The 144179-nt window shown below is 34.2% G+C and overlaps 1 long non-coding RNA gene across 1 annotated transcript; it reads left to right on the top strand.

Annotated features, from left to right (window-relative positions):
* The first annotated feature begins 65718 nt into the window (after positions 1-65718).
* On the top strand, positions 65719-129552 carry LOC134759859 (uncharacterized). The gene is made up of 3 exons (XR_010136708.1): positions 65719-65806; positions 118950-118993; positions 129509-129552. It is a non-coding gene; the product is annotated as an uncharacterized LOC134759859 (long non-coding RNA).
* The last annotated feature ends 14627 nt before the right edge of the window (positions 129553-144179 follow it).

Below are 144179 nucleotides of genomic sequence, written 5' to 3'. Positions count from 1 at the left end.
TTCTTGTTTACATGGTTTCTGATGAGAAGTCAGATGCAATGAGCATTACTTTTCTTTTATACTTCTTTTTTCCTTTCTGGATTATTTTAGATGTTTTGGTAAGTGTCATTCGTGGTGTGCACTAAATTTCCTGAATCTATGGTTGTTGGTCTGTCATTAATAATGTCAAATATTATGCCATATTTACAAAATACAAATAATATTTTTTCTGCCTCTAGTTCTCTCTCTGTCTCTCTGTCCTCCTTCTGGTATTCCAATTAATTGTGATTAATTGTGGGTTACATCTTTGGAAATTGACCTAAATTTCTTCAGGATTCTGTTGTGTGTTTTAAATTATTTTTTATATTTTCATTTTAGTATGAAAAGATTCTATTGGCAGATTTCAAATGTATTGTACTTTCTTTGACCATATCTATCTTACTGAAGAGTTCATCAAAGACTTTTTTTTATTTTTGTTGCAGTTTTTTTGAAAAATTTCTACCAATTTATTGTGCTGCTTCGAGTTTCAATGTCTCTTTTTCATTAACCATCTGTTCTTATTATGTTGCCAACTTTTTTTTATTAGGGTCTTTCACTGATTCATTATATTACTTTAAATTCTTTGTCTAATAATTCCAAAATCTGTATCACATCTCAGTCTGTTTCTGATGTTTGTTTTGTATCTTTGAACTATGTTTTTCTTGCTTTTTTCATAACTTATGATTTTCTGTTGATAACCAGACACTGTTATGTAATAGAAACTGAAGTAATGCATTTTTAATGTCAGATATTATATTAATCTGCTATCAGTTAAGCTGTGTTTAATTTTTTTCTGTGGCTATAGGTACAGAGGTTTCAGCCCTGATATTCTTGTTTTTATCGACTTTTGTGTTTATAATTGTTTAGTAGTACTTTCTTAATTACACATTGCACCTTGCAACACTTTCAACTGTAGACCTCTGTTACAATACTAGAGCCCTATTGATAGGATAGGTGTGGGAGTGAGCAGCATTCTATTTTCTTATGATTAAATCTCAGACTTTTAGTGGTCTCATGTGCCTGGGATGCAACTTTCCCAAGAGTTTCTTTGCCCACCCTATAGCTGAGACAAGATAGCTATAAGGAGGCTAGAGTTGAGTCTATCCTACCTCTATGTTGTGTAAGATTTTGGTAAAATTAAAATTAAATTTAGAATATTACATACATAAGAAAATAAACCTCCCATATTCTAAATATTACTTTTACTATTCTGACCTAAAAGAAATCTTTAGCTTAAAAATTGGAAAGATAAGACTGAATAAACCTAAGGTATGTAATATAGTTGAGATCTTAAATCAGTGAAATGAAAAATGAAACTACAATAAATGTAACATAAAAGCAAAAGTTAACTCAAAAGTTTCATAAGCCATCAAAATTCTTTAAACAGAAAAAAGAGTAAGACTTCTAATCTATATTATAATTACAAAGAGTACATAAAAATATGCTCCCAAATTTTAAGAATAAAAAGAAGTATTTTTTAAATAATGCTGGTATATTTTTAAAAAATGTAAAGCAAAAACAAAAAACATACTGAAATTAGAGAAGAAAGTTTGGCTACAATTATTCCATGGTAGAAAGTACTTTTATGAACAGCAAACACCTAAATGCCTTCTAATTCTACAAACAAAACTTTGTATAATGATTCTCTTCCCTGAAGTTTGTCATGGAAAGGTTAAACCTACTCTTCTTTTTTATTATTATTATTATACTTTAAGTTCTAGGGTACACGTGCACAACGTGCAGTTTTGTTTCTTATGTATACATGGGCCATGTTGCTGTGCTGCACCCATTAACTCGTCATTTACATTAGGTATATCTCCTAATGCTATCCCTCCCTGCTGCCCTCACCCCATGACAGGCCCCAGTGTGTGATGTTCCCCTTCCTGTATCCAAGTGTTATCATTGTTCAGTTCCCACCTATGAGTGAGAACATGTGGTGTTTGGTTTTTTGTCCTTGTGATAGTTTGCTGAGAATGATGGTTTCTAGCTTCATCCATGTCCCTACAAAGCTTCATCCATGTCCCTACATGAACTCATCATTTTTTATGGCTGCATAGTATTCCATGGTGTATATGTGCCACATTTTCTTAATCCAGTCTATCATTGTTGGACATTTGGGTTGGTTCCAAGTCTTTGCTATTGTGAATAGTGCCGCAATAAACATACGTGTGCATGTGTCTTTATAGCAGCATGATTTATAATCCTTTGGGTATATACTCAGTAATGGGATGGCTGGGACAAATGGTATTTCCAGTTCTAGATCCTTGAGGAATCGCCACACTGACTTCCACAATGGTTGAACTAGTTTCCAGTCCCACCAACAGTGTAAAAGTGTTCCTATTTCTCCACATCCTCTCCAGCCCCTGTTGTTTCCTGACTTTTCAATGATTGCCATTCTAACTGGTGTGAGATGGTATCTCATTGTGGTTTTGATTTGCATTTCTCTGATGGCCAGTGATGATGAGCATTTTTTCATGTGTCTGCTGGCTTCATAAATGTCTTCTTTTGAGAAGTGTCTGTTCATACCCTTCACCCCCTTTTTGATGGGGTTGTTTGTTTTTTTCTTGTACATTTGTTTGTGTTCATTGTAGATTCTGGATATTAGCCCTTTGTCAGATGAGTAGATTGCAAAAATTTTCTCCCATTCTGTAGGTTGCCTGTTCACTCTGATGGTAGTTTCTTTTGCTGTGCAGAAGCTCTTTGAGCTAGATCATAAGTGGGCTTTCCCTAAAACCGAAGAAGAGAGGAACATTTTTAGAGGCCTTCACACTCTTTAAAACCCTCAGGACCTTCACACTACTGAATGAAAGTGAATGAGGAGGATAGATAATGTTTGCAAATTCATTTATCCAACAGTTTGGCCCAGTAAAAATTTGTGGTTATATATTGATTTTAAAGGATATAATATATATTATTTACATTATTATATAAATATGTTATATTTATATATTATTATGTTATGTTATAATAATAGACATTATATTTTGATCGGTAACACAAGCTTTTGGTCTGCCATTTGTATCTTCCAGATTTTCACACTGTCTTTCTTATAAATAAGACAATGAAGCCTAAATTGTTAGATTAATTGTTTAAGTCTTGAAGTTTATTTTGGGTGTCAGTGCACTTCTGTATATGCTATTATTACAACCTTACAAAAGTTAAAATTTTTTTTTAAGAAATAAGTTACTTGAGAAAATGATATGTTAACAAGGTCATTGTAACCATAAACTGTGAAACCACAAATCAAAATAGCTTACTGATTATTGTAAAATATTTCTGAAAATTTTCACAATATTAAATCAACAATAACATAACAAGTTCTTTTTTACAAAAGGTTTATTCTTTTATACGAGGCCTTCTTTCATAATCAGCTTGTTTCATAGTTTACATTACCATGTTAAATGGAAAACTTATAGCCAAATTAATTTCCAAAGAGTTTCATTGAGCCAACAAGGATTCGTGAGTTTGGCAGCATCCTGAGCCAGCATAGGCTCAGAGACTCCAGCGCAGCTACGTGGTGGAAGAGGATTTGTTACAGAAAAAGGAAAGTGACACACAGAAAATGGAAACGAGATACAGAAACAGCCAGATTGGTTACAGCTTGGCATTTGCCTTATTTGAATGTGGGTTGAACAACTGGCCACCTTTGATTGGCCAAAACTTGGTGTTTGGCACAAGAGTGGGCTACAATCTGTGTACAATTCCATTTAGGTTATAGTTCACTACGTAAAGAGAAACCTTTAGGCTGAACTTAAAATCTGTAAGGAGGCAGCTTTAGGCTACACTTGATTTAACAATAATTTTTCCCTAAAACTATCAATGTTGATTTGCTCAAATGTATCCTAGAAAATTATGAACAAAGCTAAAAACAAGAGGATATATAAAGTTATATAATAAAATGAAAATTAATAATGTCACATCTAGATCGGATTCATGAAGTAAACAATACAATTTAGTAGAAGTCAAGGAATCATTATTAGATAAATGATAGTAATGTTTTAATTTTCAGTGAACACTGGGATTAATAAATGTGGAGATTCATATTTTCTGCAGAATGCTTTGTGAAAAGTTTCAGTGTTATAAGCCAGAAAATAACTCAAATATTGACACAAGGGCTAAAATTCCTGCTTTGATTCAGTTTCGAGGGTTTGCTGCAAAACAGCAGAAATGGACACTGCTACTTAGATGTGCTCCTATGTTAAGCCCAGTCATTCACTGGCTGCATTTTTTTCTTTTTCTTTTTCTTTTTTTTTTTAGTGATTTCTTTTAGTATCTTCTTTTCACTTTGTTGAGTGAAAGTTTGAAGAATTGTATTGGAAACTTTTTGGTAACTCTGAAACCTGAATGACTTTCAGAGCTTATTGCAGCATGATTAGAAAAATCTACCACCTGGAAATTATCAAAATGCATAAGGGCCAGGTGAGTAAGACATTCTTGGAAGCTGGCGTGCCTGGTAGTAAAATGGAAAAATTTAATACGGAAAACTAGTGACAAAGGTGTTGGGAAGCTGAAGGAAAATAGGATGGTGAGTTACCTCTGAGATCTGCAGTATCAAAAAGCTACTGGTACTCCTAGAACTAAAGGATCAGAAAAAGTTTTGTGATAACGTTCAGAGCTAGAGAGCTAGGGTGTCCAGCCGAGGCTGGAATCATGGAGGAAATGCAGTAACTTAGAAATGCTACTCAAAATAGAGAAGAGGAAGATAAATACTTTCGCTTCTCCTTTCTTCCTACTCTATACTGCTAGTCTCTACTATTATACAAACGCAAGAGGAAGCCTCTGGGAAAAGACATCTGGAAAATGTAGTTTGTAAGATGCAGTCTTCTGTATCAGAGAGGAGAGAATGAAAGGATGATGAATAAATCTTAAAGAAAAAAGAAAAATGTGCATCATTTTATTTCTGTTAGTGGCTAAATTATTCAGAAAAATTTGCCAAATAATTTTAAATGCTGTAAAATATTTTAAAAATTTAAAGCACATCTATATAAGATTGAAGATACAAATCAGGGTATAATTAAAGATAAATAGAAACACAGAAATCAGTGATGCACAGGAACACTAAATCAGCTTTCTATGCAGCTACGAAATTTGTCAGTATTATAAACGTTGGGCTTTAGTTTTGTTGATCAGCTGGAATGGGGAATATCAGTTATGTCAACTTTGTGAATCTTTTATAGCATAAAAATCTAACAGGAAGACCCTCACAATGTTAGCTCAGGCTAAAACTGAACCTGAAAAAGTCCATCCCACACCCTTCCAAAGAGAAGAGCAGAAAATGGTTAATTTTCACTAAGGGGAAACTGGAGATAAAAAAGAAATAGCTGCCTCTAAGATTAAGGCATTTATCTCACATGGATTTGGAGGCTGGATCCATACAATCTGTGTGATTGAGCTCATCCGGATTAGCAGTACTCCAGATCTCTGGCAAATTGAAACACAAATGCCCTCCAAGAAATATACCTTTGTCCCAAACCTAAAAACTTCCCAAATAATTTTTCAAAGACAATGATCCAACATGGTAAAATAAAATTAAACATATGTTTCCAAATACCTTGCTATTATACTTCCAAATACCTTGTTATTATAATTCCACAAATACCTTGTTATTATACTTCTGTGGCCTCTCAAATTGCCATTTAAAGTTTAGAATAAGCCTGTTAAGTTTCATCAATAAAAGATTCAAATGCAAGAAGTATATCTGTGAGTTGATCATGAGGAAAAGAGGCAAAGGAGTGAGCAAGGTGAGGCTGGGAATGAAAACAGGCCAGGCATGGTGGCTCACACCTGTAATATTAGTGTGTTGGGAGGCTGAGGTAGGAGGAGCACTTGAGGCCAGGAATTTGGGGCCAGCCTGGGAAACATAGTGTGATTCCATCTCTGTAAAAAAGAAAAAAAAATTGAACAGGCACAGTGGCATGCCTCTAGTTATAGCTACTTGAGAGGCTGATGTGGGAGGATCACTTGAGCTCAGGAATTTGAGGCTATAGTGAGCTATGACTGTGCCACTGCATTAAAACAAAAAACAAAAACAAAGAAAAAACTAAAATCCAAACAATTTTGTTCCAAAGCATTTTGGATAAGATTAGTAAAATGTTTAACAAAAGGTTTTATTTTGGTCAAATTAATTATCTCGGAAAAAATTTTAACGCTTCATTTTGTATCATGTGTGCTGGAGAATTCTTGTAGAGATTGTTTATAAGATTTGAGAAGCTATTTTCATTATGAATGGATTTTAAATTCTATAAACACTTTTAGTGCTAATATTAATACAATTTTATGAATGTCTCCTCTTTTCTGTGAATAATATGAGTTGTGTGTGCAAGTTAAAAAATAGGTAGTACTTTCAGCACAGTGACATTCAGGATGGACTTGAAGGACAGTGGAAAGGAAAAATTATTCCAGTAGATGATAAAACTTCAAGTGCTTCCCACTTTCATTGTTTTTTTGTATGGAGGATCAAGCTGAGAGTACATATTGACTCTCGGGAAGTGGCCAAAGAACTGGTTGACTGTTAGGATCCTGTAAGGAAAAGAACTAAGCAGAAACAAATCTGTGCATCAAAATATGGGAGAGAATATATAATGTTAGCATCTTTATATCACATTTTTTAATCCACCTGAAGACAACTGCAATTGTAGAGGCACTGAACGATTGGCTGATTTTCAAATTTTTAGACCATCTTGATTCTCTCAGATAAACAAAATATGGTTGTGAATTTTTTCACCTTTAAGAAATGAGGATTAAAGCTGCATCTTAACATTGTTTTACATAACACTAAATTAATTCAAAAGCAAAAATACTTTTAACATATTGCAGAATTTTATTTGCATATATTCCCATAACTGACAGAGGGCTTTCTCTACTGGATAGCAGTTACATTAATTAAGGCATTATATTATTGATCAGAAATGAAGAGATACTCTATTGTGACAGAATAGTGAATAATGGACTTGTACATATGTTGCTTCTATATTTATAAAAATGGTGTAAACACTAAACTATGAGGAAAGTTTTGATTTTTTTTTCAAAAAAATAATGCTTACTTATTTGGAATAAAATGTGAAACATCCCATCTTACACAATATTAAATAAAAATATAAAAATACATAGATGATTATAGAGATTATCTGCATGATTGTAAAGTAGAAAAAGTTTTCATAAATAGGATGTCAAGTCACTAATACGAAGAAAAGATTGATAAGTTGGACCAGTTCAAATTAAGAATTTCTTCACCTTTAGGAAAATGAGAATGTAAGCTGAATTCACAGGGTACTAAATTAATTCAAGATTCCCCTGAACAGGAAAGCAAGATAAAAAAACACTCAGGGATTAACTAATACATCTGCTATGGCTCTTGACATTGAAAAAAAAGGAAAGCTGATTTAAAAATAACTATAGCTTTTCTTTTTGTTTTTTCTTTTTTTTAAATAATTGTCCAAAATGATCTTGACTTGATTTAGTTCGGGTAATCTTGGTAATAATACCAGGTAGCTTTCAAATTTCTTGCCTGTAAAATTTATTTATATACACTAACCTACATTTCTAAATCTATGCCACTCTAAAGGAATTTTTATATAAACTATTCTAAATAAATAATCTTTGTCCCAAACTACAAACCAAATCATAATTTATGCTCAGATTTTGAGCTAAATTATAATCCCATTCACAAAGAAATGGCCATCTCCACACCACTTCAGCCTTTCCTCTTAGACTGTCTCCAAAAGTGCCTTTTGTTTAAACGTTTAAAGAAAAATGTTTAAAGAAAAATAAACTACAGTTTTTTTCAATTTTTATTTTTTATAAAGACAAGTTCTCACTATTTTGCTCAAGCTGATCACAAACTCCTGGCCTGGAGCAACCCTCTTCTTTCTACAGTACTTAGTTTTAAATTGTTTCCTTGCATTTTTTCCAAACCCCCTTTCCTTTCACTTTCTTATTGATCTGATCCTTCAGGCCTTGTTTATACTTTGAGCTGTTTCCACTGTGGCAGGAGTCTTATCTTTGTGAGAATGGATTCTAGGTAAAGTCTTACAGCTTCTTCTCAATGCTATAGAGCCTCTGCTTTCTGTGTTCATCCATCACCTTTTGCCAGGATGAAATAAATAATACATGGAATGAAATAAATTGTGACTTTTAGTTTTTTCTAACATCTATGTATGTTTTAATTTTTCTCCATATCTCTGTATTCTTGTTAGACAGAGTGTATAAGAGACTTGGATGCAAACTGCCATTATTGGGCTCACACCAAAGGACGACTGCGGGAGGCCAGTTATGGCACCCCAAAATATACATTTGAAGCTTATTTACAGCACATTATATTGAGAAACTACAAACACAGGAGTAGCTCTGAAAAGCTGTCTTTTCATAAAGAGAATGAACTTGTGTAAAGAAAATCTACGTAAGTAACTGTATCTGTATCAGAAAGAAGGCTGCTCCAGACAACTTTTATTACTGGATAGACTTTTTATCTGTATAACAAGATTAACTTTATTCCCCATACATTTCCTCTCCTTCTCGACCCCATAACTTGTCTCCACTCTGACCCCTCAGAAGCCCAAATCCCCTTTTCCTTCCTGCAACTTAGGATACTACATAAGCTTCAATCATCTGGTCGTTCTTTGAGTCTCATATTCTGTGGGACTATCAGGAGTACTTAGGTAATTAATTGTGGGTTTTCTCCTGTTGATCTGTCTTATGTCAATTTAATTGGTAGATCAGCCAAAGAACCTAGGAGGTCAGAGGAAAGAAATTTTTCTCTTGCCTACACCATCATCCTCTAGAATTGATTCCACTCATGAAGACTGAAATAGATCCATGCTTGGAGAAATTAATTGTGTGAGAGAAGTTGTAATGAGCAGAGCTTGCCAGCTGACCGTAACAATAGAATAGAGATCTGATCTGAAAATAAATGTTGCTATCACCTGCTGCTCATCACTGTGAGTAAAAAGGATATCAAGTAGTTGAATATAATGACCTATTATTGAGATAATTGTTATTTTTCAGATATCTACATGGGCCACACATCGTTCAGGCCTATGAAAGTGGAGCCCTCTAGCTAACTTTAGCCACAAGTGACAAGAAGTGGACATACATGAACATTTAAGAAGACAATGACAAGTAAAAGTAAATATTTTAGGAAAAATAATTTTAAAATTCAAAATCAAATCAATAAGAAAAAAATTATAATATGTACTTGGCTCACATATGTATAGCTCAATTCTTAACTCTGATAGCTAAAATATATATCTTCATAACTGGTAGACTATATCCACTGCACAAGTGAGACTAATTCCAATAATGTAAGCATGGTTCAGTATTAGAAATCATATTTACTATATTAATAGAGCCGAGGAGAAATAGCATGTACCTATTAACAAACTCTGAAAAAAGCACTTTATAAGATTCCAATCCTTTTCTAAGTAAACGTCTCAGTTAATCAGAATTAAATTATGATTTTTCTAACATTCCACAGAACAAAATCTCAACAATGGAGTCATATATTTTTCTCTGCTGTATTTAAGAAAAGAAAGCATATAAATTGTGATTCTTAATATTAAGTACTATATTGAAGCAGTAGTCAATGCATTTAGTTAAGACCAGCTATTGGAGTAATAAGGCTTAGAAAAGGAGGCAGAACTATCTCTATTCACTTATGACAAAACAGAATGATCAGGAAAAAAAGACAAAATCAATAAGTAAAATATTAAATACCATAAGAACATTCACTAAGGTAATAGGATATAAAATCTACATACAGAAATGAATCATATGCATGTATACAAATGATGTGGTAAGATGTAAAATAAGGCACATAACAAAATGTGAAAATCTTAGCAATAAAATGAAGTAGAAAGTGCAAAGTCTACATACCTGAAACTTTAAAGTACTTATGAGACACACCAAAGTACATTTGAATGATGGGAAATTCATACCAGGTGCAACAACATAGAGATGTCTCTTTTTCCAAGATTAATTTATACATTAAATTAAATCTGAACAAAATCTCAAATTATTTCTTTCTAAAGCTATCCAAGTTAGCTAAAGAATTTATATACAAGTGATAGCTATGAGTAGCCAAAAAAAAAAAAAAAAAACTGAAAAGTAACAATAGAGTGGGGGTCAGCCTCTTGAGATAGTAAAGCATACTAGAAAGTATTTGGATTACACGATATTACAATACACCACATGTACAATAGAAATAAAGGTGTCTAATGCATAAAGTAAAACTGACTGAAATGTCAGCATAACCAAATAAATGAATACAGAGGAAACAAGACCTGATAAATTCAGCTTGAATCACTGGAGCTGATAGAGAAGCCAGAGGTCAAAGGGTGAGTACTAGAATCCACAGGTGGCAACTGTCACCACACAGAGAAAGTCAAAGACACTCTGGAAACTGCCATATCTTATTGTCACCAACATGGAGAGGTCTGTGAAGCTGCTGTATCTGGCCACCACATCTGTTCAAGAATAAACACATTTAACTTTGGCCTTCCAAAGTTCATTCAGAGTTCCTCTCATTTAACAACTCTAAATCAAAAAGAGGAACGTCAAAAAGATTCTAATAAACGTTAGCAAAATTATAAGGGATTGTTTCTAATGTAAAGTTGACAGCAGAAAATCCACCAGAGTAGACAGCTATGTGAAAGGGTGAGGCATTAGCTTATGAATATGTGTGTGTGTGCCTACATGGACACACATATGTGTGCACACTGTGTACGTTTGTGTACATACACACTAATGGATCAGAAAATAGTCCAGTATATAGAGAAACTTTCTATATATTAATACAAAGCATCTAAAAGTATCAGGTAACAAAGTGGAATTTTAAAATAATATTGAAAAATTATACTGCCTTTAAAAAATTCCATCAAGTAATCTTCAATTGAATATTAGTTAAAAATTTTAAAAGAAATTGTAAAGGACAAAAATTACAAAGTAAAGAAAGAGATTTTGTTTAAATGAAATTCAATGTCAATAAAGTATTTATAACTTTTCCACATAAAGGCTAACAGTACTAATATGGCAATATAACACTCCAATCAGACTCAAAATGCAAAGGAAAAATTATTAAATGTTTTTGACTAATATCACTAAAAATAATACCTGTAGGGATCAAAACATAAAAGACCAATAACTCAATAAAAATTGACCAAAATATATGAACAGATTAGTTCAGAGATAAATGAAAGCAGCTATTAGCATATTTAATCTCAAGAAAGTGTGTGTGTGTGTGTGTGTGTGCGTATAATTAGCTTCTTCGGGCTGCTGTAACATGTCTGTAAAAACGTGGCTTAAAACAGAATTTTTTTTTTCATATTCTGGAGGCCAGAAGTTTAAAATTCAATTGTTGGCAGGGCTAGTATCCCTTCAAAAGCCCTAAGTAGGAATCATTTCTTGTTTCTTTCACCTTCTGGAAGCCCGTGGCATTTCTTGGCTTGTGGCAGTATATCTCCAGTCTCTGTCTCTCTCTTCACGTGTGTCTTCAGACAGGCATCTTCTCTGTGTTCCTGTGTCTCAAATCTCCCTCTCCTGTCTCATAAAAGGACAACAGTCATAGGAATCAAGGCCTATCCAAAATGCACTATGCTCTTATCTTGAGATTTTTTTTTTTTTTTGAGACGGGGTCTGTCCCTGTCACCCAGGCTGGAGTGCAGTGGCACGATCTCGGCTCACTGCAAGCTCCACCTCCCAGGTTCATGCCATTCTCCTGCCTCAGCCTCCCACGTAGCTGGGACTACAGGTGCCCGCCACCACCCCCGGATAATTTTTTGTATTTTTAGTAGAGACAGAGTTTCATCGCTTTAGCCAGGATGGTCTCGATCTCCTGACCTCGGATCCACCCGCCTTGGCCTCCCAAAGTGCTGGGATTACAGGCGTGAGCCACTGCGCCCAGCCGCAGATCTTTAAAGATCTTATGTCTACATAAGGTCACATTCACAGACACTAGATGTTAGGACTTGGACATACGTTTTTGGTGAATACAATTCAACTATACATATGCACACACCAAGTTAAAATAATGTCAGTTTCTATCTATCCATCTATCTATCTCTCCATGTATCTATCTATCTATCTATCTATCTATCATTTATCTATCCAACCATTCATCTAAAAACATCACTTGAAGAGTAAAGGAGAAGCCATTAAAATCAGATCTTTTGGGGAGTAGGCTTTAGAAATGAAGTAGGAGATAAGACTTGCAAAAAAATCTGCTTGTAGTATAACCACTGACATGAATTTTCATCTAAACCCTGTAAATTGTTTTTATATTCAAATACAAAATTAACTATACAACAAGTGATAATTAAAATTTAAATTAAACTAAAACAAATGACACTAACTCTACATTAAATTGGCTTTATAACTATAATGAAGAAAGAATAATTTTAAGTAGTTTTATAATACAGAATTTTAACTACATGCCCAACGTGACATAAATTTAATGTGTTCCAAGCTCCTTGGAGAGATTACTGAATCTATATTTGAGTCAGAAAATATGTAGATGGATACATGTATATCTTGTGCCAGTAAGGAAAACTAATGTGCACTTTTCAACATAATAAAAGAAGCAAGCTTAAATGTGTCTCAAAGGTCAAATTAGGGGAAATTTTATATTGAAAAAAGTAAGCATTTGAAGTACATCAAATGTACAAAAATCCATGAATCTGCAATGATACTACAAAAGGAGAAAGAAAAATTGAAAAATCTCACCTTCCAATATTGGAAGCAGATTTTATACCAACTCCTTAATACTGGGAAGTGGTGGGGAGGTATTTCGTCTTTATCTTGTGTTTCTAAGAATTCTACAAGATGATGACAAAAATAGTCCCAGATAATGAATGAAAGGTATTCTTTACCAGAAGAATTACAGATAATATGTATAGAAAGATAATGTTTCAATTATAATTTTACTCTGATAACTTTTGTGAAGGTAAAGCTGAGTTTAAAACAAAAAAAAATTATGTTGTTACATCATTTACAACTCTAATTACAGTTTCAAATTTCCTTTTTCACCTGTCTAAAATTTTTACTACTGAAATAAGTTGCAAAATATGTTCAGTGTTTATTTTTTAATCATTCATGTGTGGCTCTCAAATGAATTTAATCTGGGATAAGGGTGTAAGCCAAAAAACAAACAAAACACCGCTTGACTCACAGAGATAAACCAATGAATCTGAGATTATCAGAATATGCATGTGGTTTAATGAACTCAAAGAGAATGAAAGTTTAAAATTTAATAGGGTTGTGTGTATCATAGTAATAAAGCTGAAAATGAGAGCAATATCTTCCAGATTGCTACATCAAAATGGAATATATATATATATATATATATATGAATAGTACCCATTTTTACTTAACTAGAATTATGCTGGCTAGAAAGCATACCCCATGTCATTTATTTTAACATAGTTCATGTAGTCTTAAAACTTATGAAAGTCAAACAAAGCAAAAAACAGTTTTTGTGATACTTAGGAAAATCTTCTTGAAACCTTAGAATCCCATAAAGATAAAAGTTTAAATTTTTATAGAAGTGCTCAGAGTGGAATGAACGTCATAAAAGAGTAACGAGTTTTTATGCCTTTTCGCAGATGAGCAACTATGGCTAGAAAGAGTGAAAATTATTTTAAGAGGATATTGGTTTAAATCTTAAATATGTTTTGGGATGTTTTCTTTGTTAGAATATATAATCAAAATGATCACAGAGTAAATCTCTTAATATATTTAATAGGCCATATGTTAACTTTTACATTTCTATTACCTCATTATGTTTGCAATTCATGATAAAATATATTTTCCTTTAAATTCAATCTTTATGCAACATCAATTCAATTTTTTCAGAAATTACTTATATTTGACTATCTTATTAAACATGCAAAGAACAAAAATTCATAAAATTTCTTATGAATTTTTATGAGGGGTTCTGTGTCAATAATTAAGCAATGCCTGAAAGCTTCCGTACTGTCAAAAATTATGGCAATAGAATCCAAGTAAAAAATATGGTGAATAAAATACTGTCATAATTAATGTTTGAATTTTTAAATGAAAATGTCATTGAAAAATATTTAATTTTAAACAGTTTTGTCTTGTTAAGATAGTAAGTCACTGACACAAAATTAACATAGGGAAGAGTTTTTTTCTTAAGTAATTATTAAAAAAGAAAATATCAGCTTTATTTACCAGTCTGGTATACAAAAAAATGACAAAGTTACACATGAAATTTCAAATAAAAGAGGCCAAAAGAATCTGTTGCAAAATTTCTCTCCCAACTCCACTAGGTGCTAACAGATGATATATAATTATTTCAAGATATTTAATACATCTGCCATTTCATGTTAGTGCAATTAAAGGTAACAATACTATAGCCCAAGCAGATGCCTTTCATAGAATTTGATTAATGGCAAAAGAAAGAAACTTTGGATGCAAAGTATGCCAAACATGTTCTTATTAAGTAAAAAACAGTGATTCTGTCCTGAACTAAAAGAACTACTTGATTCAGAAAGAAAAAGGGGAAAAATGAAGTATAACATTTGAATGGATATGAAAACATGTAGAAGGTTCATGGAATTTTATTTATTGTGGTTAAGACAGGTGAGTACAATTCAGACTTTATAAGATTTTAAAAGGTTTTTTTTTAAAGCCTTAGCATTAATAGCACATTGATAAGAAATAGAATTTGGTTTTTCTCTGTTAAAATGGTAACATTTTCTTGGATTATTGGTCTGCTTTTAGTAAGAGGTTATGAATGATTTTTCTTTACCTTCTGAGGGTTCTGTTTCTAAGTTGAAGTTTCTATGTCATTAGAATAATTTTGTGTACTTTATATTAACTTTATCATATCTTTGATTATTAAAGAGAACCAAGTCTTCTCATTTTTAAAAGCACTAAAGATTTTTACAATCATATTACCTCTTATATTTACTTTAATTGTTTTTGTCACTTTGATTAAATAAAAAACAAAGTATTGTTTTGCAACAATACATAATCCTCTATAGCCAAGTGTTCAAACCTCCTGGCAACTTGGACATTTTGTCTTCCAAAAATGCTAATTGGCCTTATCCAGAAGAAAAGTAAACTTCCTTGTATCTACATGTCATTCCATGTATATACCATGCAATACTACACAGCCATAAAAAGAGCAAAATCCTGTCCTTTGAAGCAACATGGGTGCAGCTGGAAGCCTTTATCCTAAGCAAGTTAATGTTGGAACAGAAAGAAAAATATTGCATATTCTCACTTCTAAGTGTGAGCTAAACATTGAGTACACATGGATATAAAGATGGAGACAACAGAGGACTACTAGAAGGGGAGAGAGAGGAAGGAGGTGGTGGTAGTGTTTGAAGCTAGGAATCTATTAAGTCAGACTTCTACTACAGAGCCCTGGTGATAGAGGCTCTATCTTTCTTGATTATTACATTTCAAAAGGATAGCTCCCAAGTCTTTGAGATAGGCATTCTCAGGATGTGAGCTGGAAAATGCCTTTATATCTCACAGGAGCAGCAGGAGGAAAGACCATTGTGGTTAGGCTGTCTTAATTCAGTAAGAGAAGGAGGTCAGAGACCTAGAGGCAGAGAGAAGCCTCTCTAATATTGAACCAAGCCTTGTGAAGCATTAAGGTCCTGTTGATCTTGATAAACCGTCAGTCCTGTTTGCCCTCCAGTCCTGTGCTGAGTAACACCAACTGTTCCCATATAAAAAGATAACTGGCCAACCCAGGAAAATTCCCTATTTTGCTTGGGCTCTCAAAGATTCTAACCTAAGCATTCAGACATCTTAAAATATTGCAAGAGACTTATTAATTATACCTGCACTTATCGTCAACAGATCAAGGCTGTTTAATCAACCAGTGTTAGAGACTTAGGTTATCTGGAAGTGACATCACTGGGAAACTAATCTTAAAACTCTCTAAAAAGGCCCTTACCTTATCCGCCTTACCATTATTACTGCTGCCAGACTCTAAGAACCAAACCCTGAATTAAATGGAAAAGGCACAAAAGCTACTCTAAATAAATGGCTACCCCAATTAGACACCTTCAGCTGAAGCTCTGTCAAGAGTTCCCAGAAGCAGATTGTACTATCAGTAAATAGGTTTACCAAGAAATTTAGTCTTAGTAAATGACATGAAGCAGTCAGCTTCTACCCAAAATGTTGAAACAAAGCTCTCCAGGATTCCCCAACCTAGTTCCTATCCTAACCATATTTATTATTCTGCTTTGCTGCATTCTTTTTCTCTATTTCCTCCTACGTAATTTTTGCTACTCATATAACTTCCTTCATTGTAGCTTCTCGTTTTTTCATTTCTTTTTTATTTGCATTTCCATTTTTAAAGTTTTTATTGACATTTAGTCAAGCTCACTGATTCTTTCCTAAGCAGCTGTATTCAGTCAGTTGATGAGACCATTAAGTAAATCCTTCACTTTTTGTTACAGGATTTTACATTTCAAACATTTTTTTGTTTCTTTCTTGGATTTTCTGTTTTCTTGCTACCGTTGCCCATTTATTCTTACATGTTGACCACTTTTTTCATTAGAGCTTTTAGCCTATAGTTGTTTAAAGTTCTAGGCTGACAATTCCAAAATCTCTGCCACAACTGAGTCTTGTTCTGATGTTTGCTCAGTAGGTGTTCAAATTTTGCTTTTTGTCTTTTAGTGTGACTTGTAATTTTTGGTTGAAAGCTGGACATGTTTTATTGGGTACAAAGAGCTGAGGTAAAGTGAAGGTTTGTGTTTATCTGGGTAGAGGTTAGGCTGTGCTTACCATTTTCTGTAGCTGCAGGTTTAAGAGGCTAACATCTTCTCTGGTGACCTTGGTTTTGTTTCTCTTGTTTTCTCTGGTGTTCTGTAAACTTATTAAGTAAAGTCTGAGATTTGCAGGTTTTTCTGTCATATTTCCCTGTTATTATTTATACAACAGGTGGACTAATATGGTGGTAGTTGAGGAGAAAGCTAGGTGTTCTATAATCTTATGATCAGGTCTTAGGGAGCTACTGCCCCTGGACTGTGAACATCATAAATACTTTTTAAGTCCTTCCACACCCTTAGTTGATACAGGAAGGCTAGAGTAGGCTCAAGTTGGGTATTCCCCTTCCCCTATATAAAAGGCTAGTGGGGGATGTGTTAGAGAGCCCAGGATAGGTTGGACTCTGGTAAAATTCTAGTAGGTTAGGATCTGGTGAAATAGGTTTTCTTGAGGGACACAAGTAGAACAGAATGTTCTAGGAATATTTTAAAATGGCTGTTTTACCCTCTTCCTACTATAAGCACAAGGGGATTTTTCTCCAATCTTCATTGTGAAAACCTGATAAAGTTCTTACAGGTAAAACCTACCATAATTTGAATGTCCCTTAAGTCTGTAATCCCAGGAGTTTTCCTTTTTTATTTCATTTTATTTCTTTTATTTTCTTTTTTATTTTAGGTCAGAGGGTATCTATGCAAGTTTGTTACATGGGCATATTGCATGAAACTGAGGTTTGGGGTATGAATGATCCTGTAACCCAGGTAGTGAACATAGTACCCAACATGTAGTTTTCATTATTTATTTATTTACTTATTTTTCTTAAATTTACTTTAAGTTCTGTGATACATGAGCAGAACGTGCAGGTACATAGGTATACATGTGCCATGGTCGTTTGCTGCACCTATCAACCCATCATCTAGGTTTTAAGCCCCACATGCATTAGGTATTTCTCTTAATGCTCTCCCTCCCCTGGCCCCCCACCTCCCAACAGGCCCCGGCATGTGATGTTCCTCTCCCTGTGTCCACATGTTCCCAGGGGAACATGTGGTGTTCCCCTTCCTGTGTCCCCTCCCTGATGTCCCCTCCCTGTGTCCCCTCCCTGTGTCCCTCCCTGTGTTCTCATTGTTCAACTCCCACTTATGAGTGAGAAAATGCAGTGTTTGGTTTTCTGTTCCTGTATTAGTTTGCGGAGAATAATGGTTTCCAGCTTCATCGATGTCCCAGCAAAGGACATGAACTCATTCTTTTTTATGGCTGCATAGTATTCCATGGCGTATATGTGCCATATTTTCTTTACCTGGTCTATCATTGATGGGCATTTGAGTTGGTTGCAAGTCTTTGCTATTGTAAATAGTGCTGCAATAAACATATGTGTGCCTATGTCTTCATTGTAGAATGATTTATAATCCTTTGGGTATATACCTAGTAACAGGATTGCTAGGTCAAATGGTATTTATGGTTCTAAATCCTTGAGGCATTTCCACACTGTCTTCCACAATGGTTGAACTAATTTACACTCCCACCAACAGTGTAAAAGCATTCCTACTTCTCCACATCCTCTCCAGCATCTGTTGTTTCCTAACTTTTTAATAACTGCCATTCCAACTGGTGTGAGATGGTATCTCATGGTGGTTTTGATTTGCATTTCTCTAATGACCAGTGATGATGAGCCTTTTTTCATATGTTTGTTGGCTGCATAAATGTCTTTTTTTGAGAAATATCTGTTCATATTCTTTGCCCACTTTTTGATGCAGTTGTTTGTTTTTTTCTTATAAATTTGTTTAAGTACCTTGTAGATTCTGGATATTAGTCCTTTGTCAGATGGATAGATTGCAGAAATTTTCTCCCATTCTGTAGGTTGCCTGTTCACTCTGATGATACTTTATATTGCTGAGCAGAAGGTCTTTAATTAGATCCCATTTGTCAATTTTGGCTTTTGTTGCCATTGATTTTGGTGTCTTCATCATGAAGTCTTTGCCCATGCCTGTGTCCTGAATGGTATTGCCTAGATTTTCTTCTAGGCTTTTTTATAATTTTAGATTTTGTGTTTAAATCTTTAATCCATCTTGAGTATTAATTCCTGTATAAGGTGTAAGGAAGGGGTCCAGTTTCTGTTTTCTGCATATGGCTAGCCAGTTTTCCCAGAACCATTTATTAGATAGGGAATCCTTTCCCCATTACTTGTTTTTGTCAGTTTTGTCAAAGATTAGATGGTTATAGATGTATAGTGTTATTTCTGAGCCCTCTGTTCTGTTCCATCGGTCTATATATCTGTTCTGGCACCAGCACCATGCTGTTTTGGTTACCGTAGCTTTGTAGTATAGGTTGAAGTCAGATAGTGTGATGCCTCAAGCTTTGTTCTTTTTGCTTAGGATTGTCTTGGCTATATGGACTCTTTTTTGGTTGCATATGAAATTTAAAGTAGTTAAATTTGACTTTCTAGTTCTGTGAAGAATGTCAGTGGTAGTGTAATGGGAATAGCATTGAATCTATAAATTCTTCTGGGCAGTATGGCCATTTTCATGATATTAATTCTTCCTATCATGGAATATTTTTTTCACTTGTTTGTGTCTCTATTTCCTTGAGCAGTGGTTTGTAGTTCTCCTTGAAGAGGTCCTTTACGTCCCTTGTAAGTTGTATTCCTAGGTATTTTTTTCTCTTTGTAGCATTTGTGAATGTGAATTCACTCATGATTTGGCTCTCTGCTTCTCTGTTTTTGGTGTATATGAATGCTTGTCATTTTTGCACGCTGATTTTGTATCCTGAGACTTTGCGAAAGTCGCTTATCAGATTAAGAGGTTTTTGGGCTGAGACGATGGGGTTTTCTAAATATACAATAAGGTCATCTGCAAACAGGGACAATTTGACTTCCTCTCTATTTGAATACACTTAATTTCTTTCTCTTGCCTGATTGCCCTGGCTAGAACTTCCAATACTATGTTGAATAAGAGTGGTGAGAGAAGGCGTCCTTGTCTTGTCCTGATTTTCAAAGGCAATGCTTCTAGCTTTTGCCCATTCAGTATGATATTGGCTATGAGTTTGTCACAAATAGCTCTTATTATTTTGAGATATGTTCCATGAATACCTAGTTTATTGAGAGATTTTAGCATGAAGGGGTATTGAATTTTATCAAAGGCCTTTTCTGCATCTACTGAGATAATCATGTGGTTTTTGTCACTGGTTCTGTTTATATGATGGATTACGTTTATTGATTTGCCTATGTTGAACCAGCCTTGCATCCTATGGATAAAGCTGACTTGATTGTGATGGATACTCTTTTGCTGTGGGGCTAGATTCAGTTGGCAGTCTATCCCTTGATAGAGCTTGAGTGCTGTGCTGGGAGAATCTTTCTTGTCAGGATCTGCTGCTCTCTTAAGAGCCAGCAGGCAGGAACATTTAAGTCCACTGAACTGCATCCACAGCCACCCTTTCCCCCAGGTGCCCTGACCTAGGGAGATGGGAGTTTTATCTATAAACCCCTGACTGGGGCTGCTGGCTTTCTTTCAGAGATGCTCTTCACAGTGAGGAGGAATTTAGGGAGGCAGTCTGGCCATAGCCACTTTGCCGCACCGTGGTGAGTTCTGCCCAGTCTGAGCTTCCTGGCCTCCTTCCTTGGTACTGTCAGGGAAAAATCTCCTATTCAAGCCTCAGTAATGGCAGATGCCCCTCCCCACACCAAGCTCAATAGTCCCAGGTTGACTTCAGACTGCTGTGCTGGCAGCGAGAAGTTCAAGCCAGTGATTCTTAGCTTGCTGGGCTCCATGGTAGTGGGACCTGCTGAGTGACACCACTTGGCTCCCTAGCTTCAGCCCCCTTTCCCGGGGAATGAACGGTTCTGTCTCACTGGGGTTCCAGGTGCCACTGGAGTATGAAAACAAAAACAAAAACAAACAAACAAACAACAACAACAAAAAAACTCCTGCCACTAGCTCAGTGTCTGCCCAAAGAGCTGCTCAGTTTTATGCTTGATACGCAGGGCCCTGGTGGTATCAGCACACGAGGGAATCTCCTGGTCTTTGGATTGCAAAAACCATGGGAAAAGCATAGTATCTGGGCCAGATAGCACAGTCCCTCATGGCTTCCCTTCTCAATAGGTAGTTTTTCAGCCTTCACCTCCTCTCTCTCTCTTGCCCTCTGGTAGTCCCCAGTGTCTATTTTTTTCCATCTTTAGTGTGCTCGAAGTTTAGCTCACAGTTAGAAGTGACAATATGCAATATTTGGTTTTCTCTTTCCGTGGTGGCTTGCTTAGGATAAAGGCCTCCAGCTGCATTCAGGTTGCTTCAAAGGACAGGATTTTATTCTTTTATGGCTGTGTAGTGTCTCCTGGTGTATATGAACCACACTTTCTTTATACAACTCACCATTGATGAGCATCTAGGTTGATTCCTTGCCTTAGCTATTGTGAATAGTGCTGCAATGAACATATAAGTGCATGTCTCTTTTTGTTAGAACAAATTATATTCCTTTGGGTCTATATTCAGTAATTGATTTAATGGATTAAATGGTAGTTCTGTTTTAAGTTCTTTGAGATTCTCCAACTGCTTTAAAGACTGGTTTAAGTAATTTATATACTCACAAACACTGTGTAAGCATTCACTTCTCTCTACAATCTTGCCAACACGCTATATTTTTCTATTTTTTAGTAATACCCATTCTGACTGGTGTGAGATGATATCTCATTGTAGTTTTGATTCACATTTCTCTAATGTTCAGTGATGTTGAATATTTTTTAATACATTCGTTGGCCATGTGTATGTTTTCTTTTGAGAATTATCTGTTCGTGTCCTTTGCTCACACTTTTTAATGGGGCTATTTCTTTCTTGCTTGTTAAACTCCTCATAGACTCTGGATGTTAGGCCTTTGTTGGATTCATAGTTTGTGAATAATTTATTCCATTCTGTAGGTTGTCTGTTTACTCTGTTCATAGTTTCTTCTGCAGTGCAGACGCTCTTTAATTTAATTAGATCCCACTTGTCAATTTTTGTTTTTGTTGCAATTGCCTTTGAGGACCTAGCCAGAATGGTGTTTCCTAGGTTTTCTTCTTGGATTTTTATAGTTTTAGATCTTACATTTAAGTCTTTAAACTATCTTGGTTAATTTTTGAATATGGGGAAAAGTAGGAGTCTAGTTTCCTTCTTCTGCAGGTGGCTAGCCAGTTATCTCACAACCGCTTATTGAACAGGGGTCATTTCCCCCTTGCTTGTTTTTGTTGACTTTGTCAAAGACAAGATGGTGGCAGGCATGTGGCTTTATTTCTGGGTTCTCTATTCTATTCAGTTTGTCTATGTGTCTGTTTTTGGTACAGGTACCATGCTGTTTTGATTACTTTAACCGTGTAGTATAGCTTAGTGTCGGGTAATGTGATGACTCCAGCTTTGTTCATTAGAATGCCCACTCTCACCACTCCTATTCAACATAGTACTGGAAGTCCTAGCTGGCGCAATTAGGCAAGAGAAAGTAATAAAAGGCATCCAAATTGGAAAAGAAAAAGTCAGTCTCTTCACTGATTTTATTCTTGAGATACCCTAAAGACTCTGCCATAATGTTCCTAGAACTGACAAATGACTTCAATAATGTTTCAGGATACACAATCAATGTGCAAAACTCAGAAGCATTTCTATATACCAATAACATTTAAGCTGAGATCAAAATCAAGAACATAATCCCATTTACCACAGGTACACAAACACATACAAAAAATCTAGGAATATATTTAACCAAGAAGGTAAAAAATCTCTATAAGAAAAGTAAAAAACACTGCTGAAAGAAATCATGGATGACAAAATCAAATGGAAAAAACATTCCATGCTTGTGGATAGAAAGAATCAATATCATTAAAATGGCCATACTGCCCAAAGCAATATACAGCTTCAATGCTGTTCCTATTAAACTACTAATGTCATTTTTCACAGAAATAGAAAAGAAAATTTAAAATTCATATGGAACCAAAAAAGTGCCTGAATATCCAAAGCAATGCTAATCGAAAAGGAAAAATCCATGAGTTTTTAATTCTCAAATTGCCAAAACTCAGCCTCCTGAAATTAGCTAATTACAGTTTAGGTTGGTATCCATTCTCAGTAAGGTTTCTGTTTATGGATTCTGCTCTAGTAAATTGTGATTCTCTGTATCTGTCTGTTTTTCCAACTTGTGGCAGGCAGCAGTTTGGTCTGTGACCTCAGTTTTCTGGTGGATCAGAAATCATTGTCCATTTTAAGTGTGTTGAGGTTTTTCATGTTGTGTTGACAGAGTAACTTCCAATCTCTTTACATGCCAGACCAAAAACTGAAAGATGAACTGGGCTTTTTATTATATTTCTTCCTAATCCAAGTTGTTTCCCCTTAACTAATTACTTCATACTTAGAAGAAATCCAGATTCTATGTAGTTCCTTTGCCCAACACATAGCACTATCTCATGACACATCTTTTGATTGGTTCTGTTTCCTCTTTCTTTTGGAAGCCTCTAGGTTCCCCCAACATTTCTATATAACTGCGTCAGAGATAAGAATTTCCTTTTAGGGACCTTTTGGCTTTTCCTCGTAAACTTTAAAAGAATCCTCCTCAATCTCTATACTTTTCAAAAAGGGCTTATATATACTCAAACACAAAAATTTGTGGGACGATCATTTCCATGAAGCCCAAATAGCTTCAAATAAAACATATTCAACTTGTGGCAGCTCTCCCTGCTATGGGCTGGGTTCTATTGCCTCACTACTCTTACTATATCTTAACAAGTGTTTAACCAGACTTCCTGTTTTTTTTTTAACTACTCATTTAGCTCTGATTTAAATTTTTCTGGGTGTAGACTCCTGAAAATGTCTATAGAAACATGTAATAGTTAAAAGCTTAGTCACATAATCTCAGCCCCAGCAGGATGCAGTTATCTTTCTTTCTTGCCCAGTTCTCAGGAACCCTGAGAACAAGAGACTAAAAGTATATTGAATGGAATAAGCCAAAAAAACTTGAGCACTACTGCTATAACCTGTCACATAAGAACATCATCATGCCGGCAGCTGTTGCTATGTGGTCCATTCAGGAATATTGCTGAAACTTCTGCATGTGTCATCTCTGATACAGAAAATAACCAGGAGTGTGAACAATCTTACCCAAACTACCAAGAACTGTAGAAACTCTGTTGATACATTCTGTACAATGCCATGTCTGGCACTGGAAAAGATTCCTGCTTCCTAAAGAACTACTTTTGTAGTGGTTAGAAGCAAGTGATGGTCATATATTCCTTGAAACCTCTCTGGTGTATAAGCCATCACAAAAACAATTCAACTGAAACCTGGTAAATGCATCAAATTGCCACTGCTGCCCTCATCCCACCATATAAAGATGTTTTTCAACTGGCCCTCTAAATCTCAAACCCTGGTTTTACTCCTTCCATTGATGTTTAATTATTATTATTTTATTTTATTTTATTTCTCACTAAATGCCTGATCTTTAAGAACTTCCAAAAGCTGACTTTTATTCCGGTCTAAAGAACAGACTTTATTTATCTTGAGCTAGAGGGGAACTGACCAGATGTTCAAAATTACACCTTTTTTATTCTTTGCTCTGTCTCTACCAAAGGCTAGTCAGGCTTCTTTCCTTCCTAACATTCTGCTTGCCTCCAAGCCTGAGCAAGCACTCAAATGGGGAACATGCCACTTATCAGGTTACCCCGAAAATTGGATGACCACAGTGACACACTTTTTCTGTCGGACTTCACTAGTCATTTCCTCTTGCTTGTCCAGCTTTCCCTTTAAGGGAAAGCTGTTAAACATTTACTTACTCCTCCCTACCCTGTAAAAGGAAAGCTTTATCTGTTTGATTATGAGATTCTTGCAAATTTCTAAGATTAGAACATTCTCCCTATTGCAGTAGTCTTTGTAATTAAAATTTCTCCTTTTCTAGTTTTCATTTGTTTTTATTTGACACAAGTTGAAGTCTACTTTTTTTTTTAATAAAAATAGGTAATAAGAGAGATAACCACTATAACAGTGTGAAAACCACCCACTTTTTATATTATTCTGCTAAAACATAGCCTCTATAGGAATAGAATTGACAAGCTGTGTAAAAAACAAACAAAACTTTTCTGGAAGGCCGTTTAGTGACTATCAGACACACTTTCCTTTGCCCAGTAATTTAAAAATACTTTGTGCAGATGTAAATTTTCTTTATTAGAGGTTCCATTTCCTCACATTAAAACACAGATCTCATATTACCTTAGCACTAAGGCAAAGCCAACTTCAATCAACCTCAATCAAATGATACTTAAATCATGAAGAAACAACACTAAAAAGCAGCTGCTCAGAGAATCCTTTCTTGAAGTGCTATTTCTTTTTAGGGGCACCATTTGGTAGGGTCCCAAGAGTCACCAGAGTTTGCAGACTCTTCATACTGCAGCATTAGCTCTGAGTGGTGGTAACAAAGGCATTTTGGCTGGAGAAACTCCTTTCTTGGTTTGGGCAGACAGTATTCTTAGCTTGTCAGCCTGCAGTAATTTATCTTGGAAATTTGGTGAGCTAAAATCATATTTTAAATGTATTTTCTACTAAAGTTAGGCAAAGGATAGTCTGCTGATTGCAGCTAGGAATCCTGAGTCCATAGAGTTAAAGCTCTGTAGCATATGGATGGGAAAAATAAGTAAGTTGATTTTCAAAACTATAGCTAAATAACATTTATTAAGAAGTAGTAAAATTTCAATGGCTGGGGCAGGATAAAAGTTTAAATTAAGAAAATAGAAAACCTCAAAAGAGGAAAGACCAAGGACACATCCCTATGCCAGTGGGTGAAGGAGGTAGGTATTGATCAGAAAAATGACAAAGTACTCTGAATTGAAAAATAAACAGTAGAAAATATTTCTTTTCTTTCTTTTTTTTTTTTAAAAAAAAAAGGGTGAAAAAAAAAACAAAGACAGGTGCAAATAGGAAAGATTCGTGGTTGTGCTTCTGTAACGCCTAAGGTTCTTGCCTAGCCATGTCAAAGAATTGGTGTGGCAGCTGACCGTGGCGAGTGATAGAGACAAAGACCGAGAGAGAGAAAAAGCTGTAGGCTTTATTGAGCAGAGTTGAAGTACAAAGCTTCCACAGCATGGAAGGGGTCCCAAACGGGTAGCCACTGCTAGTTTTGGGTAATTGCCTTTTAAACTCTTTAAGGAGGGAAATATGTGCGGCAGGAAGTTGTTACCAGAGCGAGAAACAAAGGCAGTAAGTTATTTTGTGACGTGTCTTAGATTTTAGGAAAACCGGATTTAAAACTCAGGTTTTATCTACTTCTACTTTATGACCTCGCAGTGGCATGGCAAAGGAGACAGGATCTCACAGGACTTTACAAAGTATGTTCACAAGGAATTGGAATTGGGAGTAGAGATAAGGTCCACTGGTCACAGAAAAACGGGCAGTTAACATTTCTTTCACTTTAGTTTTGGGGAGGGGGAAGGAAGAGAGGGAGAGAGGATACAGGGAAACTTACAGCAAATTTTTTGCTGTTTACAGATTTCTTGGGGAAGAAAACACATTCACAAATCCTGGTGTTAGGAATATTTTAAGCATATATCTTCGATATTATTCATCCAGGACCAAAGTAAGTCCTGATGCACAAAATGAGTGAGTTTCACAGCTTTCTGAGCCGGTACTCAACCCAGGAAGCCCAGCTGGCACCTCCTCTCACATCTATGGCAGATTGGCCAGTAAGTTACTGCTTTCTGATTTCGTTTAAATCTACTTTGCTAATGGTATTAGCAGCTCTATGTAGACAATTAAAAATATTTCAAATGGTTTGATTACTTTTGTTTGAAAAATAACCCAAAAAGGTTCAGAAAATATGATATAAATGAATGTAACCCCATTAAAGTGTGTTAGCTTATTATGTGAGTAAAGTCAGGACAGGTTGTGCCAGAGTGGGAGAAAAAAAAATTATGTTTGCATTTTTAAATAAATGGAAAAATAGAAAATGATTCTTAACTACTATATAATAGCCTAATGGTGTTATTTTACTTTCTTTCTCCTTTTATCCTTTTTTCTTGAATTATTTTATGTACTAACATTTCCTTAGGCTATTTATGCTAATCTTAAGAGGACTAATTATTCAGAATTCTTATCTGACAAATGCACACTCACATACTATTTGTCTTTAGGCTTAGCAACATTTTAATGGTGATAAACAGAAATACTTCCAAGAATAATTGACTGCCATTTTCTAATTATGTTTTATTCTATTACTTGGCTGAAAAGATTTTTACTGATGCATAAAAAATATTCCAAAAGCAAGAGGCACGTTTTTAGTTATTTTATTGTCTTCTGTCAAAGGTTTAGTTTTTGTTTAAATCTACACACTTTGCTATTTTGGTGTCTAAACAAAGCCTTTGCTTCTTAGTAGTTGTAGAGGTGATTAATACATTTTTAAAAATATTCACAGGGAAGGATTATGACAGTGAAGTTTTTAAAAAATTCTACTTTATTTTATAAATAGATTTTTATGATGCCCACACTTCATGGCAAGTATAAAGATTTTTTTAAAAGCTAAGTAATTCAAAATTAATTTCAGGTGTTTGGAAACATACCTTTCTTAAGATAATAAACAAAATAAATTAAAGAATGATTTATTTAATGATATAAGAATGTTTAGGACCATTAAAATTAAAACGACGTGTTTTTTGTTTATGTATTTTTTTCCCATAAAACTAAGTTTAGTTGGATAAATTTTTCCTACTGATTGCTATTTTGAATTGAAACAAATTTTAAATAAGTGAATAGATTTTACAGATATTTATTTACTTGATGGTTAGTTACAAAAAATAATTTTCTTTCAAGTACATTATCCATTAATCACCAACATAAATGTACATTATTTAATCCATAGTCTTAATTCTAGACTAAACATTAACATTAATATCAGTGTTCTAGAAACCAGGTACATTATTTGTTGAAATTCCTAATTGAATATTAAGCTTGGCCTTTTAAAATTCATTTTTAAAAAACATACAAAACAGCATATTCAATACCAGCTCTATTCATGCAATGAGAATGTGATGGAGATCAAGAAAGCCAAAGGTTCTGCTTTTAAGGAGTTTATTTTTTCATGGGAGAAACAAACAAACATGTAAGAAAATAAATAAAATTTTAAAATGACTTCAGTTAGTGATAAATTCTATGAATTAAATTAAAAAATGATATGTAGCAGTAGGAAATAATTATTGCTTTGTAACTTGGTAAGTTATTCCTTAACAAGTAGCATCTGAGCTGAAACCTGAGCGAAGTTGTATTCCCAATTAGGTTAAAAGAAACCAAAGGCAAATTACCTTAAAAAAATAATGGGATCCTGGAGAAAAGGTCAACATATTTGCCTGTTTTTGCTTTGTTGCCTGTGCTTTTAAAGTCTTACCCAAAAAATCTTTGCCCAGACCAACTTCCTGGAGTGTTTTTCCAACATTTTTTTCTGGTAGCTACATAGTGTTGTTGCAGCTTTTTCACTCCCATAGTTCAGCAAGCAGGAGAGAGTGGTGCCCAGCTGCTTCACTTCTTCACTCCTATAGCTCAGCAAGTAGAAGGGCGTGACACCCATTGACTTCTTCACTCCTGTTGTTTGTCGAGTGGGAGGAAGGGTTAGAGCCCTTTTACTCCCACCACCCACAGCTCAGTGAGCAGAAGTGTTACAGCTCTTTTGCTCCCACAGTTTGGTGAATTCTGGGTTCTTGTTCCACAACCAAAAGGACTAAGGTACGCAGACACTGAAGAGTGAGTAAGGCAGAGTAGAATATTATTGAGTGGCAGAAAGAAAGCTCTCAGCACAGAGAGGGGACCCAAAAGCAGGTTGTCATCTCTGAGGCTGAGTGTGGGGTTTTTATGGGCTTAGAATGTGAGAATGTGTGCTGATTGGTCCATTGATGGTCTTGGAAAAAGCACCATTTGATTAGTTGAAAGGCATCATTCAGAAGGAACCAACAGAGAGAGAGTGGGTAAGATGGGGGATGGAAGTTCTCACTCTGGTCGTGGACTCTATCTGGAACCAGCAGCTCAGTTTTCAGGTTTTGTATTGTCCTTGGCTTGAAGGTTGGGTTTTGCTAGGGACCCAACCCTGTCTGCCCAGAAATTTGTCTGTCTCCTGCTGATATCAGTGTCAGGTCTTACATTAAGTTTTAATCCCTTTTGAGTGATTTTTGCATATGGTAAAAAATAAATACCTAGTTTTATTCTTCTGCATATGGATATCCAGTCTTCCCAGCACCATTTATTAAAGATACTGTCTTTTTCCCAATGTATGTTCTCAGCACCTTTGTCAAAAGTGAGTTGGCTGTAAATACATACATTTATTTCTTAGTTTTTGCTGGGGAAGGCATCAGAGCCCTGATGGTGGGGAGTGCTTGGCTTGCAGGTAGTAAAAGAATTTACCAACAACAGTAAGGTTTGAAAAAGAAAGCTTTATTAGATAGAAAGAACACTGCAGCAGAGTGCAGCAGGGTGCTTCAGCAACAGGGGACTGAGCATGCTGCAGTGGATTTTTCTTCGGTGTATTTATGGATCTGAAAGTAGGAACTTAAGGGTAACTTGGACCATAAAAGTCACATAGGTCTTGATAAATGATTGCATTTGTAGACATTTTGGTGCCTTGGTGACAGCAAGGGTTGCACAATGAGTTTTGACAAGTATGCTTTCTGGAGATGTGTACAAATTCTAGTTACTTATACATTTTTAGGAAAGAAGCCTAGGACCAGATGCCAGCTTTAGATAATAGGGAAGTCAGATTACTTCTGAATTCCTCTGATAAGGAGTTTTGCCTGTGGATGGTCTGCTTGATGGCCACCAGGTGATCTTGGCTCTCCTTATTTCTCTATCCTGTTCCATTGGTCTATGTGTTACCAGGGAAAGCAGATGTCCCAGTTCTTATCTAACTTTGGATGAAAGATTTCAACCAAGGAGACAGTATAAAGATAAATAATTTTATTGAAAAGGAATATAGTGTAAAGAGCTTACTGTAGGAAAAATAGGTGCACTTCAAGGGAGGAGTGGGCTGATCCAGCCAGAAAATCATACTGACAGTGCTGTGCAGGGAGTTTTTATCATGTTGGACTTCAAATTTCCTCCTCTGTCTTACATCTCTGCTGCTTTCCTTTGTTTAGTTTTCCTGCACCTGCCTAGTGTCCTCCCCCATGCTTCTGGGACCCTCTGTTACTATTTTGTTCATGCACATGTGTGGGCCCAGTGTTGGATAAAAAATCCTACATAGTGGCTGCATTGCTCATTACTGCCAACCCAGGAAGGTCATATAGCAGTTAAATATGTACTTACTATGCCTGTGTATCTCCTTGGAACTTTTGTCTCTGTCCTAATAATTTGTACTTAGGTGCCAGGATTTTTTCTTTTTCTTTTTTTTTTGGACTTTCTTGTTTTCCCTCTTATCAGCATTTACCTACCTATATTTTCACAGGTTAACTGCAGAGTGAATGATTACTGGGCATCTTAATGGACGTCCTTTCTACCTAGCTATTTCATCAACTCTCTGCCTATATCTAGCATGCCTGTGTAGGTGGTCCCTGTTGTGTGAGATTTTCCAGACCTCCCTTTTCTTAGGGGTTCCCCCTCCTGCTTATGTCTGGCTGCCTGCCTACCCTAACATATGTGTCTGTTTTTGTGCCAGTACTATGTAATTTTGATTAGAGTAGCTTCATTTTATAATTTGAATCAGGTGATAAGATGCCTGCAGCATTGTTTTATTGTTGTTGTTTTTGCTCAGGATGACTTTAGGTATTTAGGTTTTTTAATGGTGTTATCAAGCTTTAGAATTGTTTTATCAATGTCATTTGGTATTATGATTGGGATTGCATTGAATCTGGAAATTGATTTGGGTAATATCGACATTAAAAATATTAATTATTTCAATGCAGGAACATGGGATATATTTCCATTTTTGTGTTCTCTTTAATTTCTTTTATCAATGTTTTATAGTTTTACTGGAACACGAATTTTACTTCTTTAAAATTATACTTAGCTATTTCTTTTTTCTAGCTGTTATAAATGGAAATGCTATCTTATTTTTTTAGATTGAATGCTGTTCGTATATAGAAATATCACTTAATTTTTGTATGTTGATTTTATAACTTGCGACTTTGCTGAATCCATTTATCAGTTCCAACAGTTTTGTGGTGGAGTCTTTAGGTTTTTTAAATATAAGGTTATGTTGTCTGCAAACAAGGATGATTTGACTTTATCTTCCAATTTGAATGCTGTTTCTTTCTTTCTACTACCGAATTGCTCTGGCTAGGACCTAAAGAACTATGTACAGTAAAAATGGTGAAAATGGCATCCTTGTCTTGTTCTAGATCTTAGTGGAATGGCTTTCACTTATTCCCTGTTCAGTATGATATTATCTGGTTTGACATATATGGCCTTTATCATGTTGTAGCATGTTCCTTTGATACCCAGTTCAGTGAGAGTTTTTATCATGAGTAAATGATGAATTTTATCAAGTGCTTTTTTAACATCTATTGAAATGATCGTATGGTTTTTGCTCTTGATTCATTTGAGGTGACGTATAAGGTTTATTTGTGTATGTTTCACCATTCTTGCATCTCTGAGACGAATTCCCCTTGATCATGGTGAATAATGGTTTTAATATGGTATTGTATTTGGTTTGTTGGTATTTTGTTGAAGATTTTTTTCATTAAACTTCATCAGTGATACTGACATGTAGTTTTGTTTTACTAGAGTAAAATAACTTTTAGAGTTTCCTTCTTTTCAAATTATGAAAATAGTTTAACTGGTATTAGCTCTTTTTTAAATGCACAGACAACAAAAGCAGAAATAGACAAATGTGATTACAACAAGCTAAAAAGCTTCCACACAGCAAAAAATTTAAAAAAAATAACAAATAAAGAGACAACCTACAAAATGGGAGAAAATATTTGCAAAATGTCTATCTGATAAGGCATTAATAATAAGAATATATAAGAAACTTAAACATCTCAGTAGCAGAACCAAACAAAAATAACAAATAATCCAATTAAAAAATGGGCAAAATACCTAAACTGACATATGCCATAAGAAGACATACAAATGGTCAACAACTATATTTTTAAAAGCTCAACATCACTAATTATCAGGCAAATGCAAATTAAAGCTACAATGAGATATCACCACCACAGTTAAAAATGGCTATTATCAAAAATACAAAAAAATAACAAATGATGGCAAGCATGCAGAGAAAGGAAAATACTCGAACACTACTGGTAGAAATGTAAAGTACTAAGGCACTATGGAAGTGAGTATAAAGATTCCTCAAAAAAACTAAAAATAGAACTACAATATGATCCAACAATTCCACTTCTGGTGTATATCCAAAAAAAAAAAAGGAAATCAGTATATCAAAGAGATATCTGCAATCCTATGTTTATTGCAGCACTATTCACAATAGCAAACATATGTAATTAATGTGTGTCTATTAGTGGGTTAATGGGTAAAGAAAATGTGGAATATTACGTAGCCATAAAGAGAATGAAGTCCTGTCAATTTCAGCAACATCAGTGAAACTAGATGTGATTAAATAACCCAGGCATGAAAAGAAAACAATACATGTTTTCCCTCATATGTGGGAGCTAAAAACATGTATTTTGTGAGGTTAGAGTGTAGAATGTTGGTTACCAGAGGCTGGGGAGGGTAAACAGAAAGAGGGAATGATGACAGGTTGGTTAACAGGTACAAAAATCAGTTAGAAAGAAGGAATAAGTTATAGTATTTGATAATGCAGTAGGAAGACTGTAGTTCATAATAATTTATTATACATTTCAAAATAGATAGAAAAGAATTGCAATGCTCCCAACACAAAGAAAAGATAAATGTTTGAGACAATGGATATCCTAATTACCCTGATTTGATCATGGCACATTATATACATACATCAAAATATCATATGCACCTCCCAAAATGTAGAACTATTATATATCAATTAAAAAATAACACCTCAAAAAGATTAATGAAATAAAGAAACCCAAAAGCTGTTTTTTACTTTTTTTCTTTTGGGAAATTGATAATTGAGGAGGCATAAATCTCAGAAGCCAAGTAGAAAGAAAAAAAGACCAGAGACTGTGGCAGTCTCACTGCCTATGGGAGATAGAATTTGGGTTTCAAAGTTACTAAGGCATCCATGTCTTGAGAGCATAGTACCACCTTTTTAACCACAGGGAACATGTTTCAGGACCCTCAGTAGATGCCTAAAGCTGCAGACAGTGCCAAAGCCTATAAGTACTATGTTTTTTTTATACATACCAATTATAAAATGCAGTGTATTAATTAGACACAGTAAGATATTAACAGGAATAACAAAATAGAACATTTATAAAAATATGCCAAAGGCACTACTCAACTGTCTTGGGGCCATTGTTAAGTAAAATAAGTGTTACTCAAACACAAGCATTGCAATACTGAGACAGTTGATGTGATAACCAAGACAGCTACTAAGTTACTAATGTGTAGGTAGTGTAGACAACACAGATATACCAGACAAAGGAATGATTCACATCCTGAGCAGAACTAAGTCCTACAGCTGAGATTTCAGTATACTACTCAGAACGGTGCACAATTTAAAACATGATTTTTTTTCTGGAATTTTTAAATGTAATATCTTTGTACTATGGTTGACTTTTAACTGAAACCATAGTAAGCAAAACTGGGGATAGGAGTTATAAAAGAAAATGTGGAATAGATATACAATGAAATATTATGCAGCCTTCAAAAGAACAAATCTGTCACATGCAAAAACATGGATAAGCCAGGAGGGCACCATGCTAATTGAAATAAGCCAATCCCGGAAAGACACATAAATACTAATGATTCCACATGTGAGATATCTAAAATATCAGGTTGGTGCAATAGTCAAACTCAGAGTAGAATGGTTGTTGCCAAAGACTAGGGAGAGGAGAGATGGGGAGTTACTGTTCAATGGAAACAAAGTTTCAGTAAAGCAAGATGAATCTTATAGAGATCTGCTGACCATATTGTACCCGTAGTTTAAAATACTGTACTGTACTTTCAAAGTTTTAAGAGGTTATATCTCATGTTAACTGTTCTTACAGCAATAATTTTTAAAAAAGAAAAAAGAGAGGTGGACATTCTTTGGAGACTTTTTTTTTTTTTTTTTGAGACAGAGTCTCACTTGTTTCATTTTTTGAGGCAAAGCCTTACTTTGTCACCCAGGCTGGAGTGTAGTAGCTCAATCTCCGCTCACTGTGGCTTCGACCTCCTGAGTCCAAGCTATCTTCCTGCCTCAAAGTGATGAAAGAAAATGATGAATTCAGGGTTCTGTCTCCCAACTTCAGAAGCAGATACTGAGCCTCAAATCTGCTAAGATTGCCCTGAGTGAGAGTCTTATCTCCTATAGAGAAAGAACTGAAATTGGAGAAAATCAGACACAAGCTCTTATCATGTGAGTGGCTGACCTGCAATGAAAGGTGCATGCACAGCCTTGCCAGGTGTCTACTGTTAAAGTGAGGGCATTGATTGGAAAAGAATGGGACCCTGAAACTTGGAATGGGGATGTGTGGGAGGACCCTTATGAAGCTGGGGACACTGAGTTTATAAACTCTGATGAAACTTTTTTTGCCAGAAGGAACAGCTTCCCCATCCCCAGTAGTGGCAGCATCCCCTCCCTGACCCATGCTTCCATCAGCCTTTTCCAGCTTTGTCTAAGGAGATAAACACGGCACTGTTTGAGGCAACAGTGATGCCCCCCAACTCTGAGGCACTTGCCAGGCAAAATAATGTTGACTCTCCTCAAGAGCCACCCCCAACACCTCTGTTTGCTTCTAGACTTATAACTAGACTAAGTCCCTGTGGGCCCTTAGAGGTGAAGTTGAGAGTGTGACCAATGAAGAGGTGAGCTACACTCTAAAAGAAGTGCTTGAATTCTCTAACTTATATAAATAGAAATCTGGAGAAGAGCCATGGGAATGGATATTAAGGCTATGGGATAATGATTAAAGAAACATTGAGTTGGATCAGGCTGAATTAATTGGTTTGGGCCTACTAAGTAGGGACTCTTCATTTAATGTTGCAGATCAAGGAGTTAAAAAAGGTTCTAATAGTTTATTTGCTTGGTTAGCTGAAATATGGATTAGAAGATGGCCCACTGTGAGTGAGCTAAGAATGCCTGCTCTCCCTTGATTTAATGTAGAGGAAGGGTTCCAAAGGATTAGGGAGATTGGGAAGATGGAGTGGATTAGTCATTTTAGATCTACTCATCCCAGCTGAGAGGATCCAGAAGATATTCCCTTGACCAATGCCTTACAAAATAGGTTTGTGACAGCAGCACCTGCATCTCTGAATAGTCCTGTAGTTGCTGTTCTCTGTATGTCAGATCTAACAGTGGGAACTGCAGTCACTCAACTACAAAATTTAAATACAATGGGAATGATTGGATCCTGAGGTGGCAGGGGCCAAGTGATGGCACTCAACCATCAAAGGCAAGGTGGACGTAGCTACCATAATGGACAGCAGAGACAAAGCAGTAATCAGAATAGTCTGACTCATGTAGAGCTCTGGCATTGGCTAATTAATCACGGTGTTCCTAGAAGTAAAATTGATAAGAAGCCTACTGCATTCCTCCTTAATTTATACAACGGGAAAACTTCTAGGTCGAATGGCAAAAGGCTAATTTGAATTATAAAAACAGAGAATCACTGTCCTTCAATCAATTTGCAGACTTGAGCCAGTTTACAGACCCAGAACCCCTTGAATAAAGAAGAGGCCAGATCCTCTTGAGAAAGGACCCCACTGCATTACTGACCATTTATGCAGTGAAACTTTTCTCATCATTCCCTCAAAGAGACCTCTGGTCTTTTACCAGGGTTACTGTGCACTGTGCTCACCAACGGGTGACCTCAGGAGAGGAGGATTTTAATAATCAAGTGGATAGGGTGACCCATTCTGTGGATACCACTCATCGTCTTTCCCCAGCCACTCCTGTCATTGCCCATGAACAAAGTGGGGGTGGCAGGGATGGAGATTATGCGTGGGCCCAGCAACATGAACTTCCACTCGCCAAGGCTGACCTGGTTACAGTCACTGCTGAATGCCCAATTTGCCAGCAGCAGAGACCAACACTGAGCCCTCAATATGGCACCATTCCTCAGGGTGATCAGCCAGCTACCTGGTGGCAGATTGACTATATTGGACCTCTTCCATCATGGAAAGGGCAGAGGTTTGTCCTCACTGGAATAGACACTTGGTAAGGGTGAAATCTAACTATTTAAACATAATTTTTACAAATTTATTAATGCACCTGCCTTCTTCACCCTCAAACTTGTCTCTTTAACCTTGTGTTCTGAAGAATATATTTGAGTTTTTCAATTAACTTTGAATTAAATAGAAATAAAATATTGAATTGAATAGAAATAACTTTAAAAATATCTTTACACAGCATTCCGGTGATAACTTTAACATATAAATCAGGAGATATTATCCTGTGCTCAACATGCTCTAATGGCCTCTCACATTGCTCAGCGTAAAACCTAAAGTTCTAAGATGGCCCAGCCCCCAACTTCTGTGAGCACCCCTCCTTTGTCCTCTTTGTTCTCATCTTCATCTAATCATTTCCTTACTCCCTTACCTTCAAGCATATCAGCCTAGTTATACTTCACAAACATTGCAACTGTCTCTTGCAAATATAGTTCCTTCTGCTGGAAACCTTATTCCTCCAGAAAACTAGATGTCTGGTTTACTTGCCAGGCATTTTCCAGTTTTGCTCAACTGTTACCATCTCAATGAGGCCATCTCCGATTATACTAATCAATGCCATCACATGACACTCTCTATTTATTTCTCTGCTTCACCTCATAGTTTTCGTTTTATCTTACATATATTGCTTATTTACTTCTATGTTGCCCTTATCCATGCAGGTATCAAAAATGAAATTAAGTGAGGAACAATTTAAAAGTTTATTGTCCAAAGAAAGACTTCTTTGTTAACTGAGAGACCTCACACTGAACATGGTAAGAAGATCCACTCATAGCAGTGACAGCACAGTTATTAAAGCATAAAGAAGGAAATATTTTGATCTTTTTCATGATTGGCTGTTATATAGTAACATTCTTTTTAAGTCAAGCAGAGCTGTTTAAGCTGATTTGTCTATGGTTGATTGGTTTAATTTGACTAAATCATGCTGGCAGAATGTAACACTTATATTTTGTGTTTTATTATGATTAGAGATAGCATTTCAAGGAAATCAGGATGACATGTTTTGCGTATGTGGCAATGTGTAGCTGGTATTGGGGTGTATCTTAACTGTAGCCTCCATTTTTATTTTTCTTTAACAAATATAATCTTTTCAAATTAGAAAATTCTGGCCAGGCACAGTGACTCATGCCTGTAATCCCAGCACTTTGGGAGGCTGAGGCAGGCGGATCACCTGAGGTCAAGAGTTTGAGACCAGCCTGGCCAACATGGTGAAACCCTGTCTCTACTAAAAATACAAAAAATTAGCTGGGCGTGGTGGTGGGTGCCTATAATCCCAGCTATTCCAGAGGCTGAGGCAGAAGAATCGCTTGAACCCGGGAGGCAAAGGTTGCAGTGAGCCGAGATCGCGCCATTGCACTCTAGCCTGGACAACAAGAGTGAAATTCTGTCTCAAAAAAGAAAGAAAGAAATTAGAAATTTCTGTCTTATTTGTGCACTTTTGTGTTTTACCAATGAGAAGAGGGCTGGAGTTCAGGGACAGTCAATAAATATTGTCAAGTGTATGACTGATTTCAGGTCATGTTGAGATACACTAAAATTTGCAATATGAATTTTTAACAATTGTTTAATAACTTTATTTAAATACCCTGGACATGTGGTTCACGCTTGTACTTTCAGCACATTGGGAGGTGGAGGCGGGAGAATCTCTTGAGCCCAGAAGTTACAAGCTGCAGTGAGCTTTGATAATGTCACTGCGCTCCAGCCGAGGTGGCAGAGTGAGACCTTGTCAAACAAACAAACAAAACCTTTATGAAAATACAACATGCTAAAGTTTTTTCAGTGCTGTTGTTTTGGTTTTCATGTTAAAAGGGGTGAGGTTTTAAAACAATAAAAAATCTGTATGAGCCTTAGGATGACAATTTTCTAACTCTAATGTAGAGAGTCTAAAATTCCATTTAAAGTTCAATTAGAAAAACACCAATTCTCAGAAATGGAGTCAAAAAGAAGTCATAAATTGAATAAATATCTGATAAGTTAATAAGTTAATAAAATAAGTATCATCAAAATAAGCCCCAGACTTTTATGTAACAGGGTAAATTTGATCAAATTTTCAGGAATAGTTAAGTCTAATGTCATTTAATTCATTTAAGGTAATGTAGGGATACATAGTTACATAAAATTCAGAAATATATTTATTGAAACCTTAAAAAATTAACAACCATACTAAAGTACAGAATTCCATTATGAATGCGTATCTACTAAAATATGACCACTAATGTATAACACACTAAAAAGATTATTCCAAGGATATCTTTTCAGAATATTAATAAAATTAAATAAATTACTATGTAAGAGAAAGACTAGAAAGTTTTTTCAAAGATAAAAAAGATATTGAATATAGTTTAACATTGATTCTTACTAAGAATAATATTAGATTGGTGCAAAAGTAAGTGTGATTTACACCATTAATTTTTATTTTTATTTTTTTTATTTGAGACAGAGTCTCACTCTGTTGCCTAGGCTGGAGTGCAATGGCTCAGTCTCGGCTCACTGCAAACTCCGCCTCCCGGGTTCAAGCAATTCTCATGTCTCAGCCTCTCAAGTAGCTGGGATTACAGGCACCTGTCATTATGCCCGGCTAATTTTTGTATTTTTGTAGAGATGGGCTTTCACCATGTTGGCCAGGCTGGTCTCGAACTCCTGACCTCAGGTGATCTGCCTGCCTCGGCCTTCCAAAGTGCTGGGATTACAGGTGTGAGCCACCGTGCCTGGCCCTACACCATTACTTTTAATGGCAAAAACCACAGTTACTTTTGCACCAACCTAATACCAATTATAGAGTAAAGTAGAAATGAATTAATGCCTCTGTACCATGATTATCAATTTGGTTTACTTGGTTGCAAAGTTTATAATCTACATTTGACCAAGTTAAGTAAAAAATAAATATGTTGAAAGTAAACAGTATTTGATAATACTGGAGAGAATAGAGATCAGTCCTTGGAAGCAAAACAAGAAACATTTTAGGAAGTAAGGCAACTTCAGGCAATGCAGTCCACAAGGACATCTTCTACTACATTCACTTATTTTTTGTATCACGCCATTTGAGATCAGCATCTTAAGAAAGATGAGATCATTAGTTTAGCTTCAGTCATGACTATCTCACTTGGAGAGATTAAAGCAGAGCATCTTTATTATAATCTTACTAATACTTCAAACTTTGGTGAAAAGGTAGTTTCTCAAATTGAAATTTGTATGTCCTGAAAAGATTAAAAAAAATACAAACTTTCTATAGTCTATGTCAATTCCTCGTAATATGTACACACACATACACACACACACACACACACACACACCACTTTGTAACCAATTTGGACAAATTCTTAAATGTTCCTTCCTAAGTAGAATATCCCATAAAATCCCCATATATATTTGTAAAAATCTCCAAAATGCTTTAATACCATCTCCAACCTCATCTAGGTCATCATTTCAGTTTCATGTTTCAGATATCTGGCTCTAATGACCATTTTGGCTCTAGTTTGGTATTTTCTCTGCAATCATCCTTTCTAAATCTTGACATACACTATAATTTTGATTACCATTATCACATTTTATACATAAGAGCAAGGGGATAAAATAATCAATAGAAAGAAATTATTTGAAATAGGTAAATTTATATGGCACAAAAAATAAAATATGGTTTAATACCTCAATTTTTTATTTCTGTAACTAATCATAAGGGTTTTATTGACATTTATGACTTTTCTTTCCCTACCACCCATTCTCCACATTCTTTGCTATCAGTGAGTTGCCTAATAGTGTGACTTAAATCTTATAATTAAGGAACACAGACTTTTGGTTTTGCTTTGGTTTTCTGAGGCCTATATGGAGGTTTACAAGGATTTTATTATTTTAAACCATATGGACAAGTACAAGAGGTACTACAGAGAATCCCCAGGGTTCTATACATACTCCTGGTTTCCACTGCATCTTTGTCCAGCAATCACCTTATTTTCCCTCAACAGTCAAGATCAATTACCCCAGTAATAAAGTGAACTATTTTTGTTAGTTTGTTCAGTTGCACAAGGAACCCCAGATAAACCCCAGCTTGTGATCCAGTGGTGGCAGCTAAACCTTCAATTCAGCAGAACCCAGAATCACCAGGAAGAGAACATACCCTCCCATAAGACATTCAGTTTATTATGGAAAATCGAATCTCAAATCTACCCATTCACTTTCAAATTAGTTGCTACAAGTGACTCATGAACAATCCTGTTTAAAAATTCTCAGACCTATCAGGTCTATTTACTTATAAGGCTTTTGAACACAGTACTTCAAGATTTATGCTGTTTCATTACCATGTTATAATTTGGTTAAGTTATAACAAGGGAATAGAGTAGAGGCAAGTGTTATGGTTTAGTCTGCGTAATTTAATGAGAGTATTTGCTCCTTTAATGCATGCATATTATTATGCCTCATATAAGAAAAAAATATATCTAATTGAACATTTTCTTTGTAATGGTTTTGGATATAGAAGATGAAGTCAGTTCTGTGTATTGCTCTGAGACAACAGAGTAAGCCTGCCCCTAATGTTTATAATAAGAAAGAAATAGAATTAGACTCTGTCACTGTGATCATTTTGATTATTTCAGATAGAGGAGATTCTACTGTATGAGAAGCAAGGTCCATATAACTACCATTTATGTCTTTTTTCCTTTTAAAAACAGAGGGAATCAAATCATGAGAGGGGTTTAACAAAGTCTCTTAAGAGTAGGGTTTTACTAGGAAACAAAATTTAAAAAAATAATATTTGCTCAAAACATAATAAGTAATATTTTCTAAATTATATTCAATATTCAATTGGATGTCACCCAAAAAATCCTGTTTCTCATGCCGCTGTGAAGAGATATCCAAGACGGGGTGATTTATCAAGAAAAGAGGTTTAATTGATTCACAGTTCCACATAGCTGGGGAGACATCAGTAAACTTAACAATCGTGGTAGAAGACACCTCTTCACCAGGCAACAGGAGAATGAATGCCAGCAGAGGAGATGCCAGATGCTAATAAAACCTTCAGATCTCATGAGAACTCACTCAGTATCACCAGAACAACATGGGGGAAACTGACCCCATGATTCAATCATTTCTCACCAGGTCCTTCCCATGACACATAGAGATTATGAGAACTATAGTTCAAGATGAGATTTGGATGAGAACACAGCCAAACCATATCAGAGCCTTTTAACAAATGTTTTTCTCTCATTCCTTTGGTCACTTATATAAAGTATCCATCATCACCAAGTAAGTGAAGCCTAAATGAATATTGAACAAAAATTTTATACACTAGTTATATATTATGCCTATGGAAGAAAATTATATATTCTTGGTTGTGGTACAGAAAACAAAAAGACTGGGCAGATTAACACCACAAATTTGCAAGATATTGTCTAATAGTTTTCATCATAAATTAGCCTTCAACAGTGCATCTGACCTACTTTAAGATAAATTTCTTTTTATAATAGATGGTATAGAAAGATGTGAAATTCTTAGGTTTTAGCTAATTTCTTACTGTTTACACAGTAAATTATGGTATTCAAAGAAATAATGGAATATTGTGATATCGTGTAAGACATTTAGTAAATCAGTGGAGGCTGGTGCTAGAAAATGTCTTGTAAATAGTAAACTGAAATGAAAACCCTCATATTTCAGTGAGGACAATTATTGCATCCAACGTTCTGCAATCAATAAAATTAGCCTGTCTCTAATGAACTGGCATGGTTTCCATTGGTTTAACAAAGATACCCTGGGAATACAGACAAGATTCTCCATGCCCAGAAAAAAAGGTGAAAGATGAGAAAGTTAGAGAGTAAATCTGAAGGAGTAAACTGAGGACATCTAAAACACCTCTGTGACCTTCTATTTATTTTTATTTTACTATATTTTTCTACTATTTTCTTATTTTATTCCTTTCCTGGCTCTTTCTGCATTAATCAAATTTAGTTGGTCTCACTTTTTCTCTATAGCTATTTGCTCCAATTTTGGGAGTAGTTAACTTTAACTCCTTCAAAAAACATGTTTACCTTTTAATGATCACTCACACTTCCCTTTTGGTCAACCAAGTGAAGATGAAGAGTGGATAAATTAGCACTCATCCAATCCACCTTCAAGGGACCCGAATTACACTTATGTATATGGAAAATCTGACAGTACAATTTCTGAGAGAACATACTTCTAAAAAAATAATAAGTAGTTTTATCTGGTTGAAGTAATTGTTGTACCTAAGCGAGTTAGAGAAAACGCACACTTCAAGATGAATTAAGAGTCCGTTTATTTAGCCGGTGGCCAAGAGATGGCTAACGCTCAAAATTCTCTCGTCCCTGAAGAAGGGGCTAGATTTTCTTTTATACTTTGGTTTAGAAAGGAGAAGGGGGGTCTAGTTAAAACAATTTTACAGAAATAAAGTAGGCAAAAGGTTAAAAGGATAAATGGTTACAGGAAAGTAAACAGTTCCAGGTGCAGGGGCTTTAAGACTATTACAAGGTGATAGACTCGGGGCTTTGGGCATTATCAATCAGATGAATTCCTGGGAATTGCGGATATTGCTCGCCACAGTACCTTATCAGTTAATTGCACTCTTGGATGTGCTGGGAGTCAGCTTGCACAAGTTAAGTCCTTGAGGAAGGGGCTGCCAGTGAAAGAGGCAAGATGGAGTCTGTCTGGCTTTCTTAGCTAAGGGAGAGTCAATTCAGGTGGAAACAAGGCTGGGTGATTAAAGGAAAGGGAGAGTCTAAAAACAGGGTTAGTAAAAATGAGGTTGGGCATTACATATGAAGTGATGAAGGCAAGGTTGCTAGAGATAAGATAATTAAATAGCTGAAATACTTACTTGAAAAGACACGTTTTCCTTATTCATATATCATTACATGGGCATGTAAGTTGATTTAACATTATGGCTATTGTGAATTGTACTGCAATATGCATGGATGTACAGATGTATCTTCAACATACTGATTTCAGTTCTTTGGCTATACACCCAGTAATGGGATTGCTGAATAATATGGTAGTTTTATTTTTAGTGTTTTGAAGAAACTTCATACTATTTTCCATAATGACTGTACTAATGTAAATTCCTAACAATGATGTATAAGTTCTCTATTTTTCTGTATTCTTATCAGCATTTTAAATCTTTTGTCTTTTCTTAATATTAGCCATTCTAATTGAAATGAAGTGAGGATTACTGAAATAAGGCCTTAACATCACAGGCCACAAAATCAAAAATAGACAAATGGGATTACATTAAGCTAAAAAGCTTCTGAATGTCAAAGAAAACAATCAATAAAATGAACACACGACCTAAATAATGTGAGAAAGTACTTGCGAACTAAGCATCTGTCATTCGGTTAATTTCCAGAATATATAAGAAACTCAATAGCAACGAAACAATCTGATTTTAAAATGGGCAAAAGATCTAAATAGACATTTCTTAAAAGAAGACATGAAAATTTCCAACAGACATAAGGAAAAAAAATGCTCAACATCATTAATCATCAGAGAAATGCAAATCATAACCACAATGAGATTATTTGATATTTCACCAGAACCCCTGAAAGTCAAGTACGAAATATAGACATATTCACTTTAAAGAAAAATAAACTTAGAGATTGTCTGAGGCAAGCTTGGACTGTTATAATAAAATACCATAGAAGGGTTTACTTAAAAACAGATTTTATTTCTCACAGTTCTGGAGGCTGGAAGTCTGAGGTCAGGGTGCCAGCATGGTTGGGTTCAGGTGAGGTCTTTCTGGCATGTATATGGCAGACTTCATGCTGCGTCCTCATATGGCATAGAGGGAGAGCTCTGGTCACTACTCTTTTTCTTATAAAGAAACTAATCCCATCATGGGGACCCCATCATCATGACCTCATCTAAACTTAATTAGCTCTCAAAGGCCCCATCTCCAATCACCATCATTTTGGGGGTTTGGAGTTTAATAAATGGATTTGGGGGAGGACATAAACATTCTGTCTAAAACAAATAGGCTAAATCACTCTTATTTACCTGTTGAAGTCTTGCTTGTGTATTCAAGAAAGCATAGTTTTACATTCTTTAGTTCCAAGTTTACTATGCTATTTAGTGATCTTTCATGAAATGTTGATATTATCAAATGTAATATTCTAGAAAATTAAGTCTGTCAAGTGGAATTTACTGCCAATATTTGTTTCTACACATACACAATAGTAGGATACCTTATGTTAAAAATTATAATTCTTCAATACTCAATAGTAGGATACCTTATATTAACAATTATAATTCTTCAATATTTTTAATTTTTAGTTGTCTGTTTCTTTTAATATACTTGTGCATTTTTAGAAGTTAATAATCTAAATAAATCCATGTATTAATTTGAACATTTATTAAATATAACCCATATACCTTACTAACAATTTACTGTGACCAAATCTGATTTTTACTCTAAAAAATAATAAGTAGATAGCTAGGGAGACAAAATACTAGGAAAATATGGTTAAAATTGTGACCTGATATTCAGTCATTCAACAATGAAACATTAAGTTATAGGCAAAATGCCATACAGGATGGTGTATTAGTCCTTTCTCACTTTGCTAATAAAGACATACCTGAGACTTTGGAATTTATAAAGGAAAGAGCTTTAATTGACTCACAGTTCAGCATGGCTGAGGAGGCCTTGGGAAACATTCATCATGGTGGAAGGGAAAGCAAACACGTCCTTCTTTGCAGCAGCAAGGAGAAGTGCTGAGAAAGAAGAGGGAAAAGACCCTCATAAAACTATAAGATCTCATGAGAACTCAATCATTATCATGAGAACAGCATGGAGGTAACTGCTGCATGATTCAATTACCTCCCACATGGTCCTGTCCATGACATGTGGAGATTATGGGAACTACAGTTCAAGATGAGATTTGGGTGGGGACACACCCAAACCATATCAGCTGGTAAAGTGAAATGATGTTGTTGAGCCTGCTCACTAAACATCTGAAATATATCAACTAAAATTTTGTAGAATTACCAAGGAATTAAGTGAAGAGGTTAAAGAGACTGCTAGCTATACCTAAATTGTTACAAATAAATTTCCATATCACAGTGAATACATACAATAAAATTTAGGCCATATTTTTTTTTTCCTGTAGAAGTCTGCTATAATCTAATGGGATAAACACAAAAATAAGAAGATAATTTTAAGGAAAAGAGTTTATTATCTTGATTTTATAAAATGATTTCCTGCTGAAATCACACATAATAAATTATGTTACATGTTTTAAGAGGCTTCAAGTACTCTTTGTGTGTCTGAATAAAGCTTGAAATAAAAATTATTGAGATTATGTTGAAAGCTATGTTATGTTGAGTGACTCTCAGATGCTGTTCTGCTCTGACTTGAGTGTTGTAACAAATGCAGGTCCCATTATTATTATATCTCCATGTAATTGATTTTGTACATAATGTAAATTCCTCCATTTCCTATTTAGCTGGATTTTATTTTCATAAGATATTTTAGAATAAAATAATTCAATTAAAGCTAGTTATTGGTAAACAGAACTAATAGGGACTGTTCTATTATGAAAAATTTACGTACTAGTGAGAAAAACTTCCAAAACGATTACAGAGCATTGAGAAGACAAGGCATTGCTGAAGTTTCCTTCTATAATAGAATTACTATATTAAATAGAACCTATTATATACACTGAATCACCAATTCATTTTAAAAGTAAATTGGATCTGACAGTAGTACAAGTATACGTAAATAGTTTTCTTTCAAATGAGGGTCTTAAGGGAAAAATCAATTTCTGTGGTATTCTTGGGAATTTAAAAATTATTAACCTTAAAATAATGACCTATTCAAAGAAACAAGAAAATAATGTTAATATTCACATGGAATTAGGCTAATTTTACATCATAGATTATGATATATTTTTCTTCCTATATTTGATAACTCTGAAATATTGCCTGTTTTATAAGGAATTAAAAATATTTTCATCTACATTCTGAGGTTTCATTTTCATTACAACATTGCTTGGCAATTCAGTCTTTAGCAATGGGAGAGAAAGTAGAAAAAAAGACCAACAAGGTAAATACACATTATTTTTATAAGTCAGTTGTATAAGGTTGGTTCTTACCCTGACATTGCTAGTATTCATTAATACATAACATTATTAAATTGAAGAACAGTAAATTGACAAATTCCTCAAAGATATCTATCAAATTTTAGCCTAAATAATTTTTATATGACTGTACTAAACACTGAAATATGTCTTCAGTGGAGATCCTCACATTACACTTAAAAAGGTAATTTTAAAATAAGTTGTCATAATAAATTATTTTTTTCTAACTAATGGAACCAGTTGATTCCAATTAAATTACTCAGGCTCTTTCACAAAACTCATTCACCCTTCAAAAACGTGTCATTTAAAGCCTTTCAATATTAGTTGATAATAGTGTTAAGTTGCAATACATGTCCTGATTTTAAAATAGAATAGTGTCAGTAGAGCCAATTCCTTTTTTTCTTTCTTTATTATTTATTTATTTATTTATTCATCTATTTATTGAGATAAGGTCTGGCTCTGTCACCCAGGCTGGAGTGCAGTGGCCCAATCTTGGCTCACTGCAACCTCAGGCTTTTGGGCTCACAGCATCCTCCCACCTTAACCTCCCAAGTAGCAGGGACTACAGGCTGTGCTGCTACACCAGCTAACTTTTTTTTTTTTTTTTTTTTTTTTTTTTTTAAGAGACAGGGTCTCACTTTTTTCCAGGCTGCTAGTCATGAACTCCTGAGCTCAAGCTGTCCACCCACTTTGGCCACTCAAAGTACTGAGATTACAGGCATGAGCTGCTGCACCCAGCCAGTAGATTTGTATTCCAAAATCACAAAAATAGTTTCCATATTTAGAGTTGCTGCATTTAATGTAAATTTTAACCTGAATAATAAAGTATTTGGTGATTTTTATACATATTGAAATATAGCATATGATAATTTAATTTAATTAAAAAGGCACAGCTCTACTTCTTCACCAAACAGTTGGAAGTTTTGGACATCATTCATATTACATATTGAAAATAGGTAACAGTTAAGATCCCAGAAGTTTGTGACACCTGGATCTACTGGGTGAAACATTTAAGCAATATAAAGAGTTAAATAATCTAATAAACGCTCTTTGATACAATTTTTTACAAACTTTCTCTAGTAAATATTATCTTGTAAGTAAACTATAGTTCTTGAAGTCTAGTTTAATGTATTACTGAAATTGAGTTGGGATCCTTTTATAAACATCATCTAGATTCTCACAAAAGTTAACTAGTTTTCTAATAAAATAGGTACAGAAGGCATTAGCATAACACCTATGAAATTTTAGATATTATTGTGATCGACATTCATGTTGACCCAAAGACACTTTTCTCTATCCATTAGTATATTTTTAAATAGAGATTAAAACATACAATGAGCTGTTGTTAAGGAAAAAAATATATAAGCACGCTATTTTTTCCTCATGATTAAAGAATTCAGCTGCTAAACCAAGAAGAAACAAAAAAATCACTCAAGATACATTTTAGAAATTATAAATGCCATAAACTTTCGATGAGTGTAATATACGGACACAACTTGTTAATAAGAAGATTCTTTTAGTTTGCAGACCAATGAAAAAAAAAGAAAGGAGAAAATGATGATTTCTTGATTGTAATTCACAGGAGGCATTTTTCCTAGTGTTCTAATTGTTATCCTTTGTCTGCATAGTAAGTGAATTTCATTAACTCTGAAATAGCATACTATTCAAAAGTAGCTCCTAAGGCTCTGATTTTATTGATGATTTCCTTCCAAAACTGTTATGATTCACTTGAAAGAGAGTGTTTTGTTCATACAGAATATTGAGTCAAAAAAATTCTGGAGTATGTTAACATAAGATCTTGATGAGTGTTGTAATATATTGATGACTGTGACAATTACAACCTAAAATTTTCTTTAGTTACATACATTAAAATCTGTTTGCCGAAAAGACATGAAGTTTCTTGACTAAGACTGCAAATAGAAAATCTGAGATTTCTAGACATCATTGTCATTGATGTTACCTCTGTTTATAAGAAGATACTATGCTAATAATGTTTCATTTTTTAAGTGAGTTCTGTTTTTCTTCATTTGTAGATGAGAAAATATTGGGATATGTTCTTTGAGAAAAATGTGTCTTTATTGCAACATAGAACACATATTAAAATATGATTGAAGTTACCATAAAATAAAAAATCATTTTGACATATATTTTAGAATGCTATTTTAATAAAGAAATTACTAAAAGCATATCAAGTAAAATTATTATATATCTATGTCTTGAAATAATATATATATATATATATATATATAATAGAGACAGAGTCTTGCCATGTTGTCCAGGCTGGTCCTGAACTCCCGGGCTCAAGCAATTCTCCTACCTCAGCCTCCTAAAGAGCTGGAATTACAGGAGTGAGCCACCACACCTGGCCTTATTTGGATATATTGATTGTAAGGCACATGCATAAAATAAAAAGACTTGAAATAAATAACATTAGATATTTTTAAACTAAAAAGAATAATTTATACAATTTTTAGTCATAAACTTGAAAAACAGTGCATATTATCAGTTTTTAAGGAAATACAATTTACCAAAATTGATACAAAGAATAAAATAATAAACAAGAATAATGTAATATTGCTAGAGAATACATTAATATAAAAACTTTTCAAAAATTACTTAAAAACATTGCCGAGTATTCAATTATAAAAGAATATACTTTCTTGCCTTTCATATTGTTAAAAGTTTCAATGCTACATGTGATCTAATATATTTCATGTGCCTATTTGCCATCCATGTTTCTTCTTTAGTAACAATGTTCATTTTTTTTCTGTTCCACTTTCACTGACATTCTAAAGTTAGTTGACTGTTTCTTATTACTGATTTATAATACTTTGCGTATCCTGGGTAAAATGCATATCAGATGTATTAGTCCATTTTCACACTGCTGGTAAAGACATACTTGAGACTGGGTAATTTATACCGAAATAGAGGTTTAATGGACTCACAGTTCCAAGTGGCTGGGGAGGCCTCACAATCATAGTGGAAGGCGAAAGGCACATCTTACATGGCAGCAGAAAACACAGAAAATGAGAGCCAAGTGAAAGGGGTTTACCCTTATAAAACCATTCCCTTTATAAAGCTTATTCACTACCATGAGAACAGTATGGGGGAAACTGCCCCCATGATTCTTTATCTCCCACTGGATCCCTCCCACAACACATGGGAATTATGGGAGCTATGATTCAAGATGAGATTTGGTGAGGACATAGTCAAACCATGTCATCAGATACGTAATTTCTTAATTTTTTTCCCAGTCAGTGGTGTGTCTTTATGCTGCCTTAAACATGTCTTTCAGAGAACAGCAGTTCTTAACTTGGGTGAAGTCCAGTTTATCAATTTTGTTTTTATAAATTGTGCTTTTTGGATTTTTACTTAAGAAATCATTTTTTACCCCAATGTAACAAAAATTTTCTCCTTTCTTCTAGAAGTTTTATAGTTTAAGGTTTTACATTGAGGTGTCTACTTCACTTGAATTAGTATTTGTATATATTAGAAGAAATGGATAGAGATAATTTGTCTTCTTTCTTTCTTTATTTGAAATATGGCTCTCTAAGTTTTCTAGTGGTATATGTTGAAAAGACTATTCTTTCTCCTTTCAGTTGCTTCTGTACCTTCATTTATATATCTATATATATTCTACTGAATCTGCTTCTCTGGAGAATTCTGACTACAGATTTTGCTATCAGGAGTAGTTCCAGAGGAAGATAACTTTATTTTCTTTTTAATTTATTTGTTTGTTTTATGAGGCAGGGTCTTCCTCTGTTGCCCAGACTGAAGTGCAGTGGCATGAACACAGCTCATTGCAGCATAGACCTCCCAGGATCATGTGATTTTCCTACCTCAGCGTCCCCCAACACCACCCCATTATCTGGGACTATAGGCACACACCACCATGCCTGGCTAATTTCTGTATTTTTTATAGAGACTTGGTTTCTCTATGTTGTCCAGGCTAGCCTTCAATTCCTCAAGGTATCCCTTGACTCAACCTCCCAAAGTGCCAGGACTACAGATGTGAGCCCCTGTGCCCAGCTGGAATAGAAGTTTAAAGATAAGTTTTTAGAATTGGCTTTGGGGTTTCTGCAGCTGGCTCTGTAATCTGATTAAATTTGAAGACACTACAAGATTCTATTCCACTAGGAAAGAGAACACTGATAACCCCTGGCGTAAAGTGATCATACAGATACACAAAATATTTGCATTGTACTCCTAATCAATCTCTTTCAAGAGGCAAGAAGTTAAGTAACTCTGTTTCTGGCACTTTCATACATTTTGGGAAAACTAAGAAATATAATGACATTGGTTGATTGTTCCTAATGTGACAGTATCAAGCGGTGAGAAAAGAATGAGTTAAAGGATGTGAATTTACAATATGTACTGCATACATCATGTAAGAGTTTTGTGAACCCTGAATATCTGCAACAGGTTTCAGTTAATTTAGAATGTTTATTTTGCCAAGGCTGAGGATGCGTGCCCATGACACAGACTCAGGAATCCTGACAACATGTGCCCAAGGTGGTCAGAGCACAGTTTGGTTTTATGCATTTTAGGGAAATATGAGACATCAATCAATATATGTAAGAAGAACATTAGTTCGTTCTAGAAAGGCAGGACAACTCGAAGCAGGGAGAAGGCTTCTAGGTCATAGATAGATAAGAGACAAATGGTTGCATTCTTTTGAGTTTCTGATTAGCCTCTCCAAAAGAGAGGTCCTCTCACAGTACAAGGTCATCTGTAGTACCCCGAAGCCAAAGAAGCCAGGTCATGCAATACAGGAAAACAGACTCTTAGACCCATGAAGAATTTGCCCATGACTCTTGCAACTCCACGAAGAAAACACAGCACCCCTAAAACAGTGAGTGGTGCCTTTGTTCTGAATTCTTTAAAGGGGTGTGAGTCAGTAGAAGCCGTTTCCAGATTTTTTGGTACTGTAGATGGCCAAGTGGGAAGAAGTTATCAGGTGTAAGAAAAGTAAATGAAAGAATATTTGATTTTTGAGACTTAAGGCAAGCCTAGACACCAAGCAGATACTTTTTGTTTTTGTTTGTTTGCTTGCTTTTCCTGTTTTCCAGCTGCGAGGAATTTTAACCAAATTAGAGAGGCTTTGTTAACCATAATTTGGAATTGTCACATAGATTTAATCAAGTCAGGTAATGTTGGTCAAATCTAGTGGGAGAAAGACCAGAAAAAACAACAACAAATAAAATTCCAACAATATGATCACCGAGTGCTCTAATGATAAGAAGAAATTAGGACCAGCTAGTTGTTAAACTTTAGCCAACTTTACCTAGGGGTGCATCTCAGACTGAAGACTGCTCTCTAGCATCCTAGAAGCAGGAGAAAACTTAAATTCATCTTCCTGGCTGGGAGCAAGCTCAAATTCCATAAAGAAGTTACATTGCCTTCCATCATCATGGAAGCAGGAAATCTTGCCTTCCTTGTTGGAAGCAAGTAAAACTCCAAAAACAAAGGGAGTTGTACAGCAAAATAAATTTTAGATCTCGATGAAATTTTGGGAGTTCAGGGATTCTCTGGAGGGTGTGTTCCCAGACCTCAGCACATTGTTCTGTTGGTTTTGGCCATAAAGTTAGCTTATGCTCTTACCAAGCACCAATAGAAAATTTGTCAAAAGTCAGGGGCACCTCTATTCAGAATCTTTCGATGGTTACCAAAATGTGAACTCTGAATGTCTGAGACAGGTCTCAGTTAATTTAGAAATGTTTATTTTGCCAAGGTTGAGGCTGTGTGCCCATGACATAGCCTCAGGAGGTCCTGACATGTGCCCAAGGTGGTCAGAGCACAGTTTGGTCTTATACATATTAGGGAAACATGAGACATCAATCAACACATGTAAGATAAACATTGGTTCAGTCCAGAAAGGCAGGACAACTCGAAGTGGGGAGGGGCTTCCAAGTCATAGTTAGATAAGACAAATGCTTGCATTCTTTTGAATTTCTGATTAGCCTCTCCAAAGGAGGTAATAAGATATGCATTTATCTTAGTGAGCAGAGAGGTGACTTTGAATAGAATGAGAAGCAGGTTTGCCCTGAGCAGTTCCCAACTTGACTTTTCCCTTTAGCTTGTGATTTGGGGGCCCCAATGTTTATTTCTCTTTCATAGATTTTAGGTGTGCCCTGAAGAAAAGCCCTTTCTTATAACCCCAGTTTTAACATTGCTGAAAATCAAGCACATGAACCCATACAGTAATTGACTGAATTACTATGCAAGTTGAACTCTCATCCTCTAAGGGTGTGGTTAGAGGATCACTTTCTATTAAAGTGAGGTCATTGAAAGGGAAACAACAAGATCCTGTAAGTTGAGATGGAAGTGTAAGGAAAGACAAGCTCGGGACATCGAGCCCCTAAACTCTGATGAGATTTTTTTGTTTGTTTGGGTTTCTCACTAGTCAAAAAGGTCTCCTTACCCCCCAATAAAAGCAGCCTCCTCACCCCCATTTAAGTAATAGTTAGGGTTCTCCAGAGAAACAGTACCAAAAGGATATATGTAATATATAGGAGGAGGTTTGTCATGGGAATTGGTGAATGATTATGAATGACGCTCAGTAGTTCCACAATATGCCTTTTGCAAGCTGGAGCACTGGGAAAGCCAGTTGTGTAATTCAATCCAAATCTGAAGCCTTGAGAACCAGGAGCTCAAGATGCCCAAGGACAAGAGAACGTGGATGTCTCAATTAAAGAAGAGAGAGTGGATTCACTTTTCCTCCCCCCTTTGTTCCTATTCGGGGATCCCGTAATGGTAAGGGTGGATCTACTTTACTCTGTCCACTGATTCACATGCTAATCTCTTCTGGAAACATCAAAAATAGACACACCCAGAAATAACGTTCTACAAGGTATCTTGGAATCACTTTATCCAGTCAAGCTGACACACAAAAGTAACCATCAGAAAATATATGGATGGCTTATCTGTTATCTCTCTTTTTTATTCTATTGATCTCTATATGCCAATATCACAACATCTTTATTATTTCAGCTTTAAAATTGGCTTCAATATCACATAGTCAGTTCCCCAACATGAATCTTTTTTTTGAAAGTTGTTTTGATTATTCTATATTCTATTCTATGTATTTTTATGCATTTTGAAGTCTTTAAGTCAGTTATTTAATTTCTACAAAAAAAATCCCCTGTAATTTTTATGGAATGGCTTTAAGTCTGTAAGTTAGTTTGGGGAAAATTGATATGTTAACAATATGGAATCTTTTGATTATGCGAACAGTATATCTTTTGCATTATTTACGTCAATGTTTTTAGCAATGTTTTGTGGTTTTCAGACTAAAATTCTTGTACATCCTTTGTCAGATTTATCCTTGAGTATTTTATATTTTTGATGTGATTGTAAATCAATTTTTGAAATTCTAGTACTGAATTCTTCATTGGTAGCTTATAGAAATACAAATGATTTTTGAATTTTGAATTTATCCTGCTAACTTGCCAAACTCACTTTTTGGTTATTTTAACTTTTTTGAAGACTTTATTTAATTTTCTGTAAAAATGATAAAGTCATCTAATCAAAGACTTTCACTTCTTCCTTTAGAGGTTGTATGCCTTGACTCCTTTTCCTTCATTGATTGCACTACTAGATAGTATTTCTGGTAAAATGATGAGTAGAAGTAATGGAAGAGGATATTCTTGCCATCTTTTTGATACTAGGATGAAATAATTCAATTTTTCATGTTTAAGTGTGATGTCACTGGCAGACTTTTCATAGATGCTGATAATAAGCTTGAAGAAGAACACTTCTGTTCCTCCTTTGCCGAAGGTTTCTATAAGGAGCAGACAGACTTTAACAAGTATTGGCCAAGATGCATAAAATTGGAAGGCTCAAATATTGCTAGTGGAAAAATAGAATAGTACAGCCATTTTTAACAATACTATGGCAGTTTCTTAATCAGTTAAAAATAGACTTACCATATGACTGAGAGTCCACTCCTGTGTATCTCTCCAAGAAAACGAATACATCCATACACATTTATACAATAATGCTCATAGCAGCATGACTTATAATAGGCAAAGTGGAAGCAAGCTAAATATTTATCAACTGATGAATGGATGAACAAAATGTGGCATATTCATGCTATGAAATATCATTTGGCAGTAGAAAGGAATGAAGAACTGATATATATATAACAACATGGATGAACTTCAAAAACATTTTGCTCAGTGCAACAAAGATAGACAAAAAGCATATATAGTATTATTTCATTTTTCTGAAATATCCCAGAAAAGCCAATGCTGAGAAGAGAAAATAAACTAGTGTTTTCCTAGGACTGGAAGTAGAAACAGAGAGTGACTGAAAGTGGGCACAAGCTTTTTTTTAGGATTATGGAAATGTTTCAAAATTAGATTGTGGTGATGGTTTTTCTACTCTGTAAGGATACTAAAATTCTTTATGGTACACATTTAAAGGAGGTTATTTTTATGGCTTATAAATTATATGTTAAAAGTGTTAAAATTGTGAAACTACTAACAGGTCAGGTGATTTGAAAATGTAGACGATATAAAGGCAAAAATATAGCATTTTCTTCTACGTGTTTACAATATAGTATACAGTGACAGATATTTAAGCAAAGAAGTATATTTGAATGCTTATGGGACATGATAATCATATTTATAATTTATACAGATATTTAAGCAAAGAAGTATATTTGAATGCTTATGGGACATGATAATCATATTTATAATTTATAAGTTGATAAAAAAGTAATATTTCTGTATTTAATAATACATTTATATGAATTCCATTTTGAAAATTTATCTGTTTTTATGAATTATAGGTATTTAATCATTATTTTCTTGATGATAGATATAAAGGGAAGGAAAATTAGAAGGTGAAGATTGAGTAGTTGTATTCAGATATTACCAAATGGATATTTGACCAAAAGTAAATAAAAAGTAATATTTACTTGTCTATTACTATAGTCTGAATATTTGAGACTCCCCTAAATTTATATGGTGAAACCTAAACCACAGTGTGATGGTTTTAGGAGTAGAGGGACTTTAGTAGGTAGTTATGTCACAAGAGTGGAACCCTCATGAATGTGATTAGTGCATTTATAAGAGGCTGAAGAGACCAGAGTTTTTCTTTCCATTACTTAAGGACACATAAGAAGTTTCCATCTATGAACCAGGAAGGTAACCCTCACCAGACGCTGAATTTGCTGGTATTTTTTTCCTGGACTTTCCAGTCAGGAAATGTGATAAATAAATTTCTGTTGTTTACAATCTACCCAGTTTATGGTATTTGTATTTTAAATACAGCCAAATAGTAGGTAAAGAGCTTTTCGACTCATGACATAGTAAAGTCTTTCAAATAACATTCTGGTTTATCCAGATGCATTGAAGTGAGAACTTGTAAACAACACTTTGTGGGAGAATTTCTTTTTAACCACATGATAGAATTTCTTGGTCTAAAATGTGACTCAATTTGTGTTCTGCAGTAAATTAGAGTCTGAACACAAGTTTAGCATACTAATAGTTTTCTGTGTTGGTATTTAGACTCTCCTAAGCTCTAAGTGTAAATGCATGTAAATTAGACAAATTAATTCTTTCCAACTAATTGCCCCGCAATACTTAAGTAAGTCACCACATAATGCATCATTTGTTTACCTATATGACAAAATAATTATAACAAACATATGCCACAAATTATTTATTAATTAATCCATTTGCTGACTTGTGCATTTGTCTGTTCATTTATTCATTTTTTCATTCATCTATTTATTTGATGTAACTAGTGTTTACAGTATTCTAAACACTTGCATTTTTATAACATTGATAATATTCATCTTTTAAAAAGGGCCACTTGATACTAATCTTATGTTAACTACTAAAATAAGGTAAAATTTAAATCTTAGCTAACATAGTACCTTAATAAAAATATAATAATTTCAGGCTTGGCGCGGTGGCTCACGCCTGTAATCCCAGCACTTTGGGAGGCCAAGGGGGGGCGGATCACAAGGTCTGGAGATCAAGACCCTTCTGGCTAACGTGGTGAAACTCCATCTCTACAAAAAATACAAAAAATTAGCTTGGCGTGGTGGCGCGCACGTAGTCCCAGCTACTCTGGAGGCTTCCCGGGAAGCAGAGGTTGCAGTGAGCCTAGATTGCACCACTGCACTTGAGCCTGGGTGACAGAGGGAGACAGTGTCTCAAAAAATAAAAATAATAATTTATATGAGTGATTATTATCTGATATATTTTTATAGCATATTGAAAAGATATCATTTCTACTAATAAGGTGTGGGTTTTAATACTTTCTTTCTGATTTAAAAGCAATAATGCCAAATTTTTTATTTACTGTAACACCCACTAAATTTTTATTACATTTTAAAAACTACTATATACACAAACACATATGTAACTATATACATATCTACTTATATATTAAGCTATATCTAGAGAGAGAGAGAGAATAAACTTTTCTCACAGAGCATCCATAATAGTTTCCTTCAAAACACATCATGTCATTTACTCCATCTGCTCAAAAAACACCAATGGCTTCCCATTGCTATCAGAGTAAAATCCAGATGAGCTAGTTATATAGATGGGATCATCTTCTACCATGCTCTTCCTTGCTCAGGTCTTTCGATTCACTGACCTGCTTGATACATCTCAAAACAATGCAAATGATCAGGGCCTTTGCACTTGTTGATCTCTCTGATAGAAATGCTGCCACAAATATCTGTATGGCTCACTCTGGACTTTCGTGATGATTCTGAATGAATTAATTAAAATAAGTTCAGCTTATCTCCCCTTTCCTCTTAAAATATTCTGGATTATGCTTATCGTGTGTTTGCTTTTTGTATCTGCACATACGATATAACAGATACTTGTGCATATTGGTTGGTGGTCTATAAGCAGAAGCTTTATTACTATATTATTACAGGAGAGTCAGTTATCAGGCTACAAATGCAATCAGGTTTTCAGCTTTTAGCCTGGGAAATACTACAATAAAAGAAAAGTCAGGTGACTCAGTGCTATATATTACACAAAATCATGAAATGCCATGAGTATTCACTAAGACAGAATTTTTCTGGATAATTGAACTATTTTTTGATGAACTATTTTATTGGAAATTTTGTTGTTATCACATAACTTCCATTGGCAAACACTCTGGTTTTCATGTTTCTGTACAGAGTGATTGTCATCTAAATGGGAATGCATCCACTCCCATACTATTTACAGATAATTGTCCATTTATAGCTGGATATAAATTGTATGAAAATTATCCTACTCTATTTAATATAACTGGTTCAAAACTGTATGTTTGAAGAGGGATTATTCTGTTTGTCTGCATAAGAATGAATGGCATGCTGTATTACAGAAAAATGGAAATAGAAGAAAAAACCCACCAGGGTATATTATTAGTTTTATAATTATATTTAAAGAGCTTTTTTGAGGCCTTAGTTTATAGAGCCTATTGGTATAGCTTTACAACAATCTGAATTTTTATTATATTGGCTTAATGTATTTATCTGGATTTCAAAGAACAAGGTATTTGGTTAATTAAAACACATAGTCTCCTTGAGCTGCTAGCAGACAGCAAAGTGCTATTTGATTTTGTGTGATTATTTTCTATTTGGCTTTCAATTTCACTAAAAGGACCTCACAGTGTCCACACTGGAATGAAGGCAATTATTATATGGGTCTTTGAAATAAATTGGAGTGCTTTCTTCAATTTATTTATCCTTAAGATTGGTATTGGTATCCTCATTGTCTTAAACCCAAGTTTCTGTTCTCTATGCCTAATAATTTTGTCGTTGTAGTTCTAGAATAAACTTTCTCTATAATATATAAAGTTATCTTGTATGATTTCATATAATATTTTAAGACTCCTGCTGTGATTTATCCAGGAAATATGTATTTTTTGAATTCTTGCAATATGGTAAAAGCCCATTTGTTATAGTACCAATACAATCCTTTCTTCAATAGGTTGAGGTAAACAGAAGTGGTAGATTGTAATAGATCCTCCTTTCTGGAGTGATTTTGCTGACATTGCATATTTATGAACAGTGCAGCAACTCCATTACTAGTATAGTAAAGAACCATCAGGTTTGTCAGGTTGAAAAAAAAAATGTCCTTTTCACTTGAGCTGAAATGTTCTACAATTGTTCTATTCCTTTTTTTTTTTTTTTTCAGGAGTGCCTTTCTCTGCACACACAAATGGGGCTTCTGTTTTAAGACTAAATGGCCCAGTTCTCTATGGACAACATAGTTTACTCACTTGGGCTGTCTTATTCCACATCAATGTGTCTGAGAAACCCAATTCCGTCTAGACCCAGAAAGACAGATTGGACAGAGTACTGATAGAAGACATGACTTGACTCATATAAAGTAGCCATGCACTCTAATTCAGTAATCGGATTGATTTAAGAAAATGTCTATGGATTGTGTCAGTTTTCAAAACATTGTAATAGCCTGTATTTCTAGAGATGTGAATATGACTAGAGAAACTATGAAAACTCCTGGATTACTTTTAATTCGATATGAATTATTTTAACTGGACTTTGAAATTGTTTTTAAGTATTTAAAAATATTATGTGTAATACAGGCTTAAACCCAGCTTGTGTATGTGTAAATTATTTTATACAGTTATAGAAAGGGTCTTGAATTGTGGGTGACTAACTCTCGTTAGTGTAGATATCTTTATTGATGTTTTGTGTAGTGTATTCAGGTGGGAAAATAAAAAGCAATATGTGCTTGCTAATGAGAAGTTGAGCAGGACGATAGTTTGGGCACTATTCTGGAAATGTGATGGCTAAAAAATTACTTGTTAGAAATTTTATTGTGAAACAACCATAGTGTTGTATTATATCAGGGCACCAAGGTTATTTATACACAGGAAAACTACTTAGCTAACACATTTGATAAAGAGATGAAATATTTGAGCTTTATCTAACTCACCAGAAGTTATAGATAAAATGGGTCCTAGGGGAAATTAACACAAAGAGAAGAATGAATCCAGTCATTTCCTTATTTATTCAAATAAGAGCAAATTTTTCAGTCAGGAACCAATAATATTGATAAGACCAATGCATACTGAATATCACTACTTATTCAGCAATCAGTTCAGTAAGACTTTGTCAATCCCACATCACTTGAAATAAATGTAGTTTTTCTCATTAACCACAGTTAATTTTCTTATAATTTTATTTATTTATTGCTGAGTTGTAAAAGAGTCTTAGCTCTCAAAAACCAATTTATGGAGAAAATATGCAGTTCATTTAGCAATAGCATAAGTCACAGGGAACCACTTTCAAATCTCAGTTTTTTTGTTTTTTTTTATGATTATTATTATTATTATTATTATTATTCACAATAGCAAATCTCAGTTTTAAGAGGAGAGCATTCTTCTCCAGATAAGGCAGCTTTGGGGATGTTTCTGGAAGTACTTGGCATATATATTTGGTTTGCAGCATCATTATGTCTACTTGACATAATTGAACAGTTATAATCATAGAGTATAGTTATTTTTATCAACAAAATTTCTAAATATGAGCTTTAAGGTCTTCATGAAATTGTAGAGAGCATAGCCTAGAAAATTTGGTAGGGTCAATTTTAGGAGTTAGCTGGCAGAATTGCTGTATGTGTTTGGGTAAATGCTCATCATCTCTAACATTCTGCTGCCTTTAAGATCAGGCTACTGTAAAGGAGTCTGACAATATTTTGATTTTCTGGGAATAATACAATTAATAGATCTTATAATGCTTATTAAAATAGAGAACTTTTTACTTTGAAAAAGAAAATTAACTTATGACCTTTATAGATTTGATATGTTTCAGCTAGTTGTAGCCTCATTTTATACTTAAGCTGATACATCACAATAAGTGATATTCAACTAACCCTAAATAAGTTAATAGAGTAATCATAATTTAAATAAATCTTTTAAAAAACTGACAGTTTTGCCTTTTGTTTTTATCTGATAAAAATATAATATGTCTATTACAACTAACACACAATAATAAAAGTGCAAAAAGAACAACAAACTTTAGTGTATGTCATTCAAGATATGTTTCTTTTTTTCATTATTTATTTTTTAGAGACAGAGTCTTGCTCTGTCACCCAGGCTGGACTTCAGTGGCGTGATCTTGGCTCACATCAACCTCTGCCTCCCAGGTTCAAGCAATTCACCTATCTCAGCCTCCTGAGTAGCTGGGACTACATGCATGCGCTACCACATCCGGCTAATTTTTTTAGTTTTAGTAGAGACGGGGTTTCACCATGTTGGTCAGGGTGGTCTCAAATTCTTGACCTCAAGTGATCCGCCCTCCTCGGCCTCTCAAAATGTTGGGATTACAGGCATGAGCCACTGCGCCTGGCCCAAGAAATGTTTCTTTTAATACAAACTATTTTATATTAGAATATGAATGGAGTATCTAACAAACGTGAGTGTTTGTATTATCACTTTTTAAAATAAAGTAAATAAAGTATTCATATGAGCAGAAAAGGCTTACATGAGAAATAAGATTTTATATTGTAGCTGGCTTTTCAAAAATAAGTGGAATTAAATAGAATTTGTCTATTAAAGTCAGAAAAGGTGAGCCTAACAGAGGGTATGGGGGCTGGGGATAGCTTGCTTGTTTTAAGTTTGCTGACAGGATTTTTGAGTACATCTGGTGCTGATTCTTATTTTAGTAAATAGCCAAAAATTATTTTAATGTTATAAATTTAAAAATCTCTTTGATTTGGAAACAAAATATTAATTCTGAGTTAGTGAAAGATCTCTTTGTGCTAGGTTTATATTTTTATTATTACATATCAATTGACATTAATGACAAATATATTTAGAATAACAAGTGAAATTATTTTCCATCATATTTATTTTTTCATAAATTATAGAACACGCAATACAGCATTTCTGCTAGTGGAATAAAAAATAATCACATAATTTTGAATTTATTCCCTGGAATAATTCAGTTATAGTAATGTACAAGACCTTTAGTGTAGAAAATGCACATATATAATAATTTTAGTGACAATTACATGGCCTTATTTACTTACCAAAGGAGGATATTTTTAGTATTGGAAAACTTGTTGCTGAGACAGATTAGTGAGACTACAGGGACGTTTCTTATTTTTGTAGAGATAGATTAACTTATTTTAAAAGCTGGTAAATTTCAGATAACTGTCCCAAGTAAAACATTTGAAAATTAAGTTTGTTTTAATAAAAGCCTCCAAATAATTTAGAAACTAAGAACCGTATTTCACTTTATTTATACATATGACCATATTGAAAGTTTGGTACATGAGACAAACAACCTGAATAAATTTTAGTTATTTTTAGAATTGTAATAATAAATTGATTGAATTACAGGAAATGGCTTGACTTTGTATTTTATGTTTTAATCCACATTAGGCTTTGGGTATTAATTGAACTTTATTCATTAGAATGCATTGATTTTATTGATCTGCTTTAATTGTTGTTACTATTATTTTACCATTTGTTAATAGTGAAACTATGTGTGACTTATGAATAAGTGGTGAGAGAGTATGAAATGCATTAAACAGAAATCTGCTTCAGGATGATCTAAACAATTTAAATGAAACATACAGCTAATGATTGCTCTTCGTTTTAGTTTAAATTTTTGGACTTGACTCTAAGGCAGCATCCAGGTCATAAGACATAGCTTTGGGTTAAACCTGTGTGATGGGTTAAATGTGGCTACAAATGGTTTGACATTCTTGCCATCAACAGGCAGGGTATATTTTCTGTTTTGTTTGAAACAAAATTTTACCACAGAATAGATTTGTATTTACAGAAAAGTTGCACAGACAATGCAGTGAGTTCCTATATACCTGCACCAATTTTTTATTTTTGACATCTCACATTAATGTGTTATATTTGTCATAATTAATAAAGCAATATTAATACATTATTTTCAATTGAATTCCATACATTTTTAGATTTCTAAAGTTGTTTTACTTTTTTTGTTCCAAAATCTCACCCGGGATACCACATTATTTTTAGCAGTCCTGTCTCCCTAGAATCTTCTTAGCTGTGACAGTTTCATGGACTCTCCTAGTTTCTGATGATCTTGACAGTTTGAAATGTACTGACCAGTTATTTGATAGAGTATTTCTCAATTAAGATTTATTTGATGTTTGTCTCATGACTAGATTTATAGGATGTGGAGAAGTCTGTGAAGTTAAAATATAATTTTCATTATATCCTACCTATCAAGGGTACATATTATCAATTCTTGATTATTTGGCTGGGGTGTTTTCCATCAATTTCCCTGCAGATTAATTATCCAAATTTCCAATTTTTTAATCGTACTTCTTAGAAGAGCATCACTAAGAAGAGGATATGTTTAAAGAGTGAGGAATTACAATCCGTCTCTTTGAGGTGGAGTTTCTGTATATACTATTTGGAATTGTTCTGCATGGAAAAATTGCCTATTGTCTTACATTTATTTATATATTGTACCCAGTTATTTATATCATAGACTCATCTCTTCTATGTGTATATATATATATATATATATATATATATACAAAAATAAATGGGATGAGCCTATAATGACACACACACACACACACACACACAGTATACTTTGGAGTTTAATCTCAAAGTAATTTAGTTTGTTGCTCAAATTGTTCTAGTCTTAGCAGTTGGAATCTCTTTCATTTGGCTCCTGTGTCTCTGTTGTTGACATAATCCATCCCCACAGTGTTTCCTTGAGTATTATCTTTCTTTCTGAGACTGCAAGATGTGCTCAGATCACCTTATATATTTCACGTCTCAGTCCTAGAATCAGACATTTCTCCAATGACCTTGATTTTCTTTATTGAGGAGTGGTATTAGAAACCATCTGCTAAGTGTGAAGTGTGCTTGTTGCCCTTGGGGTGTCAACACTTTTATACTCTTTCAGCTGACAGAACAATGTGTGTATACTATTCCATCTATATATACACATATCTATAAATATATTACATATTGCCATCAGCATCTATATTAAGCTAAACATGAGTTCATACTGATGTCTCCACCTCGAATCCATTACTACATAGATCATTTTAACCTCCTCCATTTGCTGATCTATAACACACACCACTTCGACAGTGAGAATCCTGATTGCACTATCCACCATTTATTATTTCGTTGTTTAATTTCAGTATGCATGTGTAGTGATTCTAGAGTTATTAACCTCATATCTTTGTAGGGGACAACTTTATCAACTATTTTATAATTATTATATGCGTTTTTTTTTGCCTTTGGTTTTACAAACCCCATTCACTTCCAAACTACCAGGTTAGTACATTTTCCCCAACTCTTTCAGTAACAACATTAAATAATTATAACACTAAATGCAATTGAAAATGCAGAGAAAACATATCACTTATACATTGCTGGTGGGAATGTAAAATGGTACCACAACTCAGGGAAATGATTTGCTCATTTATATTAATATTAAACATATAACAACTACAAGACAAAGCAATTGGACACTTAGGTATTTATCTCTGAAATATAAAAAAAAAATATTCACACAAAACCTGTTTATGCATACTAACAGGAAAATTTTATTTTAAAATATGATTTTTTTAAATAGACGTCTTCCAGAAAATATATCAAGTGTAAGATTTCTAAACTTTACATAAACTACAGAAATAGTCAAATTTGATTAATTAAAAAGTAAGCCATATATTACTTATAAAACATTCACCCACTTACAATATTAAGATACAGAAATATTAAAAGGAAAGGTATAGAAAAAGATTTACCATACAAACATTACCCTCCAAAAGCAGGGATGGCTAACTTAATATCAGACAAGTATTAATGCCAAACAAATGGCAGAGATATATCATAATGGTTAAAATATTAATTCTATGATACGATATAACAATTATAAATTTTTCTATACCTGATAGAATTATTTTCCAAAAATATGAAGATTTGACAGAACTAAATGCTGAGGTAGAAAAATCCACAATTAAGATTTTTAATAAGCCTTCTCAGTAACTGATAAAACAAGCAGAGAAATCATTAAAAATATAGAAATTTAAATAACACAGTTTAATGTTGGTGTATTTGAAACAGATTAGAACATCATATCCAATTTATGCAAATTATAGTCTTTCCAAGTACATGTTGAAATTAACATCTCCACTGTAAAGCATATAGCAACAAACATCAAAGATCTGAAATAATTTGAATGTATAGTCTTTGAACATGTGGATTCACTAAAATGTAATATTATAAACCTAACAGGAAAGTCTCCAAATGTTTAGAAATTGAGGTACTCGTATGTGTAACTCATGGACAAGGAGGAAATCACGATATGAGTCAGAAAATGGTTTCAATGGAATTATTATGAGTAACAAAACAATAAATATTGTGGGTTGTAGATACTGCAGTGACTAGATGATGTTTCTTGATAGCAAAAAATGGAAATTAATTTCAGTGTTATTTATTCATAAGATGAATAAATTGAGATACATTCAAATAATAGATATGACAGCAATGAAAATGAATGAAAAACATGTTTACATGATATCACAGATGAATACTATAGACGTGGGTTTGAGGGAAAAAGCCAGACACTCTAGAATTCTAGTGGTATTTTATTCTATGTATATTAAGTGTAAAAAGGAAAAACTAGATTTTGATGGTAGAGATTAGCAGTCATCCTTAGAGGTGTACTGTCTAGGGAGAGCAAAAGGGAGCATTTAAAAATGCTGGAAATGCTCTATGTTTTGATGAAGAGGTGTGACATGGTAAACATATGTGAAAATTCATACATATGTGAAAATTCAACAAGCCTTATGTTTAAGATTTATGCAGTTTACCCTGTGTAAATTCTACCTCAATAAAAAATAAGGCATGCTACTTTTTAATACAGTATTCCACTATCCATTTGACAAAATCCAATGTTGATAAAACTCTCTGTGAGACTAAGGAAACACTAAGTCTGATGTATTACTGTTGAGAGTCTACATTGGTGCGAACGTCCTGGAGAGAAAATTGGCGGTATATATCAAAATTACACATGTATATATATAGTTTCCCCCAGCAATTTTATGTCTGGAGATTTATCTTCTGGATGCTTTCACACATGTGAAATGACATATGTACTATTTTATTAATTTTAGCTTTGTTTGGAACAGAAAAATAATATCGGGAACTCAAATTACCAGCAATGGATAACTGGTTAAATAAATCATGGTATATCAACAAATATAATAAAATGTATGGCAAAATGAAAAGAATGAGGAAACACTATGAAAGATACTGAATTTTCTCCAAGATACATTGTTAGTCAAGAAACTATGTGGGAAACAGAGTATCTCATTTTCTATTTTTTATATAAAAAAAAGACTAGAGATAAAAATTTATTTCTAGATTTACTTCACAAATATTAATTAATACTGGAAGGATATACAAGAATTTGTTATTAATGAAGGGTGGTTTTTAAATGTATGGAATATTTTTAGCCATGTGAATAAATTCCATATTCAGATGTATTTTATACAAAAACATAGGAAACTATCCGGGACACAGTCACTACTTTCAAACACAGCAAAAATATGTTAAAAGGCCTGGCTCTAGTATACGGTAGAAATAATGTGGCGAGGGGTTGACATCTCCACTTAACACAAATAGATTATAACATTTTCTCCTTTTGAATCTCCAAGCACAGATTCAGAATTCCTTTTATCATGGAAACATCGATTTACACTAAACAATATAGGAATGAAAATACTGTACATTACTGATACAGTTAAAAGAGATGTCGGCAGACTAGCTGTGGTACGTATTTGTTTGCTCTCTTTTCTAGTATTCTTTTTTTTTTTTTTTTTTTTTTTTACATTTTTTTTTCTTTTATTATTATTATTATTATTATTATTATACTTTAGGTTTTATGGTACATGTGCACAATGTGCAGGTAAGTTACATATGTATACATGTGCCATGCTGGTGCGCTGCACCCACCAACTCGTCATCTAGCATTAGGTATATCTCCCAATGCTATCCCTTCCCCCTCCCCCCACCCCACAACAGTCCCCAGAGTGTGATGTTCCCCTTCCTGTGTCCATGTGTTCTCATTGTTCAATTCCCACCTATGAGTGAGAATATGCGGTGTTTGGTTTTTTGTTCTTGCGATAGTTTACTGAGAATGATGATTTCCAATTTCATCCATGTCCCTACAAAGGACATGAACTCATCCTTTTTTATGGCTGCATAGTATTCCATGGTGTATATGTGCCACATTTTCTTAATCCAGTCTATCATTGTTGGACATTTGGGTTGGTTCCAAGTCTTTGCTATTGTGAATAATGCCGCAATAAACATACGTGTGCATGTGTCTTTATAGCAGCATGATTTATAGTCCTTTGGGTATATACCCAGTAATGGGATGGCTGGGTCGAATGGAATTTCTAGTTCTAGATCCCTGAGGAATCGCCACACTGACTTCCACAAGGGTTGAACTAGTTTACAGTCCCACCAACAGTGTAAAAGTGTTCCTATTTCTCCACATCCTCTCCAGCACCTGTTGTTTCCTGACTTTTTAATGATTGCCATTCTAACTGGTGTGAGATGGTATCTCATTGTGGTTTTGATTTGCATTTCTCTGATAGCCAGTGATGGTGAGCATTTTTTCATGTGTTTTTTGGCTGCATCAATGTCTTCTTTTGAGAAGTGTCTGTTCATGTCCTTTGCCCACTTTTTGATGGGGTTGTTTGTTTTTTTCTTGTAAATTTGTTGGAGTTCATTGTAGATTCTGGATATTAGCCCTTTGTCAGATGAGTAGGTTGCGAAAATTTTCTCCCATTTTGTAGGTTGCCTGTTCACTCTGATGGTAGTTTCTTTTGCTGTGCAGAAGCTCTTGAGTTTAATTAGATCCCATTTGTCAATTTTGGCTTTTGTTGCCATTGCTTTTGGTGTTTTAGACATGAAGTCCTTGCCCATGCCTATGTCCTGAATGGTAATGCCTAGGTTTTCTTCTAGGGTTTTTATGGTTTTAGGTCTAACATTTAAGTCTTTAATCCATCTTGAATTGATTTTTGTATAAGGTGTAAGGAAGGGATCCAGTTTCAGCTTTCTACATATGGCTAGCCAGTTTTCCCAGCACCATTTATTAAATAGGGAATCCTTTCCCCATTTCTTGTTTTTGTCAGGTTTGTCAAAGATCAGATACTTGTAGATATGTGGCATTATTTCTGACGGCTCTGTTCTTTTCTAGTATTCTTAATGTTAGATTTTGTAAGTTATCCTCCTTCTCTTTCCAGACAGCTGATCACAGTTTGTGCCTTGCCATAGCAGGTAGTAGAAGCAGAAGTCAACCCCTTAACGTTTGGGCCTCTGGTTTATGGTGACAGAGGAAAAAGAGATGTCAGTTTTGTTTTGTTTTTTTTTTTTTTACTGAATGTTGCCACCTACTGATCAAGACTTACTTTTGTAAGGCCTGCTTCTACATAATTTAGCATAGTGAGGAATAGACATGCAGAAAGCCATATAAAGATTAAGATATATAATTAGTTCTGTAATTATTATTTTTAGTAATAATTAGAATGTACTTCAATAAAAATAAAATTATTCTTATTTTATTATACCTCAATAAAAATAATTTTAATTATTTTTATTGAGGTATAAATTGCAAACAATACATAAACCCTGAGTGCACAGACACTACATAACCACCACCTGAAAATCAACATATAGAAAATTTTAATAATCTCAAAAAGGTTTTCAAGTCTCTTTCAAGTCAAGCTCTATTCTGAGTAACTATACTCTGATTTTTATTACATCACTTAATTTGTCACCCAATTTTCTTGAGATAAGGCTGATTCTTTTAGGGTTGTATCTGCAATCATAGCAGAGAGGCAGACAGAGATAATAAAAAATAAAGAGTTTCATTATAAATATGTTTAAAAATAAATAAGTTCCCATCTTTACCAGAAAAATTTGCACATGGAGCAAATTAATGACTTACGTGAAATCCATCAGAGAACTGAGTTCACAGGATGGATAGTCATTTTAAAACCTGGAGAGAGGCCAACATAGAACCTAAGCATTTGTTTTCCTGGGTAAATGACAGTCAGACTATATATGAGCCAGACAAGACATTAAACTAGAAATTGTGAGGAACTGCTGAAGGATGGGTGCAGGCTAGAGTGAGGGTGGGGAGCTCCTGGGAGATGCTGTCCTAGGGAGATGGTTACCTTTTCGCAAACTATTCCTCTAGAACCCCACATAAAAGATAGGAGAAAATTCGGAAAAGGGATTCCCATGGTGCTAGCTAAAGGGTAGGAAAGGCAGCCACTGCAAAACCTATTCCACATTCCTGAATGTGCAGGTTGGGATCTCTGCCCTGATTTATCTGCCTAGTTTCTCCTAAGGAGAAAAATAGCTTAAATTGCAGGGTGGACGTCCTTAGGGACATACACAGAAAACAATGGTGGATTATCTCCTGCAGCTAAGGAACAAGAATATTTGCAGGGTTCATGGTGAGGGTACTCTAATATTTCAGTCGGGGTAATCATAACTGAGCATCATCACAAAGGGGAGACTCAAAGCCTAGATGTAAGACACAAACAAGAAAGGCAGAGGAATTTGAAGGTTTGGTTGGCCCCTGGCAAGAAACTTTAATACTGTCTGGCACAGTGGCTCATGCCTGTAATCCCAGCAATTTGGGAGGCTGAGTCTGGCCGATTACTTGAGCCCAGGAATTCAAGACGAGCCTTGGCAACATGGAGAAACCCCTTCTCTACAAAAAATACCAAAATTAGCCTGGCGTGGTGACATGCGCCTGTAGTCCTAGCTACTCAGGAGGCTGAGGTGGGAGGATCTCCTGAGCCAGTGAGATGGAGGCTGCAGAGAGCCAAGATCACGCCGCTGCACTCCAGCCTGGACAACAGGAATGAGGCTCTGCTTCCAAAAAGAAAAAGAAACTTTAATACTGGTAACCATTAGCAATATTGAAAGTCAAACACAGCTTAACTCCTGGCTAGATTAACATGAATTTTCAGAGTAAAGGTCTATTTACCTCAAAATCTACTAGCCTGGGAAGTATGTCTGGCTTTCAGCAACAGCAGCAACAAAAATGGAAAGCATAAGGAAAGGCAGGAGAGAAGGAATCCTTAGAGATTCTGAAGAGGAAAGGAATCATTATAACCAAGCTCTGATAGGCTACAGATGTTGAAATCATCAGACAGGGGAATTTTAAAAAGCTGAGTAGTGTGTTAAAGGTTTTAATGTAAAAGGTAGACAATATGTAAGACCAGATGGATAATGTCAGCAGAGATATGGAAATTATATGAGAAAATTAAAGAGTTGCTAGAAAAAAAATACCATAAATGAAGAACGCGTTTGATGAGTTTATCACCAGATTCCACATGGTCAAGAAATAAACTCAGTGAACTTATATATGTCAATAGAAATTAACCAAACTAAAATACAAAGAGAAAAATAAATTTTAAAAATCCAGAGGATTCAAAAACTGAGGGACAAGACCAAATAATGCGAAATACATGTAATAGAAATGTCAAAAGGAGATTAGAATGAGTATAGGCAGAAGAAATGTTTGAAGAAATAATGTCCTAAATATTTTCAGAATTAGCAACAGAAAATAAACCACAGATCTAAGAAAGGAAACATCAATCAAGACAAATACCAAAAAATAAATATAAAAAATACCAAATAAACAACAATAACAACAACACACCCAAGAATATAATATTGAAACTGCAGAAAAGCAAATACAAAGAGAGAATCTTGAAGGTAGACAGAGAAATCAAGTATGTTACTTAACACAGAAACAACAATAATAATTACAACAGGTTTTACATCAGAAATCACACAACTAAGATGACACAAGATTGAAATGTTTTAAGTGTTGAAAGGGAAGTTTGTTAACCCCAAATTCTATATTCTTCAAAAGTGAAGAACAGACTCTCCTACAAAAGATCTGACATACAGCCAACGTGTCCCAAAAAGTCAAATTCCACATATCAGCGAGATCATATGGTGTATGGCTTTCTGTGCCTGGTTTATTTGACTTAACATAGTGTTCTTCAGGTTCCTCCACATTGTGGCAAATGACAGAATTTCATTGTTTTATGACTCAAAAGTATTTCATTTTACATGTATGTATGTATGTGTATACACACGCACACACACACACCACGTTCTCTTTGTACATCCACAGATGTGTAGTTAGGCTGATTCTTTATCTTGGCTATGGTGAATAGCACTGCAATGGGAATGCAGATGTCTCCTCAACATATTAATTTTCTTTCCACTGGTTGTATACCCAGTAATTAGATTGTTGGATCATATGGTAATTCTATTTTTAATTTTTTGAGGAAGATCCATACTGTTTTCCATAATGGTTTTATTAATTTATGTTCCCACCAACAGTGAGGTCTCTTCTCCACATCCTCACCAGCGTACATTATTATTTGTCATTTTGATGATAGTTATTTTAACTGGGGTGAGGTGATATCTTATTTTAATTTTGATTCAAATTTTTCTGATTATTGGTAATATTGAGTATTTTGTCATATATCTGTTGGCCATTTACATGTGTTTATTGGATAAATGTCTATTTAGGTCTTTTGCCCATTTTTGAATCAGATAATTTGTTTTCATATGTGGAATCTAAAAAACTTGGTTTCACAGTTGTAGAGAGTCGAATAGCAGTTACTTGAGGCTTGGAAGAGTCAGGGGAGCTGGGAGCTGGGAGAGATTGATCAACAGGTACAAAGTTATATTTAGACAGCAAGGATAAGTTCTCCTGCACGATTACACAGTAGGGTGGCTATAGCAAATGATGTAGTGTATATTTCAAGACAGCTAGTAGGAAAAATTCTGAGTGCGTTCACCACAAAAAGTGGTAAATATTTAAAATGATAAATATGGTAATTACCCCAATTTGGTCACTATACAATGTATACATGCATTGAGACATCACACCATGCTACGTAAATATTACAATCATTATGTATAAGTTATAAATAAAAACATTAAGTATTAAAAAATTTAAATGAAGTATTCAAGGAGAAGAAAAATGACAAAGAAACTTATAAACAAAGAATGGAAAGGCATCAGAAAATAAATCAAGGAACGTAAAATATAATCTTTAATTTTTAATACATAATTGATTTAAGGGATAATATACAGTTAAAGCAATGAATTGGGTGCTTATAGTATATATAAAAGTGAAATTAATGGTAGCAATTTCATAAAGAGGAAAAAAATTGGAAGAATTCCATTATATTTGCACTAAACATAACGTTACCTGATATTATTTGAAGAAAGAAATACAATATTTAAAAATACACATAGTAGACCCGACAACAGCCATTAAAAATGCATGAATAGGTGAAATAAAGAGCAATCATAAAAATGTTCAATTAAAACAAGAATAGGCCAAAAAAGAGGAAAAGAAGATAAAAAATATACCATATAGAAAACAGCAATCAGATGGTATATTTTAATACAATCATATCAATAATCACTTAAAACATGAATAATATAAACACTCAAATTAAAAAACAGATTGTCATTTGGGTTTAAAGGAAAACAAGTATGTGCTATATAGAAGAAAAGTACTGTAAATACAAGGATTCAGAAAGGTTAAAAGTAAAGAGATGGAGAAACATATATTATGCTAACACTAATAAAGAGACAACTGAAGTACTCATATTAATTTGAATAAGGAATCATGTCAGGGATAACAAGAGCAAGGGATATTACATGAAGTGGTCAATATTCAGAGAAGTGATAGCAATGCTAGATGTACAATATAACTAACAACCGAGATTAAAAATACATCATGTAAAAACTTATAGAACTGAAAGGAGAAATAGGTTCACATTATAGTTGGAAACTTTAAAATTTTAATTGCAGACTTTAATTGCATAGTTCAAAATAACTAAGAGAGTAAACTTCAAATGTATCACCACACAAAAAAAGTTAAATAGTGAGGTAATGGATATGCTAATTAATTTTATTTAATCATTCCACACTGTATACATACATCCAAAACATCAAATTCTGTGCTATAAATGTAATACAATTATGATTTATCAATTAAAAATAATATTAACTTTAATAGAATTAAACTTTTGTTGTTGAAAGCAAAAAAAAAAAAAAAAGACACCTCTTTTAGTAATTGAACGGTCGGGTAGAAATTAAGTTAGGATATATAAGCTGAAAAACACAATCAATGAATTTGATCTAGTTAACATTTATACACTGTTCCATCTGACAACAGTAGAATACAAATTTCTCTGCTGCACATGGGACATTCACCAAGACACATCATATTATGGGCCATAAAACAAACCTGGATAAATTTCAAACATAGAAAACATAAAATTTATTTTCAAGCAATTAAATAATTAAACTGGAAATAAAAAAAAATTGTTGAAGATGTACCACACATATTGAAATTAAACAATTTCTATCTAAATTACCTATGGATAAAAAAGAAATTCTCCAGGGAAATATAAAAATATTTTGAGTTAATGAAAATGAAAATACAAATTATCAAATCTTGTCAGATGTAGCTAAATCAGTTCTGAGAGAGATGCAGTATTAAATGTATTTTTTGGAAAAGAAGAAAAATCTAAAATCAGTAACTTAAGCCTCTAACTTGGGAAACTAGAGAAAGAACAAATTAAACCTAAAGCAAACAAAAGGTAGCAAATAATAAAAATTAAAGTATAAATTAATAAAATTGAAAACAATAAAACAGAGGATCAACAAAACCAAAATCTAATTATTTTTGAAACTCTCAAAGATGTTAGCAGGGATAACTGAGGTGAAAAATAAAAAACATTAAATACCAATATCAGAAATGAGAGAGGGTTCACCACTACTGATCTCGTACTCATTAAAGATAATAAAGATATGCTATGAACAACTATCTCTTCATAAATTTGGTAATTTAAATGAAATTGAACAATTCCACAGAAGACCCGACTATCAAAATTCACTTTGGTGCTCACACCACAGAGTTGTTCCCAGTGAGCCATGCCCTAAAATATTTTAGTGTGGATGAGCCCATGAGTTTTTATCTAGGTTATAGAATGTGGCAAAAGTGAGGGGATTTTGAAGTTTCAATGACAGTCCCAAATCAGTTGATTTTGAGTTAATCATAAAGGAGACTACTGTGGGTAGGCCTGACTCAATCAAGTGAAAATCTTAAAGAGAGGCTGAGTTTCTTCCTAAGAACAGAGCCTCTCTCCTGTCGTCCTTGAAGAAGCAAGCCACTTGAATTCTACATTGGTAAGAAAATAAATACAACCAGCAATCTGAGTTTACATAGTACAAAGAAAATTCAGTGAATAGTCTTATCAACAAATGCTGCAGGAACAATTGGATGCCTATATTTAAATATATGTATATGTATATATATATATGTGTGTGTGTGTGTGTATACATATACATATATCCTTCAAACCACTTAAAAAATTGAATAAAGATTATCGCAGACTTAAATGTAAAACATAAAAATATAAAATATTAAAAAGAAAATAAAGCAGAGCATCTGTGTGATCTTAGCTCGATAGTCAGTTTTTGGACGTGACATTAAAATCTAATACATTACAAATACTGCATTGAACTTTATCAGTATTAAAAAACGGTTTTGTAAGGGACAGTTTAAGAGAATGGAAAGAAAAGCCAATGATCCAGAGAAAATATTTGTAAATACGTGTATCTGATAAAGGACTTTTATTCTGAACATGTAAAGAAGTCTTTAAATTCAAAAACAAGAAAACATTAATCTAATGAAAATTATACAAAATAACTAGACAATTCACTAAAGAAGACATACAGATGGCAAATAAATACATGCAAAGACATTAAAGAGTAATTGATCATTAGATAAAGACAAACTAATGCTATAATGTGATACTAGCAAACACTGCTTAGAATTTTCTTTTTTAAAAAGGGAAACAAAGGGAAGAAAAGCTATGTTAAGTATTGGTGATTGTGTGGAGAAACAGAAGCTCTCATTCATTGCTGCTGAAAATGCAAAACAGCACACTCAGAAATAAAAATGGACAGTTTTGTATAAATTTAAAAATGTATCATGCTGGAGTCTATAAGATGACTCTAAGTTTTGGTGATTGACCAGAAAAACTCACAGAACTCCAAAGTTGTCATACTCATATTTTCTTTTTTTTTTATTTTATTATTATTATACTTTAAGTTTTAGGGTACATGTGCACAATGTGCAGGTTAGTTACATATGTATACATGTGCCATGCTGGTGCGCTGCACCCACTAACTCGTCATTTAGCATTAGGTATATCTCCTAATGCTATCCCTCCCCCCACCCCACAACAGTCCCCAGAGTGTGATGTTCCCCTTGCTGTGTCCATGTGTTCTCATTGTTCAGTTCCCACCTATGAGTGAGAATATGCGGTGTTTGGTTTTTTGTCCTTGCGATAGTTTGCTGAGAATAATGGTTTCCAGTTTCATCCATGTCCCTACAAAGGACATGAACTCATCATTTTTTATGGCTACATAGTATTCCATGGTGTATATGTGCCACATTTTCTTAATCCAGTCTATCATTGTTGGACATTTGGGTTGGTTCCAAGTCTTTGCTATTGCGAATAGAGCCGCAATAAACATATGTGTGCATGTGTCTTTATAGCAGCACATATTTTCAATTTATTGTAGCAAAAGGATACAAAGCAAAACATAAAATGGAAAAGTTGCGTGGGATGAAATCCAATGGAAACTAGTTGCAAGTGAAGTCAAATAGGACACAGGTAATGCCTCCAACAACATGCAAAGTATTATTTATCATATCAAGGAAGTTTTCCTGAGCCTAGCAGTCCAGGGGTTTTACTGGGGCTCACATTTGCAGGTAGTGCTTGAGTGACAGACTGCAGTTAATGAAGCTCTAGGCCCCCAGAAGGACAGGAGGTGTTCACCATAAATCACATTGCACAAACTATTTAGAGAAATTGGCATAGCATGATTCAAGTCCCAAATGTACTAATAACTCTTATAATTTGGAGTATTCCAAAATGTAGGTTTTAGAGGAGAACAAAGGACAGGCCCTTCTTGGGAGCTGCACAAGATTTGAGCAACTGAGGTCTAATGAGCTAACTTATTCCTGTATATATGCTTCCCACACAATTCAGCAACTTCACTGTTAGGCAATTATTAAAATGACTTTAAAAATGATGTCAACAAGGAATCCTGTATGTGAATGCTTATAACAGCTTTATTCATAATCACCAAAAACTGGAATCAAGCAAGTATCCTTATATACATGTCCTTGAATAGATGAAACTATAGTACATCTATAAAATAAAAACCTATCTAGTGATAAAATGGAACAAGCTATTCATTCACACAACCTTAAATATATTTTGTGAAGGCAAACAAACCAGACTCAGAATGCTACATATTGTATAATTCCATTTGTATTATATAAGTCAAAACTGTATGGATGAAAAACAGATCCATGGTTGCCAGGTATTCTGAGAGTGAAGAGTGGAGGACCAAGAATCCTCACAGGGTTTTATTACAGTGATGGAAGTATGGTACTTGAATGATGGATACTGACTTTTTCATGTTTTTGCCAAATCCCTCATACAGAGAACTTTTTTATATGCAAGTTAAAAAAAGCTAACCAAGTTATTGAAGCATCCCAGAATAGAATGAAAACAGTGATAAAATAACCTTATCATTGGATTTTTAAAATTGACACACAAAAGTTGCACATATTTATGGGGCGCAATATTTTGATACATATATACATTGTTCAATGATCAAATCAAAATAATTGAACATAAAAAATGCATGACATAATGTCATTGAAGAATATGGTGAAAAATGAAACTGACCAAAGTAACTTTAGAAAACAATAACAAAAAAGACCTACATGTAAACAGTTTATTCTGGGTGGTATTTCTTTGTTGTTGTTGTTGAGACGTAGTCTTGCTCTGTCGCCCAGACTGGAGTGCAGTGGCGCGATCTCGGCTCACTGCAAGCTCCACCGCCCGGGTTCACGCCATTCTCCGGCCTCAGCCTCCCCAGTATCTGGGACTACAGGCGCCCGCCACCACGCCCGGCTACTTTCGTTTTGTATTTTTGGTAGAGAGGGAGTTTCACCATGTTAACCAGGATGGTCTCCATCTCCTGACCTCGGCCTCCCAAAGTGCTGGGATTACAGGCGTGAGCCACTGCGCCGGCCTCTGGGTGTGGTATGTCTTTATTCCTACGTGGCGTAACTTAGCAATTCTGAAACTACATTACATGTATACCCAGTTTGAAAAAATAAGCAAATAAATTTTAGATGATGAGACTTAGGTTTCTTATTGCCTTAGAAAGAAGTTACAAAAAGCTAGGCAGAAAAACTAGAATGAGTCTAGTATTACTTAATTATAATCAAAATTGTAAGTATAAAGTCTCATTCATACACCCACACCCACCCACACACACACATACACATACACACACACATACACACACACACTCATGTATATACAGATGTGTAGTGTTGAAATAATTATCGAGACAATTCACTTTTGGTACATAGCTGATGCTAGAATTAAGGTATTGAAAATATATGATGAGTGTGGAACACACTGTAGTGTCAGAAACTGAGGAAGTTATCCTTCAAATAAATTTGAAAAAGGATAGATTTAAAAGATACAAGACCCAATATGAATCTGAGAGTGCTCACATGGCCAAAGTACGAACAAATATCTTAACAACATAAGTAATAATATTATTGAGTTATAACCAAGGAATGAGTATCTATAAGTCCATAGTATATAATGAAATTATTGAACAAATAAATAAAATGAGGTAAATGTATTATTTCCTAAAGGAAGGCTTGCAAATAATATACATAGATACCACTCCCTCCATAAATGGAGCTTATTTCTCCTTCCCTTCAGGGTGATCCGGACTTAATAATTGCCTTCCAGAAGAATATTGAGAGGAAAAGTACCGCTTCACAGCAGAGAGATCTGGCAAACAGCACCTTAACCAAGTGATCAGTTTTTCATCAGTCATATATCATATTAATATCATATATTACATGATATAATATGGTGAGAAGAGCACCTTGACTGTGTTATCTTTTCCATAAACCCTTAACTCCCAGTATAATCATGAGAAACACAGGCACAAATTGAGTCAATGTACTCAACATTTGATTAATACTCTTCAAAACGTCATGAAAGCCAAAGAAAACTTACAAATCCCAAGAGACTAAAGGAACATGATGAATTAATGCAGTATGGCATCCTAGACTGGATGTAGAAAAAATGTGGATTGTTAGTTGGCATTCCTAAGATCATACACTAAATCCTGCATATATAAGTAAAACCCAGCAAATCCAATCAATATATGCCTCATTTGGAAAAAAATTATAATTTCCCAACTAACTTTTTTCTCATTTAAATTAATTTTAAACACTTTCTGTAATGTATGTAAAAAATAAATAGTACAATGATACATTTTTAGGTCTTCACTAAAAACGAAGTTATACAATTTTATATTGTATTAACACGGTACTGGTGATTATCTGTCATTAAGTTTAGCTGGAAAAAAATGGTTTGTAGTTATTTGCCTTTAAAAATCAAAATGCATTAAGAAAGAAAATCCAGAAAAAGAACAAAAAATAGATGTAGGTTAACATTATAACATTATTATTTATTTAAAAGACATTATCTCTTTTGTTCTTTCTTTCTTTCTTTCTTTTTTTTTTTTTTTTTTTTTTTTGAGAGGCATGAACTGTTTGATTCATTGATTCATTGAGACCGAGTCTCCCTCTGTTGGCTCTTTCTCTGGAATAGACTCAGAAAAAGAAGTATCAGCTATAAACCTATTCCATAAGTATTCTAGTCCTATTTGTTGGTATGGTTCAGAAGAATGTATAATGCTTGTTTTCGTAACTATTTGTAAAACATTGAATTAACACCCTGAATCATTTATAAGGATGTACTCATGCAAATGCATATTTAAATCTAGTCCTTTGTTGGGGACCCTAATGTTTGGGTCATGGGGGTAGATCTCTCATGAATAGATTAATGCCCCCCCAAGGGGAGGAGATGAGTGAGTTCTTGTTCTGTTAGTTCCACAGAGCTAACTGTGTTATTAAAAAGAGCCTGATTCTCTCTCTCTTGCTTCTTTTCTTGCCATGTGGTCTCTGCTCATGGCAGCTTCCCTTTGCCTTCTGCCATGAGTGGAAGCAGCCTGAGGCCCTCCAAAAGCAGATGCCAGAGCCATGCTTCTTGTACAGCCTGCTGAACTGTGAGCCAAATAAACTTCTTTATAAATTAAAAAAGAAATGTAGTCCCTTGTTTAGTATTTGTATCTGTGGTAAAAATAGATAATATATATCTATATGCATCAATATAATTATGTGTATGTACATATGTGTGTGTATAATTTTTTTAAGAAAGAGAAGCACCAAATTAAAATTGAGATTGCAGGAAATATACCTTTACTTACTGCTCATATAAAAATCATAAACAGCTGTAATATAAAAATATCTTAGAGCTTCCTTAGGCATAATTTTCTTAGGTATCAGTGTCACCCTTGAGGATTGTTGAAGAGGACTAACTTTTCCACCTTTGAAACAGGGATTTGTTAGAGAACATGGATATAAAAAATGCAGAAAGAAATGTGTTGCATTTGTAAGCTAGTGTTCTCCTGCCATGTTTAAACTTATACACAAATGAACTTGCTTCATTATGAATAGTCTTAGGTTGAAATATGATTTCACACTTGCTCTATAATTTACACTTATTTCCATACTTCTATTAGACCTATGCCTTCTTATGTGATAAAATTTTAGTGCTGACTATATTATTTCTCCTATTTTAGCATTTTATTCGTTCTTCTGTGCAAAAACTCCTGGAACACAAAGGTCATAGATTATAAGGTTATAATTGTGTAAAATTCAGATTATAATGAACTGATGTTTAAAATTAGTCCTACAATTTTTATCATGTGTATTATACCTTACTAGTAAAATTCCACACATGTAAATCATTTTTCTTGAAGTTGGTTAAACAATAACGTTCAATACAATGTAACATGGTAGGCATAAATATTTAAAGACTAGGAAATAGAAACGGTAGAATACTGGCTAAATGGAAATAATGATCTTTTTGGGGAACACAATTCAGTCCACAACACTCAAATATGGGCCTGACGTCCCCTTTTATATACTTCAGTCTCCACTCAAATTTTACATTATCTTAGTGCTCATTCCTAATGATCCCTCATAAGATAATAACCCTCTACATACTATGCCTTTGATCCTATTTATTTTTTTTCAGGGTATTAATCTTTAGCTAACAAACTATTTATTTTTGTTTCTGCTTATTAAACTACCTTTTGTTTGTCCTCAGTAAATAGTCTCATAAGGATATGTTACCAGTTTTACTGACTATTCTGTCTCTAACAACTAGAGCAGTGTATAGGAAATGGTAGGTATCCAATAAACACTTGTGGAAATGTTGAATGAATGAAACCAGATTAAGTGGAAGTTGATTGCTGATGAATTCAAATGTCTCATAGTTTTAACTTATCTTTGTAATAAAACTACACAAATTAAAGCTTTAATGTAGTAATAATAGTTTAAAATAATAAACAAGGCACTATTTTAATAATTTAACTACTTTGTTGAATAATATCAAAAACATTTCAGTATGTTTCTTTGACTAGGAGGAAAGTTTAGACATTATTTTTCTAAAGTTCTTTTGTAGGAGAACTAGCTTAGCATTCCAGCTGTTATTTTTATGAGTTTATCTTATTTCATAGCCACATTTTAAATCCTGTATTAACTTTAATTTGTTCTTTTGAATAATATATATATTTTTTATTTTTGACATACTGGCTTCTTCTCTTTGGGCCGCTGGGAGCATTTCTATTTTAATCATGTTTTCTTTTTTGTATGGTGCCCAGATGTGATGACAAAAACCATGCCGAACAGATACACTTGACTTAGCATGCACTGTATTTTATTTGTTATAGCCAAAGGGCTTTCTTTCTAAAAAGAATTAAAATGTTCAGTAAAAGATTTATAAATCAGCTTTTGATGTTGCTAATCCAAAATCAAGCAGGACATTTGCAGTGCATTTAACTAATGTATCAGTAAGCCATAATTATAAATTGTGGACACTATGCAAAACTATTTCTTAGCACAATAGGTAAGTGTAAATTAGAGACACATGGTTTTTACATGCTATTTATACTTTTGTAAATATTTGCTCCTTGAAAATAAGTGGCCTTTTTGCTACTCATTTTTGTTTGCTATACTTTTTTTCAGCATCTTTATATTAATATTTCCTCATAGGAGGGATTAATCAGGTTTACTGCAGATGTCCAAATTAATTGTCATTGCTCTTCCTTAATTTAATAAGAAGTCTAAAATATGCTTCATTGTTAAAGAGTGGTTTCATATTATTAGAAAATGTATACTTTTGGATACTGTTGTACAGAATTGACTTTATTAGTTGTTAATCACTATGTGTAGAATAACATTTCAAGGAAAATAGGAGGTATAAAGGTTCTTATGTATATTTGTGTGGGTGTGTGTGTGTGTGTGTGTGTGTGTGTGCGTGCATGTGTGTGTATAAATCAAACCAAACAGGGTATTCTATTTTGTTGCATTTCTCAGCTTTAGTGGATATAAAGTGTGCAGAATGGAATTAGTTTGTTATTACTAAAAGGGGGCTGGCATATGGCAATAGTGTTCATAACAGCGTTTATTTGTAGGATCATTTATAAGTCAATAAGGCAGCTTTGTTGACTTTGGTTGAGTTAATTACACATACGAACTTGGTCAGCTCTCAGCTGGGATTTGGAAGATGGCCTCTGCCAGAAATAAAATGGATGAAAACCCAACCCGTATGATCTGCTTTTCTTTTAAATATAAGTTTCAACTTTAAATAATATCTTTGCTCCTGCACCTGAGCATAGGTTATTAGAGGCAGCCAGGCAACTTCTTGAATGCTTTGTTGCTTAGAGACTTCTTCCACCAAATACCCTAAATCATCACTATGAAACTTAAACTTCCACATATTCCTAGGATGTGAACAGAATGAAGCCAAACTCTTTGCTAAAGTGTAACACATGTGACCTTTGCTGCAGTTCCCAAGGAGTTCCTCATTTTCAGCTGAGACCCTGACAGTCTAGACTTCACTGTCCATATCACTATAAGCATTTTGATCACAAGCATTTATCCAGTCTTGAAGAAGTTCCAAACTTTCCCTCAACTTTCTGTCTTCTTTTGAGTCCCTCTAAACACTTCCAACGTCTGCTCATTACCCAGTTCCAAAGCTGCATCCATATTTTCAGATATGTTTGCAGCAATACCAGAAGGGAGTAGATGAAAACATTAAGTTGTACAACTTAAACATATACAATTTTGTAAATAATACAAAAACAAAGAAACTATGTGACTGCTATGCAATGTGGGTATTGCCTCAGGAAAATCGGAGGGCTACCAGAAGAATTAAGAAAATATATAAATGTTAAAAAAGCCAGCCTGGATAAATTAGGCTGCCTAAAGCAAATCATAGCCAATCATTTAAATGCTTGATAAATTAGCTAATGAAATACAACATTACTTGTATTTAATAAAGATCTTTTTTACATTTAGCCATCCATTTTAAGTAAAAAGAGCTTTTCTTACTATAAAAGCTATATCACTCAAGTATTTTTTATGTCAAAAGCCAGTGAAATTTAACACACCAGCAGACACAGCCACAAAAATGACTGCTTATTACTTATAAAGGATTTTCTCCAAAAACTATTTACATTAAAGTCACATATTTTATATATTTTATGAACTAATATATATAAGAGCAAGAAAAAAACAAATTAAAATAGCAATAATATTAATTTTTATTGCTATGAACATACAAATTACATCATTTCTCTTATCAGGTCAAAGACACGTATAGTATGAAATTGGAAAAGACAAGATTTGAACTTTAGAAAATTTGAAGTTTTAAGAGGATAAGTTGTGAAAAACTAGAAGACTAAAGATATAGAAAATAAGCATTCAGATAAATATAAGGCAAAACACAAGAGTAAATTATATGTAGGATTTACTGCATAAGAGTAAATTCTATGTAGAGTTCACAGAAGCCCCAGCTGTTGCAGAAGATGGTCTCAAGGTTTGAGGAGTGATGCAAATGCTCTGGAAAGTTATAATAGAATGAGGCCAGTAGAAGTGTAATTGTGGTTGACAATTAAGAGCCACTGATGCTTTTAGTCAGAATGCAGTGTTGAGTAGATAGTAATAAACAAATAAGTTGAAAGGGGAAAATGTAGATGACTCTTTAAGAAATATGACTGGAAAGGAGGGAATTAGAGTGATGATCCCACTAAGAATTTCTTATGAAAGGGTACTGATTATTCTGGGAACCATCTCCATACCTGATATTTTTACCTAGAATTTATCCCTTCAAATTCCTCCATTTAATAAGTGTGAATAATTTTTTACTTGAGGATTTCAATAACTAAACAAAAATAAAAACTAACTGAAAAAAATTAAATGCATAATTTAAAATAAAATTTGTGAGTTAAAAATTGTGTGTAAGTCATTTAGTAAATATGTACTACACATATTACATACAAACCCTATGTAAAGTTCTACTGCTTATCAACATCTGCTGCCAATTAAAAATTGTAATAACTAAAACTACTTTTCTTACTATATTGACTACTAACTTTAAAAACATTTTTATTAGGAAATACTCTATATCAATTGTTCGACAGGTAGGCAGCATATTTAAAATTTAACATGACGGCTAAAAGTGGTGTCTCATGCCTGTAATCCCAGTGTAGGTCCTCATAAATCAACATTCGAAGTTGCAGGAAGTATTAATAGTAGGTTCTAGTATTTGATAGTACAGTAAGGAAATTATAGTTAATAATAACTTATTGAATATTTCCAAATAGTAAGAAGGGAAGAATTGTAATGTTCCCATACAAAGAAAAGAAAGCCTTGAGGTTATGAAGATCTCAATTACTCTGATTTGATCACTACACATTATATAGGTATCAAAATAACACATGTACTTTCAAAATATATTCAACTATCACGTATCAATTAAAAATCCTTGAAAGGCTGAAGTGGGTGGATTGCTTGAGCTCAGGAATTCAATACTAGCTTGGGCAGCATGGTGAAAACTTGTCTCTATAAAAAATACAAAAATTAGCTAGACATGGTGGCAAGTCGCTGTAGTCCCAGCTATTTGGGTGGCTGAGGCACAAGAAGCTCTTGAGCCAGGGAGGCAGAGGTTGCAGAGGGCTGAGATCACCCCACTGCACTCCAGCCCGGGTGACAGAGCCAGTCAGACCCTGTCTCAAAAAAAAAAAAAAAAAAAGAAAAAGAAAAAAAAAGAGTTTATCTTTCATCTCTAAGAAATTTTTTAAAAACACCAAATTTTTTTAAAAAATAAAGTAGAATAAAATAAAATTGAAAACGACTTATTTAAAATTCTTGCTATTACATGATCTAGAAATACCTGCATCAATATCTGTAATTTTTTTGACATAATTGTCCTTCATCTGTTTTATGTGTGTGTGCAGAGTAAACAATACTAAAATGAGATAACTTTTGTATTCTTAATGTGACTATTTATCTTAGATACACAGTATTCAGAGTGCATATAAAGATTAAAATAGTAAAGAGAGCAAAGGAATTAAGTAAAAGCATTAAACATCCCTATTGAAACAATCTTATTGTCTAATTTTAAAAAAATGATGAAAAACATTTTAATTATTTTTATAAACCTACTAAATTCTCTTATACTTACTCTTTAAGGATTTTAATTGATATGTGATAGTTGAATATATTTTGAAAGTACATGTGTTATTCTGATACCTATATAATCTGTAATGATCAAATCAGAGTAATTGAGATCTTCATCACCTCAAAGCTTTATCTTTACTTTGTGTGCGAACATTACAATTCTTCTGTTCTTACTATTTGGAAATATTCAATAAGTTATTATTAACAATAATTTCCTTACAGTACTGTCAAATACTAGAACCTACTATTAATACTTTCTTGCAACTTCAAATGTTGATTTATGAAGACCTACATTTGATTTAAGGAAAGTAAATTTTAAAGCATATTACTTTAGAAAATTATGAAAATTGAACTAAACAGTATCTTCAAAATGTATTTTAAATATTTTATATTAATCACAAACTGTTAGTAACTAACCATATTCCTTATTTAAGCAAATTAGAAGTGTCAGAAAATGTTTATTAATGAGAACTACACTTTCAACAACAGTGTGTCTGTGTGTATCCCATCTTTACTTTTTAAGTTCTGTTTTAATTGACACACAATTGTACATATTAATGGGGTACAGTGTGATGTTTTCATATTTGAATACATTGTAAAATGATCAAATCAGGGTAAATAGCATATCTATTACCTTAAACACTTGTCATTTCTTTGCGGTGAGAACATTCAAAATTATTTCTTCCCCTCCCTATTTAAATATATAAGACATTACTCGTAACTGTAGTAACCCTACTGTGCAATCGAACACCAGCACTCATTCCTTCTAATTATATGTATTCATTGATCAAACTTTCCCTTTATCCCTCTCCCCTACTGTCATCTGTTTCTGGTAACCACCGATTATATTCTTTATATCTATGACTTTGACTTATTTAGATTCCACCTATGAGTCAGGTCAGGCAATATTTGTCCTTCTGTACCTGGTTTACTTCACTTAACATAATGTCCTGTAAGTTCATCCATGTTGTCACAAGTGGCAGGGTTTCATCCTCAAACTGTCTGACAAGGGCTTAATTTGCACAATATACAGGAAACTCAATAGCAAAAGCCAAATAGTTTGATTAAAAATGGGCAAAAGATCTGAATACATCTTTCTCAAAAGAAGATAAACAAGCAGCCAACAAGTAGTTGAAAAAGTGCTCAACATCACTAATCATCAGTGAAATGCAAATTAAACTGACAATGAGTTATCACCTCACCTGAGTTAAAATGGCTATTATAAAAAAGACAGAAAATAACAAATGCTGGTGAGGATGTCGAGAAAATAACTCATACACTGTCAATGGAAATGTAAATTATTACGGACATTTTGGACAACAGTATGGGGTTCTTCAAAAAATGAAAACTATAACTACTATGTGATTTAACAACTCCAGTATTTGGGTATATATCCATAGGACATAAAATCAATATATGGAAGATATATCTGCACTCCTGTCTTATTGCCGCATGTTTTATAATAGACAAGATGGTGGAAATCAACCTGTGTCCATAAATGAATGAACAGATTAAAAATACAGTATATATACAAAATGGGATACTATTCAGCCATAAAAAGAAATAATATCCCATACTCAATTTTTAAGCAAAATTCTCTGAGAATAGGAAAATTACACTCAAAGGACTAATGTGAGTATAATCAGTTAACTTTGGTTGGCTACTTTTTGTATTGCCTTGTATACATCTTGACATTTTCTATTTTAAAAACTTAGTTTAAGAAGAATATTAGCCTGTTTGGTACACCGTAGAGACACAATTTAAAAGTGAATTTAAATGTAAGGCCTTATTTAAAAAGTAATGTTGTATTTTATTTTTGATGAATTATTATGTTAGTTGAAAACATCTCTAAGCTACACATCAACAAATTTTTATGATAAAAAAATCACTTCCTTGCTTGTGAACTGCCTCATTTGTTTTTTGGAATACTATTTTTAAGAAACAAATCACAATCTAGTCATTAGAAGTTTGTATTTTACAAGATGGCTGTAAGCATATCTATTGTTCCACATGTTTTTCTGGAACCTCCCTCTTCCCTTTTTAAGAGTAGAGTTTAATCCCTCTTCTCTTTAATCTAAGCAGGTTACTACTATGCCAGAAATGAGTTATGAGACTTCCTAGGCTTAGTCATGAAAGGGGATGGCTTCTATCTTTCTTACTGGTAAGTTTTCCTACAAGACAGAGGCTGGCAAACTTCTCTGTAAGGATAAGATAGTAAAAAAAAAAAAAAGGCTTTGCCGGACATGTGATCTCTTTTGCAACTACTCAACTCTGCTGTTGCAGAGCTAAATTTACCATAGACTAGTGGTCCCCAACCATTTTGGCACCAGGAACCAGTTTTGTGGAAGACAGTTTCTCCATGGATTGGGAAGGGGCGTGGTTTCAGGATGAAACTGTTCCACCTCAGATCATCAGGCATTAGAGTCTCATAATGAACACACAACCTAGATCCCTCATATGTGCAATTCACAATAGGGTTTGCGGTCCTGTGAGAATCTAATGCTGCCACTGATCTGACAGGAGGCGAAACTCAGGTAGAAATGCTCATTCGCCCACTGCTCACCTCCCGCTGGGTAATCCTGGGGTTGGGGACCCCTGCCATAGAAAACACCTAAATTATTTGGCTTGGCTGTGTTCCAATTAAGCTTTATTTACAAAACTAGAAAGCCAGATTTGACCCATGGACCTAGGGTTGCCAGATTTAGTAAATAAAAATACAGATAACCAGTTAAATTTGAATTTCAGATAAAGATAAAATAGTTTTTTTAATATAATTTGGTCCAAAATAGCATCTAGATCATATTTATACCAAAAAGTTTATTCATGTTTATCTAAAATTGAAATTCAACTGAGTGTCCTGATTCAATCTGGCAGTTCAACTTGTGTTGTAACTTGCTGATCTTTGATGTACGTAGTCTCACACACAAGAAGTGATTATTATGTGAGAAAGTTCCAACCAAGAGAAGAGACTCCATGTAGAGCTAAGACAATATGAAGAGAGAGATTGTCCAGTCTGCATCAAACTCATCTCTGCCATTTCAGCTCTAGCTACCATCTGGATAATTACATGAGATTTCCTGTGCTAGAAATTTACATGAATCCTTGCTTAAATCCTGACATGAAAAACCATGAAGTATATGACAGTTGTGATTATAAGTCATATAAGTCATGTGTGAAGTCAGGCGTGATTATAAGTCGTGTGTGAAGAAAATGACAGTTGTGATTATAAGTCATAAAGTCTTGTGTGCTTTATTGTGCAGTGATAGATATCCCTGCTACATGTCATTTTTTTTAACATTTACACTGTTTTCCTATGTGGAGTTTTTATATGCTAAAACACCAAATTTTTGACAAATCTACCTAAAATTGTAACCCTAGAAAGTTTTGAATATTACAGAAATGTTTTTTATGATCTCAATCATTACATCTGTATTTTCTAGTTCATTGCCAACACAAGTAGAAAAGTAGCCTTGTATTGACACCTGTGTATTCCACAGTTAGTTTTCATATTTTACAAAATTCAAATGTCAGATGAATTAATCCTTCTCCCACTCACAAGAAATTAACTTGCAATTAAGTCATCACATATTTTGATCTCTACTCAAACTTTAGTAATATTGGGCTGAAAATGATTCCTGCTAATGGGATAAAGGCTTTGAGATCTATCTCATAATTTACTTTCTGCACTTGACCATTAAAATTGTTTCAGAAACAGAAATAACAGTTTTCCATTATCAATAAAGAAGAGCAGTTCTCCAACTTTGTCCAAAATTGTCATTTGGAAGCTTATTAAAGATGAAGAAAGTATTATTACCAAGTGACACTATGGTTGAAAATGTATGTGAACCAGGAAGTTATGTAGAATCTGAATTTTTTATTTTATTTTATTTTATTATTATTATACTTTAAGTTTCAGGGTACATGTGGCGATTCCTCAGGGATCTAGAACTAGAAATACCATTTGACCCAGCCATCCCATTACTGGGTATATACATATCCAAAGGACTATAAATCATGCTGCTATAAAGACACATGCACACGTATGTTTATTGCGGCACTATTCACAATAGCAAAGACTTGGAACCAACCCAAATGTCCAACAATGATAGACTGGATTAAGAAAATGTGGCACATATACACCATGGAATACTATGCAGCCATAAAAAATGATGAGAATCTGAATTTTTAACATGATCCTCCTGATCACATTTTGGAAAACACAGAAGTGAAGATAAAACATTGAATACCTTAGTGTCATATTAAAATTTTCTCTTTGAGTTCCTAGAATTCTTTTAAAAATAATTCATGACTTCCATTCACAGTTACACAGGCACAGACACACACACGCACACACGACCACATACTTCAGTAAGAATGCTATGAAAGCCTTTCATTCGTTTTTGAGAATGCAGTGCTGGTAGCAAGATTTTCTTCAGTAAACAAGAATAATATGAAAATATATATGAGTAATAACTTGGGTTTATTTTTATCTATTGGAGGGGCTTTATGAGTTATAAGTTATGGAGTCTATTTTTAAATGCTTTGGGGATTCAACCTGCTTTATTTTAAAACGTCACTATGTAGCTGCAAAATAATGTGCCTGAGTTGGTAATTTCTAAATTTGGTCACATTCATTTCTATTTCTAACAGTAAATGCAATAGAATATATGTAAGTTGGATACTTGAGGGTTGGTGTTCAGATGCATATCTGAACAAACTCTCATATGGTTCATACCAATAATAATACTACCAATAATAACTGTAATAAATTGTAACAATTCTGATATCATAAGGTAATGAGTGTGTACATGTTAATAAGATTATTTTACCAACATGACAACCATATCAAGAATGATAAATCCTCTTCGTTATTTCACAATGTAGTTACAGCTTAAAGAGTTTAAATAATTGGGTGAAGTATGCTATTGAGTTATTAATTTTTGGAGCTAAGACTTAGCCCAGGTCTAGGCAGTATATAAGTTAGTCTACATAATCAACATATTTATCAAACATCAATCAAAAATAAATTGATATGGCTCATCAATCAAACCCACTCGCACCCATGGCCATTTCTCTGCTTATGTTTATGTTTGTCTATGGGGTAAGTAGCCTTGTTATCCAGGTCAAAGGGATCTCTAGATCAAATTTATTTTTTCATGTTAAGCCAACTTTACATTAATCGAATAAATTCTTGATCACAACTTTTTCTTTCATTTGTAGATTTAATTTGATAGTAATCTATTAAAAATAGCCATATCTATCTACTGAGATTATCATTCATGATGTCTGGCATAATTAAGGTTTATATTTTTGTTTAATTATATCTAATCTAGTTACCAATTTGATAACCTCTGGTATTTTTCTCAAGATCTAGTTGCAAGGTAAGTAACATTAGGCGCTAAGCATCAATGTTTTCATGATTCAAATACCTAAATTACAAAATATTTTATATCTTCCTGATATGGTTAGGCTTGTGTCCTCCCACAAATTACATCTTGAATTGTAATCCCCAGGTGTTGGAGGGAGGACAAGGTGGGAAGTGATTGGGTCGTGCGGGCAGTTTCCTCCATGCTGTTCTCGTGATAGTGAGTGAATTTTCAAGACAGCTTATGGTTTTAAAGTATGTCACTTCCTTATCCTCACACACATTTCCTCCTGCCACCTTGGGAAAAAGGTGCCAGCTTCCCCTTTACCTCTGCCATGATTACAAGTTTTCTGAGGCCTCGTAGCCATGCTTCCTGTTAAGCCTGTGGAACTATCAGTCAATTAAACCTCTTTGCTTTATAATTACACCATCTTAGGTAATATTCTTTATAGCAGTTTGAAAACAAACTAATCAACTTCCCCATGGGCAGCTATTGCATTCAGATCCTGAAAGAATCTTATTGCTGATTATATTTCCTATAGTGACCAGTTCTGCTGCTAACATAAAGGTAATGTCAGCTCCCTTTAAACAATAATAAAGTTGAAAGTCTTTGATATTCTGTCCTAGGTCTTGGCACAAAGTTCTCACACCTTGTAAATCTGCTTAATATATGTCCTGGTTCCTATAACTTTTTTTCTGGATTATCTTCTTATGTTGTTTCTCAAAAACATAAGAAACATAACTGTCAGAAACCAATCATCATCTGCTGATTCAGTAGATGTCGATTGGCCCAAAGCTGTTTAATTTTTAATATCACAACACCACGTTGTAATGACACAGTTTTGTTTTTTTGTTTTTTTTTAATGGAGTCTCTATCTGTCTCCCAGGCTACAGTGCAGTGGCATGATCTCGGCTCACTTCAACCACTGCCTCCCAGGTTAAAGCAATTCTTGTGCCTCAGCTTCCCAAGTAGTTGGGATTACAGGCATGCACCACCACACCTGGCTAATTTTTTGTATTTTTAGTAGAGACGGGGATTCAACATGTTGGTCAGGCTGGTCTCAAACTCCTGACCTCAAGTGATCCACCCACCTTGGCCTCCCAAAGTGCTGGGATTACAGGCGTGAGCCACCACATCTGTCTTGTAATGACACAGTTCTTATTGTATAAATACTGTGTATTTTGGTCCTATTTTTTAACTGGTTCAATTTTTTTTCAGAAGTGTTTCTGATTTTATGAGATTTCTTTTCAAAACTGTTAGCATTTTATTTGATATTTTAGTAAGTTTCTTTTCTATGGGATAGCAAGGGCTGATTTACAAGAAACTTCTTGGATCCCTCTATTAAAGGAGCTAGCCATATTTCACAAAAACCTACGTTTCTACACTTATTATTGAATACTTGTGGCATATTAACAGCAGAAGTAATATTTAGAGCCATATTTCTACTAAGGTAAGGATTAGTTTCTCATGCTTTTCCTTTGGAGACATTTCATCTCATTGCCAATTGAATGATTCAACCAACAAATCGAGATCAACCAAAGATCTAAGTTGGAGATATTCACAAGTAGGAAGTGCACAAACATCACTTATTTGACATGACTTTTATTGATTTTAATCTTTTTAAAAGAGATTGCGCTCTGCTTTTCCCACTAATCACTCCCAGTCAGCAGGACTAGTAACATTTGTTTGTGGATAGCTCTCCAAGGGATGGAAACCCCCTTATGATCAGCTTGGTGCACATCCCTCCCAGCTCAGGGAGACAAAGGGAGTTGAGGCTTCTTATCAATTTAGTTGGCAGACTTCGTGTCAACCTTACATTTTATGTCTACAGTTGAATTAGCAATATTCTAATTGGTTGCTCAAATGTTATGTAATTTATTACATGTTGTATAACTTACTTGACATAATTTGTTTATGAGTTACACAAATTCTTATTAATCCATATTAGAATCTCCTAATAATTTCCAAAGCCTATTTGTTACAACTTGCCTATAATTCTGTGACCACTTTTAAGAGAAAAAATTTTTTAGCACCAAGGGTATGAAACGTTTCCGGTGGTAAAGGGAGCACTTCTGGTGATAAAACTAGTTTTAAACATAGCAAAAACATTAATAATTATATATCAAAATATAATATGAGGCATTCTTTATGAATCTCTCATTATAAAGATAAATAGATTAGATAGAGAAACATAAATCGGGAGCATGCTATTTGCATAATGTTCTAAGTATCTAGAGCATTAAAGGATGCAAATTATGAAGTAAATGGATAAAGACATTATTAGCTTTATTAATAATCAGATAAATGCAAATAAAGATACTAAGATTCACATCTAATTTTTAAAAACTTCTCTTTCTTGACAATAGCAAGCATTAAAAGTGATGATAATCAATAGTATAATGTATTCATTATTGGTGTGATTATAAATTCCTGCAACTTCTCCATAAGAGTCTGTCATCATTTTGTTGACTATTGAAAATTGTTATAAAATCCTGGACTATATAAAGAAAAGTTCTAAAATCTTTACAGCAATATTAAATGATTGAAGAATGTAATACAAAATAAATTGTACACAATTCATAATTGTAGAACAAAAAATTGTCGATTTTTTTTTTTTTTTTTTTTTGATATGGAGTCTCTGTCTATCGGCCAGGCTACAGTGCAGTGGCATAATCTCGGCTCACTTCAACCTCTGCCTCCTGGGTTAAAGCAATTCTCATGTAGAGCTCAATGAATTGCCACATGATCACATCTTTGTAACAAAAAGTATTAAGAAATAGAAAAGTGAAAGAACCCTGAAAACTGCTTCTGCCTTCTACCAATAACTACCCCTTCTCTATTCTACAATGGAAACACTTATCCTGAATACTAACAGTCATTTCAGATTTGCTTCCTTTTGAACGTTAAATAAATGGCATTACATTAACAACATTTTTGTGTTTGCCTTATTTCTTTACACATTATATTTGTAATTTTCATCTCCATTGTTTTGCACAATTCTAGCCCTGCTTTATTACTATATAGTATTAGTATAGATGATTATTTGAATGTATCCATTTATTAATTTTTCTGTTGGTATACATTTAGGTCATAGTAACTATTATAAATAAATTCCCCATGTTTTCTGCACGTGTCTTATTGTGCACAAATGCCCACATTTCTCTTTTACCTATAACTAGGAGGGTTTTTGTTTTGTTTTGTTTTTTTGGCAAAGATACATGTGTGGGAATTTGTAGTTGATACTTCCAAAGTGGATATCCCCCTTACACACTCCATCAATAGTATATGTAATTACAAATTACCTTCTTTGCAACTTCTGATAATTTAAAAAACATTTAGCCATTTTAGTAGGCACTGATGATATCTCATTGTAGTATAGATTTAAATTTAAATTGATTTCTAGTGTGATTGGACATGTTTCCATGTTTGTTTGCCTTTTGGTACTCCTTGTGAAATGTCTGTGCATGTATTTCATCTACTTTGTATTTTATGGAGGTCTGTATATAATTAGTAGAAAAATATTTATGTTCTGGATAAAAGACATGCTACCTATATCACAAATATTTTCTTACTTTTTGTAGCTTTATTTTAAACTCTCCTAGTTATTTTTCAGTGTGTCTTAGTTTTAATGAAACCTAATTCATTAACCTTTTTTTAAATGGAAAAGTGCTTTTATATTTCATTTTTAAAAATCTCATTTTAAAAATGTTTTCCTGGCTCAGGATAGTTATCACTTTTCTCCTAAAAGCTTCACTGTTTTTTTCTTTCTTAAATACAAAAATCTGGGGCCAGGCATGGTGGTTTACGCCTATAATCCCAGCACTTTGAGAGGCCTAGGTGGGTGGATTGCTTGAGCCCATGAATTCAAGATCAGCATGGGAAACATGGTGAAACCCCATCTCAACAAAAGAAAAAATAATAATAATAATACAAAAATTAGCCAGCCAGAGTGGTGCCTGCCTATTTTACCAGCTACTCAGGAGGCTGTGGTGGGAGAATCGTTTGAGCCCTGGAGGCCAGGTGGAGGTTGCAGTGAGCTGCGATTGTGTCACTACACTCCAGTCTGGGTGACAAAGACAGACCATGTCTCAAAAAAAAAAAAAAAAGTTATATATTTAAAGTGTATTGTGTAATGATTTAATATAATATACGTAATAAACAGATTACTGCATTCAAGCTAATTCACATGCAGAACTCTTCACAGGGTTACTTTTTTATTTATTTTTGTTTTCAGTGAGAACACTTATATTCCTAATGCTTACTTCAGTGAACATTTTATTGAAAATTCTAAACTTTCCAATCTTATTTTGTGTCTTAGAACTATAGCTTATAAAAATGGATATACTTACTGTTTTAGAAATCATTTGCAAATGAAAATAAGGTCATAAAGAGTGTAAACTTTATAGTTTTTACATGATAAATTATTTCTGTGTTTTTCCTCATTAAATATATTATTGTCCATGAATATTTAATTTATTTCAATAAATTCCACATACTAGGAGTGAAAATTTTTTTATTTGTTCTTAGTTTAATCCTTAACAGAAAAAAAATACTCAAATAGGATTTGATCAATTGATAAATATTTCAAATATGAACGTTTGCTAATAAAGTGTAATGTTTCAACAAAGCCCTTAGGCTTTGGTAGTTAAAATATACTTAACTGGCATGTATTTCTTCTCCAATATGAATTATGTATTTACAGGAAAATATATATAATAGTATCAAATTATCCACTCCTATAGCTACTATTCAAAATAAAGCTTTAACATTTTCCTTTCAAGTAAACAGTAATTTATAATCAAGATTTTAATAAGTTAGATTCTGAGACTTTTTGTTACAAAAATTTCGTGGGCTCAGGACCTCTGATGTTTATGATAGAACCCTAAAACTCTGATATAAATACATGACAACTGTATTTCTAATACAGAGACTTCCTACAGACATCAAGGATTGAAAAATCTACCAAAACGAGATAAAATGCAGAATTGTTCAAATGAATAATACATCTTACAAAATTAAAATGAAAAACTTTATGTGAAAATAGATAGAACACATATAATATGATAAACTGATATTTAGGAAAAGACATACAATGGAAAAAGATGTCATATACAAAATAGAAAAAGTAACTTCTACAAATCCATACAAAATCAATTACAATTCATTATGACATGGAACAAAAGATGTGAATAGGAAATTTACAGAGCAGAAAAAGTAGAAAACACTGAGCAAGTATTTTAAGTTACTAGAGATAAAGGAGTAAGAAAAACTGCAATGAGATACATTTTCACATTCTCTAGAACAGTAAGATTTAATAAAGGAAGAAGCAAGACAGAAAAAGAAAAAAGATAAGAAGAGAGGGACTGAGAAAAAGAAGGAAGGAAGGAAGGAAGGAAGAAAGGATACTACCAGACCTTGGTGAGGGTGTGAAAAGTTGAAACTTGATGGTGTAAATTGGGCTATAAATTGATACATCTTACAGGAGAGCAATTTGGCAACACTTAGGAAAGATGAAGATGTACATACCTTTTTTCCTGAGAATTCCACTCCAGAATATGTATCTCAGAAAAACATCTTGCGTCATTTTGTACATCTCACATAGATGTACAAGGAGATGATAGATAAGAATGTGGATTGCACCACTGGTTTTAGTAGCAAAACATAATAACATAACATACAGTTAAAGTGAAAAAAAAAACCTGCTCTTGCATGTCTGAACTTGAATAAATCTCACAAATAACTTAAGTCAAAAACCATAAATTGCAGATGATTATATACAAAGAGTAGTGAAATAAAATGTTTATGTACTTTGAAATATGCAAAACTAAATGTGTGTGTGTGCTTGCATATTTGTTTTACATATATGTATACACACATGTTAATACACACAAATCCACTTACACATATATATTTGATTACTGTAACTCTTTAGAACCCAATATGATTGCACTTTAAGTGCTAAGATGTATAATTTTTATGAATTTATACTATAAAAATAATTATACCCCATAGGTATAAATTAAAACACTACAAATTTATATGGAGTTCTAAAAATTTCCTCCAGTACTTCATGTGAAATTCAGCAGAAAATAAGATTGTAGTTTGATCTTTTATACTTTGGTCCAATAATTTTGAAAGCAAGGAAATGTTATGAGGAGGTACAATGATAATATTTTTAAGAAATAAATAAATGGACCTAACACTAAATCCTAGGGAGAACTTTAAAGGTAGTAAACGTTTACATGTTTTCACACCTGAATGTAATTTGAAAGATAGCTAACATTAAATTAGTCATTTAGCACAATTATTGGAAAGTCATTAAGGAACATTATTTGGGGTTTTAGATTTGTACAATTAAATCCTGTTAAGCTTCCTTATATTTGCCACTTGCTAAATCATTTACAGTGTCATATTAATTATTACCTATTTTAATGGTATGTCTGAAATACACTTACTTATTAGAGAAGGGATGTTCCCTGGATAAGAACATAGATTTAACTAAAGCTCAACATTTAGATGTGCTCTAGAGTCTTTCTTAAACATATAACAACCCACATGATAACTTAAGATTTTAACTCTAATTTAATATTCAAGTAATATAAAAGGTTATATGTAGATATCTACTATATATTTATGCACATAAATATAATTTGAATCAAAAAACTAAATCTTATCACTCAAGTAAAAAATAGTGACTTTGAACTTTGTTTCCTTACATCTGATTTTAACATCTGAGGGGCTGAAAGCAATTCTTAGGAATAATGCAGTTCCCAATTATCAAACAAGATAAATATAGAAAAAGTTTGACCGAGTGTCAGCGTGTTGTTTTGAATAGGGAAACAGTGTAATGGATTTTGGCTATGTTCCCAATTTAACATATAGAAAATATTTTAATACATATGGCCATATTGCTGTCATTCACAATGTAGAATATTAAAATAGGTACTGTCATTGTGGTACCGATAATTATAAGATAAATGATAACATCTAGACACTTTTAAACTTGATTTTGGTTCATCTACCCACCTTAAATCACAAGCAGCATTTATAGACAGACTTGAAAACATTCTCAGGAAGCACACGCCATTAATCATAAGAACTCTACTGTAATAGTTTGAACCCCTCCCCAAAATATGAATTCACAAAGGTCACTTATGTTACATACTGACTACTTTTCCTTGTCTCTATAGATGCAGAATAACTAAATAAACTTACATAAAAGACTTTTGAGTAATACCTTCTTTCAGAGTGCTTATTTTTTATTTAAAAATATATAAAGTCAAATGCAGATAAATTTGGGAGAAAGGGGGCCACTTTTGCCAAAAGTGGATCAAGAAATCCTCCCAGAAGAGTATTGTCATATATAAAGGAGCAAGGTACATGGAATTCTTTTGAGAAGAGAATTCTAGGTTTATAAAACAAAAATTCAAAGGTCCTAAGGCAAAATTAATTGTGAAAATTCAAGGCATAGAAAAATTGAAGTCTATTTACACCAAGGTGATGTAAGAGAGTAGGGAGAATGTTGCAAACAAAGCAAGAATAGTAGTGATATTTATTTAGAATCTTGATAGTCATAACGAAATATTTGAGTTCTTTTTTCCTAAGTATTCTGGGAAGTCACCGGGAGGTTTTGCATATAGATGGTTAAGCTCATTTAAAGCAAATGAAAGAAGGGGCTTAAGCCTTTAATAGCTTTCATTTATAATACTTGACACATAAAGGTAATTAGTTTATTTCAGAGAGGGTATTTCAGAATATGTTTAATTTTATCTAACCTCCTAATCCTCTTAAATTATTTTGCCCTGAAATAATTACGGAAAATGTTTCTACTTAGTCCACAAAGCAGCATTAGAAAAACGTGCAGCATATAATTTTAAACATTCAGTCACCTTTTTAAGCCTTATGAAATGAACCAGGAATTTGTTGGCTTTAAGTAACATGTTCAGCTACCATTAAATTTTAATCATACTAATAAATTAACTTTTAGACCATATTTATGCATTCAGCAGATACTTATCTACTTTCTATTCAATGTAAACACTGGGGCTACATGGACATTATGTAGCTTATGAAGCTTATAATTTATCAGTCAAAATGCTAAAATTATATACAAAATCTTTATTATTTATACAATTTATTTAAAATATTGAAGGTTATGAAGATGCCAAACTGATAATATGGAAAATGTAATTCAATATATTTGGTTTGTTTTTTGATTCTGTGTTTTATTAAAATATTAATATAATGATTATATATATATTATACAGATAGACAGAATTTAATATACCCCAGAAATTTATATGGATTAATGTCTACTCACAGAAATAATCAATTTTAAGTATCAGAAAATGTGTTATTGCCTATCTTAATTAAGGATTATGATATGAGAACTCTTTTTTCTTTTTACCCCAAACTTAATGAAAAGCATTGAAGTTGTAAAATTGCTATTAAATTTGATGCCTGATATATAGATACAAATGCCATTAGACATCTGTACTATTTGGAAACCAGTGTGATGTAAGACAAAGGACTTGTGAGGCACTTATAAGTTCTAATCCTGGTTACCCATGCAATCTTTGTCAAATTATTTATATTGTAATTTCTCAGTATTTTTAAATCATCATTTTGAGTAATATTGAAACAGCCTTGTTGCATAGAGTATCACCTGAGGTTCATGGTCTCACAGCCACGAAGAACAAGGACGTAGACACACACAGGGTGAGGTTAAGAGTGGAAGTTTAATAGGTGAAAGAAAGAGAAGGACTCTCTGCTGCAAAGAGGGGTCCCAGAGAAACGGGTTGCTGAATCTGCAGTGAAATGCAGGGAGCTTTACAGATGAGCTGGTATGGAGGTAATGTCTGATTTACACAGGGTGCAAAAGACTAGTTGGACTAGGTGTGCCATTTGTGTGGGGTGCAAAAAACTGGTTGGGACTAGGTGTGCTATTTGCATAGAGCACGAATTTCTGGCCACCTCTACCCTAAACTTTTATTATGCAGGCGGGTTCTCTGCCTGAGCTGCAGCATGTTACCCATTCCTTTGTTCTTGTACACGTGGTAACAAAAAAAGGAAAGATGGAGCCTCCATGTTGGACATACCTGGCCCCTAAATAGCCCTTTTCTATTGGTGCAGCTGCTGGCATTCCTCCATGCAACCTTCCAGCGTGCTTATCTATATTTGCAGCTTGATTTTCCAGGCCACTCTTTGTTAGAAAATAAATTATTTTGAAGACTGCTTTTTGTTAGAAGGGAAGCTCTGCTGAGGACTCTGTTCCCCTCACTACCTGCCTAAATAACTTATTTCTACCTCCTGTATCATCTTCCCCCTGAGAGGTTGAAATCCCAACTGCCATCAGCGGGTGTTGGATGAGCTCTTTCTGGCTACTCCCTGCTGAAGACAGGTGTCATGTGGGGAACAGCAGCCAGGTCTCCTCCTGGGGTCAATTGAAGGGTCCTTGGAAGAAAGGCATGTCCATGCTTGGTTCCATCTGCCAGCACCATTTGGAGTTTAATAGCTTGTAGGTGAGAAGAGATAAATTTTACAAGAAGGTTTAGAATATATGATTCGAATATGAGTATTGAGATTACCATTATTAGTAGGGATACTTATAGGGCATAACCATGACAGTAGAGTTTGTTAAATGCCTGTTAGCCATTCTCATGGGTTGTAATACTGGTTTGCATCCACCAGATGTCGCTGTACTTTCTCAGAAACGTTAATATAGAAGCAACTTTTTTAAGGATAAGTGGCATTGGATTGGGTGGCTAGAGTAACTTTAGGGTTAACTTTGCTTAAATCTTTCCTATAATTATTAATTCTACTATTCAGGTGGTAATTAGGCAGAATATTACAACAATTAGAATTTTCCTTCCAGAATTATACACTGCAGGTGCCATACTATATAGTCCTACTGCAAATAGTAGAGTGAGTATAGCAATCTTGCAAGTGTGACATAATCCATAATTTTGATCTAAATTTTACTCTCCAAGATATAGAATTTCCCTTAGGGGTCTATGAAGTTACAAATGTAATTCCAAGGATAATCAAAATCTCCCTGAAAGTATGCATTAAAAAGAAGTTGTAATATCTGATGCCAAATCTTGAGAGGAGAAGTAGAAATGACTGAATGTATCTGGTGAGTTAGGGGTGGGATTGAGTAGGAGGAGTAGCCCTCATTCATTTACTTATTTTTTTTATGATTTTCAGCTTAAGATCTTTTATTTCTTCACATTGATATCTGGAACATTCTTCTAGGCTGTTAAGAGTTGCTCCCTCAGCTTTCCAGGAGTCCATTCCTGTAACTTTTACCACCAAGGTGGTTGAAAGAACAACAGTGTAAGACCCTTCCCAGCTTAGGCTTAGGGAAAGAGAGAGAGAAGAGTGAGCTTTTACAAATACCAAATCTCCTGGATTAAAGGTGGTCCTATTTCTTGGGGTTGAGTTTATGTTAATTGTGTTAATTCCTGTTGGAAGTCAGCCAGAGAGATTATATGTTTAACCAGTTCAGAGGTTTTCTTATCTAATAGGAAAAGGTAAGGAAAGGCCATCCATACAGCATTTTAAAAAGGCTCAGACCTACCTTCAAGAAGGTATTTCTTACCCACAGTAAAGCCAAGGGGAGAAGAGTGACTCAAGGAAAGTGAGTCACTTGAGACAGTTTTCTAAGGTGTCTCTTGATAATATCATTTGTCTTCTCCACTTTTCCTGAGGACTGGGGTCTCCAAACACAATGGAGATGACACTGACACTGTAATCCTAGTGTTTTTAAACCCTCTGTGTGGCAGCTGCCATAACTGAGAGGCCTTTGTCACTTTGGAGGTACTTAGGAAGAACAAAGTGGGAAATGATTTCATTAACTAACACTTTCATTACATCAGAGGCCTTTTCTGTACAGCATGTAAATGCTTCTTTCCAGTTAGTATCTCCCTATATCAAGAAATGTTGGATTCTCTTCATTTTTGGCATATGGGTGAAGTTTATTTGCCAGTCTTCCTCTGAATAGCTTCCCATCCTTTGAGTTGAGGAGGAAGGAATTGCCTATTAAGGGGATTCTTTTTAAGACACACTTCATAAGCATTAACAATCTGCTTGACTGTTTTTAATAAGTTCTCAGCTGAAAACAATCTTAGGTCACACTGTTAAGTTTTATCTCTTCCCAAGTGAAAAGTTTGGTAAAGGATATTAAGGAATTTCCTTTGGCTGGAGGCTGGCAAGTGGAGTTTGCCATTCTCTGACTGTCACCATCCTGAAGGCTGGGAAGTATGCCCTTGAGAGATGACCCATTCCATCTATTTAGGGGAGCATTGAGGCTTAATTTATTGAGTCTTCCCACATTACAGGGGCTTCAAGTGTGGTAAAGCCCTGAGGCTTTCTTGCCACTGACTAGACTAGCTTATCAGTTAACTTGTTTCCTTTAGCTATTTCATCCTTTCCCTTCTGATGTCCCTTGCTACAATGCAGCATTGCTACCTCTTATGAAAGGAAAATTGAGGATAATAACCTGTTAATTTCCTGGTGGTATTTTATAGGTGATCCATTAGCAGTAAGAAAATATCTTTCCTTCCTAATGGCAGCATGAAGAACTGAGAAAGCATACTTGGAGTCAGTGTAAATGTTAACTCCCTTTCCCTTGCTTAATTCAAGTGCTCTTGTAAGAGCTATCAGTTCAGCTAGTTGAGTGCTTGTGCCTGGAGAGACAGATACACTTTCAATAACATCATTCAGAGTGACTACTGCATATCCTGCCTTACAGACTCCTTGCTCCGCAAAGAAACTTCTATCTGTGAAGAGGGTCCAGTCTGGATCTTCTAGGGGAGTATTCCTGAGATCCTCCCTGGCTGCATAGGTCTGTACCACAACTTGTTTACAGTCATGTTCAGGTTCCCCAGTTTCCTCATGGAGGAAAGTGGCTGGGTTTAGGTGAGAACAAGTTTTTAATTGGATTGTAGACTCTTCTAATAGCAGAGCCTCATATTTAAGGAGCCGACTGTTAGCCAAAGTCTCCCCCTAGAAGACAGCAATCCTGCTACATTATGTGGGGTATAAATACTTGAGCCATTTCCCAGGGTTAATTTGGTGGCTTCTAGCAACAGTAGGGCCACTACGGCAACGGATCAGAAGCATACTGGCCATCTTTTAGCCACCAAATCAAGTTCTTTATGCAGGTAGCCGACTGTCTGTTTAGTTGGTCCTTGGGCTTCAGATAAAACTCCCAGAGCCATTCCCTTACTTTCTGATACATAAAGATTGAAGACATTCCCTACGAGAAGGCTGAGGGCCAGTGCCTTAAGTAAGGCTTATTTTCACTAATTAAAAGCCTTTTGAGCTTCAGTTTCCCAAGTTTGGAAGTGAGTTTTAGCCACCTGAGTTTCTTTTATGAGGTGACATAAGGACAAGCTATCTCATCGTAGCCAGGTATCCTAGTCTGCCAAATTTTGTAATGCCCAAAAATCCTCTTAGTTGCTTGAGGGTTTTAGTTTGGGGGAAGGAAAATATAGTCTTAATGCTTTGTTTCTACTAATGTTCTAGTCCTTTCAGACAACACTAAACCCAGGTGCTTCATAGAGGTTTGACAAAGCTGGGCCTGGGATTTTGACGCCTTATATCCTCTATCAGCTAAGAAATTAAGAAGAGCTTTTGTGCCTTCCTGAGAGGCTTTCTCAGTTGAGGCACAGAGCAGTATGTCATCTATATGTTGCCAGACCTTGGCCTGAGGATGGGAAAACTCAGAGAGGTCCTTTGACAATGCCTGTCCAAACAAGTGAAGATTGTCTCAAAATCCTTGAGGCAGCACCATCTCTGTTAACTGGAGAGTTTGGCCAGAGGGATCTTCGAAGGTAAACAGGTATTGAGAGTCAGGATGTAATGGTATACAGAAAAAGGCATCCTTTAGATCTAGGACATGAAGCATTTAGTTCTCTCAAGTATTTGGGTTAGCCACGTGTAGGGATTAGGTACCACTGGATCAATTGGAACTATGGTTTTATTAATGAGGCGGAGGTCCTGGACCAGTCTCCATTCCTCCATTAGGTTTTTGTGCTCCTAATATTGGAGTGTTGCAGAGGCTGTTTCAGGGTTTGAGAAAGCCCTGTAGTTTCAGTTATTAATAATGGCTTCCAGCCCTTTTCTAGCCTCTGGCTTTAGGAAATATTGTCTCTGGAAAGGAAAAGAAGTGGGATCCTTAAGGTGGATCCAGACCAGCCTAAAGGTTATAGCTGGACCTATTTTTCTTGAGTTGCCCACACTTCTGGATTAATATTAGCTTCCATCAGGGGGAGATAAAGAGTTTGTCCTGGGGCTATAAGGATGCTTGCCCCCCATGCAAGATAAAATGTCTCCACCTAATAAAGGAGTGGGACTTTCAGGCATGATTGAGAAAGCATGTGTAAATAATAGGTTTCCCCAACTACAACTAAGAGGTTGAGATAAATATTAGGTTAGAATCTTTTCTAAGATGCCCATCATGGTCATACTACAGGAAGAGGAAAGGACTGGATTACAGAGGAGAAGAGAGAGACTAGCTCCAGTGTCCAGAAAGAGGTCTATCTCCCTTCAATTTCCAGAATCACCTGGTGCAGTAATGACAATTTGTGCCACTCATCGGGGGTTTGAGCCCCAGGACCCGTCGTCAGGCCTGTTGGATCATCTGTGAGACTGGTTCTGAACCTGGTGACCTCCATCTCTGGGGACAATGCAATCTCCAGTGGTCCCTGCCACAGGCTGGACAGAGTTGTGGCTTCTTCTTGCTGCCTGCACACTCTTTCTTAAAGTGCCCTGACTTGTCACACTGGTAGCATCTAGTGGATGCACCTCTGGGATCCTGGACTTTGCAAGCTTGTAAAGCAGCTATGAGAGCCTTTGTTCTTTTCTTGTGCTGCCTCTCTTTCTCCTGGGCCTCCTCCTGGTCCCTATTATAAAAGACCAAGGTGGCTACCCTCAGGAGGTTTTTCAAGGTGCTATCTGGTTCTATAGCCTGCTTCTACAGTTTTCTCCTAATATCAGGAGGTGCCTGTGTAATAAACTTGCCCTTTAGGATTACCTGTCCCTCAATGGAATCAGGGGATAAAGAAGTATGTTTTATTATTGCCTCTTTCAGTCTTTCCTTGAAGGCTGAGGGATTCTCATCTGGCTTTTGGTCTATCATAGACCGTTTAGGGTAATTAAAAGTTTTGGCCCTAGTTGTCCATAGGCCTTCCAATATGCAGATTAAAAAGTGTTTCATTTGCCATTCATCTGTAGAGTCATTGGGATTCCAATTAGGGTTGTCAACAGGTACTGCCTCTTTCTATTGGGAATGGTGATGCCCCTATTTCTTTGCCTTCCCTATATTCTCTTTTCCTTTTTGAACTACAATAGGAGACATATTGCTTGTATATAAAGTTCTCTGCTGCCTGCAGAGCTGCCTGTTTTTCAGCTGCAGTTAAGATGTGGCTTAGGAGAAGCATAACATCCCTCCACGTGAGGCAAACACCTGAGTTAAATTTTGGAAAACTTCTATGTTTCCAAAAACTTCATAGAAAACTTCTATGTTTCTATGGGGTCATCAGAAAATTGGCCAAAATCTCCCTTTATTTGCCTAAGGTCCTGCAATGAGAAGGAAACTGAGACCCTAGTGGCATCACCTCCACTAGGCATTTCCTGTAAGGATAAGAGTGAAGGTGGGGGAGAAGGAGTTTTGGAGATGGTGGAGATGGGAGAGCTGATGATGTGGTTGAAGGTGGCCCTGAATAAGGGGGAAAGGAAGAGCCTTAACACTCAATAGCTGCCTCAGATGGTCCTCCTGGAAGTTGCTTCTCTAGTTTTAGGGAGTTATTCCCTTTGGGCCTGCCTGATATGACTGCTGTAAGAGTTGGGTTAATTGTGTAATTCTTGCAAAGCTCTGGGTTGTCTCACAGAGCAAAGAAAGCCTGTACATAAGGGACCTTGGAACATTTGCCCTCAAATCTACAGAAAACATCAAATTGTTGGAAATCAAGGCTTCCCTCTGCAGGCCAGTTTGGTTCAAGATAATAAGAAGGCCATGCCCTTGTGCAAAAGAAAATGAGCTATTCTTTCTTCAAAGTCTCAGGGTCAAAGGAGTACCAGTGTTTTAGAATGCAGTCCAGAGGAGTACAGGCTGAAATTGTCTGTTACCCATCTAGAAAGAGAAGTGAGACAAAGGTGTCCCTTTAGTCTCCTTCATTTCCTTTGGAATGGCCCATGGTGGAGGACAAGACAGTGGGAGCGTCCCCCCCCAACTGTTTCTCCTCTTTGGTTTCATATGCCCCAGCATCCATTAAAGGTGCCACCCATGGATACAGGCATGACACTCAGCCATGGATCTGGAGGAACTAAGAGATGGCTTTAGTCACAGTTTCACATGCCTCTGTAGGCCTCTGTTGGTGATTACTCTTTGACTTCCTAGGCTTGTGTGATCTGCGTGGCTCCCCAGTAGATAAATCTCAGGAAAGACTATGTAACAGTTGTATTTGGGCAAGGTCTCTTAGTGGATAGACTATACTGGGTTGAGCTCTATAATCTGCTATTTTGCCCCTCACTAAATCATGTATTCTTAGACAGTGATTCTGGTTAACTTCTAGATGTAAAATCCCCTTACTATTTTAAGTACTGTTTTAATTCCATAAGGCAGAATAGATGCCTTGAAAGAACGTAGGGACCAAATGGCAGTTTTCCTGCTGATGGGACAGTGTTGGGTCTAAAATATGGATTTGGAGACACTTTTCTCCTCATCGTTGAGTTTTCCTATTGACAGAAGGAGCATAGAGTCTGGTCTATAGTAGAGGGGTGCAAAAGAGAGGATAATTGGAAAACTAGAGTATTTTGGCAAAGGGCCAACAAAATGCATCATAGAGAGGATCCCTATTCCACTAGATGGTACTGTAGGCCTTGAAATACCATGTGCTCTCTGGCCAGGCACATTGGCACACGCTGTTATCCCAGCACTTTGAGAGGCCGAGGTGGGCAGATCACTTGAGGTCAGGAGTTTGAGACCAGCCTGGTCAACATGGTGAAACACCATCTCTACTCAAGATACAAAAATTAGCTGGGTGTGGTCGTGCACTCCTATAGTCTAAGCTACTAGGAAGGCTGAGGCAAGAGAATAGCTTGAACCTGGGAGGCGGAGCCTGCAGTGAGTCAAGATTGCACCACTGCACTCCAGCCTGGGTGGCAGAGCGAGACTCCATCTAAAAAAAAAAAAAAGAAGAAAGAAATACAATGTGCTCTCCATGTGCTCTCCAGACCAAGGATAGAGAGAGAGAAGTAAAGTAATGAGGGGCAGGGGGGAAACCCTCTGTTCCTAGAAAATCACAAAAATGCCAATCACTTCAGCTATATTCCTGGTTACTATGGCATTTGCTGATCTTGCCTAATAGGATTATTTTCCTGAACTGTAAAAATTTCCACAGCATTGCATACAGAGAGGGGACAGGAGGCAAAATGGTCAAGGAAAGAAAAGGAGGAAAGTTGCAATAGAAAAAGATTGAAGATCCTACTGCCAATGCCCATTGGGCAGTCAGAGGCTAGTGTTAGTCCAGCAGCCTTCTGATAACATTGGGGTGTAGCCCCAGCCAGAAAACCTCAGTTTCTCTGAACTTCTTCCAGCCCCTCATGATGGCTAGGCTCTCCATGAAAGGAAACCAGTTTGAAACAGAGTCAATATTCCCAGCACTCTGAAGACTCAGGGGGATTTGCTAAGTTCTCCCCAGCAAGCCTGTCATCTGAATCTTAAGAAAACTGGCCACACAAATGGTTTTTTTAACTGGCCATCAGACACTCAGTTTTAAGTTTGATTTTAAAATTGAGAGCAGAAAGCCCCCAAAGGAAAGTAAAGATCGGGGGTCCCCTCCTATACTCATCCTTCCAATGAATCTACCTTGGATCCCCAATGGGCCTCCACAATGAAACAGCATCATTGTCTGGAGTATCACCCGAGGTTCATGGTCTCATGGCCATAGAGAACAAGAATGTCGACACACAGAGTGAGGTTAAGAGCTGAAGTTTAATAGGTGCAAGAAAAAGAAGAGCTCTCTGCTGCAGAGAGGGCTCCCAGAGAAATGGGTTGCCAAATCTGTGGTGAAATGAAAGGGTTTTATAGATGAGCTAGTAAGGAGGTGGTATCTGATTTACACAGGGCGAGAAAGACTGGTTGGACCAGGTGCAGCATTTGCATAGGGCATGAGATCTGGTTTGGTCTAGGTGTGCATTTGGATAGGGCACAAATTTCTGGCCGCCCCCACCCTAATATTTTATGATGCAGGCGGGTTCTCTGCTTGAGCTGTGCCGTGTTGCCCATTCCTTTGTTCCTGTACACATTGTAACAAAATAAAGGAAAATGAAACCTCCATACTGGACATGGCTGACCCCTGGTAGGACTTTTCTATTGGCACAGCTGCTGGCATTCCCCCATGCAAGCTTCCAGCTTGCTTATTTATGTTTCCAGCATGATTTTTCAGGCTGCTATTTGTTATAAAAGACATGATTTTGGGGACTGCTTTTTGTTAGAAGGGAAGCTCTGCTGAGAACTCTGTTGCCCTCACTGTCTAAATAATTTATTTCTACCTCCTGTATCAATACTGCTTAGAGTTTTACTGATGTCAAATGATGTCATCTGTTTCATGATAATAAATGCTAGTTAACTTTTTATTAAGCACACATTATATCTCCAACTTTATGCAAAAACTTTACGCGCTATATCTTGAAAGCAGTATCTTAAGATAACTCTCTATAGTTCTGTTTTATAACTGGAAACCTGAGGTACTTAAAGGATAGGTGACTTTACAATGTCTTGCAGCCATCAACAGGACAAATTCTGAATTTAGGCCACTCCAACTAAGATGGCCATGCTTTTGACACAAACCCTACAGTCTTTTAATACACATAGTGTTAGAACCAAAAGAATGTTAGTTTCTTGAGGGCAAATATTTTTGTCTTAATAATTCATTGCTGCATTCCTCATGCTTAGACTAATTCCCAACTTAGAGGTTACAAAATACCTAAGAGTATATATTCACCCAATATTACTTGCCTTCAAAGGTTAAAGCAGTTCAAAGAAGAGACACTTGTGTATATAGAGATTATAAATGTTTACCTCCCTTCATAGTATGTGATGAATATATGTAAATTGCTAACATTATTTTTAAATTTACAAATGATTGTTAGGTTCTATCTTGTCATGTATGTTTATAATAGAACCAAAGCATCAGGGCTTCAACTGTGCTAAATGTATTAGTTTCTGGAAACAAAGATATAAATAAATTATCTATATTAATAAAAACACCAAAGAAAATATGGATACACATGATAGATTGTAAAAGTTTTTTTTTTCTTTCTTATAAAGTGAATGATCAAAAAAGATACCAAGGTACTTGAGACAAATGAAAAGGGAGTGGCTTCAGAGCAAGCACTCTATGTATTTAATCTACCAAAATCTGTGGTTTCCAGAGAGTGAAGTGAGGATTGATACTGACTCCAAGAGGGCATAAAATAACTTTTTGGAGGATGATAAAAATGTTCTATACCATGATTGTGTTGGCAGTTACCTGATTGCATCCACTTATCAGAACTCATGGAACTAACCATATTAAAAGCAAGGTTTGTACTGTATGCAAATTGTATCTCATGAACTTGAAAAATATTAACCACATAGGGACTCCCTACATTTACTTATCATTGCTCCATTCTTCTATCTTTGGCCACAGAGAGTTTCGAGATTTGTAACTTTCTATGTTTGCACAAAACTACATTCAATCGGCTTTCATTTATTTAGGAAACCGATTCCACTTAAACTCTTTCTCTAGTTCTTTTTCCAAAAGACGATCTGCTGAAGAGGAATTTCACAACATCTTCACCAGAAAAATATTGTGAAGACTTTATCTGTAGTCATTGAAGAGAGTCAGGTTAGGGTCACAAAAGCCTGTCACACCTGAATCTGATTAAAATGTTTTAGAAATGGTTATAAAATTTGGTAAAACAATTAATTGGGTAAAATTGAACTGTTATGAGACTAATGTATTTGTAACTAATAAATGGTTTCTGAATGTGTTACTCAAAGAAGAATTCTAAAAATATTTTAAATCAAGGAAGACCCATTTAATTAATTGATTAGCCTCAATGATTATTATGATAAACTTTTAGATGTAGCTTCATAGAGATTTAGCCTCTTGTAAAGCTATTTATAATATTTCTCATTAGTTTATAATGCTATCATCAACAACTTCTTATAATCTAATAGTAACAAAACTCAAGAGAGAAGAAAATGTAGAGATCTTAAAATAATAGAAAACTGAATGCTAATTTATCGTGTAGTTTGGGAACACTGTAATTATGCTTTAAAAAGCTCAGTTTTCTCATGTAAAATGTAAAGATAAGATAACTGTCTTATGAAGTTTTTATGAAGACTTTTTGAGACAACATGTGAAACCCACCAACCATGTGTTGGGCAATTAATAAAATATTAAAACATGGTATTTAATATAATCTCTACTTTTCATGTACATATGTGAGATAAAATTTTCTTTAGCTATTTATTTTTGCTCTAATAGTGATCTTATCCTTGTTTCTGCAAGTTTATGCAATCCATTTAGGCAAAGAGCTAAAAAAAAGGGGGCAAAAATAATTACAATTAATTGCTAGAGATGGAAAGTATTTGTCATTAACAAACAAATCTCAGGGTCGCATTGATACTGATAAATTGCACATAATGTGAGCAAAGCTGTTGCAGAACCTAAGTGTGTGCAGGAGGGGACTTTGAGGGAATTGAGTATGGAAGCTGTTGATGTAGCTCTTCCAAGCCATTGTCAAGAAAAAATGTTTATGATTCTGATATATAACAAGTTTTCACTAATGTAATAATTTGACTTACATTCAAACTTATGACTATATCTCTTCATAATAGTTAATTTTATAGATAAAAAGCTACAGATTACAAGACATTCTCACTCTTTATGCCATTTCCTAACCAAAGAAGAGGATTAGTGTTCAGCAGTAAATGATTCTTGTAGATATTACTCATTTTTTACATTATTACTTTTTAGGCAACATTTTATTTTAAAATTGGAGATATAAAATTATATTTGGAAATAAGTTTTGATTTGTCCATTTAGTATATGTTTTAAAAGGCCTCATACATACATTCCCTATCATAAGGATTAGGGCAAACTGGAAAGTCTAGTGTCTGCCCAACTGAGAGAAGCAAATGTTAGTGTTATTAACCCAGTTGCAGTCATCAAATAGGTTATTTTAGGGGAGAAAAAAATGATAAATGAAGGTTTGTTAGAAAAACAATTTGATTTGGAAACAAAAATTTAAAGCAAACTAAAATTAGGTTATTATACGTTTCAACAGAGGAATATAGTGAGAGATAGAGAATACAGACAATAGCATCCAAATAGTATCCAAGAAGGCTTGCATAAAATGGAGAGCACTGGGGCAAAACAATCTTACTAGTGATGGAGGTTGATAAAGCAAGCTGCCTTTCCAACTGAGATGAGTAGAAAGAGTAACAAACTTGAGAGTCAAATTCAAACATTAAGTTATACAAAAAGAATATATTTACCAAACCTGGGATATAATTTGGAAACTAGGTAATATTAATATTAAAGAGCTTATACTGGAGGTTGATCCAAGGTTTGGGTTAACTCTTGATTAACTAATTTTTTTTATCCTTTGACCAACATCTTTCTGACTATAGTTAGTAGCAATATATTCTGGGCTTGAAAATGGTTAAGAGAGTAACTTACAAATAAATGTTCTCACCACAAATAAAGATAAATATGTGAAGTAATGCCTATGTTAAATACCTTAATTTAGCAATTTCACAGGGTATACATATATCAAAAATCATGTTGAATGCCATAAATACATACAATTTTTACTTGTCAATTAAAAATTAATTTTAAAAAAGATCATGGTGGGGTTAGCAACAAGGGTGTTGATGTAAAATCCAGGAACATAGACTAGGGCAGTTTACAGTTCTTCCTTATAAGTACTTTGACCTTCAAACAGTGGTTTTCAAAATTCAGTGTCTAAGAAGCACCTGTGATACTTCGTTAAGGTGCAGATTTCTCAGTATTTTACATAGAAATTGTGATTCAGTAAGTCTGAAATGGAGCAGAGATTTATTATAAGTTAATATTAAAGGATTTCTATGAAGATTTTCCCTAAAGCTTTCCTTGAGAGCCATTATCTAGAATCTGGGGCATTCCTAAGCATTAAATTATGTAGTCTCTGAGCTGGGTAGAAGAATGAAGCTTAATTAGAGAAAGAGAAAGTTACCAAAACTAGGGGAAACTATTAATGAAAGGGAAAGAAGTGCTGTCTACAAATCAGTTTTAGTTAGTGGTATTTCTGAAAGATACAAATGCATATATATGCATGTATAAAAATAGTTGGTCTCATATAGTTAAACTTTTACATTTTTGTCTCGATATTTTTAATAGATCATATTTTAGTGCACTTCATTATGAAAATATTCTTGAAAAACAAATATTTTAATTAATATTTTACTTTTGAAAGAAAACTTGTAGCTGATATACTTAGTCTTCTACTGATTCATTTATATATTTATAGTCATTTCCCAATACAAATTTATTTTATATGTCTATTTCAAAAAACGCACTTGTACATGGAATGACAGAAAAAAATGTCAAATGCTATGTATCATCTATAAAACTGAAATGTATTTGGAGAAAGTTAAACATTGGTAAATTATTCTAGTGAATACTGTGTGTCAGTGTCTTTTTAATATAGTTAATGTTCATATTCTTCAAACTGAAATGTATCGGAGAAAGTTAAATATTGGTAAATTATTCTGGTGAATACTGTGTGTCAGTGTCTTTTTAAAACAGTTAATGTTCGTATTGTTTAATTCTTTTGCTGTTCCCATTAAGTGGTTGCTTTTATCATCATCTATTTTGAACAGAGAAGAAAATGAACCAGAAAAGTTTCAAGTATTTTAGTCAAAGTCACACAGCTTTTAAGTATTGATAACTGAATTTCTATCTGGACAGTTTGACTCCAAATTATGGCCTTTTATGCTAAACAAACAATATGGGAATGGGAATGAATTAAGGTAAAAAAATAAAAGCCTCATGAACACTTTGTAGTTAAAGCAAAAACGGATGAATGAAGTAACAGGAAAAGTTCTCACTGAGTATAAGTAGAAGTAATATTTCATTTTGTAGTAACATTGCAACTATTTACTTAAAAGGTCAGTGGAAAAGAATCCAGAAAAAAGTAAAAGATTAATTTGGAAATAAAAAAGAGAGAAACAAGTGGTGACAGCTGCCTATTAGTAAAAATACAAAAAAATGAACATAGTTCTGAACTACTTATTATAATAATAATAATAATATATTAAAATATTTTAAATAATATTTAAAATATTATTTAAAATATTTTAAATAATAATATTTAAAAATAATAATATTTTAAAATAATAATAATAACTTACACAAATTATTTCCTTCTTTCCTGAGCATCATTACCTAAAATTATACATAAACAAAGTGACATAGAATAAGAATGCCAAAGGACAAAACAATTCTATTGAGAAAATAATGCATCATTTAAAACTATTTTACACAAAATTTGCAAGCAAAATATTCTGTCCGGATCAATATTTGTTAAGGGTCATTTATGATAGGAGAGGTAGGTACTAGCAATTATTAACTCAGCCAATAATCAAATATAAAGGAAAGTAATATAATCAATAGAAAATTCAAAATTGCTATACAATCACAAATCAGGCAACATTTTTCTATGTTTAGTAATCACACCCAGATGCATAATTCATTGAGATAATTAGGAAACACAATTTAAATATTGTAGGGACCCAGTATGTTTTTTCTCTAAGGATTCATGAGATTCAGAAGCTCAAATTAAACAGAGGCAAAGTTGGTGCTGCCCATATTTGTACTAGTTGTTAAAATAGCCATAGATAAATGTTTACACATAAAAAAACTGTCTGACATTTTGAAAAAGAAAAAACTATATCCATAATTATAAGCACTATAGGTTAGTATCTACATGCCAAACTAACAGTGGGGCTTGCTATGATAAAGCTCATTGCAGCACCATGCTAGATTTAGGAATGCATAGAAGCAAATAAAGGTTGAGAAAGACGCCAATTTTGCAGATCTCCCCAACTCTATTATCTAAACTTAATAAATATCAGACTGAAAAGAAAGTCATTCACTTATGAATGATTTATAGGGGCAAGTTATTGCAACTGTAATAATTTCCATAATAAAAAGAAACTTGGAAATTAATTCCTTTTGCCTATTCTCAGACTGTGAAGTACTTTAAAGGGAATAGTTGCACATTGTAGATTGGAAGGCCTGGAAGCCCAGGCCTGAAATTAGATACCAGCTTTACAGGTGCCAGTACTAATGTTTCTTTGTTTCCATTTAATGTCATTGTCATTGATGCCTTAATCTGAATTACTTCTTGTATTTATGCTGACACATTTTTTAGCAGATTATATGTTAAACACTGAGAAAGGCAAAATATTTCTATTTAGAGCAAAAGAGTTCCAGTATATTTAGTCTTTGAGTGTCCTAAGGAGTCATCTCCATCTCTCAGTGGTGACACTAGCAGCCCAGGTATTTAAAATAGTTATATTGTTTTATAGCTATACTGCTTTGCTCAACATGTATCTTATCCTTATTTGCCTGAGGCACTCAGGAATCCAAGTCTGCCAGATCATATGTCATTATGCACTATGGGGTTACTTATTTTAGTTCTTCTCTATATAGACGCTAATCAGAATTCATCTCTCAACCATTCCTACTCTTTCACTTTTTTCTTTGCAACTGAAATTCTTTTTCTTTTTTTTTTTTTTTTTTTTTTGAGATGGAGTCTTGTTCTGTCTCCCAGGCTGGAGTGCAATGGTGCAATCTCAGCTCACTGCAACCTCCACCTTCCGGGTTCAAGCGATTCTCCTGCCTCAGCCTCACATGTAGCTGGGATTACAGGTGTTATCACCATGCCCAGCTAATTTTTTTTTTAATTTTTTAGTAGAGACAGGGTTTTGCCATGTTGGTCAGGCTGGTCTCTACCTCCTGACCTCAGGTGATGCACTGGCCTCTGCCTCCCAAAGTGCTAGGATTACACCAGGCGTGAGCCACCTCACCTGACCGCAACTAAGACTCTTTAATCAGATCACTCAGTCTATCCTAAGCCACTACTCAGTGTTTCCCTCTCAGAGGTTAGCTGACTTTCTCATCTCTATTGCTCTCATAGAGGATTCATCTTTTATGATGGCAACATGTTGAGGAAAAATCAGAGAATGAATGCTGAGATGATAAAAATCTAAGTCATCAGAGAAGACGGGATGAGAGGGGTTAAAGATAAACTGGACATGAGTTTTTAAATTGGCAAGGAGAGACTTTATTCAATAATCATTATTGCAATGGGGAAGATGGCCTATCTTGAACTGAAGTCAACTTTGTTTTGTGCAGAGGTGACTGAGTATTTTAAAGAAAGAATGAAGGAGTAGAAAGAGGAAACTAGCAGAGAGTTAAAACAGAGATTGGGTTTGTTCTTCGTGCTTATCTAAAGGAGATAACTTATCTGTCTTCCTGACAGAAAGTAATAGTGCAATTTAGAGAAAGACACTCACCAGGCTGTGAGGGAGAGCTGGAGTTATTTCTCTGAATGTTTGCATCTGGAAGAAATGGCTCTCAGGTCCTTAAAAATATAGTTCTCCTTGATGGATTCCAACATCTCAAAATGGGAGAGAAAGGATTTACAACTGTAAGCATTCTAAAGTAACTCCTCTATAGGGGTGTCGGGGGGATGGATGGCATGCAGGTCAAGGGCCTGATTATTACTAGATTTTTTATTAGAACAAATTGTAATTCTCCTGATATCCCTCAGTTTCTTTATACCGCACATTAAAGGTACCTAAGGTCATCCTTGGAATATGCCCTTGAGCTGTTTGAAAATATGTTAGTGTTTGTGCAAATCTTAATAAGGGTTTGGAGAGGTAGTGAGAGTCCGCAGTAGAGTTGAGGCCTTCTTGAACAGAGCACTCAGAGGAACTTTTCTCCAGTTTGGTCAAGAATAGAATTTTTGTCATATGCAATGACAATTGAATAGAATCAGCTCCTGAAGATTTCCCTCAAAATGCAAGTAATCAAAAAGAGAAAAACAAAGAAAGTTTCCCACTTAATGGACAACAAAGCAATTTTTAGAAGTCCCACTTTGTTCTGAAACCTCATTTCCAATGGAAAGCCAAAGTTTTTATGATTTCATCAGGGAAGATTGAGTGATTTGGTAAAAGTCATTAATATCTGCCACATTGAATACTCTTACTGGAAATATAATTTTTGAAATATATTATATTAAAAGAATCTCTCTAACCTTCAAAAATCTACATGCAATATAAGACATTACTTGTTAATACATGTAACATATATTTATAAAATCAATAAAATAACTGAAGTTATAGCAATTATAGTTAGAATATATTTACCATTTATGATATTATTTTATCCATTAGCAGTTAAAAATTTGAAAAATTATATTTTTTTCAATTTTTGGAGTAAAATAAAATATATAGCCACAAAATATACCTTATTTGAATATAAGTAATTAATGATATCATTGTGATTTGTATGTATATCTTTGTGTCATATCGTGGTTTTATTTTTTCCCTCATATGCAGTACTTAGGATTCTGAGGTTTATTTCCAGTTGAAAAAGGATTTATCATTGTATTGACCCTTGATCATTGCTGCCCTTTCAAGTTCATGGTAGAAATGTCCCTTACCATTTCATTTGAATATACATGTATCCTCGGTTGCTTTAGCAAATGAAATATAGTCATTGATGACATGTGTCACTCCAGATTAGATGTTTTAAGGTTATTTCTCTGCTCTGGTGTTACTAGAAAAAATGTGTTGAGATGGAGCTTCTGTTGGCTCAGTTCCTAAGTCAGTGTGCTGAGCAGAGCTACACTGTTGATCCACAGTGGACCTATAATATGAACAATAAATAAATATTACTCATATAAGTTTTTTAATTGCACTGTAAACTCAGACTGTAAAAAACATACAAATGTGTATTTAGAAATGAACTACTGTGTTAACCCCCATGTATACATACACACATGCACACAGAAAAACACGCACACCTAAACTAAATTATGTATATGATTGCTCTATGGCTGAGTGGTGGGTTTGAGGAAACATATATGGAAGAGTAGAAGAATATTTGCATAATTACATGCTAGGAAAGCATTGTATAAAGTGATTTCTGGGAGGTAATTTATGTGCCTCACAAAAATGTGGGTCCATGATGGCTTTTCAAGGCAAATAGTAACATTCTGAAACCAATACACATGGTTTTTACAAACCATGTAAAAATTAGGTGTTTCCAAAGTTAATACTTTCAATTGAACAAAATTGCTGAGGACAAGGAGACTGCAGAGATGGCTCTCTGACTAAACCTAAATCACCTCTATGTATCTATAATTAAATTGAGAGTCATGGGGAACAAGAGAGAAAGAGTAGGGTAAAGCAAAAAGAAAAACAATAAAATGTTTATTTGTAGGAAGAGTGAAACTTAATGTATGCAATTAAAAAATTATTGAGAAAGTTGGGGAATTACAATATAGAATGCAGACTATGACAAAAGAATTTCACTCTCTTACCAAGGAAAACATATGTGTAATCTCAATGAAAAGGATGGAGAAAAAGAAAGATACTGATCTGAGTAACTCTGTAAATGGGTGGAGACTCAATGCTAAACACAGCATGAAATGAACATAAACACTGTATTATGTTGCAGGAAATCAGGGACCCCAAATGGAGGGACCAGTTGGAGCTGCAGCAGAGGAACATAAATTGTGAAGATTTAATTTTAATATGGACATTTATCAATTCCTAAATAATACTTTTATAATTTCTTATGCCTGTCTTAATCTCTTAATCCTGTTATCTTTCATAAGCTGAAGGCCACTATGATAATTGTGTTACCTGTACAAACTGATTGTAAAACACGTGTGTTTGAACAATATGAAATCAGTGCACCTTGAAAAAGAACAGAATAACAGCAATTTTTAGGGAACAAGGGAAGACAACCATAAATCTGACTGTCTGCAGGGTCAGGCAAAAAGAGCCATATTTTTCTTCTTGCAGAGAGCCTATAAATGGATGTGCAAGTAGGGAAGATATTGCCAAATTCTTTTCCTAGCAAAGAATATTAATATTAATACCCTGGGAAAGGAATGCATTCCTGGGGGGAGGTCTGTAAATGGCCACTCTGGGAATGTCTGTCCTATGCAGTTGAGATAAGGACTGAGATACACCCTGGTCTCCTGCAGTACCCTCAGGCTTACTAGGGTGGGGAAAAAATCCCACCCTGATAAATTTGTGGTCAGACCGATTCTCTGCTCTGGATCCCTGTTTTCTGTTAAGATGTTTATCAAGACAATACGTGCACCGCTGAACATAGGCTCTTATCAGTAGTTCTGCTTTTGCCCTTTGCCTTGTGATCTTTGTTGGACCCTTATCAGTAGTTCTCCTTTTTGCCCTTTGAAACTTGTGATCTACTCCCTGTTCTTACACTCCCTCCCCTTTTGAAACCCTTAATAAAAAACTTGCTGGTTTGAGGCTCAGGTGAGCATCACGGTCCTACCGATACGTGATGTCACCCCCAGTGGCCCAGCTGTAAAATTCCTCTCTTTGTACTCTTTCTCTTTATTTCTCAGTTGGCTGACACTTATGGAAAAATAGAACCTATGGTGAAATATTGGGGTGGGTTCTCCCAATAGGATTATTCATGGTAAGACTCTTTTATGGGTGTAGGTTAATTCTGAAACCACTGTAACTGTATATTGAGATTGTATGAATAAATGAATTACAAATGGTAGAATACAGGTTTCTTACTATTTCAATGGGGGGTTACAGATAAGCAAGTGGTAAAAGCTAAAATGAACTATGTGGCATTTCATAAGAACTAGAAGCCTGAGCATGAATTCATATTTAGTTTAATATAGATAAAGGTGTGTATAGAGACAGATTAGTATACATGCATATATTTTCTAACTCTGTCCACTGAGAGAGCTTAGAAACAACAACACCATACTAGCAACATGCAAACCCATTTCCCAGAGCTGGGTTTCTAATGCCATTCTTCAATAAAAGGAACCTAGGCTCCTTGGAGAAATGGCTGATTCTGGGGCTAAGGCAGCAAATATAAAGGATGATCCCAGAGCATCTCATCATGCCAGAAAGAAATGGAGTCATAGCAAACAAACAAAAGCAAAGCAATACACAACAATGAGGCTATATCAAAGAGACATCCCTCCTTCAGTATACTACCCCACCCTTCAGGGTTAAATCGGCAAGGTAACTTTCTTCTAAAAGAGTAATAATTTTACAGTAGATAAACCTCACAAAGACTACTTCAACCAGGTAATAAAGACTGCCACTGACAGCAATAATTTGTGTAGATATAGCATAAACTCTTTACAAGAATTAATGATAATAGTACTTTACATCTGTGGTCTTTACTCCAAAATTTATAACCACTTTCTAACCATGAGAACAAGATCAGACCACCCAAACAAAAAGGAATTCTGCAAAATACATGACCAGCACTCTGAAAAATTATCAATGTTATAAAAAACAATAGAAGTCTGAGAAACTGTCACACTCTAGAGAAGCCTAAGGAAACATGACAATAAAATGTAATGTGGTGTCCTGAACAGAATTATTTTATTTTTATGAATGAAGTTCTTGAAGAGCAAAGGAGATTTTACATAGAAATTGTGGGTATCCAAAAAAGTCTAAACTTTAGTTAATAAGGTATTAATATTATTTCATTAGTTGTGATAAATGCATCATAGAAATAAAAGGGGAAACTGAGCATGGGGTATACTAGAGCTCTTTATTGTATCCTTGCAACATTTTTGTAAATCTAAAACTATTTAAAATTTTTTAAAGTTTAAAAAATGTTTTAAAAAATCACAAAAATAACCATGAGTTTGGATGAATAGAAATAATTTACAGGTATTCCAGCTATACCTTCTAAAACAAATGGGAAGTTAATACGATTTTTAAAATACTTTTTTTCACCTACCGAAACTAAAGCAACCATAATTGGAATAAAAGAGAAACAGATTGACTTGCACTTTTTCTTATACATCACTTGATGTCTACAAGTTAATATTCAGCATGTGAGAACACCACAATAGTAGAAACAAGATTGAATAATTCATGACAAATTAATACATTTTAAATTATGTTACTGTAACTAAGTTTAGAAGAGAATGTAATACTCTCTGTTTTTTCTATTGTAATTAATTTGTAATAGGCATAAAATTTGGAGTACCTTTTTTATTTGAGTTTTTTAATTTTGAATAAACATTAACAGAAAACAAAACTAGGACATAGAGGCTGCCACACTGCCTTCAAAGAATCGGTAGTTTTCCTGTCTTCACTGTATTTTACCTTACTGTTCATCTGAAATGATTCCAGAGGAAAGATTCTTAGTTAAATTCGCAAGACCCAGGCTATCATTATTCAAAGTGTCCCAATGATACCATCTCTAAATTCACACGCACAAATTGGTGAGAGTAATACATAATATCACTGCACTGTTTGTGAGAGAGGAACTCAGAGAGCAAGCCCTTGAGGAAATGCAGAAAAGACGAGATGAGCCAGTAACTTTTTGTGATTTTTATTTTTGAAAAAAAGTGACCTTTAAATTAACTACAGTAGGTGTTATGTAAGGTATTCATACAACTTGTCTTCTAACCTTAGAAAAACAGACTGGAGATCATCTAAAACTCTGAAGACAGATAAAGGTGAGTATCATGTATTTTCTGTTTATTCTAATTTTTATCCCATTATTCATACACAATCTACCAAAAAAGAGGGAGAGAAAAAAGCATTTTTCTAGGGTGCAGTGTTCAAAATAATGAGATTTTTGGAGAGAGAAAGAACATCTTGTATGTTTTTGCTGAGCCTACTAATTCAAGCCAGACTCTACTAGCTGCTGTTTTAGCATGATTTCACCCTTTATGATAAGAAACATGTGACATAGCCTTCCCTGGTTTATACATCTTTTGCTTGGATGAAAGACAAGAAATGGCAGTTATCCTTTGGGTTATATTCTTGCCTATACATGAGAACTGGTTCTTAGTCATACGGTACTGAATTTGTAATAATAATATCATTAATAGTAACATGCACATATAGTGCATATTATGTCTCAGATTTATTTAATACTAACAATACCTCAATGAAGTATGCATTATTAGTTTTTCCATTTACAAAAGAAACTGTTGTACAGAGACATTATAGTAACTGACCCACAGTTATCCAACTATGAAGTGGCTGGGCAGGGATTCAAATCTATTGATTATGATTTAAGAGTACATTCTCTTAACCCCCCTAATATAATTTGTCACCAATTTAAATAAATATTAAATATTGTGTTATAAATATTTAGTTGTATTCATGACAACTTTACTGTCCCTCTGACTTCAGACAAATTAAACCAAGAGATAATACACAGCTACCAGGAACAAAAACATTAGTATTCTGACATCAATTTAGTGTGAAACTTTTATCACCTTCAAGACCAATGCAGCACCAATGAGACCAAACATGGTAACTATAGTCACCATGTTGGAAAATAGATTTCTTGAACTTATTCTCCCCTGCCTAAATGAAATTTGATTTTGTTGGCCAATATCTCTTCAAACGCTACAATTCCTGGGCTCTGGCAAAGAAAATTATATTCTCTACTTCTATGAATTGAAACTTAAAAAATAGGACACATAAGTGAGATAATGTGGTATTTGTCTTTCTATGCCTGGCTTATTTTACTCAATATAATGTCCTCTAGGTTCATCCATGTCATGACAAATGATGAAATATCTTCCTTTTAAAAGCTTAATAATATTCCACTGTGCACATATATAATATTTTCATTATCTACTCACTGTTGATGAACACTTAGGTTGATCTCATATATTATTGGCTTTTGTGAATAATGCTGTCATGACTATGAATATGTGATACAGATATCTCTTCTACATACTGATTTCATTTCCTTTAGATATGCAGCCTATGACGTGAACCCTGAATCATATAATAGTTCTATTCTTATTATCGTGAAGAGATTCCCTACTATTTTCCATACTGGCTGTACTAATTTACTTTCTTACCAACAGATTGAAAGAGTTCTTTTTCCCCCCATACATGCCAGCATTTGTTATCTTTAGCGTTTTTAGTAATAGCTATTTTAACAGGTGTAAGTTGATCTCTCATTGTAGTTGTACTTTGCAATTCCCTGATGATTAGTGATGTAAAGCAGTTTTTCATGTACCTGTCACCATTTGTATGTCTTCTTTTGAGAAATTTCTGTTTAGATCCTTTGCCCATTTCTAAATTATTTGTTTCATTGCTACTAGGTTGTATGAGTTTCCTTTGTATTTTGAATAGAACCCTTTGTTAGATATATGGTTTGAATATATCTTATCCATTTCATAGGTTGTCTCATAATTCTCTTGCTTGTTTCCTCTGTTGTATGGAAATGTTCTACTTTGATGTTATTCCATTTGTCTATTTTTGCTTTTGTTGACTGTTTTTCGGTTCATATCTAAAAAAATCATTCCCCACATAAATATAATGGAGCTTTTTCCTATGTTTTCTTCTAGTGGCTATTCAGTTTCAGTTATTGAATTTAAGTCTTTAATCCATTTTGAGTTGATTTTTGTGTGTGATATGATATAAGGGTCTAATTTTATTCTTAGTTTTTTATTTTAATTTTTATGAATACATAACTGTACATATTTATGGGGCATATTTGATACACGAAACAAGTATACAATGTGTAATGATCAAATCTTGATAACTGGGATTTTTACCTCCTAAAATATTTATCATTTTTTATCAGAAATACGGTTAGATAGAAAGAATATGACCTAGTATTTGGTAGCACAATACAGCAACTACAGTTAATAATAATTTCATTTATCTGAATGTGAAAATCTACTTGTCTCAATACCATTGTTTGAAGGGACTACCTTTTCCCCATTTTGTGTTCTTCTCAACTTTATTGAAAATCAGCTGGCTGTAAATGTGTGGATCTATTTCTGGGTTCCCTATTCTGTTCCGTGGCTCCATATGTCTGCTTTTCGGTAAGCATCATGATGTTTTTATTACTATGGATTTATAGTGTATTTTTGAAATGTGGGGTGTAATGTCTCTAGCTTTATTCTTTTTGCTCAAGATTGCTTTCGTTATTCTGGATCTTTCGTGGTTCCATGCAAACCTTAGATTGTTTTTCGTATTTCTCTCAATAACATGATTGAAAATTTGTAGTGTGATGAATCTGTAGATTGTTTTTGGTATTATGGATATATTAATAATATTCACCCAATCTATGAACACGAGATATCATTCCTTTTATTGTGTCTTCTACAAGTTCTTTCATTCATTGGTTAAATTTTTCCCTAAGTAATTTTTTTGTAGCTATTATGAAAAGGACTGTTTTTTATTCTCTTAGATATTTCATTGTTAGGATATAAAATGCTACTTTTTTTCTATCTTTCAATTTTATTTAGTATATTTATGAGGTCTAACAGTTTTTTATTTAGTGGAGTATTTAGAATTTTCTATATAGAAGATCATGCCATCTTCTAATGGGGAAAATTTAATTTTTAATTTTTCCATTTGGGTGTCTTTTATTGTTTTCATTTATCTAGTTACTCTAGCTGGGACTTCCAGTACTATATTGTATAGGAGTAGCAAGAGTGGGCAAAATTGTCTTACTTCATATCTTAGGGGAAAACTTTAACATTACCCTGTTGAGACTGATGTTATCTCTGGGTTTGTAACATATAACCTTTATTGAATTGATGTAAATTCCGTCTACATCTAATATTTTATACTGTTCATCATGAAAACATGTTGAATTTCATCAAAAGCATTCTTTGTATCTATTAAAATGGTCATATAGATTTTGTTAATGTGGTATGTCACATTAATAGATATGTGTATGTTGAACCATCTTTGCATCTCTGGCATGTGATCAATTTCTGTCTTTGTCAGTGTGTGCTGCTTTAACAGAATATTTAAAGTGGATAATTTGTGAGGAATATATATTTATTTCGCACACTCAAGTATTTATAAAAAATAAATGCTAGGTTCCAGAAAGTCCAGATCAAGGTGCCAACATCTTCTCAGTGTCTTCTTCTTGTGTTCCCGCATGGTGGAATGTGGAATGGCCAGAAAGGATGAACATCCTGTCCTCACATGTAGAATAGAAAAAGAAAGCAAGCTTCCCTCACAAGCCCTTTTTATAATGGCATTAGTCCATTCATAAGTGTAGCACCCTCCTGATGTAATCACCTTTCAAAAAACTACGCTTCTCAATACATTAGGGATTAAGTTTTAACAGAAAATTTGGAGAGGACAAAATTCTGTCTCTGGCCCTCTGAAATTGATGGCCTCATACAAAAAAATACTCTCCATCTACATAACCCCCCCAAAATTAAATTATTTAATTTAATCAATTTATTTATGTTTTAAGCTTAGAGATAGTGCTTTGCTGTTACCCAGGCTAGATTCCAACTCCTGGGCTCAAGTGATTTTCCTGCCTCAGCCTCCAAGTAGCTGGGACTATAGGCTCGCACTCCTATGCCAGCAGCCCCCAAATTCTGAACTCATTCCAAATCAACTTTAACATTTAAGTCTAAAGCTTCATCTAAATCAGGCTTGGGTGAGACTTAAGGCACAATTTATTCCAAAACAAATTTCTCTCTTGCTGAGAGCCTGTGAAATCAAATAAGTTATGTGCTTTCAAAATCCAATGGTGAGACAAGCATAGGACAGTCATTTCCATTCCAAAAGGTAGTGGTAAGAAAGGAGAGGAGTAACAGGACTCAAGTAAGCCCAAAACTCAAAAAGAAAAACAAAATTAAATCTTAAGAGTTAATTATAATCTTATTTGACTCCATGTCTAGGCTTCTGGACACACTAGAGTGGGAGTTGGGTCCTTAAAGCCTTGTACAGCCCTGTAACCATGGCTTTGCTGGGCAAAGTGCGCACAAAAGCTCTCATAGGTTGGAGTCATGTGCCTACAGCTCTCACAGGCTGGCATATCATGCTGACTGCTCTGCCGTTATGGGGTCTCGGAGGCAGTCCTGCCCCCACAATTCCACTAAGCTTTGCACTACTGGGGGCTCTCAGTGATAGCTCCATGTATGTAGCAAATTGTTGGTTGGGCATCAAAGCTTTCTGTGGCATCCTTTTAAATAAAGATAGGTGAAGTCACACCTCCACAGCTCCTATACACCATATACCTGCAGAGTAAGCACCATGTACATGCTGCCATAGCTCACCTTTTGCACCTTCCAGAATTGTGGCCTGAGATGCACCTGAGCCTGCCTAAGGAAAATACAGGGAGCATATACTTGAGACAGCCCTGGACAGTGAGTCCAAAAGTACCCCTTCTGCCCTGGGCCCCTCCCTTTAAAAAATTCTGACTGCAAGGCTCTAGCACTCTTGGCTTGTGATAAGATGGGAAGCCTTGAAGACCTCTGAAATTCCTTTAGGGTCATTCTCAAGGAACTAGAAGAACAAAAACAAACTGAATCCAAAGTTAGTTGAAGGAAGAAATTAATAACCATCAGTGCAGAAATAAATGATATAAAGAGTAGGAAAACAATAAAAAAGATCAACGGAACTAACAGTTTTAAAACTGACAACCATTGACAACCATAAAATTGACTATTAGTTAGATGAAGAAAAAAGACAATACTCAAATAAATAAAATCCAAAATTAAAGAATAGTACAACTGAATCAACAGAAATACAAAGGATCATAAATGACTATTATGAATAATTATACACCAATAATTTTCTTGATGCATACAACCTACAAAGACTGAATTATAGAGAAATAGAATAGCTTAACAGAATAGCTTAATAATGAGTAAGGATATTGAAACTGTAGTGGAAAGTTTCTCAATAAAAAAAAGCTCATGACCTGATGGCTTCACTGATGAATTCCATAAAACTTTTAGAGAAGAACGACTCCCACTTTTTCTCAAATTTCCCAAAAAATTGAAGAGAAAGGGCTATTATTGCAAAACTCATTTTACGAGGTCAGCATCATGCTGATACCAAAGGCAGACAATGACACTACAAAAAGAGAAAACTACAGGCCAATATCCCTGATGAACACAGATGCAAAAACGTTTGACAAAATACAAGCAAACCAAATTGAACAACAAATTTGGAAGATAATTTACCATAAACAGGTGCATTTATCTCAGTAATGCAAATACAGTTCATCAGGCATAAATTAATAATTGTGATGCATTACATTAAAGGAATGAAGAACAAAAACCATATCATTATTTCTATAGTTGGAGCAAAAGCACTTGACAGTATTCAACATCATTTTATGACAAAATCTCACAAAATTAAGTATAGAAGGAACGTAACTGAATATAATTAAGGCCATGTATGACACACTGAAAGATAACATCATTCTCAATGGGGCAAATTTGAAAACTTTTCATCTAAGCTATGAAATAAGACAAGTATGCTCACTATTGCCACTCTTATGCAATGTAGTACTGGAGGTCCCAGGCAGAGCAATTAGCAAATGAAAACAGTAAAAGGCACCCACATGGAAAAATAAGAAGTTAAATTGTCCCTGTTTGCAGAAAACGTGATCTTAAATACAGAAAATCCTAAAGACTCCACTAAAACTAAAAAACCTCTTAGATACAATAAATATACTAAATAAAGTTGCATGATATAAAATCTACATGGATTAGTAGCATTTTATACACTAACAATGATATATCTAAAAGAGAATCAAGAATGCAGTTCCTTTTATAATAGCTACAAAAAGCAAATACTTAGGGATAAATTTAACTGTGAGATGAAAGATTTATACACTAAAACCTATAAAACATTGATTAAAGAAATTGAAGAAGACACAAATGAAGGGAATGATATCTCAAGTTCATGGACTGGAAGAATGAATATTATTAACATGTCCATATTATCCAAAGCAATCTACAGATTCAACGCACTCTCTATCAAATTGCTAACCACATTGAGAGAAATAGAAAAAACAATTCTAAAATTTGTATGGAACCACAAAAGACCCAGAATAGCCAAAGCAATCTTGAGCAAGAAGAACAAAGTTGAAAGCATCACACTCCTCACTTCAAATCTATAGTAATTAAAGCAGCATGTTACTGACCTAAAAAAAGATATATAGAGCAATGAAATAGAATAAGGAGCCACCAAATAAATCTACACATTCACAGCCAACTGATTTTCAAAGAAGTTGAAAAAAACACAAAATAGTTGAAAAAGAAAGTCTCTTCAATCTATGGTGTTGGAACACATGTATAGCCACATGTGAAAGAATGAAATTGTATCCTTATTTCACACCATGTAAAAATAAACTATAAGGCAGCATAATACTAAAACTTAAGACTGAAAACTATGAATATTTTCGAAAAAAACATAGAGAAAAAGTTCATGACATTGGTCTGGGGAATGACTTTTTCGATATAACTCCAAACCACAGGTAATGAAAGCAAAAGTAGACAAATGGATTTTCATCAGGCTAAAAAGCTTGTGCAGAGCAAATTAAACCATCATTAGAATAAAAATACTACCTACAGATTGGGGAAGATATATGCAATGTATACATCAGATAAGGAGTTAATATGCATAATATATTAGCAATTCGAAGAACTCAATAGGAAGAAAACAAATAACCCAATGAAAATGAGCAAAGGATTTGAATAGACATTTCTAAAAAGAATACACAAAATAGTCAACAAGCATGTAAAAAAGTTCAACATCACTGATCATCAGGGAAATGCAAAGTAAACCCACAATGAGATATCATCTCACATCTGCTAGAATGGCCATTATCAAAAATATAAAAGATAACAAGTGTTGGAGAATTTGTGGAGAAGAGGATCCTTTGTATCATGTTGGTGGGAATGTAAATTAATATAGCCATTATGCAAATCATTATGATGGTTCCTCAAAAAATTAAAATTAGCAAACTAGACTATGGTAAAATTCAGCAATCTCACTACTGGGTGTGCTTGTGTGTGCATGTGCATATGTATATAATTTCTGATTTCTTATATGTATATAAGAAATCAGAATGTGGAAGATGTATCTGTCCTCCCATGTTCATTGCAGCATTATTCACAATAGTCATTATACGGAGTCATTGTAAGTATCCATCAGTGGCTGGATGGATAAAGAAAATGTGACATATATACAAAATGGAATACTAGCCAGCTGTAAAAAGAGAAAATTCTGTAATTTGGGACAACATGAATAAACCTAAAGGACATTGTGTTAAATGAAATAAGCCAAGTGCAGAAGGACACATACTACACAATCTCAATCATATGTAGAATCTGAAAATATTTGTATCATAGAAGTAGATAATATAATGGTGGCTACCATGAGCTGGGGCTGTTCTGTGAAAAGGCTGGGTGCATGTTGGTCAAAGGGTATATGATTTCAGTTAAATAGCCTTAGGGCTAAGATATCCAACAAGCAAATGGCCAATCTTTTAAAAATGGTGTTATAAAAATATTAAAAGAATCTTGGAAATACCTCAGAGAAAAGTAAACTCTTCCTCAATTAGGAATATATTGGATGATATTTAATTGTATCTAGTTATCTACTTTTTTTCTGTTTTTATTTTAAAAATTTAAATATGTTTGCCAGTGACATAGCTCTTGATAAGTAAAAATAAATAAATAGGAAAGAACTGGTTCCATTGATACAAAAGTACTAGTGGGGTTCCTGATATGCCTTTCTAGCTAAACAAAAGACCTTAAACCAAATTTGTTCATAAACACACTGAGTGCCATTCACAAACAAATATATATATTATATATATATATATATATGGCACTAATATATATAGATATAGATTAGTCAAAACAATGCAATCTGATCAGTAAAATATGGCTGATTAAATAAATTTGAAAGACTAATGGGTATAATATTTCATGATATCAACACTAAATTTATGTACATAAAGTTTAATAGATGTGTATAATTATTCTAAATAAATAACAGGGCTATCAAATTGCATGACTGTACATGACCACCCAAATATGAACAAACTTATAAAATCTGTTAGATATAAAACTTCACCACTTGTTGGTACATTGAGTTCACTTTTAGAATTAATTCTAATTCATATGCATATACAGCTGACCATTGAACAACATGTGTTCACTGCATGGGTACACTGACACATGGATTTTCTTCCACTTCTGCCATACCTGAGACCCAAGACTAGGGCCTTTCTTCTACTTCTGCCATACCTGAGACCCAAGACTAGGGTCTTTCTTCTCCTTAGCCTACTCAACTTGAAGACAATGAGGATGAAGACCTTTATGATAACCCACATCCACTTAATGAATAGTAAATACATTTTCAATTTTCTCAATAATATTTTATTTTCTCCTGCTTACTTTATTGTAAGAATATGGTACATAATCCACATAAAATACAAAATATGTGTTAATTGACTGTTTGTGTTAGAGGTAAGGCTCATGGTCAACAGTAGACTGTTACTAGTTAAGTTTTGGGGGAATCAAAACCTACACACAGACTTTTGACTGCACAGGGGTTGGTGCCCTTAACTCTATGTCGTTCAAGAGTCAAGTGTTTTTAGAGTAAATGTCATCTAGCAATAATATGCTAAAAGATATTAAAAGCTATGAGTTCAATTTGACATCAGAAGTGATACTTGAGAGACTCAAGGGCCAGATGCCAGTCTGCTGGAAGTGACCTAGGTCACAGTGTACATGCCACTGACTGGCTGTTCGGATTGTTATCAGTACACCTGAGTCAAGGAGTACATGCTTGTGATGGACTATTCAGATAGCTATGAAGACATCTGAGTACCAGTTATGAGTATATATTGTTAGTAACTCGTATGCAAAAAAGTACTTTCTTTCTGCTATAAACTAATATGGAAAAATTATATATTTTAAAAAATATAAAATAAGGTATGGTTTACCTAAACAACTTTCTGTTTAATCATAACGGAAAATAATAGATAAAATCAAAATTATATTATTTTTAAATGATTATAACTAATAGTTTATAATTTCATAAAATAAAAATACAAAAAGCATTCACTTATTTTCTGAAATAAAAAATACAAAACCTGTTTTATTTGCACAATGTATTAAGCATGTCATAAATACAATTTTACATACATTTTCTAGTAAAAATCTCAACTTAAGCACAGACCTATCTCAATTAGTTACAAAAATACTAATAGAATATAACCTGAATATAAACAGATTCAGAGTTACAATCTTAAAATATTCCAGTTGTCACTAAAAATCAAGTACATTATACTTCAAAAATTTCTTGTGTATCAGGTTTCCAAGACAAAGCTTGTGTCTGCTACTCTCTCAAACTATCTTGACTCCTCATTCTATTATTATTATTAGGTTATTAGTTTTTTTTTTAAAACAACTCTAATGTTTTCTTTCTTTTTTTTTTTTTTTTGTTTTTTTTTGAAACCTAGTCTCGCTCTGTCGCCCAGGCTGGAGTGCAGTGGCGCGATCTTGGCTCACTGCAAGCTCCGCCTCCTGGGTTCACGCCATTCTTCTGCCTCAGCCTCCCGAGTAGCTGGGACTACAGGCACCTGCCACCACGCCCGGCTAATTTTTGTTTTGTTTTGTTTTGTTTTACGGATTTTTAGTAGAGATGGGGTTTCACTGTGTTAGCCAGGATGGTCTTGATCTTCTGACCTCGTGATCCACCCACCTCAGCCTCCCAAAGTGCTGGGATTACAGGCGTGAGCAACCACGCCCGGCCATGTTTTCTTTTGGAATTTTATTATCAAAATTATCATCATAATTTAAATTTAGTCTATATCAAAATTGTTGAAATATTATCACAAGTCCTGAATAATAATTACTTCGTCTTTCTAATAAAACACCAATTGTCATTTCTCCTTTGATCTACGGATTATCTAAGATTGTTCAATTTCCACACACTCAGAAATTAACCAATTATCTTTCTGTTATTCTCCATTTTAATTTTTATGGTAATTATAGATATTTTGTATGTTCTAAATTATTTTAAATTTATAGAAATGTGTTTTATTAATCAGCATATGTTCCATCTTAGCATTTCTTGTGTATTTGAAAGATATATGTATCGTGCTGCTGTTGAATGGAATGTTCTAAAAATGTCAATTAAGTTAAATTAGCTGATAATATTTGCTAATGTTCTATATCTAACTTTTTGTTGTTGTTGTTGTCTTGTTTTTTGAGATGGAGTCTTGCTATCACCCAGGCTGGAGTACAGTGGCACGATCTCAGCTCACTGCAACCTCTCAACCCGGATTCAAGCAATTCTCCTGGCTCAGACTCCTGAGTAGCTGGGACTACAGGCACGTGCCACCATGCCAGGCTAATTTTTGTATTTTTAGTAGAGATGGGTTTTCACCATGTTGGCCAGGCTGGTCTCGAACTCCTGACCTCAAGCGATCTGCCCCCGCCTTGGCCTCCTAAAGTGCTAGGATTACAGGCATGAGCCACCATGCCAGGCCATCTCACTGTTTTTTGTTTAATTGATTTAATAAATTCTAAGAGAAGACTGATGAAATATTCAACTATAATTGTCCATTTATCTATTTATTGCTCCTCTTAGTTATATCAGATTTTGTTTCATTTATTTTGAGACTGTGACTGGGTGCATATACATTCCAGATTATTATGTCTTTTTGGTGAATTGATCCTGTATTATTATGCAATATTCTTATTTATCTTTGTTATTATTTATTGTTTATATTTTTGTCAAATATTATATTGCTATTAAGGTTTTATTAGTATCAGTGTTGCATAGAATACATTTTCCCATTTTTTTAAATGTTAGTCTTTATGTATATTTATATTTAAAGTGTTCCTCTGCATACATTATATAATTGAGGCTTGTTTTCTTCTCCACTCTGACAGTTTCGGCTTTTTATTTGGACTATTTGAATCAATCATTTTAACTTTAATTTTTTCGGCTTTCTAATTATTTTTATTTTAACTTTTATTTTAGATACTGGGGAAGGGGTACATGTGTCAAAAATACATGTTTTTTTACATGGGTATATTTTGTGATAGTGAAGTTTGGAGTACAGATCCCATCACCCAGGTAGTGACATAGTACCCAATAGGCAGTTTTATAACTCACCCCTCTCGCTCCCTCCACTCTCTAGTAGTACACAGTGTCTGTTGTTCCCACATTTATGTCCATGTGCGCTCAATGTTTAACTTCCACTTATAAGTGAGAACATGCAATATTCAATTTTCTGTTCCTGCATTAATTTGCTTATGGTTATATCCTCCAGCTCCACGTTGCTGCAAATTATATGATTTCATTCTTTTTTATGGCTGTGTTGTATTCCATGGAGTATATGTACCATGTTTTCTTTATCCAGTCTACCATTCTCAAAAGAAGGCAAATGTGTGGCCAACAAACATATGGAAAAAAATAGTCAGCATCACTAATCATCAGATAAATGCAAATAGAAACCACAATAAGGTACCATATCATATCAGTCAGAATGACTATTACTAATAAGTCAAAAAACGACAGATAATGACAAGGTAGCAGAGAAAAGGGAATACTTATACAATGTTGATGGGAATGTAAATTAGTCCAACCGCTGTGTAAAGCAGTCTGGAGATTTCTCAAATAACCTAAAACAGAGTTGCCATTCAATCTAGCAATCCCATTACTGTGTACATACTCGAAAGAAAATCATTCTACAGAAAATAACATCCATTTGTATGTTCATCACTGTCCTGTTCATAATAGCAAAGACATAGAATCAACACAAAGCCCCATTAGCTTTAATTTTTGATGCATTTGTGTTCAAACCCATAATCTTGCTATTCATTTTGATTTGTCTGATTTATTCTCTTAGAATATTTTCTGACATTCTTGCCTCCTTTTGAATTAACTTGATTTTTAAAAATATTTTAGTATTTCATTATGTGTGTGTGATTGATAACTTAGCTGTTTTTCATTGTTTTATCTTTTTTTGTAATTATACTAGACTTTACACATGTATCCTTAACTTATCACAATCTATCTTCAAGCAATATTATCTCTTTACATCAAATGTAGATATCTTACAAGCGTACAAATCACATTTTTCTTATTTTGTGCATTTGTTTTATTGTCATGAATTTTGTTGATGTATTAGTTATAAAATCAAGAATAAATTACCCAAAACACAGGCAACAAAAGCAAATTTAGAGAAATAAGGCTACATCAAACTGTAAAACTCCTGTACATCAAAAGAAGCAATCAACAGAATGAAAAGGCAATATACAGATGAGATAAAATATTGCAAATCATGTGGAAGTTAATATCCAGATATATAAGAAATTCCTGTGACTCAATAATGACAAACAAATAAAAGATAGTCAAATACTCGAATAGACATTTCTCCACAGAAGATTTACAAATGAGCATATGACATGCCTTGTCATATGGTTAGGCTTTTGTCCCCACCCAAATCTCATCTTGAATTGTAATCCCCATAATCCCCACATGTCAAGGGAGAGACCAAGTGGAGGTAATTGAATCATGGAGGCGGTTTCCCCCATGCTGTTCTTGTGATAGTGAGTGAGTTCTCATGAGATATGATGGTTTTATAAGGGGCTCTTCCCCACTTCATTTGGCACTTTTTCCAGCTGCCTTGTGAAGAAGGTGCCTTGGTTTTTTTTTTTTTTTTTGGCCTTCTACCATGATTGTAAGTTTCCTGAGGCCTCCGTGGACATGCTGAACTGTGAGTCAATTAAACCTCTTTCCTTTGTAAATTACAATATCTCAAGCAGTTCTTTATACCAGTATGAAATGGACTAATACACCCTAAAGACATTTTTCCCATTGTCTTGACTATTAACATTCAGCTCCTTGTCACTTATGCAAATTTCTGCAGCAGGCTTGAATTTCTCTCCAGAAAATAGGTTGTTCTTTTCTATCCCATTGTCAGGCTGCACATTTTCCAAGCTTTTAAGCTCTCTCAAATGTTTTGATGCTTAGAAATCTCTTCTGCCAGCTACCCTAAACCGTCTCTCTCAAGTTCAAATTTCCACAGATCTCTAGGGTACGGGCAAAATGTCACCCCCCTCTGTGCTAAAGCATAGTAAGAGTCAACTTTATTCCAGTTCCCAAGAAGTTTTTCATCTCCATCTGAGACCACCTCAGCCTAGACTTTGATGTCCATATCATTATCAGCATTTTGGTCAAAATTATTCAGCAACTCTCTAGGAAGTCCCAAACTTTCCCACATCTTCCTGTCTTCTTCTGAGCCCTCCAAACTGTTTCAACATCTGCCTGTTACCCAGTTCTAAGGTTGCTGACACATTTTCAAGTATCTTTATAGCAGTGCCTCACTGCCTTGGTATTAGTTTACTGGATTAGTCCATTCTCACTCAGCTATAAAGACACTAACCAAGACTGAGTAAATTATCAAGGAAAAAGGTTTAATTGACACGCAGTTCCACATGGCTAGGGAGGCCTCAGGAAACTTACGGTAATGGCGGAAGGTAAAGGGAAAGCCAGGACCTTCTTCATATGGTGGCAAGAGAGAAGTGCAAGCAGGGGAAATGCCAGACACTTATAAAACCATCAGAACTTGTGGGAATTCACTCACACTAATGAGAACAGCATGAGGGAACACCACCCACTCCACCATGATGCAATCATCTCCCATCTGGTTCCTCCCTTGATGTGGGGATTATGGAGATTACAAATCAAGATGAGATTTGAGTGGGGACATAGCCAAATCATATCAGCATTCAATTCTTTGCAATTGATGTAGTTTTGTATTGTGGGTCAGTATATTATATATCTTGCTGTGTAATATTTTAAACTAATATTTTAATAATAAAGTTGTGATCCAGGTATAATCCTTAATCTCTGTTAGCATCTTATTTTAAACTAATATTTTAAACTAATATTTTAATAATAAAGTTGTGATCCAGGTATAATCCTTAATCTCTGTTAGCATCTTAATAGCATAATATCATTTTTATGGTATTACCATTTTAAATAATTCTCTTGAAATGCAAAAGGAAGATGATACTTTAAATTCAGATTTGCCTTCAAAATTATTTTAATGAATATAATTGGCCTAAATGATTTGCAGATTAAAATATATTTTTAATTATTACGGATTCATAATACTTGTACATATTTATGCAGCATATGTGATATTTTGATACAAGCATACAACGTGTAATGATTAAATTAGAGTAATTGGGATATCTATTATCTCAAGCATTTATAATATCTTTACAGAATTTAATATTAACATGCATACATTTCAAATTCTTCTATAAAATTACATTTATGGAGCCAGAGTAATTTAGACAATTTTTTAATTCAGGTGTTTTTTTTCAAGTACTACTGTTGTGTACCTGGTTTAAAGAATAACAATAAACTTTAATATTTTTATACATTTAACCCAAAGAGAATTTTTCAAATATAATGGCATTTGTATAACTGGTCTATATTTGTATTATTTTCTCTACTGTAAACCTAACCTTAACATATTACAAAACTATATTTGGAAAACAATACTACTTCATCATAGCTTTTAAAAAAAATTAATAAAAGTGTGAGATAGTTGAGGAACAGTTTTTTGTTTTCTTCTGTACCCCCACTACAAGAATATTGGTTTTATGAGTGTTAAGCGTAGGAGTTTTGTGTAATTAATGGTATTGTTTACACTTTTCTTATAGAAAAGAGAAAAAATATACAAGTTTGTCAAAAATAGCCATGCTGTCTTGCTAGGTAGAAGATAAACAAATACAATGTCTTTCTTTATCTGCAGACATTAATTTACAATATGCAAACTACTCCAAGCAATTTATTAGCTAAAAATTTCTAATTATTACAGGATAATTATTTGTACATTTTCAGTAATTTACAAAATGTATGATATAATAAAACACACATTTTGACTATTCTATATGTAAATTTTGACTATATCTGCTTATTTAATATCTGGTTTATTTTTGACACAGACATAAAAGCAAGCGTTATTATTGAAGTTATACAAGAGAAGTCTTTGTCCATGTCAAAAATAAACCAGACACTTTAGGCCAACCATTTTCTCTTAAAATGTACAACAAATACCTTTAAGAAATTGCCTTTGAACTATTTCTTCACATTTGCATTTATCATCATTTTAAGACAATACTTTACTCCAAAAATTGGTCTAATACTAGACATTTTTATATGATATTCTGATGAAATTTTTGGTGCTGACTATGTGGTACACTTTAATTCAAACCCTGTAGATGATGATTATCTGCCTATGAATAGAGTGAGGCCTCCTTTTAGGTATGCCCTGTTTCTATTTGCAACATCAGTAGACACCATAGGAACATTCACAATCAACTTATTGCTGTTAGGAAAAGAAGAGGTTGATAAAATACTTACCTTATGTATAAGATTGCCAGATTCTACTAGTACAGCCCTGTGTAAAATTTAGGCATGGCCATCACATAGAATAACCATTAATTTAAGCAAAATACTGTTCTAGAAATCAAAACAGCAAAGCGACAATAAAAATGAAAGATCAAGCATGACTTATTTTGTATTCATTGTTTTATGATGGATTCAGTTCTTAGAGAAAAACCTTTTAATACATTCTATCAAGTGCAATTATCATCATCTTTGAGAAAGGATATATTAAGTCTCACTTCTTTTTGCTTCCTCATTTTCATTCAAAATTAAGAATCTACCCTGAAAATAAAAATTGTAAATAATTACTCATCACAGGCTAAACACTGCTGTAATTTCAGAATCATAGACAATTCTAAGCAATGATTCTTTATTATAATAATGAACAAACATGAATGGGAAATAATTTGTATTGTCAGTGCAGATATTCTTTTTAGCTCATCAAGTCCTGTGTATGCTTGTCGCAATTATGGCATTTTGGGTTATAATCCACAAACTAAAAATTGCTGAAATTGGCCTTGACAGGCCCAGCTAATTGGCTCCCAAGGAGCCATTATGTTCTACCTGGCGAACAGTCCGTGAAGTACATAGCTACTCATCCAAACCACGCACGGAGCTAATTATAAAACAGCAGGAGATATCACACAGTAATAGGCTGTGTACTGTTATTAGTACATAATAATTCCATACCCAAATCATCAATTATAGTGCTTTTGGCACCTCGAGGAAAATGCTATTGTGCAGGAATGATTACTTAGGGACCCTATCTGAGTAGAAATCATGCTATTTTTATTGTTTTAAATGATTAATTCTTCTGACTTTCCCTACAAGATTAGAAACCTTGTCTAGTCACCAAACCCAAACAAAATAAAATGAACAAAAGCAAAAAGAAAAATCACTTTGTGCCAAAAGAAAAAAAAAATACAAAGATTCTAATGATATTTATTTGACAAACAGTGTTATTGATTAACTTTAACCTTTGCAGTTCATTATTTTCAAATGCTTGAATGGATATTCTGATTTATAATTAATTTCATAAAATACTTAAAATACCATTAATTATAAATTTTTGTAATAGATATTTATATAGTTACTTCCTACTAAAACACACACATATCAAGAATGACATTGCCATTGCTATTTCAAGATGACCAGTTCTATTCAAACAGAAGTGTTCTGCTTTAACCTAGTGACTTATTTGAAAGTAAAATAAAACAAACTAGCTCAATTTATTCCATGGTAAGTCTGAGAAGTTCCTTTGCTTGCTTAATTAACTTCTTTGGACAATTTATTTTATAATCAGTTTTGCTCTTGTCAGAAACTTGTTTGATCTTGGTTTGGGGTCATTAATTTGGATCTGCTCTTGTCTTTAGATGAAAATATGGAAATAATTATAATCAGGCACCTTTTGAAGTTTTTCTCCTTCCTTCTACTTGTTTTCGTTAAAATGTAATTTTTAATGTGTTTCATTTAATTACAATCCAAACCACAAACATTTCACAGATAAAATTTTAAAAATAAAGACATAGTTTAGATCTTTAATAACATGAAGCATTTTTTCTTTGATTTATACCTATTTTGTTGGTATTACAATCTTTTCTTGATTCAATGTCTGAAACTCAAAGAATAGAAATAAAGAGAAAGTGAGATTCAATATGCATTAGACAGCTCATCTCACAGATTTTGTTTATAATTAAATAAATGTTCTATACCAAAATAATGGGATTGAATCAGAACTTTCAATTGTCTGTATCAGAAAGTTCCAAATGAACCTGAAATTGAGGCAGATCAATTTTATATATTAGTTGATTTATGAATAATTTTACTTTAAAAATGTGATTTTTGCTAAAAATACCTTACAAAGCTCTTTATTGTTATATCTCTTAAACAATTTGAAATTAGCCTATGTAAAGTGAGCCCATAACATGAAGCTTTATTTTCCACCTCTCCAAGTTGAAGGAAATAACACTTAAATTTAATTTTTTTAAAATTGCTTATGTAGTTGTGTGTCGGATTCCTACAACTACCATACCCTAAGCATGTTATTCTTGGTGAGTTTTTCATTATTGTGAATTGTCTTGATCCAGATAGGCTATATTCAACTTGATACCACATTTTCACAGACCTTAAGCCATAATCAGTAATTATTCACTATATTAGTTTTGTTGTTGAAAAAATTTCACTAAAGAGTCGGAATATTTATCATTTATTGTTCAATTTTTATTTCTATCACTAATTCGAATGACAGTTCCAATTTACCTAGACCTTCTGTGTCTGCTCAATTGTATGTAAGAAGGGATGTGTTTTGCACTTGGAAATGAGTGTTATCTTACGTTTTGAAATCAATAACAAAGTCCTAGTCTGTCATACAAGTCTTGTTTTAATAGGTGACTTTTGTGTGGTCCTGCTGACTACATCTAATTGCCACATCTTAAAAGCTATGTAATTGCTACTCCACCATGAATGCATTAAAATGTAAGGGTAAATGGTAAACATAGTTTAGGTAGTGGGCCAGTTACCAGTTAGTGGCTTTATGTATCTATCTTCTATCTATCTATCTATCGATTGATCTATCATCTATTTATCTGTCTTTCTGTCTATAATCATCTATCTTATTTGAGTGATTAAAGCTATGTGGAAGAGGAAAGCTACAAGAGGACCATGCATTTTTATTAAAATAAATCCACTGTTTTTTTTTTACTTTTACCTCACTTTGACTTGTTTTATTAAATGCTTTAATGAGTATATTATTAAGTGGGCTTGATATGTTCTATTATTTACATTGTATAAGAGTTATTACTGTAGCTTTCTCTATTGTTTGGAAAATACAGGAAGCAACTGTATTTGATTTATAGATTTATATTAATGTGGGTGACTACCTAATTAATTCTATTTATTGAGCACAAAGTTCAGTTCATATTCAGAAAAACTGTAAAATAATGAAGATATTTTATTCTTGAGAAACCATAATCATTTATCCATAGCCAGCCTTGTTTGAAGCTTTTTTACTTGTTAATAGTGAAATATGTTTGCATTTAATTTACACTAAGAGGAGTTTTCACAATATATTTTTGTTTTATAGCATTGACTCTTGACTATGTATGAGTTAAGAATTCAATAGATAGTCATGCATTACTTAACGGCAGGGATACATTAAGAGAAATGCCTTATTAGGCTATCTCATTGTGCAAACATCATAGAGCTTACTTATACAAACCTAGATGTTATATACTACTACACAGGTATACCACGTGGTATAGCCTGTTTCTTTTAGGTTAAAACCTGTAAAGCATGTTACTATGCTGAATACTGTAGGCAACTGTAACACAATTGCAAGTATTTGTGTATCTAAATATATCTAAACCTAGAACAGGTACAGTAAAACCGTAGCATTATAATCTTGTCAGCCTACAACTCTATATGTGATCAACCAACACATTCTTATGTGGTACATGATTGTAGTTATATATTATAAAGACTTGTGTGTGTTCATATAGATAGATAGATGCATTGTATGATGTATAGTTGAAATTCCAGAAGATAATGTCACAGATGCAATATTTTTAAAAATAGTTGCTAATAATTTACCAAAACAGAAAACATAATAGAGTTTCAAGAAGCAATATAAACCTACAAAGAATAAACAAAAAAAAATACCTGGTCACATCATGTTAAAACTGCTAAAAGCCAAAAACAAAGTAGATAAAAAGAGTTTTAAGTGAACAAAAATTAGACTGCTTAATTTTCATGAAGAATAATGGAAGCTAGAAGACATATTATTAGGCATTTGAAAGAAAATGACCATCAACCTAAAATTTGTAAACTTGTGCATATATTCTTCAATAAAGAAAACAAAACAAAGACATTTCCAGGAAAACACCGCAAGCATATTGTCAGAAGACATACCAGAAATGTACTATTGAAAAGGAGTTCTTCAGGTAGAATAACTAATGCCAGATGAAAACACAGAAACATAAGGTAAAGCAAATGGTATAGGAAAAAGTAAAATGTTCAAGTAAATTCAAAATAACGCTTACTGTATTATTTGGGGCTCTAAATATATAAGAAAACACACAAATTGCAGTGGAGGAATTGAGACAGAATGGGGATTAGTCTTGGCTTCAACTCACCCCACTAGAGCATTCCTTCATGTGTCCCCACTGATCACAAAACCCACAACACTGCCTCACTGATGCTATACCCACTAATAGTCATTCTATAAAGAAAATAGCCATTCTATATTGCTTTTGTGCTCTCATAATGTGTAACTATACCTTTTACTTTAAAAATTCCAGAAATGGCCTTAAGCAATTCAAATACCAAACCAAGATTGTGGGATGTCCCAACCAGGGAAGAAATGCTGAACAATTGATTTACAGCCTTGTTGCCAAGGGCCAGACCACCAGGTGGCCCATTACTCAAGATACCATCACAACCAGATATGTGACCTGAATACCCTATCCCTCATGGACTTGCCCATCCCAGCCTGTATTGCATACTCTACCCCTGGTCTCAATTCTGATGCTTTGCTTAATAAAATAATCCCTATTTAGGCCGGGCCCAGTGGCTAATACCTGTAATCCATCACTTTGCGAGGCTGAGGCCAGTGGATCGCTTGAACTCAGGAGTTCAAGACCAGCCTAGGCAACATGGTAAACCCTACCTCTACAAAACAATACAAAAATTAGCAGGGCGTGGTGGTGCTTGCCTGTAGTCCTAGCTATTCACGAGGCTGTAATATGAACATCCCTTGAGCCCAGGAGGACGAAGCTGCGGTAAGCCATGTTTGTGCCATTGCACACACAAAAATACTCCCTACTGGCTTTTTTCACGGAGCCAGCTGGAAAATTCTTGCACTTGCATTTCCTCCCTTACCATCAAGTACAAGTCCTGAAATACAGCCTTGTCTAGAAATCAATTTGTCCCCACGTTAATTTCCATTACATGGAGATCCTAAGAGCCTGTGAGCCTGTAACAGATTCTCTAGCCACTGCAGCAAGAACACCAGAGACATTTTCCTTCCCTGAAGGAGAGGCTGATGAGTCAGCAGGAGGCTGGGTGTGATGCCTTTCAGGCTGACACTGGATCTTTGATTCACTGTTGCTGGGACAAGTGAGTTTTCTTCCCGCCTTCTGAAAACTCTTTGCCATCACCCAGACAAAGCTTTGCCTCCCTTCCTGTCCCTTATTTGTTGTGTCTTTCTTTATCCTTCTTCTTTATTCCTTCTTGCCTTCCTCCGTTTTCATTAACTTCATTGTCTTTACCTGAATAGGCATCCCGTTGGATGGATTGAAACAGCTGATTGGTTCATCCTGAACAGAAATTTGTGTAAAATGGGTGGAAACAGCTAACTCCCAGGACTGATCACCCCATGGTCTGATGGGAAACTCTGTTCATCTCCTTTGTCTTCTAAGTACTTCTCCACTGGCCTTCCCTTCCCCACAAGGGATGAGAAGGAGAAGGGAAGGCTGTGGACTTTTCTGTTGTCTGCCTGTTTCAGCATGTGTACCTGTGGGCTCCGGGTGCTGTCTGTGTGAGGAGAGAATTGACAGCACACAGGTGGGCATTTGTATTGTTCAGGTCCCAATCAATTTTTTTCTTTTTGTAGGTTTAATTTAACATCTTATTTCCTCATACAGCCTGTTGGGGGACATCTTTCAAAAATAAGGGGCTTTTGCTTATGGTTCTATGAAATAGAAAGGGATGATTTTCTTTTGTAATGTGGTTTGGCCCCCACAATGATGGCACGGTGAACAGGATCATCAAAACCCACTCTGAGTTGCGCGCAGTGGCTCACGCCCCTAATCCCAGCACTTTGGGAAGCTGAGGTGGGTGGATCACCTGAGGTCAGGAGTTCAAGACCAGCCTGGCCAACATGGTGAAACCCCATGTCTACTGAAAACACAAAAATTAGCCAGGCATGGTGGAGGGTGCCTGTAATCCCAGCTGCTGGGGAGGCTGAGGCAGGAGAATCACTTGAATCTCAGAGGCAAAGGTTGCAGTGAGCCGAGATCCTGCCATTGCACTCCAGCCAGGGTGACAAGACCGAAACTCCAGCTCAAAAACAAAAAAAACCCCCAAATCCCACTCTGCTCTTCTGAAAGCTGCAGAGAAAGAGAACCCCGAAACTTAGCATGTTAGCAAAGAGGTTAACATTTATAATAATATATTAATAGCCACCTACTGCACACTGTCGCTCTTCAAAAGTTAAAACTAATAACTCAAGGAGAAAAATAAATATTAGAGTGTCCTGTCTTTGCATCAATAAGTTGTCACCATGCAATATGATATATCATAGCAGTGGAAGCCTTTTCTATAACGCCAGATATTCAGGGATTATGAAAGATTTGCTTACCACTGTACAATCTGCACAGATTGCAGTTGCTGAGAACTTACTTTTCAAAAAAATTTCTAAAAGAATAAATAATTAATTAAATGTTTCTATTACTTTCATATTGAAGTGGGAGCATCATGTTTTCCCATTGTTTCTATACAGAAAATTGGACTAATGGTTTAACTTATAGTAAAATAGTAAATTTTTAGTTAATATTTATGCCACCATACAATATGATATAGCATACCAGTGGAAGCATTTTCTACAACTCCAGATATTCAGGGATTAAGAATGTAATCCTAGCACTTCTGGAGGCCAAGACAGGAGGATCACTTGAGGTCAGGAGTTTCAGATCAGTCTGGCCAACATGGTGAAAGCATTTCACATTTTATTTCAATTGTAATTGTTATTTTGTATTAACCTGCTATATAATCATAGTTAAGTCAATCAAAGAGAGCTAAACAATTTTTTTTAAGAAAGTGAAATCACATGCTCTTCCATCACCATTTTCACACTTTTTAGCTGTTTCTGTTCCCAGCCAAACTCTTAACAAAATACAAGAGTGGTGAAAAATATTTAAACAAGTAAAGTCTCAAAAAGCGTATTCCTAATGCATCTTATTTGCGGAAGAAAATTGAAGATGTAACAAAATTAAAAAGCAGAAAAGAGGCAGACCTGGGATCTATGGATCAAGTATACAACACAGAATGTAAAAAGAAAAAAGATCTCCTGTGTAAAGTACTATTAGTAAACTGATTTCTGTTGACTCTTAAATTTTGGAAATTATCAATTAAATTTATATTATGGTAAATACAAATTTTTAATAAACTATCATTTTAAATTGTCTGAATTTTGACTCATCATTATTGTTTTCTACATTTCACTGGCTATTGAGAACTTTAATGCTATTTTATTCCTACTAATTTTATGTTAGTTGTATTTTCCGGTGGATACTCTTTATTAAGAAGGTGCTTTGACATTATATGAAGATATTTATCTCACTGTGGTTGTGTTTTTAATTAATTGTGCTACACATCCAGGGGGCAATTTTTTATGGAACGAAGTGCCAGAAACTGCCGTTTGCACTTTGGTTTATTGAATAATTTGTTTTCTGTAATTTTTCTTCATTTATCATTCTGAAACTTTTATTCAGTTAAATGTTGATCATATGAATTAACCATTTAATTTTATAAAATTTTGTCCTTATTTTCCATATTTGTTCATTTTTGTTCTACTGTCTTGGAATATTTTAAAAATCTACCTACCAAACCAGCAATATTATGTATTTGTTTATAGAAGGTATTCCTTATATTCTGATTTTTGTTTTTCGCAGGAAGTCTCTTGTTCCATGAGTACAATTTATTCTGTTATCTTTCTGAATATAGTTACTTTGAATTGCTCTTTAGCTTCTTCACTTCTGTTCCCAATAAATTACCTTTTTAAAGTTGTGTGTGTTTGTTAGTTTCCAGTGTCATTCTTTCATATTGGGAGATTCCCTCAAAATTTGGGTGATGCTTTGTTATCCTTTTGTATTTAATAGTCCCTAAAACTGTTACTGGAAATTGTCTAAGCATGTATGATACTTTCAAAGAATAAAATTTACTGAAGGGAGAGACATTAGGTTTCTCAGAGAATCTCCCTATACCATTATTTTTAGGCAGTTTCTCCATATGATACAGTTTCTCTTAAGTAAAATCTCAGTGAAATTTTTACCTGGAAAATTTTGTCTGTCAGTTCTATGGTGCTGGAAAGGTGAAGAGAGTTTGGGAGTCTTTACATTCATTAATGCCTGATACCAGTATTCATTCAAATGTGCATGATGTTGCTAAATCTAGAGTCTGGAGTTTAATGTCTACAGATAATAGACTTTCTGAAAATCTGTGCTCCTGGAAGGAGCAGATTGGCTGCTGGGATCAGGAACGCCACATAAAATTACCCTTTTAAACAGAGTTTTAACCTAGTCCCCCTATTTTCATTTTCTTGTTTCATCAAACCTACTAGATTACACAATGGTAACAAGTGCCAATCTGTTCTATGACACTACTATTGTATTTTCTCATTTATCATTCTTTTCTGCTTATTTAGGATCCTCAATTTTTTGGCTCAGTTTTTGTTAGAAAACAGATGATTAAAAATATACTTAAACCTTATACATTGTCATTTTTTGGTGACAAGTTTTATCTGAAGATAAGAGGTTTTGTTCGTGATTTTCCTTAGAATTCTGGTTGATTTTAAGAATAATAAAGGGGCAGGGAATTCTTTATTTCATCATGTTGAAACCACATTTTCCAAAATTACTTCCAAGAGCAAATATACGATGATCTTGGCAGGTAGATTATTTAGAAACAATGTTACATTTAACCAATTTTGAAGTTAAATATTTATTTCTTATTTCTGTTTCCTATTTAGGGTTGTATGTATTATCTAGTGGAAAATTTCTCATGGTGAGTTAAAAATTTATTTCAATGTGTGTTGGAAGAGGTTATAGCAACAAATTTTCAGTCTTATTTACTTGCCTAGAATTTAATTTGGTTTAGAACTGTGAAATGTATTTAAATTTTAATAAATTTATTTCAATAAATTTCCATCATATTCTCCATTTTCAGTAGTATAAAAATTCACAGTCTTATCCTTTTCTGCTGTTGGTTCTTCATTGTATTAACAGAGCTTTTCAATAGTTTAAGAGCCCAAATAAACAATTATTATTGATAAAAAGCAGTTTTCTAACCTTCTGTACAGTTCCATTTAAGAGGCCACTCACGTTATTGTATACTACAAAAAGTTAACCCAAAATATTTTAGTTATTATGTAAAGGAGATATGTATACTAGAAATACAAGAAAACATCCAGTTAGATATCTGATTGTTACTATTATTGCTTTCATTAATTTGTGCATATGCATATCCTTTTATTTTTAGTTGACTCATGATAGTTGTACATATTTATAGAATGCAGAATGATATTCCAACACATGCATACAATGTGTAATAATAAAATCATTGATAAATTGATATTTATTTATAAATTTAAAAAATTGATAAAATCATTGTTTGGTAGAGAATTCTGTAGAAAAAGTTCAGTTGGTGAAGTGTCAATTTTAAGTCCAGAATTTCTTTATTAGATTTCTGCCTTGA

The sequence above is a fragment of the Pongo abelii genome, chromosome 14 (genome assembly GCF_028885655.2).
Source record: "Pongo abelii isolate AG06213 chromosome 14, NHGRI_mPonAbe1-v2.0_pri, whole genome shotgun sequence".
Classification (NCBI taxonomy): domain Eukaryota; kingdom Metazoa; phylum Chordata; class Mammalia; order Primates; family Hominidae; genus Pongo; species Pongo abelii.
Note: the sequence above shows the minus strand (reverse complement) of the source record. Positions and strands in the feature narration are given on the sequence as shown.